The following is a 144179-nucleotide window of genomic DNA, read 5'->3' as shown; positions in this document are numbered from 1 at the left end:
GCACAAATGCTTCCTTTTCGCGCAATGACCAGCCAAAAAGCTGTCGGAAAATTCCCAAAACATCCGTAACTCGAGAACATGCTGTCGGATTGAAGTCGGGGGAAAGGAAATTATTTTAGCCAGGGGTTCCATTAATGCACAATTCGATAGGGTATAGGGGCAGCACAAAGGTCACCCCTAGGAAATTGAAAAATTATTGGGAAATTTTATGAAATGTTGACTGAGGCAAGTTAACTACAATGAACTACGATATTTCAACTAACAGGAATCTTAGCACACGATCGAGGGAACAACATCGTTAAAATTATAAAAAGGGAAGATGGGTATATTTGATTGATCTACTTTGGTCTAAGTATAGAATTGGCTATCGAGGAAGAACTGAAATTATTTGAAGTCCATAAAGTTTAAATATTATGCCTTCTAGTATAATGAAGACAGAGAGATCACGCATGCTATTGGGTACCGTGTGCGACTTTCGCATAGGAGACCCGGCTCCGATTAGCGGCGGGAGCACAGGTAGTTCGGATCTGACGTTCATACGTAGCTCCATGTTTCATGTAATTTTGGTACCGAAGGGACGATAAACTGAAATCCAATTCAATAATAGAGAGAGATAATAGATGGAAACTATTTTTGGGAAATAATTTTTGGGAAAGGATAATGTAGGAGAAAACAGGATAATCCCGTGGATTATAGGAGAAAACAGGATAATAAATCTCACGGGTACGATGGTATCCATTACAAACTTTTATAGTCTCGGATCGAACGAGGTCCATACTGCACCAGAAGTAAGCGTTCTATCACTAAGTCACCATGCCCCTACTTTCGAGGAAACACTATAATTCTGACAGATGTATCGATATAGTAAATATTGTGGGTGATAAACCAACATATAACAAGTACAAACAGTCAAAATGTATGATTCGTGGAGTTTTATTCGTGCAAAATTGTTAAGTACGTTTTTCCATGTCAATTATTCTTAACTGGATGCCCGCGTCACTTCGGGATTGGGAGAGGACACGGCGACTCAGTGGTAAACTGCTTGCCTCTGCTAAGTGGGGCCTGTGGTTCGGTCTTCAGCCAAGAAACTTTATGTAGAACACCATCGTATTGTTTGTGGGTTTTCTAGGGATACTCCAATTTCCTTCCACATTCTCATTCCATCATATCTTCCATCAACGTTCATTTGCTTTAATCATTGTCTCCCTTAGCCTGAAGAGCATAATCGTGGTTCGTTAAAACGAAATACTTCATTTAATTTTACAAGGGTAGCTTAGAGTTTGTCAGTGTTTGTCAAATCACCTTCTTTAAACGTCTGCAACTACCGCTGTATACTGCTGCGACAAAATGTGTCCTCTCCATAAATAGGGAGCAACTTCCTGTGGATCCATGTGGCAGAGTCATCGCAGGTCTTGAAGAGGAACTCCATCACCGACCGTTGTTTCAATCTGGCATCTACTTCACGGTCCATTATGGCTCACCAGTAAATAAAAGAAAATACTTTTATATTCCAACTTATAGCTAAATGTTCCAAGTATATTCAGATAAAATCATTCTCCTCCTACAACAAACAAAAATTAGAGGCTACTGTGCAAAACTTTTTGAACACACTTTTGTAACGATCCCGTTACGAAGAGCTATGGCGAGAGGAGAAAATAAGAAGATAAGGATTGTAAAAACATCTGGTCAATGTCAACCTTGCATTTCTCTTTAAAGAGAATGTTAAAATTTATCTGTATTTTTTTTTCTTTTTGTAAAAGACTGAAAGGTAAGAGAGGAAAAAGAATGAAAGAATTTGTAAGTTGCGAGCTGTTATTAGTTGAGTGTATTTAAGGAGAGAGAGAGGGGAGGTAAACTTCTTACTGCCTCAAGGTCGTGGTCGCTACGCGTGTATCCCGTGACGCGATTGTGGCGCCAGGAACCATGGTCGGTACGATCGTCCGTAGGGACGGCGTACTAGCTATGTGTTGTTGAAGACGTGTAGATGTCTTGGTATTGGTGTCTTGGGCATGCAGGTGCCTTTGGTTTTCGTTATTCAGAAGGGAGAGTACGTCTGTTCTGTTAATGTTTGTTATGGTAGAAATGGGATACTGTTAATAGGACACTTATTACATCGTTTGATTCTACCTAAATCTTTATTGGATTTCTTCCTTGTGTGTGTAATAATAAGGAATGAGAATAGTGAATTGTTGCCGTGTATTGAATTTACCAAATTTTTTAAAAAAGAAGTGCAGCAAAAGTAGTGAATGAAGAGGATTATTTGCGAACGTAGTATAAAGCTACTTGTGCCCAACTGTTTTTCAATTTCGATTGAAGTTTTATTTCTTTCCACTCGTCATTTTTGTTCCTCGCTTTTGCCGTGTTCGGGGTGAGTGTAAAGAAAATAAAGTTAAAAGAAGTGTATTTGACTAAGTCTAGTCAAACGGCGAGTTGCCTTGTTCGAGGAACTTGCCCATTGAAATCGTTTTTCTGTTCTCAATTTTTGTGGAATGAGAACGTAGGAGATTTGCGTGTGAATAGGCTGAAAGATCCTGTTTTAGTTTCACTAAGCATTCCATAGAGATATTTATTGAATCCAACTCGCTTTATGATAGTTCTCAATGAGAAACTGTGGATTCATATTGGGTTAGTGAAATGGGGATGTGGGAGGCGTGAGTACGCTCAGCAGTTAAACTTTTATTTTGCCTTAATAAGGTTAATTGCCATCATCCCCAGAAAGTATCATTGCTATAACTTTGACATTTGTTGGAAATACATTGACGTTCTAGAACAAGTGGAATGCGAATGTGGGAAGACACTAGCCTAAATCTTGGCCGATCGATTAGTAAGAGGAATATTAATTGTGGAAATATCTTCATTGGGCTTATTAAGAAATTCTTTAGTATATTAAGTATTTGCCGATCAATTGTAATTATTACAAGGGCGGGTTGCGAAGTGCGGCAAATTAAATGTCGATTGAAAACCTGTGTTTTCGCAGAAATTGAGTAAGAATAGTCAGAATCTTAATATTTCCTGTCTTGTAAATGCAACAACAATTAAATTATTCTCTATTCCTCGTTATCACTTGAGAGACGAAATGCAGACAGAGGTTCAATTGCATAAGGAGGTAAATATGAATCCAAACGAACTGTGAAGGTGAGTGCTAAACCATTTATTATATTCTTTGGTTGGTCCGTTGTGTGTGTTTTATGTTGTGTGGGTTGTTAATTTGCATCCATTGTGGTTATTTGTGGTTTATTGTGGTTCAATTCGTCGCCCATACGTTTTCATTTTCCGAGAATTTGATAATTCAGCATTTATTATTTTTGGCTATAAGCTGATATTACTTTCGTATTTGTGGTAGTGTTATTATTACTCCATTATATATCTATTACTGAATTATTTATTATAGTGTGTTTAAGTTTGATTAATTTATTGATTAATCAGAAATTTAATTGGAAAGATTTTTGAACGAGATAAGACATTTCGGGGTTCGATGTTGAAATTTACTAATGACCACCCTTGCTTTAAAATTTAAATATATAAGAAGTATTATTGTTGAGATTGCATTAGTATTCATCCTCCCCAGAGCTTGGACTTTTACGAAGTACTTAATAATTCGAATGATATATGTATTGAAACTACTGAGGCATTTAGAATCTCGATCTCTCTCTTTGATTGAAATTAAATTTGGTAAATACATTGATATTTGGATATATTTGTAATATTGAAGAGTTAAATTTTTTTTCGACTTGCATTTGACTTGAATTGACATTGAACGCAGTTAGATTGAAGCTGATGAATAGAATCTATGATACAGTACTTCGACGGTAAATTTATTGTAGTTTTTAGATGTCTGAGCGATCAGATATCACCCTGTAATTTATTTTGTTAATAAACCTTTGTTAAGTTGATCTGAGTCTTTGGTTATTTATTAGATATAAGTTCTTTATATTTGTGGTATTTCTGGTATAATGTTGAATGCTGAATTATCATTTAATGCCTGCTTTCGCTTTGGATACCATGGAAGGACATCAGCTCGTGTAGTTCCCTCTGTAGTTGGTTGGGGGAGCTGTTGATTGGTCAACATATCGTGCGACCTTTTGCTAATCCACGTGTGTTGGACACTCGGCGGGTTTCCTGACTTCGACGGCGGATGGGAACGCTACAAAATTTGCAACATAGCTAGTACCATACCATTTTTTTTGCATGGTTAAATTATTATTTCCATTCCATTTTTTTGTATGATTAAAGATTCTTTTCCATTCTTTTTGAGTAAGATTAAATTTTGGTTCCGCTGTATGGTAAAAGGTTTTTTTTAATTCAGTTTCACTTTATGAGACGAGTCACAATTTTTTTGAACTAAGTTCCGTTGGGATTCCTCTCTTTACCGAAATTTGTGAAAGGTTATTGCTTCAGAATTGTTGTACGAAGTATTTAAATAGTACAGAATTGGATAAATTATTTGAACGGTCGTGCTGGTTGATGTTGGACAATTATTAAATTTGTTAGTTTTTTTGTGAGGCTGCCATCGTTTGGAAAAAAAAGTAATAAGTAAAACAAAACCAAAATATATTTTTAATTCAATTGAATTAAGGTTAAAGGTTGTTTGTTCGATTGATCCATTCTGTTTCTCCTGGTTTGTCAGTAGTGTCCGTACTTAGTTTAATAATAAGTTTATTTATAATATCTTGTGTTATTTCTTATAATATTATATTGCTGTTTGTTGAATTTTGGAATACCTAGTTACAATGAATGATCGGTCTGAATACGTTAGCATTGATATGCCTGAAGGTTACTCGGAATTAGTCACACGTGACAGAACGGGTTATTGTGAAGGAGATACGCATTCGGATTTTGGTAATTTAAGTATGTCTCTTACTCCGACTATGCAAGGAAGCCTATATGCCAGGCGTGTTTCTTTTGGAAACAATAGTAATTTGGGGAGAGTGAATGAAGACTCAAACTCTATAAGTTATGGTTTCAGTAGGTTGGCAAATGCTAGTAGTTCTAGAGAACCACAGAGGGATATGAGACAAGTTAACTTTGAAGCTTCGATGAACCAACCCATGCAAATGGGTTTTGGAAATAGGAATTTTTCGAATGAGCATGCTGTTGGTAATAATCAAGGTTATGGTTCGAATAGATATCTGAATCTTAGGAATTATTATCGAAGAGTATCTCAAATTCGGAATTCGACTCCTAAAGCTCCTGTGAGTTCTCCTATTTTTCAGCCTATTGGTAAGTCTATAGAGACACATAACCTAGAACCAGGTGCTTCTAGTGGTAGTAACAGGCCTGATATGAATGATGTCGAACATAATCTGATGATTAAATATGCATTTAAACGAAATAGTGAATCTCTTGAATTAAGATTCAAGAATTTAGCAGTGACTGATGGGAGCAATAGTAATCTGGTTTTTCAATTGTTGTTTAAGATCGAAGATACTCTCTTGGAGACTTGTTATTCCCTTAGTATGATATTAACAGTGATAGTTGCCAAATGTACAGGGGCCTTGTTAAGGGAAATACTATTTGCTATTAATAATAATATAGGTTGGCAGAATTTAAGAGAGAAATTATTACAGAATTTTGTTACTCCTATTAGTCGCCATGCATTTGTTTCAGAATTTATTTATAGAAGGCAAAAATTGTCCGAACAAATAAATGATTATGTGAGGTCAGTTATTGTCGCGATGAATGTCCTAGGTTTTTCAGGTCCGGAGTCGGAATTAATAAATATTATAATTTGTGGTATAAACCCTAATCAAAGGTTTCGAATGCTTAATAACTATATTCCAGCAACTCGTTTGGAGTTATTAGATATAGCTGATAGACACGTGTTGAATTTCCGAGAACAATCTGATTATAATATGGAGATGGGTACTAATAAACGAAAGAGTAATACATTTGTATCCAGTTATCAAACTAAAGGTGTATATCAAGGTGTATATCAGAATAAATTAAAGGAAAATGAATCTTTGTTAGGAAATAATAGTAGATCCACCCTTGATGAAAGTAGATCGGGTAGAATAAATGGAAACTCAGGGAATTTTCGGAATTCCAATAGAAATTTTTATAAATCTGAGCCTAGACGAAACGAGAGACTAGGTCAAACGCAAGTTCCTTCTGAGATGAACAATACAGTTGCTTCATTCATTGTGGGGAAAGTTCATAATCAAGTGACGGACATATGCATAGATGGTGGTTCGAGTTTCAACTTAGTACGGATGGACTTGGTTCGCGCCTGCGGTTTGGAGAACAAGGTAGTGGCTACGCAAGAAAAACATGTAAATGCTCCTTCGGGTTTGCATTTTACTAGGAACCAAGAAATTAATTTGACTTTGAATCTTTCGGGTCACTTCGAAAGAGTGGGGTTTAAGGTTGTTAACCAATTACCATGTAAATGTTTACTCGGAACTCCGTTTTTGCGTACTACATGCTCCGTCATAGATTATTCGAAGAATATTTTAGTGCTCCGCAATGGAAAACGACGTATATCATTGAACTTTAAGAAGACGGTTCGTCAACCAGAATTTCATCCCAAAGGATTTAAATCAGTATCTCGAGATGGCCAGTCAAACCCGGACGATACTAGGGAGCATCATAGAAGAAATCAATTTGAAACCAATGATAGTATGGTTTCGATTTTCATTTACGAAGATATGTTCAACTATGGATTACATGATGAGGGCATCCAATGTAATCTGGATTTCTTAGAGACTGAATCGAGACTGTTGGAGATTCGAATGCCAGATGACATCCAGTTAGGACAGATTAGAACCATGATTGACTCCGAGGTGGACTTAGGGAGTCCTATAGAAGATACGTTGGCTAGTATGGCAGATGGTTGTCGCCTGGAATCGTCGACCAGTGGTTCAGGTGGAGCGAATGATGTGTCCGAATTCCGGTTTTCATCATTGGAAAATTCAACTACAAGAACTTCAGGAAATTCTAATACTACATCAAGGAGTTCGTTGGAGCGAATTGATGTTAGTGGAATGACATGTTGGAGGAGACCATTGAGTATTAATGTACAGAACTACAGCCCAGCGGTTAGTCGTGCTACATTTCCAGCTGGAAGAGATGGAAGTTTAGCTGATGTTGTGGTTGCTTCCAGATGTCATCATGGTGGTGCTGAAAGTTTGGCTTCAGTTGACTCTCAATGGAACTTTGAAAATAGTTCTCTTTCGAATAGGATGCAAATTGGTGCGCAAGAGGTTTCCAACATGGGACATCCGAATTGTTGGGTCTCTGGATTTTCGGACGGACTTGGTGGTGCAAGTGAAATGTCCTTCCAAGGATCTTCATCTGCGGAAATAGTTTCTCCTGTGAATTCTGCTGGGAGGCATAGTGATATTGAAGTTTCGCATTCCGATAGTGGAGTTGGTGCGAGTGGAATGTCCAATGATCATCGAACCTTTGCGGATAGTGAACCATCGAATTGGATTTTGAATACCGAAACTCAGGATGATCATCGAAGAACTTTAGAATCTGTGTCTGGTGGTAATCCTATATCAGATGGTGCTCAACCTGTAGATAATGTGAATATTGTTCACAATTCTGATTTAAGGATAGGAAACGTTTCGAAGGCTGGACAGTCCGGGAATTACAGCAAGAAAAGACGTGAACGTCGTAAAAGAAGGAAGGAAAGAAAGATGAAAGAAGTTACTAAATCATCTAAATTAGTTGATGGGGTTGAAGGATCTTGTGGTGATAGTGATCCAAATAAGGGTGATAAGGTGGATGGTTTAAATCGAAAGAGTGTTTCACCAGGACAGTGTAGCAGTGGATCAGAAGCGTCAGACGTGGATTTTGAACAGTCTGAGAACTTTCATAAGCTCATACAACGTAATAAAAAGTTCCAACCTATTGACCATTGCTTGGGATCATCAAACGGTGCTCAGAATAACACACAGGTGTTTAACCATTTTAATACACAGGTGAAAGATCACGGCTTGGGTCAGGATTCTTGGAAATACGAAACCCCTGAGATTTCTGAATTTATCAGCTCGATGAAGATTAAGTTTGCTGATGTTATTTCGGAAAGGGTTCGATGCATTAAAGGGTTTGTAGGTAGATTCTATCTAAAAGAGAATAGACCATTTAAGGATACACCCTTCCCAATTCCCAAAAATAAAGAAAAATATTTTTATGAGCAAATTAATGATCTTGTTCGAGAAGGGATATTGGAAGAGGTGGACCATTCTAATTATGGTAGTAGTTGTTTTCTTGTCAAGAACAAGAATAATACGTTTCGAATTGTTGGTAATTACATCAAGGCCAATAATTTGATTGTGAATGATGTGTATCCTTCCCCAAACTTAGAGGCATGTCTAACTGGATTAGCTGATAAGAAATTCTACAGCAAATTTGACCTCAAGCGGGCATATAATCAGATATACCTCGATAAAGCGTCTCGTGACATCACTACTCTTGTTACACCTAAAGGGTGTTATCAATATACAAGAGTACCCGTTGGTATAAAGACGGGAAGCAATATTTTATCGAGGGCTATGGAGAAAGTTCTTGGAGATCTTACTGATAAAGGCGTCAAGGTGTATTTTGATGACGTATTGGTAGCCAGTAATTCAGTAGAAGAACATAAGGAAATGGTGGAAAAAGTTCTACAAAGGTTCAAGGAGTATAATATTACAGTGTCACCTGATAAGTGTTTTATGTTCTATAAGAGAATAAACTATCTAGGATATATAATTGAGGGAGACCAGATGGAGATCGATCCGAGTAGAGTGTCCGCTATTAGGAATATCCCACCTCCCCGTAACAGGCGAGGTTTGTTAAAGATTTTGGGTGTTTTCAGTTATTATTCCAAATTTGCCTCAGAGTTACAAGAGCTTATGGCTCCTCTTAGTGCTCTTAAATCACCGAAGGTAAAATTTGTCTGGACACCCGAACATCAAGAGATCTTGGATAAGTTGAAATGTATTTTGATTGAAAATATTGTATTGAAAACTCCAGATCTCAATAAACGCTTTGTTGTGCATGTCGACGGGAGTGGTAAAAGTATAGCGGGCTGCGTGTCTCAGAGAAATGCGAACGGGGATCTTCAACCCGTGTGTTACTATAGTAAAAAATTGTCAGAGGCTGATAAACATCGTAGCATCTATGAGATTGAATTTATTAGTTTAGTTAAAACCATTTCTCGCTATAGACACTATCTTGTAAATGAATTCGATGTTTTGACCGACAACAAAGCTCTGTCTTGGATCCTCAACAACAGTAAAAGACTTCTGAAATATGGTCCCTTTGTGGAGACTCTTTGTCAATTCAACTTTAAGATCCGGCACATAAAATCAGGGGAGAACATCATAGCTGATTTCCTAACGCGGATGTACGATCCCTTTGAGTTTAGTGTTTTGGACGGCCCAGTTGGATTGGCGGCTTTTAAGAAAAACATGAAATTAGCGCATCTGTGGGATCTTCCATTGGTGAAGGAGCCCATTGATAAATTGCAGCGAGAAGATCCAGAAGTGGAAGACATCATTAAGAAATTGGAAAATGGCCAGGAAGTTAATGGATATATCCTGAACAAGAATGTGTTGTTAAAAAGAACTAATTCAGCTATCAATCCATATAAGATAGTAATCCCTAAGGATTTAAGACGATTGCTTATGGAATATCATCATGAAGACTCACTAATTGGCGGCCATGCTGGTGTTTTTCGAACACTGGGCAAGATGATGAAGAAATTCACGTGGGACGGTATAAAAGAAGATGTTAAGAATTTCGTCAGAACCTGCGATACATGTCAGAAAGTGAAGGAATCCAATCAAAAGAAGATGGGACACTTAGCTTCAAACTTTAGCCGGAGGATTAACGCACACTGGATGTATGACATCGTTGGAGCATTACCTAATTCCAGCGGTTACAAGTTTATTCTCATCGGGGTGGACAGCGCAAGCAGATTTGTGGTGCTTGAACGTCTTCGAAGTTTGAGTTCTGGTGTGGTGGCCAACAAACTGATGGAAATTTTTAGTAGGCTAGGCTTTCCGGAGGCCCTGTCTACTGATAATGCCTCTATATTTGTATCGGACTATTTTAAGAAGTTCTTATTTGACCTGGGCATTAAACACATTAGACTAAGTCCGTACCATCCTGGTGGTAATGCAGCGGAAAGATTTATCAAAACAATGAAAGCTTCTCTCAGGGCTTATATTTCTACCAAGCAACATCTGTGGTCATCCCTTATCCCAGAGCTGCAATTTACCTTAAATATCAGCGAACATTCCGGATTGAAGATGTCACCAATCGAGGTCTTTTATCGACGTCCTTATAATACACCGCTCGAGAATCGATGGTGCATCAACGATACCGATTTCGGAGGTAAATCTTCAGCAGAGCTGTGGAAGAAGGCGATAAGTAACATGGAGAATACCTGGGCATCTAGACGAAAATTAATGCTGCAGAGGAGAAATCCCGTTAATCTAGACATAGGGCAAAAGGTGCTATTGAAGACGCATGTAAAATCGTCGATTAAAGACAAGATAGCTAAGTCGCTGAGTGACAAATGGTATGGTCATCAGCAAGTTTCTCACTCCGAATACAGTTTTAGTGTCGGATGAAAACAATAATGAAGATTCCTATAGACGTTCGCATGTTTCTGAGATCAAGGTCTATCGTACTAGACGTAATGAATAATGCCAATTGGGAGCGTTCATCAGATATATTGGAATTTGTAAGTATGTATATGAATATGAGGCTATAATTGTTATTTATTAGTGTGACAAAGAGTCCTTTGTCATTTCATTGTTATTTCATCATGGCCATGATGAACAAAATTTCTGTGAGATACCGCCATGATGAACAAAAGTTTGTGCTTATCATGATGAACAAAAGTTTGTGCTTATCATGATGAATAAAATTTCTGTGAGTTATCATGTTAAACGGAAATATTGTGTATATAGAATTTGAGATTTATTATATGTTATGATGATTTCGAGATGAATAAATATTCTATGTATATATGAATCATTAAACTTAGTGTGTTTAGTAGTAATTTGTTATTAGTAATTGTATATAATATTGTATATAAATTATGGTATTATATAGTGTTTATTTGTGTGATTTATTACTTTGTACTTATGATGTTTGTATGTTTCGTAGCCTCGCTGTTCTATCATGACGAAAAATTCCAGGAAGAAGAATTTTTCTTTTCCATCGGTGGCCAGCCTGTAACGATCCCGTTACGAAGAGCTATGGCGAGAGGAGAAAATAAGAAGATAAGGATTGTAAAAACATCTGGTCAATGTCAACCTTGCATTTCTCTTTAAAGAGAATGTTAAAATTTATCTGTATTTTTTTTCTTTTTGTAAAAGACTGAAAGGTAAGAGAGGAAAAAGAATGAAAGAATTTGTAAGTTGCGAGCTGTTATTAGTTGAGTGTATTTAAGGAGAGAGAGAGGGGAGGTAAACTTCTTACTGCCTCAAGGTCGTGGTCGCTACGCGTGTATCCCCTGACGCGATTGTGGCGCCAGGAACCATGGTCGGTACGATCGTCCGTAGGGACGGCGTACTAGCTATGTGTTGTTGAAGACGTGTAGATGTCTTGGTATTGGTGTCTTGGGCATGCAGGTGCCTTTGGTTTTCGTTGTTCAGAAGGGAGAGTACGTCTGTTCTGTTAATGTTCGTTATGGTAGAAATGGGATACTGTTAATAGGACACTTATTACATCGTTTGATTCTACCTAAATCTTTATTGGATTTCTTCCTTGTGTGTGTAATAATAAGGAATGAGAATAGTGAATTGTTGCCGTGTATTGAATTTACCAAATTTTTTTAAAAAAGAAGAGCAGCAAAAGTAGTGAATGAAGAGGATTATTTGCGAACGTAGTTTAAAGCTACTTGTGCCCAACTGTTTTTCAATTTCGAGTGAAGTTTTATTTCTTTCCACTCGTCATTTTTGTTCCTCGCTTTTGCCGTGTTCGGGGTGAGTGTAAAGAAAATAAAGTTAAAAGAAGTGTATTTGACTAAGTCTAGTCAAACGGCGAGTTGCCTTGTTCGAGGAACTTGCCCATTGAAATCGTTTTTCTGTTCTCAATTTTTGTGGAATGAGAACGTAGGAGATTTGCTTGTGAATAGGCTGAAAGATCCTTTTTTAGTTTCACTAAGCATTCCATAGAGATATTTATTGAATCCAACTCGCTTTATGATAGTTCTCAATGAGAAACTGTGGATTCATATTGGGTTAGTGAAATGGGGATGTGGGAGGCGTGAGTGCGCTCAGCAGTTAAACTTTTATTTTGCCTTAATAAGGTTAATTGCCATCATCCCCAGAAAGTATCATTGCTATAACTTTGACATTTGTTGGAAATACATTGACGTTCTAGAACAAGTGGAATGCGAATGTGGGAAGACACTAGCCTAAATCTTGGCCGATCGATTAGTAAGAGGAATATTAATTGTGGAAATATCTTCATTGGGCTTATTAAGAAATTCTTTAGTATATTAAGTATTTGCCGATCAATTGTAATTATTACAAGGGCGGGTTGCGAAGTGCGGCAAATTGAATGTCGATTGAAAACCTGTGTTTTCGCAGAAATTGAGTAAGAATAGTCAGAATCTTAATATTTCCTGTCTTGTAAATGCAACAACAATTAAATTATTCTCTATTCCTCGTTATCACTTGAGAGACGAAATGCAGACAGAGGTTCAATTGCATAAGGAGGTAAATATGAATCCAAACGAACTGTGAAGGTGAGTGCTAAACCATTTATTATATTCTTTGGTTGGTCCGTTGTGTGTGTTTTATGTTGTGTGGGTTGTTAATTTGCATCCATTGTGGTTATTTGTGGTTTATTGTGGTTCAATTCGTCGCCCATACGTTTTCATTTTCCGAGAATTTGATAATTCAGCATTTATTATTTTTGGCTATAAGCTGATATTACTTTCGTATTTGTGGTAGTGTTATTATTACTCCATTATATATCTATTACTGAATTATTTATTATAGTGTGATTACGTTTGATTAATTTATTGATTAATCAGAAATTTAATTGGAAAGATTTTTGAACGAGATAAGACATTTCGGGGTTCGATGTTGAAATTTACTAATGACCACCCTTGCTTTAAAATTTAAATATATAAGAAGTATTATTGTTGAGATTGCATTAGTATTCATCCTCCCCAGAGCTTGGACTTTTACGAAGTACTTAATAATTCGAATGATATATGTATTGAAACTACTGAGGCATTTAGAATCTCGATCTCTCTCCTTAATTGAAATTAAATTTAGTAAATACATTGATATTTGGATTTATTTGTAATATTGAAGAGTTAAATTTTTTTTCGACTTGCATTTGACTTGAATTGACATTGAACGCAGTTAGATTGAAGCTGATGAATAGAATCTATGATACAGTACTTCGACGGTAAATTTATTGTAGTTTTTAGATGTCTGAGCGATCAGATATCACCCTGTAATTTATTTTGTTAATAAACCTTTGTTAAGTTGATCTGAGTCTTTGGTTATTTATTAGATATAAGTTCTTTATATTTGTGGTATTTCTGGTATAATGTTGAATGCTGAATTATCATTTAATGCCTGCTTTTGCTTTGGATTCCATGGAAGGACATCAGCTCGTGTAGTTCCCTCTGTAGTTGGTTGGGGGAGCTGTTGATTGGTCAACATATCGTGCGACCTTTTGCTAATCCACGTGTGTTGGACACTCGGCGGGTTTCCTGACTTCGACGGCGGATGGGAACGCTACACTTTGTAACAGTGAAATTTGATGTTCGGTGGTGAAATGTAATAATATAGAACTTGTTACATAATATATATCAAATTTCGCGGTTAGTTTTCTTGTCTTTTTATATGCACAACATATATGTGTTTTCGAGATAGTCAAAAGTTTCAACATTCGAGTATCAGTCTCCTAGATTTTCGTAAATATTCTATGAAGATTATTCTAAATATTCTAAATAAGTACAGATAAGGATCACTAAAGTTCATAATTGACTTTTGAGAACATGCCGGCCCTAACTGAAATATCAAATCACTACCTTTCCATTTCCAAAATTATTAAAGATTTCAAAATGGCGGATATCAATATGGCGCCGGAGGTTCGTGATCTACTCTGCCTATTCCTCTTTTGTCAATTTGTGAAACTACCACCGTTCGTATTGACTATCTTTCACTATTTTCAGGATACAATAGTTTATTTGATGTATTTCAATAATATAGCATAGCCCTTCTCCCATCAATTTTGACTCCCTCCGTTTCTTATGACGTTCAGCACTTATAACATTGCACATATACATATTCCCACATCCTCTATCACTTGCTGTACGTCTCATCCCGCAACGCGATTAAATCATTTGGACCCCTTACTTGTCAAACATTTTCTTATTGATGGAGGAACATTGAAAATAATTCTACAATTACTGTCAAGTAACACTTCTTAAGTGTAACACTCCAATTTTGATCAAATTTACCAGGTTGATACTACACCTGAAATAAACGAATACGTGCTTTTTATTTTCTGTGGAAAAACTGTCTTTGAGGCTAAAAGCCCCCACCCCAAATTTTGAAAGTTGAGGCCCGAAAAGCGAAAACAAGTGGACCGAAGTGAACGAAATTGTGCAGAGATATTTTAGACAAAAAATGAGGGAATACGGGTTTCTTATTTTCCTAAGAACAAGAGAAAACCATTTAGGTGGAACGCAGACCCCTCCAAGACTTTCATCGTGAAGTATCAAGTGTTAGTAACAGGATGTCAGAAGTGCTTGAAGGACATGAAGAACTGAAACGACACATTGTCTATGGACAATACGCAAAAATAAACGAATATGTTTTTTTAAATTTCTGTGGGGAACGGTTTTAGGTGTCAAAAGCCCCCATCCAAAATTTTGAAATTTGAGACAAAAACGTGGAAGAGGAAGTGCACCGAATTGAATGGCATTGTGCACAGATATTGTAGACGTAAAATGAGATAATTGGTTTCGTATTTTTCTGAAAAAAGTGGTTGAGTGAGGCATGAACCTTCTAAAACGTTGATTACAAAATATAAAAAGTACAATTAAGCATGTGTCTGAAGTTAGTAAACAATACGGAGAATTGCAACGAAAACTTCGTATAGGGGCAATTTGCAAAACAATAAATGAAACGTGTTTTAACATTTGTGCAAAAACAGTGTTGGGGTCTAGACACCATCCGTAAAATAGTATATAATACCGTAATAATAGTGTAATAGGTTATTCGTTTATTTTTTACAGATTTTCCAACACAAAGCTTCGTTGAAATTCTCGTTGGAATATCTTTTACACATATCTGACATACTGTTACTACCACTTTTAGTATTTCGTGAAAAGATGTTTAGAGGGGTCAGCGTCCCACTCAGCCCCTTTTTAGGATAAGTATGAAACCCGTATTCCCTCATTTTATCTCTAGAATATCTGCGTACAATTTCGTTCATTTCAGTTAACTTCTTTTTGCCTTTCGGGCGTCAAATTTTAAAACCTTAGGTGGAGGCTCTTGATCTCTAAAACCGTTTCTTTGCAGAAAATAAAAGGAAAACACTATTCTTTTTTGCGTTTTCTCCATATAGAAAACCTTAGTTGCAATTCTTGATATCGTTTACACACGTCTGACATGCTGTTACTAGCTCTTTTGATATTAGGTGATGAAAGGTTTGTAGGTGTCCGTGCCCCATTCAACAATTTTTCCCGGAAAATATGAAACCCGTATTCCCTCATTTCATGTCTACAATATCTATGCACAAATCATTCACTTATTTCGTTTCGGGCGTCAATTTCTAAACTCTGGATGGTGGCTTTGGCCCCTAAAGCGGTTTTTCCGCAGAAAATAAAAGAACCGTATTCGTTTATCTTTTGCGTATTGATCATACACACAGTTTCATTGACACTCTTCCTGTCCTTTAAACATATCTGACATACTGTTACTGTCACTTTTAATATTTCGCTGTCAAAGGTTTGGAGGGGTCCCCGAACTACCTAACCCTCTTTTCCAGGAAAATATGTAACCCGTATTCCCTTATTTTGTGTCTGCAATATCTACGCACAATTTTTCATTTGCGTACACTTCTTACCTTTCGGGTGTTAACTTTCAAAATTTTGGTGGCCGTTCTTTTGCACCTGAAACCCATTTTCCGCAGAAAATAAAACCAACCGTATTCCTTTATTTTTGCGTATTTTCCATACACAAAGTCTCCTTGCAATTCTTCATATCCTTTACTCACATCTGACATTCTGTTACTAGCAGTTTTGTTTGTCGTGATCAAAGATTTGGAGTTGCCGGTGACCCACCCATCCCTTTTCTTTCAGGATAATACGAAACCCATATTCCTTCATTTTACGTCTACAATGTATGTGCACGATTTCATCACTTCGGTTCACTTCTTTTTGCCTTCCGGGTATCAACTTTCAAATTGTAGATGGGGATATTGTCCCGTAAAACTGTTTTTCGCAGAAAATAATTTTAAAAAAACAATATTCGTTTATTTTTTTATATTGTCCATTTTTTGTATATTATATATTTTCAAATTGCTTTACTAACATTTTCAAAAGCAATAAATATTTATATGTTATAAAATTGTTGCTCCCTTCCATATATTGCTCCTCGTGCAAAACTTTGTAGTATAAAAGTGTACATTATAACTAAAGGTACAATGCATACTGTACGTATGTTAGGACTAATTGACTATGTCTTTATTACCTGAGGAAGAATAAAAACTATTATAATGGAACCTGCCATAGTCGTTTCAAAGACCTAGTCTCATTGGCGGCAGCCGTTTTCCAAGATTGTGACCGACACTCCACTCGGATTTTCCAGGACTTTTAGTATGTTGATTAGACTAGTATTCCACGCCTCTGTACCGACTTTTATCTTTCTCTGACGATTTTCTGGAGCTGCCTGTGTAGAAAAACGAAAACGTCGTTTGCGGCACCGGCAGCGTCCATTATTTAGTATGGCTGCTGAGGATCCACTTGGATTTCTCTTTACTTTTAGTATGTTGATGGGACCACTATTCCACACATCTCTATTAATTGTTATTTATATGATTTTTTTCAGCATTTTGTTTAATTTGCCTGCACTAAACAGGAATCCACATAACAGAAGTACATTCTGACAGTTCCATTGTAACATCACATTCGGAGGAAGATTGATAACTCTTTTGCAATAAAAGTTGAATATATTAGTGACTATTCTCCTCGGTGATACATTTCTTTATTTTGTTCGCTTCTTTTTCGAAAACGATAATATAAATATATTATTAGATCACATATTTAATGTGCGAAGGATATGGTAGTAACTATAGAGCATGTAAGCATTATATAGGAGTTTAAGGGAGTCGTGTAAGACATATTCTAAATTAGACTAGTATTTTAGCTCTTTCTCAATAATATATATAAAACCCACTTAAATATTCATTTCTTCTGATTATTTCCACAGTAATATCTCCGATGAGTGACATAAATTGCCAAAGCTATGCGAGATGTAATCACCAATTTTAAGTTGCTTTCGATATGTGAACTTTAGTCTTATTTTGTGTAACATTTTATGAAATACCTACTTGTATTGATGTTGACAAAATATGTCATGAATAAGCCAAATACTACAAGATGCATTCACTATTACATTTCTACTTGTTTTCCTGTGGAATTGTTCAGTGTGTGCTATGAATTTCATTCACGGAATATTCCGTTTTCAACGTGTGCGCATTACACATTTTTTACCATTGTGACCTACTATATAAGTAATAATTAGTAATATATCAGTAATAGTTTATCATATAATCTAGTATCAACGCAGATTGATATGGCAATGTACGGCATCAATAAACAAAGGTGTATTGCAAGAGATATTCACTACTTTCTCTAAGCTTGATTATCTGTGAACTTGTTTATTGTGAGTTATGGCTTTCATGGACGGAGCCACAGAATTCGTTTCGAGATAAACAAATTATATTATAAAATTATCAAGTTTCCATGAAATGTTATGTTCATTTTCTTTGCTTCTTTTATTCTGTAATCCTGAATGCATGGGTTTAAAATCAATCAAGAATTTTCGGTGAATACAGTCCACTCATGTGCTCTGGATTAAAAAAATTCCCGTCTCAACTAAAATGTATTTTATTTCCGTTACAGACAATTAAAATCCATACATTTACCGTTAGTATTGTTATTAATACTTGTAGTAAGCGAAAGCACACCAATTATTTTTTAGTTCTTCAATAACCAAGCCCTGGTTCTAGCAAATTAACCTGTTACAACCATCCTATGAATATTACATGCTGAGAATAATGCATCAGAAAAAAAATAGAATGAAATTCAGCAAAACGATTTACTGAAAATTTCAAATGTGAAAAAAATACATAATTTTTGAGTTTCTGTTTCTTTTGTTTCAAATCATGGTTGGTCCAATGCGAAGAAAACAAGTCGACTAACTCTACTCTGAAGGGAACCGATTTCTCCATAACTGTGGGCGGGGGCATTCAGATGTACGTTTGGTTGCAAAAAATTCTCTGGGAAGGCATATATAAGGATTTTAATACAAATTGTATTCAAATTGAGTTAGGTTGATTTTCAGCTTAACATCCCGTTCAGCTGTTAGGCTATATGAGATATGGAACTACTGATGAACGTGCAATCTGAACCAATTAACCTTCCGCGAGGAATCGAACCCGGGTCTCCCATGAATTCAAATTGTCCCAGATATTGTATATTCATATAAAATATATAACAAAAATGTTCATTTAAAATACACATTGTAGCGTTCCCATCCGCCGTCAAAGTCAGGAAAACCGCCATGTATCCAACACACATGGATTCGTAAAAGGTCGCAAGATATGTTGATCAATCAGCAGCACCCCCAACCAACTACAGAGGGATCTACACGAGCTGATGTCCTTCCATGGTATCCAAAGCAGAAGCAGGCAATAAGAGATAATTCAGCATTCAGCATCAAACCAGAAATACCACAAATATCAAAGTACCTTAAATCTAATAAATAACAACAGACACAATTCAACTTAACAAATATTTATTAACAATTTATTTACAGTGTGATATCTGATCGCTCAGATATCCAAAAACAACAATAAATTCGCCGTCGAAATACTATATCGTGTATTCTATTTTTAAGCTCAAATTAATTACGTTCAATATCAATTAAGACGACAACAAGTCAAATATTCAATTCTCAAATATTATAAATAATTTCCACATATTAATGCATTTATTAAATTCATTTTTTTGTTTAATGAGAGAGGTTAAGATTCATAATGCCTCAGTATTATCAAAATCATGCTATTCATAAAGTATTGCGATATAGTCAAAACTCTGGGGGGGATGAATACTAAATGTAAATTCAAAAATAATACTTCTAATATAATTAAAGTTTCAGCAAGGATTGTCATTAGTAAAACTCAACGTCGAACCCGATAACGTAGTATCTCATCCAATAATCTTTCCTATTAAATCTCAATCTAATCAATGAATTAATTCAAATCTAATTATACTTCAAAGCAATATTTCAGGAATCGAATTATATTTGAGCAATAATAATACTACCACAAATATGAAAATAATGATATCGGCTTACAGCCAAAAAATTATAAATGCTGAATTATCAATATCTTGGAAATTATGAACGTATGAGTGACGAGTCGAACCACAAAAAGCAACAATGGATGCGAATTAACAACCCACACGACATAGAACACACACAACGGAGAAGCCAAAGAAATAATAAATAGTTTAACACTCACCTCACACTTCCTTTGGGTTTATAATTACCTCCTTATACCTTGGACCTGGGTCTGCATGTCGTCTTGCAAGTGAAAAGGAGGAAGTGAGAATAATTGGTCGTTGCTGTTTAATTTGGACAGGAAATATTAAGGTTTTGACTATTCTTAGTCAATTTGATTGAAAACACAGGTTTTCAGTCGGCACACAAGTTGCTGCACTTTGCATCACTCCCTTGTAAGAAATTACAATTGAGTGGTAAATGTTTAATATTCAAAAGAATACTTTAATTGGGCCCAATGAGGATAACTCCACTATAGATACTCCTCTTTCTAATCAATAGGCTAAGTTTCTGGCTCGTGACTTCCCACATTCGCATTCCACCACTAGCAAAAACGCTAAGTTCTAGGAATAGTAAAAGCACTTCCTTGAGATGGTGGGAATAAACCTTATTAAGACAAAATAAAGGTTTAATTGCCAAGCGCACTTACGCCTCCCACATCCCCATTTCACCATCCAAAATGAATCCACTGTATCTCATTGAGAACTAGCATTAAGCGAGTTGGATTCAACGAATAACTCTTTGGAATGCTTAAGCAAACTAAAGTAGGATCTTTCAGCCTGTTCATGCACAAGTTACCCACGTTCTCATTCCACTAAAAAATAGAGAACTAAAAAATAACATCAACGAGGGATTTCCTTGAACAAGGTAACTCGGCGGTTTGACCAGACTTAGTCTAATATATTTCTTTTTTGTACTCGTCCTGAACACGGCAGAAAAACGAGGAACAAAAATGATTAAATTAACTGAAAGAGCGGAAAAGTAAGAAACTCCACTCGAATGAAAAACACAATTGGGCACAAGCAGCAGTAAACTACATTCACAAAGTAACCCTATTCTTTCACTTCTTTCACTGCACTTCTTTTTTGAAATTTTAATAAAACTAATTCACAGCAACAATTCACTATTCTCATTCCTGTTACTTTACACACAACGATGAAATCCAACAAGGACTTTAGTTAGAATCAAACGATGTACTAAATGTCCTATTAACAGAAGTCCGCTTCTACCATAACGATCGCTAACAGAACAGACGTTCTCTTCCCCTCGAACAACGAAAACTAAGGCACCTGCATGCCCTAGACACGAAAACCAAGACATCTGCACGTCTTCGACACTACATAGTTAGTTCGCCGTCATTACGGACGGACGAACCCACCATGGTTCCTGGCGCCACAATCGCGTCACGGGATACACGCGTAACGACCACGGCCTTGAGGCAGTATGAAAGAATACGTCCCCTCTCTCTCCTTGAGTACCACTCAAGCTGATAAACAGCTCGCAATTTACAAACTCTTTCGTTCTTTTTCCTCTCTTACCTTTTGTCTTTTTTTTCAAGAATCAAGACGAAAAGATACATAAATTTAAACATTCTCTTTCATGACAAAGACATGGTTGACATAGACAAGATGTTTTTTTTTAATCCTTATTTTCTTATTTTGCCCTCTCTCCACATCTCATCGTAACGAGATCGTTACAACATTCATAAAAACACCCATGGGCCCACATGAGTATTGGTGGGGAATGGCCCGGCACACCAGAATCGGCGTCTTTATCAACTCCTGTTGTCCAGTAGACTCAATGAAAGCTCTGTTTTCAGTTGAATCGGATCACAATGTTTCAAGTTTTCTAAGAACGATTGTCACCTATCCTCACTGTTGGAAATAATAATTTATAATAAAGAACTATAACTAAAATTTACAGGAAAAAGCACTACATTAGGGTACAAGAATATAAGTGTATAGCCAGAAGATCAGAGAAGAATACTTGAGCAGTAATCCACCTTTATGATCAGAGCCGAAGCTAACGATTTCGGTGTCGGGGCGAGGTGGAATTCGGCGACCCTATACTCACCTGTCTAGGTTGTTTTTGCACATGTAAGCGAAGCAGCTTTTCTTTTTATGCTAAAGTGAATTTTTATCTAATTGCTTGGACAGACCATTGCAAAACCCAAAAGTGATAACTGTGTATTCTTAGCTGTTTCGGGAGCCTTATTTTGGACTTTTTGGTAAGTCTGACCAAACAATCTTTCGTTGTATACAAATCTAGTTGGAGATGAGTTATGGATATTTAGAACTATTTACAACATTTCATACGATCGATAAGAAATTTTAATACTTTATAAACTCTATGCTTCCGAAATGCTCAAAATGGGTGACAACATTAACTTCCAGGAACAATTATACATTTCTGTAATATTATTCTGTATGTGACTACACAAATTACATTTATCTTCGCTGTATGATGGTAAAGATAGTTTATGAAATGTAACGGGAATTCAGCAAGACCCGCCTTTAGGAATTTCCCAAAGCCTATATTCAACCGTCATGATTAATCTTTTTATGTAGAAAAGCGTGATTATCTAAGCAAACTCATCACTATCAAAACGCCGAACACTTATTTCAGACTTTTACCCATTCTGAATCTGAAAACGCTCCTGGGTAGAATATAAGTATTTTACTCGGCACACTAGTATATCACATTGCCATTAACAAATCATACATAATAACTTTCTACGGTAATAAGTAAACAGTTGTTGTAACTCTCGCTGGAACGATTAGGTGGCGAGCGGAGTAAGCAAAACATTTTTAAAAAATCTATTTCTTTGCAAACCGACAACATTACTTATTTAAGAAGATCCAATAAGTTTTCGGATCGAGGTTTGGTTTACTCATCTCCAACATTTTTTCTTTCATCTTATTATTGCGGCAACCGCCCTGCTCGCCCGCGTAGAAATGTCTCTCGTTATGACACTAACATATAGTATGTCACATGCATATTTTCTGAAGATTCGGTTAGTCTTTGGGTACTCAGACGGGCAGCAGTAGCTGCCAGAAGGCTTTCCTTTTTGTCCCCTCAGGCGTCGTTACTGTTCATCACCAGAAAATATGTTCATCAATACAAACCCTGAACATCACAAATAAACAGAAGTATCTTTGCAGAGCTGATCCTTAGGGAAATTTTATGGAAATAGAATACACAAAATCATGATATACACTTTTTTCATTCTTGTGAAAAATCATATTAGTATTTCTAAAGTACCTCCGAAAAATGTTGAAGCCAATCTTAAAAATATAAAAACCAAATCCGATTCACTTGGAAACTTGGTGCAAGCGTAGCAACAATAACATGGTTATTATTCTTTTCTGTGAAATTTCTTATAAACAGAACATAACCACTCTCTAAATGTTTTCAAGGAAAATTCCAAAATAATAGAAGAACATGTCTAATTTATTTACAGCTTTGTGTATATATACATTTCAAAAGTAAAATAAGATAACACTTCTTTTTTATTTTATGGGTCAAGAACGTTTATGGGTAGGAAATTCATTTTGGAAATATTTTAAATCCAGACCAAAAAACTGCAAGACACATTTAGTTCACTTATCACTTTGCATGTACATAGTAAAGAGAAATTATGCATCTCATTTCCTTTTCCGAAAGCTCGTCAAGAGGGTAAGAGCTTCTTACCAAACATTTTTCAGCTAATTCCACAAACGACAACATTAAAATAATAGTTTAATTTTGATAGTGAAAGTTTTAAAGAGGTAAAAAAAAACTTGCCAAATAACTAACATTGCCAAATATGTGTTTCGTTTTATCCTATTAAATTGCAATACCATATTTACTATATATTGTTAATGAAACAGTTCATCCATATTGAGTTCAGAGGCTAGTCGGGGAAAGTATTCCACTGATTAAGTATTCTCTCTGATAGATCATTTTACAATTGTATATTATATAGTTTTTTGATTTAGATGCTACACAGCAAATGAAAAAAAGATGATAAGGTTCTAGGGGAATAAGGGGAGATGTTGACCCCTATAATCACACGGTGCTTTTATTAGGACGTGTATCACACCGTGGGTTATATACGACCCCTGTCTGGAGAATCGTTTTATTAGACTAGATACGATTATATTATGTTAGATTAGATAATATTAGGTTAGGTTAACATAGGGTAGATAATGTGTGGTTTGTTAGTTTATATATGTTTGTGTAGGGTATGTATATATGTGTATATATGTATACACATGTTAGATTATATCTATATATTAGATTAAGTTAAGTAAGGTTAAACGAGGTGAGGTTAGATTAGTTTTATTAGGTTATATAATCTTATACATTTCACGTATCACATTTTATATAAATTGACGTAATTCGTTTCTTTACCGATTAGCCAGTTAGTCTAAAATACACGAGTTGAACATTATAACAATATTAAATGTTTTCATTGGGTTTCAATTGTTTATATTTTCTTTGTTTTACATGGACATAAATGAAGCAGTTTTCGTTGCTTTCCATTGTTTACATTTTGCAATTCTCGCAAATGTTGCGTCCGTGTTCAGCATACGCACTTTTCTTACACAAGTAACACACTGCTATTCCTTTTCTGTCTTTCTTCCGGCTACAGAAAGCACATCTACCTGGTCGTGAAACTGGTGTCACACTTTGTACCGGTTCCTCTTCGATGCCAAGAACATGACGAATATTGTTCCTTAGCTGTTTTGGCCAACCTCTCGTTATTTGCTCTCCTTTTCATGTGTTCTTCACAGAGTGCCAATGCAAGAGCCTTCAAGAAATCAGAATGCTTCTTCAGTGTTGAACTAGAACACGAATTGTACCTAAAAATAACGAAGATATTTAGTGCCGCTGTCTAACATACCATAAGAAAACTCTGAGTGGCCACCTACATGTCTTTCTGGCAACTGTTTTCGAATAACAGTATTGATCAAATTGATCCACGCCTCATTTAGTTTGGTTGTAGAATAAGATTATTTCTGGTTTCTGCGTCTCATTGTCTATGTCAGCTTGATTATGCATAGACGATATCAGAACTAAGACCTGTTTTTCTTGGTACAAAGGAAAAGAAACAATGAGGAATAAACTGGTTTCCCTTTTGTTTCAGTTACACATGGTGGAAGTTCTGGTTTGTTCTTCCTCATAGTGCCAACCATGGTGAGTCCTTTTTCCAAGAGCTTGTCAGATACCTCACAGAAACTGAACCAGTTGTCCATAGTTACATTTCGGTTTGTGTGATGGATGGATTGTGTGACATTCAACACATATTCATTTGGAATTGCAAGCTGTGAATCTCTTCTCTCTATTCCAACATGTGGTTTTGCTGCAAACATATACGATGTTTTGGTGTCACACATCATAATAAGTTTTATCCCATATTTATCGGGCTTTCTGGGAATGTACATTTTGAAAGGGCATCTACAACTGAACCCCAATAATTGTTCATCTATCGTGACATGTTCTGAAGCAGTATAATATTCAGAGCAGTGACGCACAAAGATATCCCACACTTGATGAATGGCAGCGAATTTGTCTACAGATTTCCTTGATCCCTTGTAGCTTTATCGTCAAAGCGCAACCAGTTTATGAGAAATTCAAATCTATTTCTTGACATAGTGCTCCTAAATGCAGGTGGACCAAACGCTTCAGACCACATATCACTTACTGTCAGGTGACATTTTTTAGAACACCGGCTAGACAAAGCAAACCAAATAAGGCACACAATTCAATTTTGTCAGTGGGGGATAGACAACTCTGATCTGATTTGAAGACAAACTTTTGTCTTTCTATTTCTTCATTGGTAAAAATCAAAATTGTGTTCAACATCTCATCTGAAAAAAAATAACAGTAGCCAAATGTCCTTTGCATCGGTTCTTTGTTTCTCTTCCTTCTTGGGCCCTGGGAGATGAATAACAATGTTTTTTCAACGTTCTAGTGGATTTTTGGTGAAAGGATTTAGTGTACCACTTACTGCCATTCTTCCCATAAATGACTTTACGATGTAACAAGTCGGCAACATCATCGTTATCAATATCAGCTTCAAATTCATCCTCCGATTGATCATGCTGCTCCTCGTTATTCTCATTTTCACTTAACAGTTCATCAGCATCGGAAAGATCATCATCTGATTCTTCTAAAATGTGTACAATATCTTCCTGATTAGAAAACTTCCTTGATGCAGCCATTCGTAAAAAAAAAATCGCCCACTAGAAAATGATTTGTTATATGGCTATTCGAAACAAACTATGTTTCATTAATCACACCGTGGGGTCATATATGACGCGAGCACTCAAAATAACACAGAACTTTCCGCACCAACACAACAATCCAACTTGCAGTGTCAACAGCATGCTCGGAACTGAAGCTAGATGAAGTGTTATGTTTCTCTCTCACAACGGCGCTGGCGCAGAACGCATTTTATATGCACTGGGGTCGGTGGTGACCCCACGGTGTGATTGTAGGGTTAAACGTGTTCATTAAATACAAATGCAAGAAAAAGTATAGTGGTCTGAGAAAAGTTATGTAATACCTTAATAGATTCTAAATGCACTTCCTATCCTTACAGAATATTTTAGTATCAAGTATACTCTACCCATGCATTGAAATCTTCATAAATATTTCTCAACTCATTGCTAATGATATGCAGTAACAATTTTTGTGAACATTCAACTCGTTATGAACCAAGTAATAAGGTCTGATCGTTAGCTGCAGAATATTTGTTTTAACTCTAATAAATATTGGTAAGTAGATTCTGAGAATTAAATTCCATTTATATAAAGAAGAGTTTCCTTAATAAAACTGGAATTACTTCCACCCCATATTATAATCAAATTTGTAATTATCTACGATAACACAAACAATATAAATATAAAAGTCATATCAAGTAAATATCAATTAAAAATATCATATTACCGCCTACTTTGGTTTATAATCCATTTAAAGTTAAACTCAATCACATAAAATATTGTATTTTAAAATTCGGTGTCTTTAAACTTAACTGAACTATATAAAATGGAATTATTATACAGTGATTATTGATCTTGTTATATTATACAACTTTCATGAAAGTAGTGAATGCAATAATGAATATTGATTCGCGAAACTACGATATACAGTGAACATTAATATTTATTTCGAAAGTGAGTATTGAGATACAGTAATACACAACGGAGAAACAAGACTTGAACCTCAATATAAGCAAAAATACGTCAAACTTTAACAATAGTGGCTCAAAGTTCATAAACAATTATTACCTCACTACTTTTTGGTAAGTATAAAGACAGTTTCTATCTCAGCATCTCCGAAACACGATTCCCACTACAGGACAGCCTTATGTATTAAGAATGTTTTTCATCTGTTTCAAAATTAAAATCCTGTCAGTTGTGGAGTAATATTTACAATAAAGTTTTACATTTTTCTTAACGACATATATACAAATACGATTTCGATATTATATCAAATTTTCTAATGAGTGCATTACTGTAAGAACGTAAAATAAATCTCTTGAAGCTTATGGATTCATGATTGCCTTTATTTTATATAAACTTCGAAAAAGCTTAAATAAATTAACATTAATTTAATTATGGTCAAAATTCTCAATTCTTTTACACCTCTGACTATATACAATGGTTGTTTTGTTGTAAAAGAGTCATATTTAGGCTAAATACATTCACTCTTCTGTTCTTTTTGGTTTCTTAAAGAGTTAAACAAAAGCGGAACAATCCTCCTATTAGTTGCCACCTAGTTAAAGAATACCTTCAAATACAGTTCTAGTACTTTACCTGAAAACACATTTGCTTAAAATACAATCGTCAAACAAATTTGTTAATTTAGTTCATGTGTTAATATGTAGTTCTGTAAAAAACAACCATGGGTTAATCGCAAACTGGAAACTTTCTAACTGGAATCTGAACTCAACCAAAAGCATCCCAAACCATAGATGGCAGCATTTCAACATAGTATCATATCCCGGACAAGATGCAATTGCAAAGAGCTCCAAGGAGTTAGCTCGCTTCGAGATTAACTCCTCAATATACCGATCATTTCTGAGAAAGTGTTCAAATTTTCATCTAGTTTTTCATTACTACATTCTGACAGTGACTAAGAGAAAAATCACATGACAAAACAATGCATTCACTTTTAATGAATATAATAATGATTTTCGTAGCCCTAAAATCTTCCTTTAACAAAACGTTGAGTATGCTCATTAGAAACATCGGCAAACTACGATTTTCGTGCTTTTAAACATTGTACAATTCAAGAGTTTATACACCCTTATATATTCCAGGTTTATTTTCTTGTAAGAATTTACAGCTCGAATGTACTCGATGTTTTATATTAAGGAGTTTTATTGTGGTATTTGGTTTCTCTAAAACTAATGGATATGTACCGAAATCTCAGAGATATCCTAAAGTAGGAGTAGCTATAATCTGGTTACCTGTCTGTTAAGTATATGCTATATTGTAAGAAATGTATTCCGAAAGGAAGAGTCGAGGGCAAAAACTGCCTACTTTAACTAATTGTTAAGGAAACGATTTTTAAGTTCAAGTCAATTTTTTTCTAAACTAATCATAGAAAAAACATTAAAGTTGTTTTACTAATTACTAATTATATTATATTAGTTTCGCTTGCAACATATTGTGCTCAACGTACATTATAGCAAGTAAAGGAATACAAAGAAGCGAAATGAGGTCATTTTTACTGGGAAAAGGGGTCTGTTAATTTATCTTAATCATTTTCTGCTAAATTGTTTGTTTTACTTTCTTTGTTAGGCTGGAATTTACTCTTTAACGTTAAACCTCATAATATTATGAATCCTCCTATTTGCAAATATGAGTACAAGAAATATTTCTTATTCTCATGATGGTACATCGTAAACCAAGTATGACCCAAAATTGGAAACTGGAAAACCTGAGTATTATATAGAGTTTCTACAGATTAATCAAATACAGTTTTATGCTATTTTTCGGTTTAAGAATTCTCCCAAAAATACATCTGGATTTGGTGGATTGTTTCTTAATATTGGGCTGAAAATAGAATACTTGAATTGGAATAGGTTTAAGTCTGCTGCCTTTGATCACATAATCCCAATCCTGTGGTACTTCAGTTCTTGATTCTTGAGTTCAACTGTCCCGTGTTTTTTACGTTGAATGTAGGAAAGACCACGAACTCGGAATGTTACTTGAATGGAATTGAACCTGTACCTTTCATGTACAATGTAATGAAGGCATCTCAGTAAAGAATAATTCTTATTTTGATCACTGAAAGAGTCACAGAACGGTACACGATGATGGATGTTGAGAAATATATTTTTTAACTATTTAAAAAAACAAATACATTGTTGAAGCCATATATAGTTGTATCAGTCTGTCAGCACTAGAATGTAAACAGTTAAACATCATCTAGAAAACAGGCAGAAAAATAAAAGTAAAAAGGAAAGTCCCCTTCTTTAAGTTTAAGTGACGTGATACCCACTTCTTCTGTTTTACAAGGATTTTTAAACGACTATAACGTGCTAACCACAAGCCTTTCCCTCTTTTTTACGTATTGAATGAGACTATTGAGAGTGCTATACAAGATGGCATAAACATATAAATGTTTCATGAAATTAAATTGGTTACAAATAAATCATGGCAATTAAAAGTGACACAACGTGAAAGATAAGAACAATGAATGTGAATTCATTATTGTATTGCACATATGGAAATCAATGCTGTTAATAACTATGGTCTCATATAGTCTACAAAATGTAAATTATCGTATTTCAGTTTTACACCCACTGTCAGCAGATATTCTGTATGAGGTTGAACCCAATATTTAAGTAGTACTTTAGAGAAGATCGAATGGTTGAATATTATTGGGAGCTATCGGCAAAGAAAGCGCATGTAATAGCCACTTGGAGATGAAGAAAAGCGCATAGTAATTAGAGAACAAACATAAATTAGACAAATAAAATATTACTATGATAAGATTATAGTGATGCGAGAAGGACCGGTTAATATTCGGTAAAATATAACTCTAGTAGAATATAACAAAGCAAAACGAACCGACCCGCGTTGAAAAGCTGGGCACTTAAACCATAAATTGGATTAAAGAACAACACTTCCAAACAGTGTCCATAGGCCCGCATGTCCATTACTATTTAATACTATGAAATAAGAAGAAAAGCCGAATGAAAAGAATGTACTGTACTGTAAAAATCATATTATGCACCCGTGATATTGTTCTGTGACGAACATATTTAATGGATCAATATATTTTAAATGAGTTAAAAATATATTACCCTTGCCGCAGAGTCTCATTTTTTACCTTATAATTTCACCAAAATTGTTTCACCAACTCCAGCTTTTGATAAGCAATGTCAGATAGTCGTTTATACGACGTTGACTAACAGGCCAACATGCTCAATAAGCCTTTTAGCGCCAGTAGTTCCCCTTGTCAATATAACTTTGTGCGCCACTGGTTCCGCTCTCGTACATTTGACACTGATTCGAGGGTCAAAGTATTTCCAAAAGTTTCGTTGTACATTAAAGTACTAGGTTAAATCCGACGGAAACAGCTTAATAGAATGCTATGATCAACACAATATTTACTGGTAAGATTTACAAGACCATTTCCTCTTTCTTACGGGACGTTTCCTATCTCGGAAGAATAGTAGCAGGAGCTAAAAAACGTTGCAGGTCTAATGCAGGCTAGATGCTCAAGGTTCTAAATGCAACATTCCAAAGAAGTAAGTAGAGGATTAAAGGAGAATAGAAACGACAAAGAAATATAATCTATTTTAAAATATAGTTTATAATTTGAAAACAACCGACTGTTTTTCTTCAATTCTTTTTCCTCCAATAGACCCCTTTTACCCAGTAGAACGGACCTCATGTAACCTTTCTTGTATTCCTTTACTTACAATAATATAAGTTGAACATAAGATATTGCAAGCTAGCTTTCAATATAATTAGTAATAAGTAAACCAACTTTAATGTAATTTCAATGATTAGTTTACAAAATAAAATGTTTTGAACTTAAAAGTCGTTTCCTTAACAATTAGATGAAGTGGGCCCTTTTTCCCGTGGACTCTTCCTTTCGGAATACATTTCTTACAATTTAGCATATACTTAACAGAAAGGTAACCAACTTGTAGCTACTCCTACTTTAGGGTATCTCTAAGATTTCGGTACATATTCATTTTTTGGAGAAACCAAATACCACATTAAAACCCCTTAACATAAAAGCTCGAGTACATTCGAGCTGTAAATTCTTATAAGAAAATAAAACGTGGAGTATATATGGGCATATAAACTGTTGAATTGTACAATGTTTAAAAACACGAAAATCATCGTTTGCTGATGTTCCTGATGAGCATACTCGACGCTTTGTTAAAGGAAGATTTTAGGGCTACGAAAATCATTATTATATTCATTAAAAATAAATTCATTGTTTTGTCATGTGATTTTTCTCTTAGTGACTGTCAGAATATAGCAATGATAGACTAGATGAAAATTATAACACTATTTCACAAATGATCGATATGTTGAGGAGTTAATCTGGAAGGCAGCTAACTCCTTGGAGCTCTTTGCAATTGCATCTTGTCCGGGATTAGAGACCATGTTGAAATGCTGCCAACAATGGTTCGGGTTACTTTTGGTTGAGTTCAGATTGCAGTTAGAAAATTTCCAGTTTGCGATTAACGCATGTTTATTTTCTGCAGGACTACATATTAACACATATATTAAATTAACAAATTTGTTTGACGATTGCATTTTAAGCAAATGTGTTCCCAAACAAAAGTACTATAACTGTATTTGAAGTTATTCTTCAAATAAGTGTCTACTAATACAAGGATTTTTCCGCTTTCGTTTAACTCTTTAACAAACCAAAAAGAACAAAATAGTCAAATGTATTGAGCCTAAATGTGATTGTTTTACAAGAAAACCTCCACTGAGTACAGTCGGCGGTGTAGAAAATTAACAATTGTAAAATTAATTAAATTCATGTTAATTTATTGAAGCTTTTTCGAAGTTTATATAATATACAATAATCATAAATGCATAAGCTTCAAAAGATTTATTTTAATTTTGGATTTTAATTTTGGAACAGATGAAAAACATTCTTAATACATAGCGCTGTCTGGTAGTGAGAATCGTGTTTTGGAGATGCTGAGATAGAAACTGTCTTTATACTTACCAAAAAGTAGTGAGGTAATAATTGTTTATAAAGTTTGAGCCACTATTGTTAAAGTTGGATGTGCTTTTGTTTATATTGTTGTTCATGTCTTGTTTCTCCGTTACTATATCTCAAACTCACTTTCGAAATAAATATTAATGTTCACTGTATATCGTAGTTTCGCGAATCAACTGACATTATTGCATTCATCACTTTCATGAAAGTTGTATAATATAACAAGATCAAAAATCACTGTATAATAATTTCATGTTATATAGTTCAGTTAAGTTTAAAGACACAGAATTTCAGACTATAATATTCTATGTGATTGAGTTTAACTTTAAATGGATTATAAACCAAAATAGGCAGTAATATGGTATTATAAATTTATGTTAACTTGATAGACTTTTACATTTGTATTGACTGTGTATCGTAGATAATTAGAAATTTGATTATAATATGCGGTGGAAGTAATTCCTGTTTTATTAAGGAAACTCTTTCTTCCTTATATAAGTGGAATCTAATTTTCACAATCTACTTACCAATATCTAGTTGAGTTAAAAAAATATTCTGCAGCTAACGATCAGACCTTATCACAAGGTACATACCGAGTTGAGGGTTTACAAAAGTAGTTACTGCATAGCATTAGCACTGAGATGAGAAATAGTTATGAAAATTTCATGGGTAGAGTATACTTGATACTAATACTATTATGTAAGAATATGAATTGCATTTAAATCCTATTAAAGTATAACGTAACTATTTTTGCAAACCACTATACTTTTTCTTGTATTTGTATTTAATAAACACGTTTAAATTCGTTACAAACAAATCTTGGCAATTAAAAGTGACACTACGTGAACGATAATAACAACGAATGTGAATTCATTATTGCATTGCACATATTGAAATCAATGCTATTATTAATAACTATGGTCTCGTATAGTCCACAAGATGTAAATTTTCTTATTTCAGATTTACACCAAATGTCTGCAGGAATTCTGTATGAGGTTTGACCTAATATTTAAATGGAACTTTAGAGGATCGAATGGTGAAATAGAATTGGGAGCTATCGGCAAAGAAAGCGCATGTAATAGCCACTTGGAGATGAAGACAAGCGCATAGTAATTAGAACTGTCGTGAATTAAGGCAAGTATCTGGAAATGAAAATGGATTGTTGTTATGTCCGAAAGAAGTAATAGAGTTTGTATATAAGATTTTTAATAGGTGTGAAGATATAATTTCAGAATTTTTGTGGGTTCTTCACCAATATATTAGCCAATAATTTAAACCGATTTAAAATTTTACGCTGAACATTTTGTCTCAGATTTCAAAACTAGGTCTAAATGGTATTTAAATGATTTAATGTATTTCCGACTTCTGTGACATAATAGTGATACAATATTTTATCAACGATTTTTTTCAGATTCCAACATTTATTTCTAGCATTCTAATATTTTATACTTGTTTTCTCCTTTAATGTTGGAATATTTATCCCTCGTTTATTAAGGTGATAAGTGCTGTGTTGCTAAATTACAACAATAGCTCACATTACGAGTTATCTGTTTTCGTTATAGATTTTTATCTGCTGAAAGAGAATTTTTAAATACTATAGTTCAAAATTCAAGAGATGTACAAAGGTTTTCTTCCATTTGTTCCAAATCTTTTATTAAAAAAACTTTTTAAAAAATAAGTAGCTTTTTGAAACATAATAGAAATAGTTACGTGGCTGCGATGTTTGTAATTAATATGAATTTGTACTTTTCAGTTGTGTGTTGAAAATTCGAATATAAAGTTTTAAGTCGGACTTAATGTTAGAAAATGAACACTGCATTTTTACTATATTACCCAATGTCTATATATAATGCACCTGCAGACAAATACGATGCATGAAAATATAATGGTATTGCTTGTCTTTTAAGTAATTACTGAAAACTCGTTACTGAGATTCGAGAAATTAAATACATGCTACTAATAATAAATCCGATGCAAATGTATCTACATGTAAATAGCTTACTTTCAAGGAATTCTGAAGAACAACTAATTATGGGTAACAGTGTATTATAGTACCAAGCTACACCAAGATGAAACATCTATTGGAAGCTGTTCAACCACGCGAAGTAGTGATAGTCATGTTGGTTCTTATGTAAATTAGGCTAATGTAATGAACAAACATACATTAGACAAATAAAATATTACTATGATAAGATTATAGTGATGCGAGAAGGACCGGTTAATATTCGGTAAAATATAACTCTAGTAGAATATAATAAAGCAAAACGAACCGGCCCGCGTTGAAAAGCTGGGCACTTAAACCATAAATTGGATTAGCGTGGTAATGTAAAGAACAACACTTCCAAACAGTGCCCATAGGCCCGCATGTCCATTACTATTTAATACTATGAAATAAGAAGAAAAGCCGAATGAAAAGAATGTACTGTACTGTAAAAATCATATTATGCACCCGTGATATTGTTCTGTGACGAACATATTTAATGGATCAATATATTTTAAATGAGTTAAAAATATATTACCCTTGCCGCAGAGTCTCATTTTTTACCTTATAATTTCACCAAAATTGTTTCACCAACTCCAGCTTTTGATAAGCAATGTCAGATAGTCGTTTATACGACGTTGACTAACAGGCCAACATGCTCAATAAGCCTTTCCGCGCCACTATTTCCCCTTGTCAATATAACTTTGTGCGCCACTGGTTCCGCTCTCGTACATTTGACACTGATTCGAGGGTCAAAGTATTTCCAAAAGTTTCGTTGTACATTAAAGTACTAGGTTAAATCCGACGGAAACAGCTTAATAGAATGCTATGATCAACACAATATTTACTGGTAAGATTTACAAGACCAGTAAATCCTCTTCAGTAATCTCAGTAAATCAAGACCATTTCCTCTTTCTTACGGGACGTTTCCTATCTCGGAAGAATAGTAACAGGAGCTAAAAAACGTTGCAGGTCTAATGCAGGCTAGATGCTCAAGGTTCTAAATGCAACATTCCAAAGAAGTAAGTAGAGGATTAAAAGGAGAATAGAAACGACAAAGAAATATAATCTATTTTAAAATATAGTTTATAATTTGTAAACAACCGACTGTTTTTCTTCAATTCTTTTTCCTCCAATAGACCCCTTTTACACAGTAGAACGGACCTCATGTAACTTTTCTTGTATTCCTTTACTTACAATAATATAAGTTGAACATAAGATATTGCAAGCTAGCTTTCAATATAATTAGTAATAAGTAAACCAACTTTAAAGTAATTTCAATGATTAGTTTACAAAATAAAATGTTTTGAACTTAAAAGTCGTTTCCTTAACAATTAGATGAAGTGGGCCCTTTTTCCCGTGGACTCTTCCTTTCGGAATACATTTCTTACAATTTAGCATATACTTAACAGAAAGGTAACCAACTTGTAGCTACTCCTACTTTAGGGTATCTCTAAGATTTCGGTACATATCCATTTTTTTGGAGAAACCAAATACCACATTAAAACCCCTTAACATAAAAGCTCGAATACATTCGAGCTGTAAATTCTTATAAGAAAATAAAACGTGGAGTATATATGGGCATATAAACTGTTGAATTGTACAATGTTTAAAAACACGAAAATCATCGTTTGCTGATGTTCCTGATGAGCATACTCGACGCTTTGTTAAAGGAAGATTTTAGGGCTACGAAAATCATTATTATATTCATTAAAAATGAATTCATTGTTTTGTCATGTGATTTTTCTCTTAGTGACTGTCAGAATATAGCAATGAAAGACTAGATGAAAATTATAACACTATTTCACAAATGATCGGTATGTTGAGGAGTTAATCTGGAAGGCAGCTAACTCCTTGGAGCTCTTTGCAATTGCACCTTGTCCGGGATTAGAGACCATGTTGAAATGCTGCCAACAATGGTTCGGGTTACTTTTGGTTGAGTTCAGATTGCAGTTAGAAAATTTCCAGTTTGCGATTAACGCATGTTTATTTTCTGCAGGACTACATATTAACACATATATTAAATTAACAAATTTGTTTGACGATTGCATTTTAAGCAAATGTGTTCCCAAACAAAAGTACTATAACTGTATTTGAAGTTATTCTTCAAATAAGTGCCTACTAATACAAGGATTGTTCCGCTTTCGTTTAACTCTTTAACAAACCAAAAAGAACAAAATAGTCAAATGTATTGAGCCTAAATGTGATTCTTTTACAACAAAACCTCCACTGAATACAGTCGGGGGTGTAAAAAATTAACAATTGTAAAATTAATTAAATTCATGTTAATTTATTGAAGCTTTTTCGAAGTTTATATAACATAAAATAATCATAAATGCATAAGCTTCAAAAGATTTATTTTAATTTTGGATTTTAATTTTGGAACAGATGAAAAACATTCTTAATACATAGCGCTGTCTGGTAGTGAGAATCGTGTTTTGGAGATGCTGAGATAGAAACTGTCTTTATACTTACCAAAAAGTAGTGAGGTAATAATTGTTTATAAAGTTTGAGCCACTATTGTTAAAGTTGAATGTGCTTTTGTTTATATTGTTGTTCATGTCTTGTTTCTCCGTTACTATATCTCAAACTCACTTTCGAAATAAATATTAATGTTCACTGTATATCGTAGTTTCGCGAATCAACTGACATTATTGCATTCATCACTTTCATGAAAGTTGTATAATATAACAAGATCAAAAATCACTGTAGAATAATTTCATGTTATATAGTTCAGTTAAGTTTAAAGACACAGAATTTCAGACTATAATATTCTATGTGATTGAGTTTAACTTTAAATGGATTATAAACCAAAATAGGCAGTAATATGGTATTTTAAATTTATGTTAACTTGATAGACTTTTACATTTGTATTGACTGTGTATCGTAGATAATTAGAAATTTGATTATAATATGCGGTGGAAGTAATTCCTGTTTTATTAAGGAAACTCTTTCTTCCTTATATAAGTGGAATCTAATTTTCACAATCTACTTACCAATATCTAGTTGAGTTAAAAAAATATTCTGCAGCTAACGATCAGACCTTATCACATGGTACATACCGAGTTAAGCGTTTACAAAAGTAGTTACTGCATAGCATTAGCACTGAGATGAGAAATAGTTATGAAGATTTCATGGGTAGAGTATACTTGATACTAATACTATTATGTAAGAATATGAATTGCATTTAAAAGCTATGAAAGTATAACGTAACTATTTTTGGAAACCACTATACTTTTTCTTGTATTTGTATTTAATAAACACGTTTAAATTCATTACAAACAAATCTTGGCAATTAAAAGTGACACTACGTGAAAGATAATAACAATGAATGTGAATTCATTATTGCATTGCACATATTGAAATCAATGCTATTATTAATAACTATGGTCTCGTATAGTCCACAAGATGTAAATTTTCTTATTTCAGATTTACACCAAATGTCTGCAGGAATTCTGTATGAGGTTTGACCTAATATTTAAATGGAACTTTAGAGGATCGAATGGTGAAATAGAATTGGGAGCTATCGGCAAAGAAAGCGCATGTAATAGCCGCTTGGAGATGAAGAAAAGCGCATAGTAATTAGAACTGTCGTGAATTAAGGCAAGTATCTAGAAATGAAAATGGATTGTTGTTATGTCCGAAAGAAGTAATAGAGTTTGTATATAAGATTTTTAATAGGTGTGAAGATATAATTTCAGAATTTTTGTGGGTTCTTCACCAATATATTAGCCAATAATTTAAACCGATTTAAAATTTTACGCTGAACATTTTGTCTCAGATTTCAAAACTAGGTCTAAATGGTATTTAAATGATTTAATGTATTTCCGACTTCTGTGACATAATAGTGATACAATATTTTATCAACGATTTTTTTCAGATTCCAACATTTATTTCTAGCATTCTAATATTTTATACTTGTTTTCTCCTTTAATGTTGGAATATTTATCCCTCGTTTATTAAGGTGATAAGTGCTGTGTTGCTAAATTACAACAATAGCTCACATTACGAGTTATCTGTTTTCGTTATAGATTTTTATCTGCTGAAAGAGAATTTTTAAATACTATAGTTCAAAATTCAAGAGATGTACAAAGGTTTTCTTCCATTTGTTCCAAATCTTTTATTAAAAAAACTTTTTAAAAAATAAGTAGCTTTTTGAAACATAATAGAAATAGTTACGTGGCTGCGATGTTTGTAATTAATATGAATTTGTACTTTTCAGTTGTGTGTTGAAAATTCGAATATAAAGTTTTAAGTCGGACTTAATGTTAGAAAATGAACACTGCATTTTTACTATATTACCCAATGTCTATATATAATGCACCTGCAGACAAATACGATGCATGAAAATATAATGGTATTGCTTGTCTTTTAAGTAATTACTGAAAACTCGTTACTGAGATTCGAGAAATTAAATACATGCTACTAATAATAAATCCGATGCAAATGTATCTACATGTAAATAGCTTACTTTCAAGGAATTCTGAAGAACAACTAATTATGGGTAACAGTGTATTATAGTACCAAGCTACACCAAGATGAAACATCTATTGGAAGCTGTTCAACCACGCGAAGTAGTGATAGTCATGTTGGTTCTTATGTAAATTAGGCTAATGTAATGAACAAACATACATTAGACAAATAAAATATTACTATGATAAGATTATAGTGATGCGAGAAGGACCGGTTAATATTCGGTAAAATATAACTCTAGTAGAATATAATAAAGCAAAACGAACCGGCCCGCGTTGAAAAGCTGGGCACTTAAACCATAAATTGGATTAGCGTGGTAATGTAAAGAACAACACTTCCAAACAGTGCCCATAGGCCCGCATGTCCATTACTATTTAATACTATGAAATAAGAAGAAAAGCCGAATGAAAAGAATGTACTGTACTGTAAAAATCATATTATGCACCCGTGATATTGTTCTGTGACGAACATATTTAATGGATCAATATATTTTAAATGAGTTAAAAATATATTACCCTTGCCGCAGAGTCTCATTTTTTACCTTATAATTTCACCAAAATTGTTTCACCAACTCCAGCTTTTGATAAGCAATGTCAGATAGTCGTTTATACGACGTTGACTAACAGGCCAACATGCTCAATAAGCCTTTCCGCGCCACTATTTCCCCTTGTCAATATAACTTTGTGCGCCACTGGTTCCGCTCTCGTACATTTGACACTGATTCGAGGGTCAAAGTATTTCCAAAAGTTTCGTTGTACATTAAAGTACTAGGTTAAATCCGACGGAAACAGCTTAATAGAATGCTATGATCAACACAATATTTACTGGTAAGATTTACAAGACCAGTAAATCCTCTTCAGTAATCTCAGTAAATCAAGACCATTTCCTCTTTCTTACGGGACGTTTCCTATCTCGGAAGAATAGTAGCAGGAGATAAAAAACGTTGCAGGTCTAATGCAGGCTAGATGCTCAAGGTTCTAAATGCAACATTCCAAAGAAGTAAGTAGAGGATTAAAAGGAGAATAGAAACGACAAAGAAATATAATCTATTTTAAAATATAGTTTATAATTTGTAAACAACCGACTGTTTTTCTTCAATTCTTTTTCCTCCAATAGACCCCTTTTACACAGTAGAACGGACCTCATGTAACTTTTCTTGTATTCCTTTACTTACAATAATATAAGTTGAACATAAGATATTGCAAGCTAGCTTTCAATATAATTAGTAATAAGTAAACCAACTTTAAAGTAATTTCAATGATTAGTTTACAAAATAAAATGTTTTGAACTTAAAAGTCGTTTCCTTAACAATTAGATGAAGTGGGCCCTTTTTCCCGTGGACTCTTCCTTTCGGAATACATTTCTTACAATTTAGCATATACTTAACAGAAAGGTAACCAACTTGTAGCTACTCCTACTTTAGGGTATCTCTAAGATTTCGGTACATATCCATTTTTTGGAGAAACCAAATACCACATTAAAACCCCTTAACATAAAAGCTCGAATACATTCGAGCTGTAAATTCTTATAAGAAAATAAAACGTGGAGTATATATGGGCATATAAACTGTTGAATTGTACAATGTTTAAAAACACGAAAATCATCGTTTGCTGATGTTCCTGATGAGCATACTCGACGCTTTGTTAAAGGAAGATTTTAGGGCTACGAAAATCATTATTATATTCATTAAAAATGAATTCATTGTTTTGTCATGTGATTTTTCTCTTAGTGACTGTCAGAATATAGCAATGAAAGACTAGATGAAAATTATAACACTATTTCACAAATGATCGGTATGTTGAGGAGTTAATCTGGAAGGCAGCTAACTCCTTGGAGCTCTTTGCAATTGCACCTTGTCCGGGATTAGAGACCATGTTGAAATGCTGCCAACAATGGTTCGGGTTACTTTTGGTTGAGTTCAGATTGCAGTTAGAAAATTTCCAGTTTGCGATTAACGCATGTTTATTTTCTGCAGGACTACATATTAACACATATATTAAATTAACAAATTTGTTTGACGATTGCATTTTAAGCAAATGTGTTCCCAAACAAAAGTACTATAACTGTATTTGAAGTTATTCTTCAAATAAGTGCCTACTAATACAAGGATTGTTCCGCTTTCGTTTAACTCTTTAACAAACCAAAAAGAACAAAATAGTCAAATGTATTGAGCCTAAATGTGATTCTTTTACAACAAAACCTCCACTGAATACAGTCGGTGGTGTAAAAAATTAACAATTGTAAAATTAATTAAATTCATGTTAATTTATTGAAGCTTTTTCGAAGTTTATATAACATAAAATAATCATAAATGCATAAGCTTCAAAAGATTTATTTTAATTTTGGATTTTAATTTTGGAACAGATGAAAAACATTCTTAATACATAGCGCTGTCTGGTAGTGAGAATCGTGTTTTGGAGATGCTGAGATAGAAACTGTCTTTATACTTACCAAAAAGTAGTGAGGTAATAATTGTTTATAAAGTTTGAGCCACTATTGTTAAAGTTGGATGTGCTTTTGTTTATATTGTTGTTCATGTCTTGTTTCTCCGTTACTATATCTCAAACTCACTTTCGAAATAAATATTAATGTTCACTGTATATCGTAGTTTCGCGAATCAACTGACATTATTGCATTCATCACTTTCATGAAAGTTGTATAATATAACAAGATCAAAAATCACTGTAGAATAATTTCATGTTATATAGTTCAGTTAAGTTTAAAGACACAGAATTTCAGACTATAATATTCTATGTGATTGAGTTTAACTTTAAATGGATTATAAACCAAAATAGGCAGTAATATGGTATTTTAAATTTATGTTAACTTGATAGACTTTTACATTTGTATTGACTGTGTATCGTAGATAATTAGAAATTTGATTATAATATGCGGTGGAAGTAATTCCTGTTTTATTAAGGAAACTCTTTCTTCCTTATATAAGTGTAATCTAATTTTCACAATCTACTTACCAATATCTAGTTGAGTTAAAAAAATATTCTGCAGCTAACGATCAGACCTTATCACATGGTACATACCGAGTTAAGCGTTTACAAAAGTAGTTACTGCATAGCATTAGCACTGAGATGAGAAATAGTTATGAAGATTTCATGGGTAGAGTATACTTGATACTAATACTATTATGTAAGAATATGAATTGCATTTAAAAGCTATGAAAGTATAACGTAACTATTTTTGGAAACCACTATACTTTTTCTTGTATTTGTATTTAATAAACACGTTTAAATTCGTTACAAACAAATCTTGGCAATTAAAAGTGACACTACGTGAAAGATAATAACAATGAATGTGAATTCATTATTGCATTGCACATATTGAAATCAATGCTATTATTAATAACTATGGTCTCGTATAGTCCACAAGATGTAAATTTTCTTATTTCAGATTTACACCAAATGTCTGCAGGAATTCTGTATGAGGTTTGACCTAATATTTAAATGGAACTTTAGAGGATCGAATGGTGAAATAGAATTGGGAGCTATCGGCAAAGAAAGCGCATGTAATAGCCGCTTGGAGATGAAGAAAAGCGCATAGTAATTAGAACTGTCGTGAATTAAGGCAAGTATCTAGAAATGAAAATGGATTGTTGTTATGTCCGAAAGAAGTAATAGAGTTTGTATATAAGATTTTTAATAGGTGTGAAGATATAATTTCAGAATTTTTGTGGGTTCTTCACCAATATATTAGCCAATAATTTAAACCGATTTAAAATTTTACGCTGAACATTTTGTCTCAGATTTCAAAACTAGGTCTAAATGGTATTTAAATGATTTAATGTATTTCCGACTTCTGTGACATAATAGTGATACAATATTTTATCAACGATTTTTTTCAGATTCCAACATTTATTTCTAGCATTCTAATATTTTATACTTGTTTTCTCCTTTAATGTTGGAATATTTATCCCTCGTTTATTAAGGTGATAAGTGCTGTGTTGCTAAATTACAACAATAGCTCACATTACGAGTTATCTGTTTTCGTTATAGATTTTTATCTGCTGAAAGAGAATTTTTAAATACTATAGTTCAAAATTCAAGAGATGTACAAAGGTTTTCTTCCATTTGTTCCAAATCTTTTATTAAAAAAACGTTTTTAAAAAATAAGTAGCTTTTTGAAACATAATAGAAATAGTTACGTGGCTGCGATGTTTGTAATTAATATGAATTTGTACTTTTCAGTTGTGTGTTGAAAATTCGAATATAAAGTTTTAAGTCGGACTTAATGTTAGAAAATGAACACTGCATTTTTACTATATTACCCAATGTCTATATATAATGCACCTGCAGACAAATACGATGCATGAAAATATAATGGTATTGCTTGTCTTTTAAGTAATTACTGAAAACTCGTTACTGAGATTCGAGAAATTAAATACATGCTACTAATAATAAATCCGATGCAAATGTATCTACATGTAAATAGCTTACATTCAAGGAATTCTGAAGAACAACTAATTATGGGTAACAGTGTATTATAGTACCAAGCTACACCAAGATGAAACATCTATTGGAAGCTGTTCAACCACGCGAAGTAGTGATAGTCATGTTGGTTCTTATGTAAATTAGGCTAATGTAATGAACAAACATACATTATTCAAATAAAATATTACTATGATAAGATTATAGTGATGCGAGAAGGACCGGTTAATATTCGGTAAAATATAACTCTAGTAGAATATAATAAAGCAAAACGAACCGGCCCGCGTTGAAAAGCTGGGCACTTAAACCATAAATTGGATTAGCGTGGTAATGTAAAGAACAACACTTCCAAACAGTGCCCATAGGCCCGCATGTCCATTACTATTTAATACTATGAAATAAGAAGAAAAGCCGAATGAAAAGAATGTACTGTACTGTAAAAATCATATTATGCACCCGTGATATTGTTCTGTGACGAACATATTTAATGGATCAATATATTTTAAATGAGTTAAAAATATATTACCCTTGCCGCAGAGTCTCATTTTTTACCTTATAATTTCACCAAAATTGTTTCACCAACTCCAGCTTTTGATAAGCAATGTCAGATAGTCGTTTATACGACGTTGACTAACAGGCCAACATGCTCAATAAGCCTTTCCGCGCCACTATTTCCCCTTGTCAATATAACTTTGTGCGCCACTGGTTCCGCTCTCGTACATTTGACACTGATTCGAGGGTCAAAGTATTTCCAAAAGTTTCGTTGTACATTAAAGTACTAGGTTAAATCCGACGGAAACAGCTTAATAGAATGCTATGATCAACACAATATTTACTGGTAAGATTTACAAGACCAGTAAATCCTCTTCAGTAATCTCAGTAAATCAAGACCATTTCCTCTTTCTTACGGGACGTTTCCTATCTCGGAAGAATAGTAGCAGGAGCTAAAAAACGTTGCAGGTCTAATGCAGGCTAGATGCTCAAGGTTCTAAATGCAACATTCCAAAGAAGTAAGTAGAGGATTAAAAGGAGAATAGAAACGACAAAGAAATATAATCTATTTTAAAATATAGTTTATAATTTGTAAACAACCGACTGTTTTTCTTCAATTCTTTTTCCTCCAATAGACCCCTTTTACACAGTAGAACGGACCTCATGTAACTTTTCTTGTATTCCTTTACTTACAATAATATAAGTTGAACATAAGATATTGCAAGCTAGCTTTCAATATAATTAGTAATAAGTAAACCAACTTTAAAGTAATTTCAATGATTAGTTTACAAAATAAAATGTTTTGAACTTAAAAGTCGTTTCCTTAACAATTAGATGAAGTGGGCCCTTTTTCCCGTGGACTCTTCCTTTCGGAATACATTTCTTACAATTTAGCATATACTTAACAGAAAGGTAACCAACTTGTAGCTACTCCTACTTTAGGGTATCTCTAAGATTTCGGTACATATCCATTTTTTTGGAGAAACCAAATACCACATTAAAACCCCTTAACATAAAAGCTCGAATACATTCGAGCTGTAAATTCTTATAAGAAAATAAAACGAGGAGTATATATGGGCATATAAACTGTTGAACTGTACAATGTTTAAAAACACGAAAATCATCGTTTGCTGATGTTCCTGATGAGCATACTCGACGCTTTGTTAAAGGAAGATTTTAGGGCTACGAAAATCATTATTATATTCATTAAAAATGAATTCATTGTTTTGTCATGTGATTTTTCTCTTAGTGACTGTCAGAATATAGCAATGAAAGACTAGATGAAAATTATAACACTATTTCACAAATGATCGGTATGTTGAGGAGTTAATCTGGAAGGCAGCTAACTCCTTGGAGCTCTTTGCAATTGCACCTTGTCCGGGATTAGAGACCATGTTGAAATGCTGCCAACAATGGTTCGGGTTATTTTTGGTTGAGTTCAGATTGCAGTTAGAAAATTTCCAGTTTGCGATTAACGCATGTTTATTTTCTGCAGGACTACATATTAACACATATATTAAATTAACAAATTTGTTTGACGATTGCATTTTAAGCAAATGTGTTCCCAAACAAAAGTACTATAACTGTATTTGAAGTTATTCTTCAAATAAGTGCCTACTAATACAAGGATTGTTCCGCTTTCGTTTAACTCTTTAACAAACCAAAAAGAACAAAATAGTCAAATGTATTGAGCCTAAATGTGATTCTTTTACAACAAAACCTCCACTGAATACAGTCGGGGGTGTAAAAAATTAACAATTGTAAAATTAATTAAATTCATGTTAATTTATTGAAGCTTTTTCGAAGTTTATATAACATAAAATAATCATAAATGCATAAGCTTCAAAAGATTTATTTTAATTTTGGATTTTAATTTTGGAACAGATGAAAAACATTCTTAATACATAGCGCTGTCTGGTAGTGAGAATCGTGTTTTGGAGATGCTGAGATAGAAACTGTCTTTATACTTACCAAAAAGTAGTGAGGTAATAATTGTTTATAAAGTTTGAGCCACTATTGTTAAAGTTGGATGTGCTTTTGTTTATATTGTTGTTCATGTCTTGTTTCTCCGTTACTATATCTCAAACTCACTTTCGAAATAAATATTAATGTTCACTGTATATCGTAGTTTCGCGAATCAACTGACATTATTGCATTCATCACTTTCATGAAAGTTGTATAATATAACAAGATCAAAAATCACTGTAGAATAATTTCATGTTATATAGTTCAGTTAAGTTTAAAGACACAGAATTTTAGACTATAATATTCTATGTGATTGAGTTTAACTTTAAATGGATTATAAACCAAAATAGGCAGTAATATGGTATTTTAAATTTATGTTAACTTGATAGACTTTTACATTTGTATTGACTGTGTATCGTAGATAATTAGAAATTTGATTATAATATGCGGTGGAAGTAATTCCTGTTTTATTAAGGAAACTCTTTCTTCCTTATATAAGTGTAATCTAATTTTCACAATCTACTTACCAATATCTAGTTGAGTTAAAAAAATATTCTGCAGCTAACGATCAGACCTTATCACATGGTACATACCGAGTTAAGCGTTTACAAAAGTAGTTACTGCATAGCATTAGCACTGAGATGAGAAATAGTTATGAAGATTTCATGGGTAGAGTATACTTGATACTAATACTATTATGTAAGAATATGAATTGCATTTAAAAGCTATGAAAGTATAACGTAACTATTTTTGGAAACCACTATACTTTTTCTTGTATTTGTATTTAATAAACACGTTTAAATTCGTTACAAACAAATCTTGGCAATTAAAAGTGACACTACGTGAAAGATAATAACAATGAATGTGAATTCATTATTGCATTGCACATATTGAAATCAATGCTATTATTAATAACTATGGTCTCGTATAGTCCACAAGATGTAAATTTTCTTATTTCAGATTTACACCAAATGTCTGCAGGAATTCTGTATGAGGTTTGACCTAATATTTAAATGGAACTTTAGAGGATCGAATGGTGAAATAGAATTGGGAGCTATCGGCAAAGAAAGCGCATGTAATAGCCGCTTGGAGATGAAGAAAAGCGCATAGTAATTAGAACTGTCGTGAATTAAGGCAAGTATCTAGAAATGAAAATGGATTGTTGTTATGTCCGAAAGAAGTAATAGAGTTTGTATATAAGATTTTTAATAGGTGTGAAGATATAATTTCAGAATTTTTGTGGGTTCTTCACCAATATATTAGCCAATAATTTAAACCGATTTAAAATTTTACGCTGAACATTTTGTCTCAGATTTCAAAACTAGGTCTAAATGGTATTTAAATGATTTAATGTATTTCCGACTTCTGTGACATAATAGTGATACAATATTTTATCAACGATTTTTTTCAGATTCCAACATTTATTTCTAGCATTCTAATATTTTATACTTGTTTTCTCCTTTAATGTTGGAATATTTATCCCTCGTTTATTAAGGTGATAAGTGCTGTGTTGCTAAATTACAACAATAGCTCACATTACGAGTTATCTGTTTTCGTTATAGATTTTTATCTGCTGAAAGAGAATTTTTAAATACTATAGTTCAAAATTCAAGAGATGTACAAAGGTTTTCTTCCATTTGTTCCAAATCTTTTATTAAAAAACCTTTTTAAAAAATAAGTAGCTTTTTGAAACATAATAGAAATAGTTACGTGGCTGCGATGTTTGTAATTAATATGAATTTGTACTTTTCAGTTGTGTGTTGAAAATTCGAATATAAAGTTTTAAGTCGGACTTAATGTTAGAAAATGAACACTGCATTTTTACTATATTACCCAATGTCTATATATAATGCACCTGCAGACAAATACGATGCATGAAAATATAATGGTATTGCTTGTCTTTTAAGTAATTACTGAAAACTCGTTACTGAGATTCGAGAAATTAAATACATGCTACTAATAATAAATCCGATGCAAATGTATCTACATGTAAATAGCTTACTTTCAAGGAATTCTGAAGAACAACTAATTATGGGTAACAGTGTATTATAGTACCAAGCTACACCAAGATGAAACATCTATTGGAAGCTGTTCAACCTCGCGAAGTAGTGATAGTCATGTTGGTTCTTATGTAAATTAGGCTAATGTAATGAACAAACATACATTAGACAAATAAAATATTACTATGATAAGATTATAGTGATGCGAGAAGGACCGGTTAATATTCAGTAAACTATAACTCTAGTAGAATATAATAAAGCAAAACGAACCGGCCCGCGTTGAAAAGCTGGGCACTTAAACCATAAATTGGATTAGCGTGGTAATGTAAAGAACAACACTTCCAAACAGTGCCCATAGGCCCGCATGTCCATTACTATTTAATACTATGAAATAAGAAGAAAAGCCGAATGAAAAGAATGTACTGTACTGTAAAAATCATATTATGCACCCGTGATATTGTTCTGTGACGAACATATTTAATGGATCAATATATTTTAAATGAGTTAAAAATATATTACCCTTGCCGCAGAGTCTCATTTTTTACCTTATAATTTCACCAAAATTGTTTCACCAACTCCAGCTTTTGATAAGCAATGTCAGATAGTCGTTTATACGACGTTGACTAACAGGCCAACATGCTCAATAAGCCTTTCCGCGCCACTATTTCCCCTTGTCAATATAACTTTGTGCGCCACTGGTTCCGCTCTCGTACATTTGACACTGATTCGAGGGTCAAAGTATTTCCAAAAGTTTCGTTGTACATTAAAGTACTAGGTTAAATCCGACGGAAACAGCTTAATAGAATGCTATGATCAACACAATATTTACTGGTAAGATTTACAAGACCAGTAAATCCTCTTCAGTAATCTCAGTAAATCAAGACCATTTCCTCTTTCTTACGGGACGTTTCCTATCTCGGAAGAATAGTAGCAGGAGCTAAAAAACGTTGCAGGTCTAATGCAGGCTAGATGCTCAAGGTTCTAAATGCAACATTCCAAAGAAGTAAGTAGAGGATTAAAAGGAGAATAGAAACGACAAAGAAATATAATCTATTTTAAAATATAGTTTATAATTTGTAAACAACCGACTGTTTTTCTTCAATTCTTTTTCCTCCAATAGACCCCTTTTACACAGTAGAACGGACCTCATGTAACTTTTCTTGTATTCCTTTACTTACAATAATATAAGTTGAACATAAGATATTGCAAGCTAGCTTTCAATATAATTAGTAATAAGTAAACCAACTTTAAAGTAATTTCAATGATTAGTTTACAAAATAAAATGTTTTGAACTTAAAAGTCGTTTCCTTAACAATTAGATGAAGTGGGCCCTTTTTCCCGTGGACTCTTCCTTTCGGAATACATTTCTTACAATTTAGCATATACTTAACAGAAAGGTAACCAACTTGTAGCTACTCCTACTTTAGGGTATCTCTAAGATTTCGGTACATATCCATTTTTTTGGAGAAACCAAATACCACATTAAAACCCCTTAACATAAAAGCTCGAATACATTCGAGCTGTAAATTCTTATAAGAAAATAAAACGAGGAGTATATATGGGCATATAAACTGTTGAACTGTACAATGTTTAAAAACACGAAAATCATCGTTTGCTGATGTTCCTGATGAGCATACTCGACGCTTTGTTAAAGGAAGATTTTAGGGCTACGAAAATCATTATTATATTCATTAAAAATGAATTCATTGTTTTGTCATGTGATTTTTCTCTTAGTGACTGTCAGAATATAGCAATGAAAGACTAGATGAAAATTATAACACTATTTCACAAATGATCGGTATGTTGAGGAGTTAATCTGGAAGGCAGCTAACTCCTTGGAGCTCTTTGCAATTGCACCTTGTCCGGGATTAGAGACCATGTTGAAATGCTGCCAACAATGGTTCGGGTTATTTTTGGTTGAGTTCAGATTGCAGTTAGAAAATTTCCAGTTTGCGATTAACGCATGTTTATTTTCTGCAGGACTACATATTAACACATATATTAAATTAACAAATTTGTTTGACGATTGCATTTTAAGCAAATGTGTTCCCAAACAAAAGTACTATAACTGTATTTGAAGTTATTCTTCAAATAAGTGCCTACTAATACAAGGATTGTTCCGCTTTCGTTTAACTCTTTAACAAACCAAAAAGAACAAAATAGTCAAATGTATTGAGCCTAAATGTGATTCTTTTACAACAAAACCTCCACTGAATACAGTCGGGGGTGTAAAAAATTAACAATTGTAAAATTAATTAAATTCATGTTAATTTATTGAAGCTTTTTCGAAGTTTATATAACATAAAATAATCATAAATGCATAAGCTTCAAAAGATTTATTTTAATTTTGGATTTTAATTTTGGAACAGATGAAAAACATTCTTAATACATAGCGCTGTCTGGTAGTGAGAATCGTGTTTTGGAGATGCTGAGATAGAAACTGTCTTTATACTTACCAAAAAGTAGTGAGGTAATAATTGTTTATAAAGTTTGAGCCACTATTGTTAAAGTTGGATGTGCTTTTGTTTATATTGTTGTTCATGTCTTGTTTCTCCGTTACTATATCTCAAACTCACTTTCGAAATAAATATTAATGTTCACTGTATATCGTAGTTTCGCGAATCAACTGACATTATTGCATTCATCACTTTCATGAAAGTTGTATAATATAACAAGATCAAAAATCACTGTAGAATAATTTCATGTTATATAGTTCAGTTAAGTTTAAAGACACAGAATTTCAGACTATAATATTCTATGTGATTGAGTTTAACTTTAAATGGATTATAAACCAAAATAGGCAGTAATATGGTATTTTAAATTTATGTTAACTTGATAGACTTTTACATTTGTATTGACTGTGTATCGTAGATAATTAGAAATTTGATTATAATATGCGGTGGAAGTAATTCCTGTTTTATTAAGGAAACTCTTTCTTCCTTATATAAGTGTAATCTAATTTTCACAATCTACTTACCAATATCTAGTTGAGTTAAAAAAATATTCTGCAGCTAACGATCAGACCTTATCACATGGTACATACCGAGTTAAGCGTTTACAAAAGTAGTTACTGCATAGCATTAGCACTGAGATGAGAAATAGTTATGAAGATTTCATGGGTAGAGTATACTTGATACTAATACTATTATGTAAGAATATGAATTGCATTTAAAAGCTATGAAAGTATAACGTAACTATTTTTGGAAACCACTATACTTTTTCTTGTATTTGTATTTAATAAACACGTTTAAATTCGTTACAAACAAATCTTGGCAATTAAAAGTGACACTACGTGAAAGATAATAACAATGAATGTGAATTCATTATTGCATTGCACATATTGAAATCAATGCTATTATTAATAACTATGGTCTCGTATAGTCCACAAGATGTAAATTTTCTTATTTCAGATTTACACCAAATGTCTGCAGGAATTCTGTATGAGGTTTGACCTAATATTTAAATGGAACTTTAGAGGATCGAATGGTGAAATAGAATTGGGAGCTATCGGCAAAGAAAGCGCATGTAATAGCCGCTTGGAGATGAAGAAAAGCGCATAGTAATTAGAACTGTCGTGAATTAAGGCAAGTATCTAGAAATGAAAATGGATTGTTGTTATGTCCGAAAGAAGTAATAGAGTTTGTATATAAGATTTTTAATAGGTGTGAAGATATAATTTCAGAATTTTTGTGGGTTCTTCACCAATATATTAGCCAATAATTTAAACCGATTTAAAATTTTACGCTGAACATTTTGTCTCAGATTTCAAAACTAGGTCTAAATGGTATTTAAATGATTTAATGTATTTCCGACTTCTGTGACATAATAGTGATACAATATTTTATCAACGATTTTTTTCAGATTCCAACATTTATTTCTAGCATTCTAATATTTTATACTTGTTTTCTCCTTTAATGTTGGAATATTTATCCCTCGTTTATTAAGGTGATAAGTGCTGTGTTGCTAAATTACAACAATAGCTCACATTACGAGTTATCTGTTTTCGTTATAGATTTTTATCTGCTGAAAGAGAATTTTTAAATACTATAGTTCAAAATTCAAGAGATGTACAAAGGTTTTCTTCCATTTGTTCCAAATCTTTTATTAAAAAACCTTTTTAAAAAATAAGTAGCTTTTTGAAACATAATAGAAATAGTTACGTGGCTGCGATGTTTGTAATTAATATGAATTTGTACTTTTCAGTTGTGTGTTGAAAATTCGAATATAAAGTTTTAAGTCGGACTTAATGTTAGAAAATGAACACTGCATTTTTACTATATTACCCAATGTCTATATATAATGCACCTGCAGACAAATACGATGCATGAAAATATAATGGTATTGCTTGTCTTTTAAGTAATTACTGAAAACTCGTTACTGAGATTCGAGAAATTAAATACATGCTACTAATAATAAATCCGATGCAAATGTATCTACATGTAAATAGCTTACTTTCAAGGAATTCTGAAGAACAACTAATTATGGGTAACAGTGTATTATAGTACCAAGCTACACCAAGATGAAACATCTATTGGAAGCTGTTCAACCTCGCGAAGTAGTGATAGTCATGTTGGTTCTTATGTAAATTAGGCTAATGTAATGAACAAACATACATTAGACAAATAAAATATTACTATGATAAGATTATAGTGATGCGAGAAGGACCGGTTAATATTCAGTAAACTATAACTCTAGTAGAATATAATAAAGCAAAACGAACCGGCCCGCGTTGAAAAGCTGGGCACTTAAACCATAAATTGGATTAGCGTGGTAATGTAAAGAACAACACTTCCAAACAGTGCCCATAGGCCCGCATGTCCATTACTATTTAATACTATGAAATAAGAAGAAAAGCCGAATGAAAAGAATGTACTGTACTGTAAAAATCATATTATGCACCCGTGATATTGTTCTGTGACGAACATATTTAATGGATCAATATATTTTAAATGAGTTAAAAATATATTACCCTTGCCGCAGAGTCTCATTTTTTACCTTATAATTTCACCAAAATTGTTTCACCAACTCCAGCTTTTGATAAGCAATGTCAGATAGTCGTTTATACGACGTTGACTAACAGGCCAACATGCTCAATAAGCCTTTCCGCGCCACTATTTCCCCTTGTCAATAAAACTTTGTGCGCCACTGGTTCCGCTCTCGTACATTTGACACTGATTCGAGGGTCAAAGTATTTCCAAAAGTTTCGTTGTACATTAAAGTACTAGGTTAAATCCGACGGAAACAGCTTAATAGAATGCTATGATCAACACAATATTTACTGGTAAGATTTACAAGACCAGTAAATCCTCTTCAGTAATCTCAGTAAATCAAGACCATTTCCTCTTTCTTACGGGACGTTTCCTATCTCGGAAGAATAGTAGCAGGAGCTAAAAAACGTTGCAGGTCTAATGCAGGCTAGATGCTCAAGGTTCTAAATGCAACATTCCAAAGAAGTAAGTAGAGGATTAAAAGGAGAATAGAAACGACAAAGAAATATAATCTATTTTAAAATATAGTTTATAATTTGTAAACAACCGACTGTTTTTCTTCAATTCTTTTTCCTCCAATAGACCCCTTTTACACAGTAGAACGGACCTCATGTAACTTTTCTTGTATTCCTTTACTTACAATAATATAAGTTGAACATAAGATATTGCAAGCTAGCTTTCAATATAATTAGTAATAAGTAAACCAACTTTAAAGTAATTTCAATGATTAGTTTACAAAATAAAATGTTTTGAACTTAAAAGTCGTTTCCTTAACAATTAGATGAAGTGGGCCCTTTTTCCCGTGGACTCTTCCTTTCGGAATACATTTCTTACAATTTAGCATATACTTAACAGAAAGGTAACCAACTTGTAGCTACTCCTACTTTAGGGTATCTCTAAGATTTCGGTACATATCCATTTTTTGGAGAAACCAAATACCACATTAAAACCCCTTAACATAAAAGCTCGAATACATTCGAGCTGTAAATTCTTATAAGAAAATAAAACGTGGAGTATATATGGGCATATAAACTGTTGAACTGTACAATGTTTAAAAACACGAAAGTCATCGTTTGCTGATGTTCCTGATGAGCATACTCGACGCTTTGTTAAAGGAAGATTTTAGGGCTACGAAAATCATTATTATATTCATTAAAAATGAATTCATTGTTTTGTCATGTGATTTTTCTCTTAGTGACTGTCAGAATATAGCAATGAAAGACTAGATGAAAATTATAACACTATTTCACAAATGATCGGTATGTTGAGGAGTTAATCTGGAAGGGAGCTAACTCCTTGGAGCTCTTTGCAATTGCACCTTGTCCGGGATTAGAGACCATGTTGAAATGCTGCCAACAATGGTTCGGGTTACTTTTGGTTGAGTTCAGATTGCAGTTAGAAAATTTCCAGTTTGCGATTAACGCATGTTTATTTTCTGCAGGACTACATATTAACACATATATTAAATTAACAAATTTGTTTGACGATTGCATTTTAAGCAAATGTGTTCCCAAACAAAAGTACTATAACTGTATTTGAAGTTATTCTTCAAATAAGTGCCTACTAATACAAGGATTGTTCCGCTTTCGTTTAACTCTTTAACAAACCAAAAAGAACAAAATAGTCAAATGTATTGAGCCTAAATGTGATTCTTTTACAACAAAACCTCCACTGAATACAGTCGGTGGTGTAAAAAATTAACAATTGTAAAATTAATTAAATTCATGTTAATTTATTGAAGCTTTTTCGAAGTTTATATAACATAAAATAATCATAAATGCATAAGCTTCAAAAGATTTATTTTAATTTTGGATTTTAATTTTGGAACAGATGAAAAACATTCTTAATACATAGCGCTGTCTGGTAGTGAGAATCGTGTTTTGGAGATGCTGAGATAGAAACTGTCTTTATACTTACCAAAAAGTAGTGAGGTAATAATTGTTTATAAAGTTTGAGCCACTATTGTTAAAGTTGGATGTGCTTTTGTTTATATTGTTGTTCATGTCTTGTTTCTCCGTTACTATATCTCAAACTCACTTTCGAAATAAATATTAATGTTCACTGTATATCGTAGTTTCGCGAATCAACTGACATTATTGCATTCACTACTTTCATGAAAGTTGTATAATATAACAAGATCAAAAATCACTGTAGAATAATTTCATGTTATATAGTTCAGTTAAGTTTAAAGACACAGAATTTCAGACTATAATATTCTATGTGATTGAGTTTAACTTTAAATGGATTATAAACCAGAATAGGCAGTAATATGGTATTTTAAATTTATGTTAACTTGATAGACTTTTACATTTGTATTGACTGTGTATCGTAGATAATTAGAAATTTGATTATAATATGCGGTGGAAGTAATTCCTGTTTTATTAAGGAAACTCTTTCTTCCTTATATAAGTGGAATCTAATTTTCACAATCTACTTACCAATATCTAGTTGAGTTAAAAAAATATTCTGCAGCTAACGATCAGACCTTATCACATGGTACATACCGAGTTAAGCGTTTACAAAAGTAGTTACTGCATAGCATTAGCACTGAGATGAGAAATAGTTATGAAGATTTCATGGGTAGAGTATACTTGATACTAATACTATTATGTAAGAATATGAATTGCATTTAAAAGCTATGAAAGTATAACGTAACTATTTTTGGAAACCACTATACTTTTTCTTGTATTTGTATTTAATAAACACGTTTAAATTCGTTACAAACAAATCTTGGCAATTAAAAGTGACACTACGTGAAAGATAATAACAATGAATGTGAATTCATTATTGCATTGCACATATTGAAATCAATGCTATTATTAATAACTATGGTCTCGTATAGTCTACAAGATGTAAATTTTCTTATTTCAGATTTACACCAAATGTCTGCAGGAATTCTGTATGAGGTTTGACCTAATATTTAAATGGAACTTTAAAGAGGATCGAAAGGTGAAATAGAATTGGGAGCTATCGGCAAAGAAAGCACATGTAATAGCCACTTGGAGATGAAGAAAAGCGCATAGTAATTAGAACTGTCGTGAATTCAAGGCAAGTATCTAGAAATGAAAATGGTTTGTTGTTATGTCTGAAAGAAGTAATAGAGTTTGTAAATAAGATTTTAATGGGAGTGATGACATAATTTCAGAAATTTTTCTGGGTTCTTCACCCATATATTGGGCAATAATTCAATCCTATTAAAAATTTTATTCTATTCTATTGGAATACTCTAGTATTTGAGTTTTAATAATCTTGCGTCGCCATTACAGAAAATATCTATTGTAATTTATTTTTCTAACTTTTTTAAGTCTTTCTATGTTTGATTCTTTAAGTCTCTACAGATACCACTGAAATAAGTTCTTCGATAATTATAATAAGAAGAGACATGACATTTCTTTCGCTATCATTATAATCACATGGAATATTGAATAGTAAAGATGGGTGATGTACTTGAAGTGATATCAGTGTTGAAGTACAGAACTTAGTTTGCATTACAGCATAATGGGTCATAAAACTAAACGTGAAATATTGTGTAATATTCACAAAATCGGCAGTGTAGTTTTGAATGAAAGTAGATATCTCCACAGTTTAAGGTGAAATGAGTTATGTTATATCGTCAGGATATTAATGAAATAATTATAAGTGGGATATGAAAATTGTTAAATTTGTCTTTTTGAGCTAACCGGCCTAAGAGACCTCATAAAGCAAATAAGCTAAATCTCGTTTCTTTCTATACGAGAAGTAACTTATACCAAACACAGTTTGCTAATGAAATATTAATGCACGGAAGATAAATACATTTTTAGCCGTTTTAAACATTATGTACCTTATTAACTTAAGCCTCCATTTATATTATTTTTTGGGATTACGAACCAAACCCAAACTGGATAATCATACAAATACTAGTTTAGAACTCAGTGTGGATGATACTGTAAAATTATATTTTTATTTGAAAGATTATACATCATAATATTATGGAGAATTATAATTAAGGAAATTAAAGAAATAACACCTCATATTGTGTAACCTTTTCTGAGAATCGAATCACAGAGTAATTGCACCTAAGATGCACGACCAAGAAACTGAACTTGGAAAGTTACATTGAAGTAAGTTTCGAACAGTGTTTCCTTGGTGTCTGTAATATATATTGAAAATAGAGGGGAGATACATAGATAAATATATAGTGTCAATTAAGCAAGTAAATCTGTGATCATTTAGAATGATTTTTTTCACATCAACTTCCGTCTTAATTATTCCTTGAAAGTAGAAGATAAATTGAATGCAAGAAAATGACATTCGTAACCCTTTCGGAATCTTCTTTTCTTCTTTTCTTTTTTTTTAATTTTTTGATTTTCAGTCAAGCAGCTACTGCATCGTCACTATTTTCCTAGGATCATGGTTCATACCTTATTCTCTTCAGAATGATACAGGCTTTCAAATGATATCACCTACATGCCCATGTCATATACCGGGAGGGGGAACTGAGGTCAAAGAAAAATTTTGGTGCATTTTTTACATTTTAGGCCCCTCTGGAACGAGCCTCTGTGAACGTAGATATCTCAAAAGACTCATAAATACTACTCGGTAGGCTGAATGTGTGTACCAGTTCCAAGCTTCTATCTTGAATCATAAGGGTATGAGAGATGTTATCAAGAATCGCCACAATGCCCCAGATTACCAGAAAAGACCCTCATGTCAGGTAGAAAAAGCCTGAGACATCCTATTTACACTATGATCGTAATCCTTCAATCATTCTCTTCAGATTAGAACTTCCTTTCTGACGGTACTGTTCAGATGTCTCCATCATGTACCTGAGACTCGAAAATCCCGAAGAAACGGATCTTTTGGTTACAATATCCCATTTTTCATCCTTTTGTCACTCTGGACCTCCCTGTTTTAAGGCAGAGATCTGAAAACATCTGATAAATAATACTCTGTGGACTGAATGTTTGTGCACAATTTCAATCTTCTAGGTGCAAAAGTAAGCCCGCGAAAACAATATACCGACAATACCCCATACTCCCTTATACAGAAGGATATTTTGGAAAAAAATCCCTGAGACATTCCTAAGTACCCTAGGATCATGATTCGCCCTTCATTCTCTTTAGAATAGAACTGCCGTTCAGACGGTACCATTTACGTGTCTCCATCACATATTTGGTGCGTACAAATAGTGCTAAAGAAATTTGTTGCTACAAATATCCTTTTTTAAACTTTTTGACATTATGGACCCCCATTCTGCTAATGCATAATCTTGAAAATAGTCTGATAACTACTGGTCTGTGGACTAAATGTTCTAAATTCAAATCCAATCTTCCAGGTACAAAAATAAGGCCGCCAAAAATAGAGTACAGAAGAAAATTTATTGTTTAAATTTATGACGTCATCATCATCTATGTCTCGACGCAGAAAAGTGTGAAACCAAACGTAACGTGTTCTACAATGCCTCTCGACTTGAAAAACACAAAAAAAAGAAAGAAAGCGGAGGAAAAAGCTTAAATAGGATAAATATAACGAAATGTATCATAAAACACCCGTATGGTACAAATTGCAGGATAAGATCCGCAAGAATTAAATATCAATAAAACTTAAGTCTACGCCAAAATAATGATGACCGCCTCAGAAAGCCTGGAAACGTTCTGACGAACATTCAGATTTTAAGGTTACATATCGCAACGTCGAAGCCGTTGAGAGTCTTTTAACACAGAGGTGCTCTTACTAACAATCATACTACTTATTTTGTTTTGGATCAGGAATATAGCTTCAAATCTACCACATTACATTTTAAGTAATATAAGTCTGTTTCTCTCAGGCATTGAAAAAATCTCTCTATATATATGAACATTATGTGCATCATCCAGCTCTTTATTCTTAACGTAACTGATAAAGTAATTTGTATATTTGGTTGTAGTAATGATGAAACAAGTAAGAGAAGAAATTTCGTGCAATGATGAGGGAATAGAACAATAATATCATGATTGCGAACATAATCTAGAAGGAACATTAGGATACTAAGTAACTAAAATTCATGATACCCGGTATTAATAGTTTTGTAAGAATCGGATTTTTTTTGGTTGTTATTTTCATTTTATTTTCTTTGTATGTTTATAACAGTTATTTTCTAACAGTATGGTGTTTGACGATAACTGAACGCAAAATCTGATAAGTAATTATCCAGACTCGCTGGAAGATTCTTCGTGAACAAGGAGTATCATTATATGACCATTGACCCCTTCTATAAATAAACTTCGTGCATCATTTTCCGTTAGCTTGACTCTGATATTAGTTGTAGTAGTAGAAATAATCTGATAGATCTCTTTCTTTCTTTTCTTTAGGTGCTGAAAAAAGATGAAAAATATAAATATATCATGTTTTACAATGAACACAATATTATACCAGATATCCAAAAATAGTCTAATTTAGATTGATATCATAAAATCTATATTTAAATATTGAATAAAACAACCCCCGCCAAATGACTGTAGCGGTGGACGAACACCGTGTGCGTGGGTTTCCTCGGGGTTCTCCTGTTTCCTCCCACGTTCTTCATTCCACCATTTCATACATTACTCATCGTCACCGTCTCCTTTAGCTTAACCGGCATAAGCGTGGGACGTAAAACTGAAAGAATTCATTTCATTTTCATTTTTAAATAAAACAATTAAAATCACTCAAAATTATATCAAAATATCATCGTAAAAAATGAATTCACATATTACTATTATATACATGATTTTTTCTGTGACTTTTTTTTTGTTGTTTGAAAGTTTCTATTTGCAAGAAACAGCTTAATATTTTTTTTTACAAATTATTCTCTAAGAAATACTCACATTGAATTACTAGTATGGTTAATTCCAGAAATGGTTTAAATAAGAAGTTTCCATGAATTAGAGAACTTCACCCGAAAACATTGATGGGGGATCATGAACCAAAAATAATTTATTTCAAGTAGAATTGAAAACATCTTGATGGTATTCAGATGATATATTAAACACACATTACACTCTCAACCAACTTTCTCTCATGATGACACATACAAAAGAAAATCCTGCAACTTAGTTGAATATTGAATGTGTAAAGAAATTATTCTCAATATACAACATGATTGCTAAAAAGTCTTATGGTTTAGTAATATCAATTGCTTCAAGAAATGGATTCAGGAAGTGCATTAACACTCTTAACTCACATACAGATAAATATGAAAAACGTTTTAGGATGTTATAGAAAAAAAACCTTCAGCATGGATTACGTATTAAGTAAGAAAGGAAAGCTCATCGTTGAAAACCATTCTTCTCTACTATGAAACTTTGAGCGGATGTTCTTAGATAATGAATAAGAACTGAGTATTTTTAAATAGATTTACACTGAAATGAAAAGAATCTTCATATCTAATTGCAAATTGGAAAATGATCTTTTTCTCTAATTTTTGGGCTGAGTTCATTACTTGGTTTACATTTCAGATCTATATTGTCATAGTGAAATTGCCCTTATGAGAAGGAAAAGTGTGTGATCTAAAACACTGACACTGAAGAAAAATTTGCTGGCTTTATGCATTATTATTTTTAGTTCTGTGTATGTAGTTCCTATTGATGTTTTCTACGTTTTATCTCTTCTCACGAGGTAATATCCTTTTTCTCTTTGCCATTTAAGAGATGTATTATAATAAAGAATGATTCAAGTCTCACATGGGTCATTCAACAATAGGCCAACTATACACATTTCCTGAATATGTTTTTATGACAGTCTTGACTCCACACGTATCTTAAGGTAATACCGAACCAGGAGATTCCTTTTATCAGTTTCACCATATAGTCACGAAGGCTAATCTTATGCAGTTTTAATTTGAAACTAAATATGTGATGGCAAGTTATATAACTAGTCTCTACTCACTCAAATCTATTGAAACTAGCTGTACGTAATACCTTACATTTCATCTGTATTCTTTAAGTTTGTCACTACTGGATCAGTTGAAGAGACATGCATACACAATTTTTGTCGAAAAAAGAGTTTGATTCAAAATTTCACTCTGGACCCTCTTTCGCGACATGCTGGAGCATTATTGAGAGAATTTGCTACGTTATAAAGATTTCCGTGCCAGACTGTTTTGAGGACGGAGTAGGGGTTGAAATGGTTACGGCCTTAAACTAACTAACTAACTAACTCTATGGTCTATGGAACCCGTAGGTTCAATGCCGCGTTCACAAAAGCTCTCCACTGACTTCTATCCTTAGCTAACTGCATCCAGTTTCTACTTTGTATTCAAATCTCTGCGAGATCCATCTTAATATTGTCCTCCCATCTGCGCCTAGGTCTTCCTAAAGGTCGCTTTCCGATTGGTCTTCCAGTCAAGACATAGAAAGCGTTTCTACTTTCTTCCATTCTGGCTAAATGACCTGCCTACCTAAGCCTCCTAGACTTGACGACCATAACAATGTTGGGTAAACTATATAAATTTTGTAGTTCCTCGTTATGAAGTTTCCGCCATTCCCCATTCCCGTTTCTCTTGGGTCCGAATATTCGTCTCAGGATCTTGTTCTCAAATACTTTCAGTCTATGTTCTTCCCTCAGAGTAAGTGACCATGTTTCGCAGCCATACAAAACAACAAACATGATTATCGTTTTGTATATTTTAAGCTTCAGATTCCTCGACAGAATTCGCGACGACAAGAGATTTTGAGATGGTTACGGCCTTACAGGTTCAAACTCAATTAAGGAAACGTTTATTTCCCAGATAAGGTTTCCTGTGAAATTGAACCTCTCGCAATGGTCTTGGTAACTGTTCTGAACTGTAAATCATGGATTACCTGAAGTTTTACCATTTAAAAACTCGGTAAACTGCGGACCCAACTATATGACACATTTGCCATTTTGGTTGTGCAGATAAGTTCCTTATCTCCTGGTAGATGGATCTCTAGTATGCTAGTACAAAGATAATGATTAAACTCTTCTACAGTAGTCTTCAAGTAAAATTGTATTTTATGGTAGAAAAATCTCATCACCATCAAGGGTGCAGAGTAAAATTACAGCACCCTTTGTCTAATGTACATTCCTCACCCATTTTGGGGTCTCACTAACTTGTTTCTGGTTCGTTCCTTCTGAGACTTTGCCAATTCTCAGAAATATGTAGTTATGGTCTTACAAATCATTCTGTAGTTATAGAATGCTGTGGAACATTTTACGATGGTTGTCATATATCAAAATGTTTTTAAAAATATATATTTTTTTTGAATTTTTATAATCAAAGTAGTGATTAGTGAAAAAACTAACATACCAAAATATTTTAAATATTATTTCAGAATCGGCGGACAAAATACATTCCGATGCACCTATTCACCTGAAAACATAATCTTGCATACTAGTGTAATTGCCGTATTTTACATTCATAATTTCTATAACTCACAGGAACCTCTCATATTTGACAATACTGCATTTCCAGAAAAAAATCACTATGTTACTATAACTATATTTAATAGGTGCAACTAATCATGGACGCATTTCATTTGATCGGACGCTTGCGGCACTTTTAGTAATTCTGTGAAGAGGTAAAACCTTTACTGTCATATACAATCTCTTAGAATATAATACATTTCGGTGTCGGTCACAAGCAATGGTCAATTTGATGCTGATTATATTATGAACGATAAATATGACAAGATAAGGAATTTGTTTGTATCATTTACATTTACTTATGTAAGTTCAAGGCGCAACATAATTTCCTTGTGAATTTTGGTCCATATGATCCACTATTGAAAATACTTTTAACCCTGAAAGCAGGCCTCAAGAATTTCTTTTCCTCGTGAGTGTCTTCATAATATATATTTGATTCATTATATGAATATGTTTATGAAAGATTTTTGGCTTATGGTAATGAAAATATCTATACGACTAGGGTTTTGTAGAAATGTGTGAAGGTTCATAAAAACCTCCAGCAGAAGTGACATTTTGAAATTCGTGTGGGTGATAATCTTTAAGAGAGAATTCCATAGTCTACCGGTGTGACCAAAGATTTGTTCACTGTCTGACACTTTTCGTAAGTGTATGTGAGCTCCAAAAATGTTCCTTAGCATTTTTGAGCTACTCCGACCGCGAAATTTATGCTTGTATCATATGAATTGTTGCCTCTCCGGATACATCTACGGTACTTATATATACTTTCACCTTTTGCTAGTCGGGCAACATGCTTTCGATTTCATTCAAAACAATACTTACAATTATGCTTCTAAGGAAGTTTCTAGTTTACTTGCACTTGTATATTCTGGAAATTTTGTCACATTTGTTGACACAGTTTCATGTTTAGATTGCTTTTCTGCAGACATTTTATGTAACTACAATACCTTTTTTATCCGCAAATTTGAATACGCTTTGAGTTCTTCCAATACCGTTGCGATGCTAATTCTATAGTTTTACTTTGTTCATAGTAGCCTATTTAGGCCAAAATAGTATTAGAATTTGATTGCAAATTCATTCTCTTCTTCACCTCTACTTACACTATTTAACACTTTATTATCTTGGTATTCAGCTATTTACGAACATCTGTGTGAGTCTTATGCAGAAGCAAAAAGGCTATAATTAACCCAGTACCATCTAGAAATTCGTACATATTTTAATTCGAGAAAGAATATTTTCCGAATCACCTGGCCGCTTGCCGAGAGCTGTGTCCAGATTTATTAGAGATATGCATAGCATTATTGATATAAAGAGAACAGTTCTTATTTGCTGTTAAGGATCTCACTTGCTACTATTGTGATTCGGATTTCTTTTGCTACACGTCTTTCTCTTCTTCATCATAGCGATTCAATTCACTTAGTTTCTATCTTTAAAGGTCTCAAAGAAGACAGTAGTAACCAGACATTTCATGAAAGTCAAGCGTAATTAGAAAAGTTCCACGATTTATTAGATTTATGTGCGAAGCTTAAAAAGGTTAGATTTTTTCAGGGGTTTGTATCAGAATGATTTGTAATTTAGTTTTCGGTGCTTGGATATATGCACTGAAAATTGGGTGGTTAATTATGTCGGTCCCACTCCTCAAGTTAAGCTCTGCCGTTTGCGTATCTGGCCTTATTCATAAAGTGTTACTACAATAATTCACTAGGTTTTTTAGAAAATACACTTGAGATCAGGACGTTCTGAAAAAATACCAAAACCTGAAACAATTTTATTACGTTGTTGTTGTCTGCTATGTGCTGGTATAAATAAGCATTTAAGGAAACAAACTTGAAGAAGCAGACGATTATATGTCCTCGCATCTGTCTCGTTTATCCGGTACAGACTGGCTGCATAATGAATTGTAAACCCCGAGAATAATGTAAATTTCAATGTATGAAGTCTGTTTTGTCTGCCGGCAGACATCAGTTTTTAAAATGCTGTGAAGTCACACCTCTCTTTATCTGACACTCTTATCTAACATAGTCCTATGTAATGCAATTTACAAAGTGTACGTATTGAAAAAATATATTATCCGCCTGAAAATCGTAACATAATGGTGTTATATACTGGCTACTCACGCATCAAACCTTATTTATTATTGCCGAAAAAAATGGAGAAATTTTGGCGAGAATACTTTCCAATGTGAAGTTATTATCAGATCTTGCAAGAATGGAGTAGGTAACTGATCTGATATGCTGCGCATTGTTTTCGATTTTATATGATTGTTTCAATTTTTTAGTATAATTCTAGTTATCCATGTATTTTCGTATGCTACTATCTATTGTTGTAGTCTTTTCGTGACCCCCGATTTGACTTTCGTATTTAAAATAATTTATATCTGAATATGTTATACATTGGAGATCTTTCCCTTTGAATTTTCGTTATTCAGCATGGCTCAATCATTGGCTTTTTCATTAAGGGAAACATGTCCTCACTCTTTACTTACCCATTACCACATAAGTATTAATAATCAATTGCTATGTATAATAATCAAAGGTAAGATTTTAATTTTGTATATGCATGATTATAAGTAAATATATAATGACCATACATTTTGAGTCACTTCTATTAAATTATGCATTAAAGTAATATACTGACCTGGAGTAGTAGGTGCTTGTGTGGGAGTTGGAGGATTTAGATAATCATTGCACTTATATAGTCTACCAAAGGATAAGCATAGTGCATTTGGAGCACGTTGACAATAAAAAGGATTGCACCGTAGTCCTGCAATACATAAAATTATACATTAAAAATCAAACTTAATATTGTAGTACCTTAAAATAACAGTGGCATATCTTTTGGAGTCGTAGTAGATAACGGGTAGATCAAAGGATATTGATAGTGGTTGTTCTCAGCTTCAATAAATATTCAAAAATATTTATTTAGTTCCATCAGATTTATAATCAATACGAAACCCAATTACTTTCAGTAGAGCACGTGGATAAACACGCATGTGTGGTCTTTTACTAAGACTTCAATACTCCTTACACATTTTATTACTCGATTTTATTAGTTATTGTTATCACATCTTCCCTTTATCACCCAGAAAAATTGTTCACCTATAAATTCAGAAAGGAAAATAGACGGATATTATTCCTTCCTAATATAAAAATACATTTCTCTTCGGTAGTGTACAAATCCGTTTGAGCTACTTTCAACAATAATAGGCATATAAAAGGAGCAGTAAAGTGGGAAATGCAAATACGTTGTTTATCCCCTTCTGTGAATAAAATACAATTATCACAGGAATTTTTATCATATAAATTACACTATTCCAATACCCGAGAGGTTTCATAAGGATAATCTATTATGTGAATCGAAAAATATTTTCCCCGATAAAATTTACCTAGATATATTTATTTGTGTTAATGCATTCATTAGTGTCTTGTTAAATGATCATATCTGACAAAACTAACTGACCCTCAAAAAGTTATAGTGAAATCTGTGTCACTGTGTTTGCTGCTTTTCGGTTGGTATTTTATATTATTGAATGAGTTTCCTCATGAAATTCTTCCCTGAATTATAAAATATTCTATATATGAAACAAAAACTAAAAAGAAGTTAATTGCAGTCCTTAATATATAAAAGCAGATCCTTCATCCACAATATTCTTAAACTGCGATTTTTCAGGGAATCTCATCTTTCGTATTTGACGTTCTAACACAGCCACTAGAACCCAGACTGATAATCCATAATTCTAATAATAATAAACATAAGATGTTTCTTCTAATTGCATAAATGTCTGAAGTCAACATGGCATCTTTTATTGATTTTGCAAAAAATATATATGACCTAATAAATTTATAGTACCTCTGTCTGAGTAGAAACTTATAAAGTATAAAGTAAAACACAACTTTGGGAGATTTAATCGGTTGCCGGTAGCCCCTATTCTTTCTAAAGAGAAACGAACAGAGTACGGACGAGCACAAATCAAATGGAAATTAGTGAGGAAAATGAGTACTAGTGTTCGTGAGTGTGAGAGGAATTTTGAAAAGTAAGCCTGAGTAAAATTGACCTCCAGCTGAAATGAATTGTGGCTAGGGACGAGTTATCATAATCTTGATTGAAATTAATAAATAGAGGTAGATACAGCCTTCTAGTATTTATATCGCTTCTTTCATTTTGTCTCCCGGTAGCCTTAACACCTTGTTATCAAAAATGTTTAACAGAAACAGATGTTGTGTTCATCAATATTGCTATGCTCTACCAATCCTGAAGTTTCGGCTTCATTTCGTTTGATTTAGTGCTCTTTTCGTCTAGTGTCAATTGTGCGTCCAGTCTGTCCAGCATATTCTCTAGAGCACTCACATTGATTACGGTACGCTGATGGTATCCCATGCCCTCAGTCGTTTTTCACTGACACTACACAGTCCTTCGTTTATTAGGTTTATAGATATTAAGTATCTCTTTTGTTTTTGTAGGTTTCTGCGGAATTTTCGTTTAAGTTGTGCCATATACGAAAGATGTATTCTTCCTCTTCGTTCTTCTTTTTTCCTTAAATTGGGTGTAACGTTTTATACTATTTCTTATGCCGGAATAGTTGTAGTCGTTTTACTGAAAGATTGTGTTGATATGATTGGCATCTGCCTGTATGGTTTCTTCATTTCAGATATCAAAGATTTTGTGCAAAAAGGTACTCCTATGCATTAAAACTTGTAGCAGATGGAATTTCTATTAAGTTAGAGGTCCATGTGGTTTGGTTTGTTGTATAAGATAAGCCCAAGGCCCTCATCCCGTCTTCGTCAATTAAGGATGTTCAAAACTGGTACACTGACGTCGTTTTCTATTTCCGTAGTAAAATTGATGTTAGAGTAATGGAGTTTATTAAGTCAGGAAACGTTCATAGTGACTCTTGTCCGTGCGGTTAAACCGCAAAAGTTGTCGTACTCTTGTCTATAGAAATGTGTTTACTTCAGTGATGTTGACTGTAGAATTTTGTGTTGAAACTCCTCCAGATGCAGATTAGCCACCAGCAAGAAATTGGAGATTAGTTTTAACATAAATTAAATGTGAGAATTATAACAACGTCCGGCACAATATTTAAAATACTGAAATGTACTTCACTCCTTCCAAGTCTCACTACTTGCATAGGAACCATGGTTGAACTTTGTAACATCTGAACATATTGAAGTCAAAGTTATGACGTTTGAATATGCAATATCTCTTACTTGTGTGTATTGGATTATACCATGGCCGGTCAGTTTTCTTGAAGAAGTCTACACTATCGTAAGTATTTATTCGACATAGAGACATTTAAATAAATGTTAATTTTTCATTTCGTTGTTTTTGTTCTACGTCCATTCGATATATTTTATATCATTACCTTAATATTACGTACTAGAATATATTTAATGTGCTTTGGTATAATTTATGAGTCTAGGTCATAACCCCCACAGCCAAAACCCCCACACTTAAAAAATGTCAAAACGCCCACACGATCGGTCAAAACTCCCACACAAATGGACAAAATAGCCACACATATCAACAGTCATAATCCCCACATAAATGGACAAAACCCCCACACAAATGGACAAAATGGCCACACATAGCAACAGTCATAATCCCCGCATAAATGGACAAAACCCCCATACAAATGGTCAAAACTCCCACATGCAGAAATTATCGTGATTGCACGTCTTTGTTGCGGCTCTTTATGACGCCCACTTTAGTGTTTCTGTCATTAGAAAACAGTGCAAGAAGAATAGTTGCAACATCAGTTTAAGTGGAATAAAAAATGTTACTAAAATACAAGGCAAGACGTGCAACCAGGATCATTTCAGAGTGGGAGATTTGACCGATTGTGTGGGGGTTTTGTCCATTTGTGTGGCAGTTGTGACAATTTCTGCATTTGGGAGTTTTGTCCGTTTCTGTGGCGGTTTTGTCCATTTATGTGGGGATTGTGACCGTTGCTATGTGTGGCTGTTTTGTCCATTTGTGTGGGAGTTATGACCGTTGGAGGTTATGACCGATTAAGGTGTGGGGGTTTTGGCTGTGGGGGTTATGACCGTTCATGTATTTCGGAGATTTGTCCATTTGTGTGGGGGTTATGACCGTTTGTGTGGGCGTTTTGACATTTCTTGAGTGTGGGTGTTTTGACTGTGGGGGTTTGGACCGGTTCCCTAATTTATATAGATGGGACGAAAAATTGGAAGCTGGCTATATTTAAAGGACCTTTCCCTAGAACACTGATTATCAAATGTGATGGTAAATAGTTCGTTTGAAGCGTAGTTTTTTAATATGTAATAACGCGACTTAATGCCTTTAAGGAAACACAGTTGTATGTGAAGTTGGTATCACTGTTATGTTTATGATTTAGGAGAGTATGTCAAATGATACACTCTGAGCAATTTGCACAATAAAAGATTCAAACACTTTAACCTATTAGTTTAAAAGTTACTTTATTTAATCAAGACGAATGGTGCCTACAGTCTCCTAATATATTAAATATAAACTAATTACTTGCCTAGCTAAAATATATGTTTCATTAAAATTCAACACGTCTTTCAGTTTCGCCAACTAACTCTTTGGCTTCATCAGACACTATGTGCTACAGGATAACTGTACACTCGTATATACATACAACACCTAAGACATCTTTCTTCTTCTTATGGCCAATATATTAGTAACAGCAAACATTTAAGGAAATATGACTAAAATTTAGTAGTGTCATTAAAATGAGCTAACCTAAAGATAAATTTAAAAAAAAAAACATTTCATCCAAGAAATGCTTATGATTCCGTGCATAATATAGGAGTATTAAAGACAAAATATTTACAAAGTAAAAGCCACAATATAATTAACTAGGAACGACATATTATTTTAACTTTACCCGCGCATATAACTAAATCATTATTTTCCAAATGAGTACTATAATTCACAATTTATCTCTATTAGTTATACTTAAATATCAATGTATTATTAGCAATTCTAGTGCACTTATACCTGTATATGTATACTTACTCCATTTACCCGCATCCAGTGAGGTGAGAAACAGGAGAACGCAAAACATAACAACTGATTTTCCCATCTTCGATAGTCAAACCTGACATGTAAATAAAATTGTTATTATTCTTATTCTTTGTTGAAAAAAGATTAGCATTAACGTTGTTGGAAGGCTAAGTCTAACATCAAGGTAATATTAAATGTTTATCTTTTTAAAGAAGAATTGTAAAATTGGAAATACTGTAATATCCACACAGACATTAGGAACTCTTGTTAACAAGAAATTAAAGAAATGTATGAGTTTTATTCTTTGAAGTTGTTGACGGATACTGGTCGTTGCTTATATCTGTAGTTACCGATTAAGTGCCTGTAATAGTTTCAATTTATAGGCAAGATTTCATAAAATAAACAAAATAATGTAACAGTAAATAAATTATGTAGTAGTAATATGACTCAAAAGAACAAAAGTATAGTTGAACATTTGGAATAGCTGAAATACTTAGGTGTGTTAACGTTGAAGAATTGAATAAGATTGTCCGTAACTCTTTTCTAGAAATAACTAATAACGTTGGGAGGTTTTACATATTCACCCTTGAAGATATTAATCACGTGCAAGGAGCGTCTTTCATACGGTATATGGGGAAGTATGAAATGCATACTTAATTAGATTGAACTTACTATTTTAGAAACTAATCAATATAGCAATAAATATTTATCCTTTTATGCTTTCCTGTTAATATAGATTTCTTTGCATTCATATTCCTTTATAATAGTTCGTGTATCCAAGTTTCATGCAATAGATCAAATAGAATTCTGCCGTGCATCAGTGCTAAAATTTAATTTGGGATCAATAATCTGTCGAATATGCGTTCTAAATAGATATTATTTTCAGTTGTCTCAACAAGGCTAGTTAGATGCACGATAAATAAAATGAATTCTAGATTTTTGTAATGAGGATGTTAATCTATACTCCGCTTCGCATATTTTCCTCAAAGACATTTTTCGTTAAACTGAACTCTAAGGTACGCTTTATTTTTAACAAAATATGATAGTGTGTAAGATTCATCATATGTTGTAGAAAGCATCTTGTCAAATATGGTTTGATACATTAAATTTGGTGAATGTTGTACTTGTACGAGACACATTGGGCTTTCCTGTCTCTTCCACAATTGCTTGGAGTATTATAGCTAAGCAATTTTTCGAATTGCTGCTTTCACTCAGTTCCTTTCCAAAAATATTCTCAGACTATTCATCGTGAGGATTTTTTCTTAAATTTGAATAAATTATGCATTTCTGGTAATAACATTCATAATGTTTAAACTTGAAATGTTTTCACGAAACCACATACTTCATATTTTTTTAAAAAAAACTAAAAGTTAAAAGGAAAATAAAATTGGAGAACCAAAGTAAGAAAATTTTACATTACACAAAATGTGAAAAGAGTTGCATATTCCTCTATCCGTAAAATCTTAAACTGTAAAGAGAAAGTTTCAACTGTCACGGTAAGAAAGAACCCCTAACTGTATTCTGGCTATAATATTGAAGGTTGACTTCAGATCTAAGTACCGGGAGGGTTTGTCGTTTCAGAGATATGTAAAAACTGTCACCGTAAAGAGCGACAGAATTTGAAACCTATCACTTATAAGAATTTACGTCAAAGTTATGGTAGTTTCGTAGAACACTATTATGTGTAATGAGACTTAACCCTGGAATACAACACCCTGGAATACAAAGAAAGCTGACGTGAATACACAGGTGGGGTGCCACCACACCCCATATAATTAAACGCTGCTAAAATTATAATACACGAACTTAAATATATTTATTTTACATTTTCAGTTACAAGAATACACAATAAGAGTTTGTATGTATTTTTGAACAGACACAGCTATTTCTAACTGCAGGAAATGCATACTTCCTTTCTGTGCTCAGCACAGACAGTCTCTTTGCATCTGAAACAAAAAGATTTAGTTTTTCTGTCCTTATTCCTAGGGTACATTCGACATCGTGTTTGCTCTGGAAGACTAGATGTTGAATCAATTACAGGTGACAGTTCTTTTTGAATTACAAAGATATTTCTGATACAAATAAACAAATTAGTCGGAAGATTTTTCTTGAGGCGCTCCAGCATGTAGGGCCTAGCTAACTGCAACCAAAGATTTTTTAGAAACCCCGAACAGGTGCTTGAGAATTTCATTTATGACCCTTTCTTCCTAATATAGAGGCTCCCCTTATAGCCGGATCATTTTCGATGTTACACTCCTGTCACTTTTACTAATTTCATCATCGACTTCCGATTATACTTCAATATTGTCATTGGACTCACTGAAATTACCTTCAGAATAATAATCTTCTTCTAATGTGTTCAGTACAAAGTCTGTAAACTTGCTTGAACCTGCACACACTTTCACCATCATGCAATTAAACAAATCTGCACGCAAAGTATCTAAAACGAATTTCGTCAAAAATCGAATTTCACATATGTAAATACACAGATGGAGTGGTGGAGAACCCCACACCTTGAATATATTCTCTTCTAAAACGAGACAATTTGCTTTACACCCACCACCGTGAATATCATGTTCCAAAATCGAATACACGGAAGCACCAATCAATGTGCCTGAGAACAGAGCCACAATGGCGATGAGTATAACGTCTGGGGTGCTCCAGCATCCCCCTGTGTATTCCAGGGTTAAAAACAATATTTGTAATTGAATTGTGAAATGTTTTAAAGTTATAAAAAAGATAAACTGGGAAAAAGGGGTTTCCGCATCTAATCAGGTTACTTGCACCGGTCCAAAGTAACCATTTAGATAGGAAATTGCTACTGCTGGTACCTCACGGCTTCTAATTTTAGCTAAATATCCTATTTAGGTAGATGTCGGAATGAACTTCTTGTTTGAAAATACATTACGAACTGTGAGGGATTCTGCTAACTAGTTTGAGAGGGGCTTCACTCCGTAAAGCTTTTTTTTTTGTATTCTGGAAATCACTAGACGTTTCTGGGGGCTTGTAGCTTATACGCATAGGAACGACTAACATTACGTTTTTAAAAGATCATGCAATTTGGATTCGTTTCAGCCTGAAAGTCTCAAACCCCGTAAATACTCCACTGATTACGTTTGGAATGATATTCTCGAACATAAATATTAACCAAGACAAATCAGTTCACGAGGATTTTTTCTGTCTCTGAGTTGACACATTTATGGAGCAAATGCTATCAGAATGTGATTCCTGTGCCGGTGTCACAGGGATTTTTTACCCCTGGAAAGTTTTACCCCCTGGAAAATTTTACCCCCTGGAAATCTTTACCCCCTTGTCGGTTTCTGGTAACTTCAAAGGAAAAGTCAAAAGTCACATTAAAAATTCATATAATTGAATGTGATCTCTCAGTGTATGCACTCACTTTGGTCAAGATGGCTTTAAATCCGAAGATTTGGTAGGGGGGTAAAAATTTTCTAAGAAATTATTACCTCCCTGTCGGTTATTCGTTACTTCAAAGACAAACTCAAATGTTACATTATAAATTGATACCTGTCTGTAGTATCTCTTAACAGACACAGTCACTTTGGCCACGATGGCTTTAAATCCGAAGATTTGGTAGGGGGGTAAAAATTTCCTAGGAAATTATTACCTCCCTGTCGGCTATTGGTTACTTCAAAGACAAACTCAAATGTTATATCATAAATTGATACCACTATGTAGTATCTCTTAACAGACACAGTCACTTTGGCCAAGATGGCTTTAAATCCGAAGATTTGGTAGGGGGGTAAAAATTTCCTAGGAAATTATTACCTCCCTGTCGGTTATTGGTTACTTCAAAGACAAACTCAAATGTTACATTATAAAATAATACCGCTCTGTAGTATCTCTTAAAAGACACAGTCACTTTGGCCAAGATGGCTTTAAATCCGAAGATTTGGTAGGGGGGTAAAAATTTCCTAGGAAATTATCACCTCCCTGTCGGCTATTGGTTACTTCAAAGACAAACTCAAATGTTATATTATAAATTGATACCACTCTGTAGTATCTCTTAACAGACACAGTCACTTTGGCCAAGATGGCTTTAAATCCGAAGATTTGGTAGAGGGTAAAAATTTCCTAGGAAATTATTACCTCCCTGTCGGTTATGAGATATTACAGACCCGGTTAAGAGATACTACAGACAGGTATCAATTTATAATATAACATTTGAGTTTGTCTTTCAAGTAATCAATAGCCGAAAGGGAGGTAATAATTTCCTAGGAAATATTTACCCCCCTACCAAATCTTCGTATTTAAATTCATCTTGGCTAAAGTGACTGTGTCTGTTAAGAGATACTACAGACAGGTATCAATTTATAATATAACATTTGAGTTTGTCTTTGAAGTAACCAATAGCCGACAGGGAGGTAATATATCGGTACCGGTAATATCGATAATTTATATGAAGTACTGGACCAGTACCATCATTCTAAAATTATTCTTTTTCAGACTGCATGCAGTTTTGTGTAGGAAGTAAATTGTATAAATACTGGAGGGAAAACATTGCACAGAAACATAATGTTCTTATGTTGAACATACTTTTCTGTATGTTGTGCAAAGTATCCCCATCAATGGGTTTACATTGCACCAACGTTTTTATTTCAATAGCTAAGGTTGTACTAAATTACTTGCACAAATGTTTTTATTATATATCTAGTTAATTTATGTTTAAAATACAGTGCTCTAAATAATTACGTTTGTGAGTTACATGCGATTTCCTTTAAGATTCTTTAATACTGCTGCAAAGTAACCACCTCTTTCGGTATGTTCCTAAAATAACTTCAATCTTGTTTAATTTAATGGTGCCTTGAAACATGTTGTACCCAGCACATTGAAACATATAATATTCATAGTCTAATATAGTAGGGTTTGAAGCCCTTATAACGAATCTATCCATATGATTGTAGCCTAAGGGTATGATTTTGTTCGTAAATGCACTTTGATTTTCTTCCTCTGCTTTATAAATATTACAAAACGACTTAACGAGCTTTGTTACAGTAGTCTTCAAATATCTAAGGATAATTGGTAATTGCTACTGCTCTTTGCACCTTAGTCAAACAGATAAGATACTATAATTTTAATAAATACAGCCTTTATAGCACTCCCGAAACCAGAACTGCATATATGCATATCAATTTATATTGTAAAACTTTGTACCATATTGGTATAGGTAGAGCGTTAATAAAAAAAGTGTGTCCGGAGTCGATTCCCACAACCGGTTTTTATTATAAAAGTTTTCACTATAAATTAATTTTTACAAAATATTGTACAAAAATCTATCTAGTATACAAGGTTAGTTATAGGTAGTCTTTGAGCGTAAGGTCGCAGACAGGATCTCTACAGAGCCCCGTAACAGGCTAAGCAGAGTTGTATTAAGGACCCAATGTTCCGTAGCAAGCAAAGGCGGGTAAGGGAAATGTTTTGGCCACACTAGCCTGCGAATTTTAACTTTAGATAATTGCATGAAGTATAGTATGCCACCTTTCATATTTCGGGTGTACAGAATTAAGAATAAAAATCGGTTTAGTCATTGCACATCAGGTTTTCTTGCACATTGCATATTAACATTGCCAATATCAATGTATCTAATGGTGTATTGCTATTCATAACACTGCTACGAATACTAGTACACTTACTAATATAAACAATACTAATATCTTATATTTGTATTTCCAGAGCTGTATGCTACAGTAAGTTAACTCGTAATCACGATATTAGAAACAAACAAGGCAAGAAAACGGGAAAAAAGAGCAATTCTTATGGGTAAGCATTCACTATAAAACAGTAAGACTCATAAACCAAGCAAACGTAAACTACATAGTGCTTTTGAATTTGTGCCCTCATCTGCGCCATTTTAAAGGAGGAAATAACGCACCCATAAGTCATGACGTGCCACACACATTAGTGGGTTTTACGCCTCTACCCTGAGGAAATACGTCTTGTCGCGGCCCGCTTGTGACTAGTGGCAGAATCTTCTCTCTGCAAAACCAGCAGTAGTCTGCAAGCCTGCTGCAATTCCTCTTTCCTTGATAACGACGTTCGAGTTCCTTGAGGTCCTGATGAAATTTCTCTCCTTGTTCTATACCCACGACTCCAAAATTGTCTGGAAAATAGTCCAAATGGGAAAACAGCATATGCACTTTCAAACTCATGTTACAACCCAATTCTATAAAAAAACAGTAGCATTCTTTCCACTATGTCTTTATAGTTTGGATCCTTTCTGATACCAAGAAAGTTTTTCCTGCATCTCGGAAAGCTTGCCATGCTGATCGCTTGTTCAGGTCCATGACATTTTCAAAATTTGCGTCTAAAAGTTTCCTAATATCTGGCCCATCGGAGATGCCCTCTTTAATTTTTGCATTACTGATGCCAGGAAATTTTTGACACAGATATTTGAAGCACTCACCTTCAGTATTTAGAGGCTTTACAAATTGCTTCATTAAGCCAAGCTTAATGTGCAGGGGAGGCAACAGTATATCATGTGCATTAACAAGACCTGCACGTTTTAAGCTTTTCGAACCAACATTCCACTGCCTATCTGGCCATTCCTTTTGAGTCCAGTAGACTGCCCTAGCCTAACTATCCCACTCACACAGAACGCATGGGGATTTGGTATACCCTGACTGTTGACCTAACAGAAGACCGATGACCTTGAAATCCCCACATATTTGTCATTGATGTTCGTGGTACATTATCTTGTTCAACATCAAATCAAGGTTGTTGTAGCTTTCCCTCATGTCAACAGAATGAGCAACTGGATTGGAAGCTAGCTTATTTCCATTGTGTGGGAGTACACATTTCAAACTCCGCTTGAAAGCATCGATGAAAAGTCTCCATTGGGATCGATCATAGGCAGACGATCCTAATTGTAGTATTAACTCCGAAATGTTTTTCTGTAGAAAAGAAAGCAGCAAATTCTTGTTCACAATGACTGTACCAATAGTATGTCGTTTCCGGTATCAACAGGTTTCCCTTTTTTAGTCGTGATCGCAGTAGTTCTGCAGATTCCTTTGTGAGACCAAGGTCACGAACTAAATCATTTAAACCACTCTGTTCGAAAAGTATAGGCTCTGTTGGATTCTTGTGGGTCAAAGTCTGTAACGTCATTATTGTCACTAGGAGATTCGGAAGAGGCTTCGTTTAATTGGTCTGGTGGCTGTGGGACAGGTATGTCAGGACCATGGGATACTGGTAAACTGACGGATGGAATTGTAGTTGGGTAAGCAATTTTAGCTCTGTTCCAACTGTTGGATCCTTTCATATTCACAGAACAAAAGTAGCAATTTGTGCTGTGGTCAGTAGGCTCGAGCCCCAGAGTGGGGATTCCAAACGGCAATGGTCATCTTTCACCTTTCATCCATTCCCGTAGTTATTCAATGCATGTTCGACAAACCTCTTGTGCTGATCTCCCAATGTTATACCAAAATACGCAAGATAAGCCTTTCGTTCAAAGGAAGTTATATTGCGCCGTTGTTTCATGGGCACGAATGTCCCACATATATAAGAGAGTATATCGGGATTATTCTTACAAACTTGACGCTGCATTCCGAAAACTCTACGAAGAAGAAATTCACTTTCGACGCAAAATACTAAGTACACACCACGATATTAGAGGACTCAAAGCACTGAGCACAATTAGGTAGTTGACAACGAAAGTGTATGAATCATTCTCAGGGAAAACAATATAGGAAACAAAACAATGCCGCTAGGCGGACACGATAAGCTGTTGTTTAGCTACCGTTACAACATTTCACGCCATGGGAGTAATAGCATTTCAGCCAATCAGGATGTTTAGTCCTCCTGGTTTGAGACGCATATGAATGAATAGGTGAAACGATTATCTCGATTTTGTCACAAAATATGATGTGATGAGACAAAGATAACCTTACTTTTAGTCGTAGGTTTCAATCACCACATCACAGAAATATATTGCACTTACGCAATATAATCATCGCAGGCTAATAATTATTCTTATATTCCTGTACAAAAAAATAAGAGCATTCTGTACCATTCTGTGGAAAGTTTCAACTACACCTAGAGTTTTGTGATCATATAATGGACAAGATTTAAATTCAAAGTTGCTAGGTTCTGCAGTCTCTTAGCATTATGTAGAGGGTGTCTATCTAAATACAAGTATGAAAAAGCTCTATATTTGAGAATAATGTCATATATAAGAAGTTTTCAATTTCTTCGGCTGTGATGTTGTCTACAACCCTGGTCACAGAAAACTGTGTACACAGTTCAATAGCGACTAGTATGTGTTTGCATTTTCCTTCTCCGACTGGTATTTTTTCCAATTGAATTATACTGCCAGGTTGTCGCAACAGGTTTAGGTGGATATTGAAACAATTGACCCGCCGGCTTAGCTGGTAGCTTCTTGAGATTTTCCAAAGATTGCATGTCCTTATTCTATTTGCTATGTAAGCTTATTAGGAAAATAATATTTTCTGAGTGCCAACTGGTACGTCTTAGAATACCGAAAATGGGGTACCATTGGGTTGGTATGGATAGCATCAAACCATTTGCTTAGTAAGAATTTCGGTACACAAAGTAAATATAGCGGACCTAATTGTGGATGTTTCTGATTTCTATATAACAGTCCGTTTTTAAGAGAAAAATATTTCGCCACACGGAATGTAGACAATTTATTAGGTTCTTTATTTTCCAAAACAGTGATGATGTCTGAAAATGAAAAGTCTTTCCTTTGTTCCTCGGACAAATTGGGTAACGTCATGGACTGGTCAATTTGAAACGTGTGCTCCAATGAGTAAGAACCAAATAATTTAGCATTCTATGTGTCTCTAGCATTATCAACATCTTGATTTTCGTACCTGTGTAAGTCTTGCTTGTCATCTAAGCGAGAAAAAATATCTGCAGGATGCTCTTGACTTTTAATGCGGTTAATTTCAAAATTATAATCCGCTATGAATATCTTGTAGCGAGAAATTTTCCGACTTTGTCAGGCTGGGTCTTGAGTAAAGCCAAGCCTTTAGCGTCTATAAATAACTTAAATTTTCCATTCAGTAAGAAATATCTAAATTTTCGAAGAACATATATGAATTCATATAGATCTATCTGTCATGTTGAGGCCTTTCCCTCGGCCTTGGTAAAGCGACGACTACAGTAGGAAACAACACGTTCCTGACTAGTTATAAGTTTGTAGCTTGCCAATATCCCACCTTCTGAGGTTGCAGATGCCGGGTGTACGCTAGAATTTCCAATGATCGATCGAAATGAAACAAAGATGGGGCCTGAATAACATCCATCTTAAATTTCTGAAATAGCTCGTCATGCTGAATTGTCCGTTTAAATTTCGACCTCCTGTCCAAAAGAATTTGAAATGGTTCCACCTTTTCCGTGAAGTTTTTGATATGCGCCCTCAGATAAGAGCAGAGTCATAGAAAACTCTTGAAAGTCCTTTTAGAGGTTGGTTTCTGATAAATTTTGTATTTTATTGGCAATTTTGTGAGAAATTTTGATTTCCTTGCCGATAGCTGTGAATCCTAAGACATCCAATTCCGAGTGTAATAGGTGAGTTTTATTCGGGATTGCTCTCAAATTATGTATTCTTAGCCATTTGAAGAACAATTCCAAATCCGATATTTCTTGTTTCCAATTTTTGCTTACTACCACAAGGTCGTCAGCAAAGGCAATTATGCGAGGTGGTAACCCCCCCAATCATGCATACTGCTATACTTAGCCCGTAGGCAGAAGTGGTGTGCCTCATCACGCAGCGTTGGAATTTATACGCCTTCCTAGTATGATTGAGTTCAAACTCATGTACTTTTGACTTTTAGGATGCAATAATAGATGAAAATAGGAGGATTTATACCGATCGAGACGCAAGATTTGCCTTTGAGTACATGCAAAATGTCTTTTATGGACTGGAAGGAAATGCTTAAATACTTTGTAAACTTATTGCACGCTTGTAGAATCAAACCTGTGCCAAATTCTGATGTACTTTTCCTCACTATGAGAAGTGGCGACGAGAAGGAACTGTTACAAGTCTCTTTAATAATATTAGCTTCTAAAATCTGTTTAATTTGCAAATCAATTTGCGGACTTAGTGCCAAAGATGGATTTAATATTAATACTGTGAAATTGTTTCTAGGTACCTTAGTAGGACAAGTATGTAACCCGTATTTGTGTAATACATTTTGTAATCGAGGGATAATAAAGTAATCAGTATCAATTTTCCTATTGTTGACATTAATTGGTAAAAAGAAATGTGACCTTGATGGTATGGTAACCTTTCGAGTAGTTAATACGTCAGCCGATTTATGCTGCTTTTTTGTATGATTTTTGCTTGCTGATAATTTTTCTTCAGCGTCAACTTCAATTGGGTACGGCGGTGGCCGTGATATCTTGTATACTGATAATGTATTGTTTTCGGTTGGCCTGTAAACGATTTAGAATGTCCTCTCCAAATAAAGGCAAAAAGTCTCCGTGCTCTAAAGTTCGAAAACAGTGTGAAAATCTTGTTGAGACACACCTGAATTTAATTAAAGCTATATAAATTTACTACATAATTCTCAATTCCTCGTACATTGGTGCTAAAAGGAATCAATTTTGTGTTAGGAGGAAGCCAATTTTTGGGCAATAGGCTCGTCGAGCTACCTGTGTCAATGATTACGGTAAATTTATCTTTATTAATTCCTACATTAATTAACAATTTATGTTATTGATTTAACAACTTAATGCTTTCTCGTCTATCGGATATTGGAGCCACAGTATAAAGCATTGCCATTAACTGATTATTAGGGCTAGTTCTTGCGACTTTTTTGTTCTTTTACTTCCTGATGTTGGACCCTCAGACATATTCTTGAGAGAACTTATCCTGGGGAACCTCTATATTTCCCTGATTATCATTCTTATAACATATGCTGGACGAATTGCCTTTTTACAGCTCGTGCCGCAAATTGTGACTGTTTCTAGACTAGGAGTATTATTATTACTTTTAGAATTGTTTTTCTTTCCATTTTTATTCTGGCTGTTACAGACACCTCGTCTAAATTGTGAATTCTGAAGAGCATTTCGGGGTACTAGAAGAGATAGTTCTGCAATTTGATTGGCTAATTTAGTGAAGTATAATGAATTGTTTGTGCTAGAAGTACCAGATGTGCTAGGCGCGCTGATTTCGGGAGGGGGATTCGGATTACATACTTGGGGAGAGGATTTGGCGATAATTAATTTTGTGATGCACCCTGTAGCTGTGGTGCTGAAGGTGCTGGAAATACTGGGTCAGGTTGTTTTTATTATTTCAATTAGGTTGCGGATTTTAATATAACGGAAAGTTAGTAGTTGATTATGTGTAGGGAAGGAAGTGCCAGCAACTGCCGATGAATTTAAACTGCTAACTGGTAAATTTTGATCGCAAAGCGAATAAAGTGCCTGTTGCAACTCAACTTTAATCACGGTTTCTCATGCGACTTTTCCAGGCTATGTAAGGGCGTCTGCAAAGCGTGAACTGTTGCGAATGTTTCTAACGCTATCTTTTGTAAAATGTTTTTCTTTAATCAGATAAATAATTTATTTTCTGTTCCTCGGTGGCCTGAGCCAGCACTTGTGGTAAAACTCTGAATTTCCTTAGAAAATATGCATCGATTGATTCTATTTCGCCCTGTCGGAACTGAAAAATTTCACACTCAGACCTATTGGAAGGTAATTTTGGTCTACTCAAGTCACTAGTTTATTTTTTAATTGTTCGTAATTATGTGAATCCAATTGGTTCTGAACCTTTACCTGTAACACTAAATCGAGCGCCATGTCTGGTAAACACATGGGTAATAGTTCTTTTTCGCAGCATTCCAAGAATGCAAGAATGCTAGATGATCAAACACCATAACAAATCTATCGGGGACCTCAATAACGTGTCCCAAATATTTAGTAAGGTGTGGTATATTGAAAGAAGGGCGCGAATTCTAATCCATATTTGCACCGTCCTCCGGAAAAATATTCATTTCTGATCTAGTATGTGGCATGCACTAAATAAAGTCAAGTCCAAGTTACTAATTTCACAAATAAGAAAATCACATACTTATTAGAAAAGAGTTCACTTACTGTCCAGTAAGGGAGTATTCAAATCAAAACACAGCCGGTCAAAGCCTCGACCATGTAGAACTTTGTCCCATATAGGTATAGGTAGAGCGTTATTAAAAAGAATGTCCGGAATCTACTACCACAACTGGGTTTTATTATTATATAACATACAGAAGAAATCGACTCCCATTACCTTGTGGCGGTGGCGCTGCCGCTCCATGGGAGGGGCCAGAAGTCCATCGTCTGCGGGTGCTTGTAGGATCTACAATGTAGATCCATCTGGTGTGAAATCTTCTTGCCATACCACGTGGTGGTGTTTGTAAATACTGGCGTGTGGAATTGTTTATGCACTTCATCACGTGGGACATTACAATATGCAGCATGGTGTAGCATAATACTGGTCGAAAGTGGTGTATTAGAGTCTTGGTTGCAGAGCTACAGAATATATCACACGAAGGTTCGAGATTGTAGTCATCACGAGGAAAGAATGTGTTACTGAAGACCAATTCCATCACGTTAATTACAAGTGTGAGTCTGTGTGTGAGGATTATTTGAAATCATATTTCGATACAAATTAGCAGAATTTAAGAATCACCAAGATGTACAAAAATTTGTATACCAACTATTTATGGATTATCAACTTATTTCGTGAAAGTTATATGAGAAATGCCGTTTACAATGTTGATAATAATTCATGAATAAAACACAAGTTACTAAAGATTATTGTGTACAAATATTTAATAGGTATATAACATTATCATTTAATACCTATATATAACAATAAAAATCGAAATTCAGGAGAAAAAACAGTGGACATACGCTCTTAGGGCTCAGAGTAGAACAAATAGTACTTGAAGAGATCGATCATTTCAAATATGTGGTAAATATGTTGACGAAAGACGCATACTGCACAAAGGAGATCAGGTCGAGAATTGTCATAGCCAAAGAAGCAATCAAAAAGAAAATGTAAGTCTTAACCAACAGCCTGAAGTGTGGACTAAGTAAGAAATTATTAAGTGTTTAAACATTGAGTATTGCACTAGATACTTGAAAGATTTTTACATTAAGGAAGTCAGAGAAAAAAATATTTAAAGAGTTTCCAAATGTGGTGTTGGACGAAAATGTTAAAGATAAATGGGCACAAAGAGTAACAAATGAAGATGTCTTAAAAGGACAGGAAAGAAGATGTCGATTCTTCGTAAAAAGGGCAATTGAATTGGACACATCTTGCGAAAAAAATATCTTCTTGATACAGTTATAAAAGGAAATATGGAAGAAAAGCGAGGAATAGGTTGGAGATGGAACAAAAGTGATCGACAATTTGAAAAAGAAGAAAATCATGTGAGTTAAAATACGAAGTAGAAAATTGAACAACATGGAAGGAACATTTCCAAGCCCACGGTGAAAAGTGAAAATTAAGTCGATCTCTACACCTTGGAACGTGCTGAGTTTCTCCTTATCTAAAAGCATGTAAAATTTCGTCATTATTATTTCAAACAATACTTTACATAGAAGAGTGTAATTTTGAATGAATGTTCCGAAGATCAATCTCAAAAAATGAATTTGTAGTTATATAGATATGCCGTTTCATTTTGCAGTGTACTATGGTCATTTAAATTTGACAACCGTGCACTAACACTGGTTGCTACTCGCACGAAAAACATCAATCAAATTGCTTTTCTCTCTCCCCTACTTCGCGTTGTTCTGTTCCCTACATGAAATGCTTATCATAACTTTCTTTTTCATTACAGTTTATTGGAGTACTATGTTATTCAGTCATTTTCACCCTCGAATCTGAAAAATAGATTGATGCATAGACATGTAACTTTTCTTACAACACAAGTATAACAGTCAAGCGGTTCGACTGTTATGCTTCTGTAAAACAACAAAAAGAATCTACTTACTATTTTTCACAACATTTCGTTTTAAAATAAAATAAAACAAACTATATTTAATATTCAGAATCATAATAAATAAGAGAGTACTGAAGCAAACTGCTTTCTGAAAGTAAAAAAAAAAGTATACAAATTTCAGGCTAATCACGGTATAAGCAAGTGAAGAATATGTTCAATCTAAACACAGTACGATACAATATTATTGGTTCTGAATTTATTTCTTCAATCATTAGTTTCATCTTGTACAATCTGGTTCAAAAACGTCTGCACACTCTCCTAACTCTTTGACATCCACCGATCTTATTCATGATGCAGTGAGCAACACAATGACAATGTCTTTTGGATATCTGAGATCCTTCTTGGCACTGTAGCATCATAATTTCATACATACGATTGACTAAATATGGCTTTTAAATGGCTAGTGGTGACCAATCTTTTCAAGTGACAACACACTGAGAAAACTCCGTTACCCGGACGGCTGGATACTGTACAGATATACGAAATCCTTAGTTTACTACGGAAATACTTGATGAGCACACATTATCCATATGTTACACACGTACTGTCTTTTCCTCCGATTAGATGTTACATCCTGTCGCTGCAAAATGTCTGACATCTAACACTTTTCCTTAGATTACATATGTATATGTATGTTACATACGTCAGCTATATGTTACATACGTCCATCTGTATGTGAAATCCTTACCGCGTATATACAGTTCTTTCTTTCATACGGAAGGTACGTGTAGGTGGAACACATACAGAAAGTGTTATAAAACATGCTTTTTCATATATATGTTTGCTTCAGTATGTTATACAATATAATTCTACTATAAGTCCAAAATATACAGGATTTACTCATTTAACCTACGCTGCTACATAAGCCACATACTTTGTCCTGTGTGTTGAAGCGTAGAAAGTTCTGATAATGGCACACAATGAATTCGAAATATCAACAGATTTTTATGTTGCACGGCCTTGCATGCTAAGAACGTTATTTTTCAATTCCACCCAAAAGCTTGTCCAAATTAAAAAGGCTACACTGCTCGGTGTAAAAATCTAGATTTTAATCTCTCTTTCTTTTTGAAGAGATTCACTACACCATATATATTAAATTTTCCTCCCACCCTAAAAGTACGTGTGTGAGGAAAGACAATCTAAGACATTGTCTTCCGTAAAGACCAGGATAACGCAAATGGGAATTACATCTTTCCAATATTTTAATGTTAGAAGAAAGAAAGATAGAAAGAAAGAAATTGTCATAGATAGAAAGAAATTATTTTCTGCAGTCAATTGTCCTTCCCAAGAATATATGATTTACTCTCTACTATAACTGAAGGAGTAGAAATTTCATAGCACATCCGGTTGCAATATCAATTGAAAAAAGTGTCTTTCTTAAAGTCTTAAATTTACAGTTTGAATGCAAGTTAGTTTAGTTGGTTTTAGTTAAGGGTAATGGTCGTTTGGATTTGTTAATAATTGCTTAACTTAGACATCTCAAGAGAAACTACTGATCTGGTGGCTGCTAATATATTCAAATCCTGGTATAGAAGTGTTGAGGATATAATCACTACGATATAAAAACTTAGGTGCCAGATCTTTCAGACACGAGAATTTAACTGAGACTGCTCTCCTTGTGTTCTACACGCAGACTAAAAACTACTTTCCTTGTTTCTTGCAATATTTTCAATTCCTACCGTTACAGTTACTTCGCAGGTGACTCTATTGTCTTTCCCTGTAGTAAGACTTCCTTATACCTGACTCTGGATTTTTATAAATGTTTTTACATATTTCCTTGATTGTGTATTTCCTTCTATGGAGTAATGTCCATATACAAAACTCTTTACACGGAAGTTTGGCTTTAAACAATGCAAAAGATTCTTAAACTAGTTTCCGTATACTCTTATATTGTCTAACCTGCCAATTATGAATGTACACAAAGTAATAATAATAATAATAATAATAATAATAATAATAATAATAATAATAATAATAATAATAATAATAATAATAATAATAATAATAATAATAATAATAATTTCCGGCACCATTCATAGATTTGTAGCTTGACAAACACACATCTCCATACTAAACCTTCATTCGCCTAAAAATGTCAATCGGTTTCACACCTTCACTTTGCAAAAACCGAATCACAGAACGCTGCTCCTTGCTGGTGCATGTGGTTAGTGGGGCTGCCATTTTGGAACTGCTGTTGCGCCGTTGTTTGTGCATCTGCCGGCTGTTCCCACCTTGGAGACATCCGGCATACTATCGTAAATAGGCATGCCAACTTACAGCTCACTGGTGCCATATGCGGATTTTTATTTCTACTTTTATGTTTTTCAGTTGACTTACCCTCGTACATAACGAACACTTCGATGTTATTAAAATAACAAATGTAATCACCTATAGAAATATTGTTTTAGAGTATTAAGAAAATGTAAATTTGTATCAAAGAAGTAATTACTTGTTAATTCAGGTCGTAATGAGGAAAAAAAATATCGTGCAAATATTAGTAGCTTAATTATGAAAATAAGGAACCATATTGGTAGAGAAAGCACGACAGTGTCAAGAGTCTGGAGAAGATTTTAAGAATGTGATGTATCGCCATTTTAATCCAAAGAATAAAACCGAATAATATCCAACTGTCGTGTTGGAAACTACAATTTTGTACTACTTAAGTAATGAAACGGAGAGGACTATGATGAACTTGCGAATTTTTATGGCAAAGTTTGATAATTTTGGTATGAATGTAGAAGACCAACTAAGCAAATCAAGAACTAACAGCTTCTCTACGACGAAAGATGGGATGGAGCGAATAATTGTTTGTCAGAACTTACTGGTAGCAATTCATTTTTAACGAAGTAACGTATTTTGTAGTTCGTAGTATTTATTAATTCCGTATATGAATTCAGGGAAATCAGGGAAGTAAAAGACTATGTTTTTGTAATAAACATTTGGAATATAGTTAATCTTGAATGGAAGATAACAAATCCCAAATATTTTAACAAACTAATAAAGATTTAGAATGTGGTTAAAAGTAGCTACAAAAAATACAATCTATAAAGTGGGCATATTGTTAATTTGAAAGATTTTATAAAAACATTTGTAGAATAGGTATATTTTAATGTAAGAACTAGAAAAAGACAAAACAGTGTACAGTGTAACAAACATTTTTTTAATTTTACTTTGTCCGAAGCAAACAGAATAAGCTGATTTTAAAACATTGGAATGATGCTATTCTGTACAGTCATTGATGTATCGTCTTTTATTGTTATTATTAAGGATCAAAGTTCTACTTCTGGTGATGAAAATTAATCTCTATTAAGAATAATTTGGAATGCTCATTAATAGTGAGATATTAGTGCTAAAGTATCGTTGGTCTTTATGTTCGTGCAAGCGATAGATTCTAACGCTGAACAATATAACATTGTAAGTTATTGGTCAGTAATTTACTTCTGTGTTACAATATCACGTTCGATAGTATTTCTCTTTTAATACCAGTTAAGAAATATACATAAAAAACTTTATGGCAATTTATCAAATAGATTAATTGTAATCCTAAATATTTGGTTTTAAATCTGGAAATAAAGGTAATCATATTAAAAGTCTAAAGACTTAGGGAATAAAACATAAAGCGTTATATATAGGACAACAGAAAACATGATTTTGTGGACAGTCATGTATTTTTAAGACATTCAGTTGAGACACTTTCAATTGCATTCATCCTTAAAAGGGATTTATGATATAAATAATATGAACAGTATAATATTGTAACGAACGAACAACATTATATTGTTTATCCTGTATCAAAAAGCAAGTTAATTGAAAAAACATAAAAGTTAAAAGTAAGCATAAAATATGCTTAACTTGAATTCAGTCTAATTTAACTTAAACTTTCCAAGATTATTAAAAGAGATTATAGCATATGATGAAAACACCATTTTCATTTTAATTAGGGAATTTAATCAGTTAAGATGGTATAAATAAATTTATATTATATATTATCAACTATACCTCATTAAGATTAGAAAATATTTATGAAGGTCGTCCAAAATAATTCAGTGCTATTGAGAAATATATTATTCTGCAGTTTCATCAGAAATTATGATTTCATATATGTACTTAGTGTAGCATTCCACCCCTTCGAGATGCTACGATTGATGAAGAATGGATGCGTACAAAATAAAAAATAATATATATTATTAGTATTAATGTATATAAAGTGTTAAAGTAACTAGAAGTTTATTCTTGGTAAATATTCTTATTAAAAAGTAAAGATTGAAAGAAAAATGTGTGAAGGAATTGACTGAGAATATTGTAACTATTGACAACTGGAGAAAGAGAGAACAAGTGCTACGCGCGCGAACTTTTGGGGGCGAGGCCTAAATCGCCGATCCTTACCAGCCAGCATGACTCCTGTTTGCACTGACTAGTTTTTTAATAGACCCTTGGTGGTTTGTTTCGTTGTCGCTATATCCGCTTCGATTGCTTAAGGTAGCTAAGCTATTTATTTGAATGGAGCCAGTGGGGCAAGTCGATGTTCCGTGCCAGTGAGCTTAATACTGTTCGTTATTCTTGTTGAATTGAAAGTTATATTATATTTCGTATTTTGGAATACGTTTATAGTGATTCGAGAAGAAAAGAGTGAAAATTTTGAAGTAAGGACGTTACGAAGTCGGAGAGGGAATTTCGAGGCCAAGGAGGGCAGTGAACATAAAGTGATTACCAATCTTTCAGATTTCGTTAATTTTGGTGCTCCAAGAGTCAAATCAAAGTACATTTACGATAGTTTTCTTAGTTGTTATTTTCTCGGAGATCTTTTAAAGAAAATAATAAAGAGAGAAATAATTAGTTGACAAATACGATTTTAGTCTATTTCACGATTGCTGGGTTTGACCTCGTTTCGACTAGTAAATCGCAAGAATTGTCCGTACTCAAACTTCATTCCTTGAGTAATTTACTACTTGGATAGTTCATTTCGTAATGCTTTTGAGGAAATATCAGCCTGGCACTGAACAATGAATTGCTGTATCAATTGGTTTTCTGTCCAGTCAAAAAGAGCCAACGTTTGTATTGAAGGAAGATTGATTAAAGGTAAAAATCAAATAAATTATACAGATGTGAGTGATACATTTGATTTCTATTAAATAAGTAGTCCTGTCACGTGATCTATGTTAATACGTGAAGTCGTCTGTAGAATTGTTTCCATAGAGGAAAATATTCGCGGACCTTTGCCTTTGTTTGTATTAATCATAATATTTCTCCAAATTAAGTGGAGAAGTATAATTCTTAATATTAACGGGACCACGTGTTTGAAACTCAAATCACCCCTAGATCCAAAATTTCATTATCTGATTATGTTTTTCTATGCAGCTACTATATTCTGTTTCTTATTTAGATTATAATCATTACTTTCACTCAAATGAATTATAGTAGATTTTTCTCAAGTTTTAAAAAGGTCCAAGATTTGTATTTTGATAAATGCTCAAAGTTAATAGTCAATTTTTAAATTATTATTAAAGACAGGGTTTGTTCTTTGAAATATATGGAGACTGATGTATACGAAGTTCATTAGCTAGGCTTTGACGACAAGATAAGGGATTAGGAGTAAACTTGTAAGAGAAGAATTCCAGTCTTTATATTTTTATAGTTTTCCTGATTTTTCATTAAATTTTAATTACTGTTTTTTTCTGAATTGTTTTGATAGATTTGGGATGTAAATAATATTTGATATCAAAAACCAGAGCTTAAAGTAATTAGCTTGAAATTGGACGAATAATTTGCAGACTAGAAAATCGAAATATCTAATGGTAATCGACTTGTTATTTGAATACTGTGTATATGTGTTATTCAAGCGTTTTGTGCATATACACCATCCTCATATCGTTTGTTATAAAGTTGTTATTTATGAAAAATTGAAACATTGTGTTATGATTGTTTGATGTTTTTATGTTTATTTATTTATTTATTTATTGAACAAATTCCCAGATATAGCATAATTGTGTCATTTTACGCAGGGAAATATCAACAAGCAGGAAAAAAAGAAAAAGAGAAATAATTTAAGAATAAACAACAACAGTAACATCAATAGTATTAACAAAGAGTGTACAAGTAATATTATTTAGCCAGACGCGTTTTGTTGCTCTTTCAAACACCGGGTAGCTCGAAAAAATGTCCACCTCACTGTAACGCCCACTGTGTTTACCTTTTTTGACTGTTTGAAGTGTTTAACTTTTTTGATATGTTTGATGTGAAATATTGGATTGATTGTCTGCTACTTGCATCGAGGTGGATTCGTGATATGAGACACCTCCGTCAAGCTCGCTGCCAGGCTTTTCCCGAGTGAGCCCAGATTGACAGTTTGTGTTATTAATTAGATTTTTTATTTTGTTTATTTTGTTTCTTTTAAGCTCTTAAGCTTTTAAGCTCTTGAGTTCGTATGGAGGAGGCTAGGTGAAAGTGGGCGTTACAATTGTCAAAAAACTAGTCCAAACCTAAGCTTAAGTATGTTAATACGTAGTCAGCGTAAGATAAATAGAAAAAGAAAAAGATATTAATTGTTGTTTAGTAGTTAATTTGAAATTCCCTACAACAATAGCATTCCACTTCAATATTTAATCTGAAATATGATTCGAATTCCAATAGCATTGAAATTTTACTTGGTATTTGATAAAATTTGCTTTTTTGAATTGTTAATTAGTCATTTTCTCCAACATTTGCATTATAATTAATGTTTATAAATGTGTTAGAATATAATATTATGAATTCTCTCTTAAAGTCTTTAATGCTTAGACTTATCTTTATTAAAATTTACCCTTTTAAATTGTTACTTATTTCCTCCAACATTAGCATTTTACTTAAATGTTTATTCATGTGTTAGAATATCATATTATGAATGCATTGCAAGTATTTAATTCTTAAATTGAACCTTGTCAAAATTTTGCCCTGTTAAAATTGTTGGTTAGTCTTTTTTCCAGCATGAGCATTCCGCTTAACTGTTTAAAAATGTATTAGGGTACAATATTATGAATGGTTTTGAAGTCTTTAATGCTAATAAGCATAAATTCATGTGAATTGAGAATTATTTAAAAAAAACAGAAACAAAAAAGGAAAAAATCGCCACTCCGAGTAATTGTTGTTTATTTTTGGGTCCTAAGTATTTGATGTTAATTATTACTAGTATATGATTTCAAATCTCTTCCAGAGTATTCGAATCAATTTCTATTTAATATCCGTTCGTAGTATTAGTAGTTAAGTGAATATGTGTATGATTAGTTATAGGTTTTGTTTTCGTTTTCTGCGTTTGTGTTGATTCTATTATTATTGTATGATGGAGATTGTTAGAAGCGAACGCGATTTCATCAGTATAGATATACCGCATTCTGAATTAGTGACGACAACCTAGTTTGAATTCAGCTTTTGGTTCCTTTAAGTATGATTTTAACTCCACCTGTGCGGGATAATACAGCTGTAAGATCTTTTTTCTCCACCTGATAGAAATAATTTTGATTCATCAGTAAATAGTACAGCTCTAACTTATGGCTTCAGTCGGGTAGCCAATCCTCCTAGTATGAATCTTTCGAAAAATAATCAGAGTTACTTTTTCTGAACTGCCTTTTAGAAGAGAAATGGGAGTTTCTTCTACGAATTTAGATTCTTCTGGAGATAATCTTGTTCGAAATAGATACCTAGAATTGGGAAATTATTACAGAAGAATTTCTAATGTACTCAGTTCAACTCCAAAAGTGGGTATCAATAGTATGTGTGATGGTAATAGTAATTTTCGTTCGGAATCTATAAATTTAAATAGTAGTAATATGGAAAGAGGAGTTCAAACTAATTCAAGTTTAACTGATCATCATTCAGAGTTGAATGTTCAACATAGGTTAATTGTAAAATATATCCATTCGAGATCTTTAACATATTTAGAAAATAGGTTTATGGGTATTAAAAATGTAAATGGAAAAATAGCTTGCAAATTTTTGAACTCTTATTCAAAATAAAGGAATTCCTAAATGTGATGGTGTTGTATTGAGAACAGTTACATCTGCCTTACACGACCATATGGATTGGAATACTTCTAAAAATAATTTTTTGACTAGGTTTGTTACTTCAACCGTCGTGAATCCTTTGGTTAGATATAAGGTATATGGGAAACAAAGATTATCCGAGAAAATGAACGAATATATGAAATCTGTTTTGATTTGTATGAACGTTCTAGGTTTGAATATGGAGGAAACTGAATTAGTTAGAATTATACTAATTGAAATGAATCCAAATCATCGTAATAGAATGTTGGGTCGTTATTTCTTTAATAACAGATTGGAGTTATTAGATATATCTGAAGGATTTGTTATGAGTAACCGTGAACAGATAGAATACAATAAATCAATAGGTATTAAAAGTAAAAATCAAATGGTTTTGTCTAATAGTAAGTCAAAGTTGGGAGAAGACTGTTTGAAAGAACGTAACCTTTCTTCATTTATTAATGTAAAATCGAATCAATTGAAGATAAATTCTGAGATTGCGATTACTTCAAGATTCTCAAACTATAATAGTAATAGAGATCGTTCGGAACTGTTTGTAAAGAAATTTAATGAGGAAATTCCGACGGAAATGGATGGTTTATTAGCAACGTTTGTGGTTGGCAAGATATATAAAATCTTAACTAGTGTTTGTGAGGACGGTGGATCCAGTTTCAATCTTGTCACGAGATCTTTGGTTCGACGAAGTTTTGCTGAACAGTATATACGTGATGTTGATGAAAGGACAGTTAATGTCCCTTCAGGATTGAATTTCTCTACTGGAGAAGAGAGATTAACCTTGAAAGTTAATCTATCCGGATATTTCCAGACTGTGAATTTTCGTGTAGTAGATCAACTCCCGTGTGAATGTTTACTAGGGATGTCCTTTCTTAGTTCTACTTCAGCAGTGTTAGACTATAAGAACAAAGTCTTAGTTTTGAATGAGGGAAGGAAAAGAGTACGATTGAACTTTCAAAAAGATTTATTTAAAAGTGGATTTAGATCAGTTAATCCTAAAGGCCAACGGCAATCCGTAGGAAGATCGGCGGAAAGAATGCCAGTTAATAATAATTCAGCAAGTTTAACTTCTATTTTCACCCGGGTTGATTATATTTCCAATGGATATTGTAAAAGGGGTATACAATGCGAATTAGAATTGCATCAGTTAGAAGAACAAATATTAGCCATTGATGTACCTACTTCGTCGCAATTATTAGCGTTGAGAAATCTGATCGAATGCGATCTATCAAAGAAGTATAAATTTGAAAATACTTCGATGCCTGTGAATGGTGACGAAATAAGATCTCCTGGATTAAATAATGAAGAACTTGGACTTGAAGGGTTTCCAACTACCCAGCCCGAAGAAATTCTTGGAAGATCAGATGTTGTCGATATGGCAATGATTTCCACTAATGGTAATAATGTGATTTCGGATAGTTCTCGACCAGACAATCTTAAACTTCAGTCATCTTTGAAGAAGAACGACGAGAATGGGACTTTTTTCAAAGTGGTTAATCACTCATCAAATTTTTCAGAAAGTAGAGGTCCTTCCATGAAGTCTAAAAAGAATAGGAAAACGAAGAAAAAGAAGACTTCAGATAGTAAGAAAAAGGATGATGGTGATGAAGTGTCAAAGGTTGATGAGATTATTATTAATTATTAACCTGCTTCTAAAACAGAGATGGTACAACTTCAAAGTTCATCTGAGGTATCTGATGTAGACATCGAGCAAGCACAACATTTTCATAAGCTTTTTGACAGAAATAGGAAATAAGTTATTAAGAATACTCCACAGGGAGGAACCATTATTAACTATCTCAACAGGTGGAAGAACCGTTAAACACACAGGAAGAAGAAAAAGAAAGAAGACTGGAGTTATAATGATCAAGAAGTTACCTCGTTCATTGATTCGATTACTACGGAATATTCTGATGTCTCCGAGTGTGTAGGTTGTATTAAAGACTTTATTGGTCACATTTATCTGACTGAGAATAAACCTTTTAAACAAAAGCTATTTTCAATCCCTCAAAGTAAAGAAAAAATATTTGATGAACAGATTCAGATTTGGTAACCTAATGAATTTAGCCGGAAGTAGACCATTCAAACTACGCAAGCAGTTGTTTTTGGTCAACAAGAAAAACAATACTTTTCGAATTGTTGGTAATTACGTTAAAGGTAATACATTAATTGTTAATGATCCTTTTCCTGCTCGAAACCTAGAGGAATGTCTTACAGGGTTATCAGGAAAGAAATTGTATTCTAGAATTTACTTACGCCTTGCGTACAACCAAATTGTTTTGGATGATAACTCTAGAGACATTACAACTATCGTGACACTTAAAGGCTTATACCAGTATACACGAGTATCTTTAGTATTAACATTGGAAGTAATTGTTAACTCGTGTCATGAAGAAACTTTTAGGAGATTTGAGAAAAGATGGCGTAAAAAAGTATTTTGACGACGTTTTAATATTTTCGGATACTTTACCAGAACATAAAAACAGTATTAGAAGGGTTTTGGATAGGTTTAGAAAATATAATGTAACGGTATCTCCTGACAAATGTTTATTTTTCTATACGAAAAATAATTATTTAGGTTATGTGCTTTCATGTGATCAAATGGAAATTGATCCGAAAAGAATCTCGGCAGAAAGGTATATACCTCCGCCAAGAAATCGAAGAGGTCTCAAGAAATATTAGGACTCTTTAGTTATTATTCCAAATTCGCCCCGTAATGCAAGAGTTAATGGGACCTCTGAGTGAGCTTAAGTCGGTAAATAAAAAGTTTGAATCGACCTCGGATCATCAGGAGGTTATTGACAAATGTTTGTTGGTGGAGAGAGTAGTTTGTAAAACTCCTGACCTTAACTGGCGCTTAATTGTTAATGTAGATGGGTCAGGCAAAAGCATTGCTGGGTGTTTGGAGGAAGAAAACAGCAAAGGTGAGATCCAACTCGTAGCGTTCTTTAAAAAGAAATTGTCATAATCTGACAGACACCGCAGCATTCATGAAATCGAATTCATTAGCTTACTTAGACGATTTCCAGGTTCCGACATTACTTGGTGAAAGAATTCGATGTGCTGACGGACAACAAGGTTCTTACATGGAACTTAAGTAATTTTAAGAGAATAATGACATATGGGCCATTAGTCTAGACTTTGTGGAAATTTTCTTTCCAGATCAAACATATTAGGTCTTTCGATAACTTCGTAGCTGATATATTGACACGGGTCTATGATCCATTTGAATTTCAAATTATAGATGGGCCAATGGGACTAGCAGATTCTAATGAAAATTTCTAATGTGGAGACTTTCAATACTTAAAGAAGCCATAGATAAATTACAAAGAGAAGTTTCTGAGATTAAGGAAAAAATAGAGAACCTCGAAAAAGGGTAATTCTGTTTCAGGTTATATTCTGAACAATAAGATGTTAATGAAAATAACTAATCCAGTTAATAACCCTTATAAGATCATGATTCCCAAGAACTTGAGGCGTGTTTTGGTAGAATATTATCATAATGATAAATTGATTGTTGGCCGTTTTGGCATTTATAGAACATTGAAGAAGTTGTCAAAAAGGTTTACTTGGGAAAAAAGAAAAACTAAAGTTTCAGAGTTTGTTCGATGCTGTTATCGTTGCCAGTTAACTAAAGATGAAAATCGGAAGAAAATGGGTAATTCCGAGTATACCAATAGAATAGGTTTTCATTGGATGATAGATATTATAGGAGTACTACCCACCTCTAAAATTTTAAATATACCCTAATAGGGGTAGACAATGCAAGCAGTTTTTTTGGTGCTGGAGAAGCTGAGAACATCCACATCCGAGAAATTAATGCACATGTTTAGTAGAATGGGTTTTCCAGAGGCTATATCAACTGACAATGCCTCGGTTTTCTTTTCTGTGTATTTTAGGAAATTTATGTTTGGTTTGGGCAAAAAACACATAAAACTAAGTCCTTATCATCCAGAAGGCAATATAACCGAAAGATTCATGAAAACCTTAAACGCTTCTATTCGCGCTTATTTTCTGATAAGCAGCACCTCTGGGCAAATCTTATTCCTGATGTGCAGTATACTTTAAATATAAGCGAGCATTCTGGTTGAAGATGGCCTCTATCGACAGCTTTTATGGACGTCCTACTAACGCTTTTTAGAAAATATATGGGACATCTCCGAGTCAGACACAGGTGGAAAATCAACCCATGAACTCTGCTTGAATGCCATGAAAAACATGGAGAAATCGTGGAATAGGAGAAATAAATTAATGTCTAAGAGAAGAACAGAAATATCGTTTGGTCTCGGAGATAAAGTTCTTATACGTTCTCACGTAAAATCGTTGATGGATAAAATTTTAAAGTCCCTGAGTGACAAATGGCTTGCTCCATTTGTTGTAGCCAAGTACTGTCATTGTTTCGGACGAAAGAAATGTTTTCGATTCATTTAGAAGAAGTCATATTTCAGATATTACGGTATGTCGGGAACTGACGCTAGAATAAATAGAAAATAAAACCTGGAAGACATATGAAATTAATAAATATGTGTTGATTAGGAAATTTATGGTGAATTTAAAATTATTAATTGTTTATTTACATCTTGTTATTTTTATATTGTTATTTATACCTTGTTTATATCTTGTTGCTTTGTTTGGGTAAGGTTTTTACTTATGATTGAAATTACATTTCATGGTCATGAAATTTCAAAGAAATATATATGTAACAATTAGAAAGCTCTTTGTAAACAATAAATTTAGTAGCTTTCTAAATATATATATTCCATATCTTATTAGTGTCTATATTATTAGTAAAAATATTTCAGAGCAAAGAATATTTTAGATTTTAGATTTGATATTATTGATTTTTATGCTAGGTACTTGTATCTATGTAATTATTTAATATATATATGCAAAGGGAAAGAAAAGAAGAAAAGAAAAAAGAATACTTACTAAGTTCTGTAACAAATGTAACTTGCATGGGATAAGTCGTGAGTGGGAACCCTTCACCCATGATGGGAGGATATTCATGAAGGTATCAGCTTATGTCTAATTATATATATATATATATATATATATATATATATATAATTCATTTCTTACTTTCGAACCTACAAGGATCAATCAAAATGAAAAGGCTTTTACATCGGACTTCCGAATAAAAATAAAATAAAATAGATACATGACCGTGTTTATTATATATAGAATTCCCACTCACGACCCCCTTTTCAGTTTTATTAAAATAGAAGAAGAAGTAAAGAAGAGAAGAGAAACTTGGGATAAGAACAGAAGAAAAATAGAGAAAGTAAGATAAAAAGGGGACTATTACTGGATATTTTTGAGAAATACGGTAAAGGAAAGTGAATAACTGTTGAATTGGGATTATTTCCAAGAGCTATTTTGTGATTATTTAGTATTAAGGTGATCGAAGGTAGACACATGTTAGCCCATACCTCTCAGACCTAGATCCATTTAACTCCAACTACCGAATATTCACAATCTAGCTCTGAGATAGATGAGAAAGTTTAATTTAACAGTTTATTAAATATTTCCAAAATTCTTGACTAGTATCCAGTACTTGAAGTATAAACGAAGAAGTGGACGGCATGCTAGAATTGAACACAGAGAAGAATAAGAAGAATTTGTCGGAGATTTTGACTTTCAAAGTTCTCTCATGATGATCATTCGTTCAGGCTACTTCGGTCCTTTTTGCTTCCTTTATAGAGCCAACTTAAATTACGTTAGTATTGACTTTCAATGACTTTAATTGCCAACTACTATTAATTATATTAAGTCACACATATATGTCAAAAGAATTGGTGCACTTAATACTAAACCTACATTTCACTCACCCACACATTCATACAGGACAATGTATACTTAAGTTTGCATTTAGTGTAATTAAACTAACCTAACTACATTTCTATATACATTTATTACATTTCAAGAAAAGAAAACTTAGTTTGACATAACAGAAAAAGTTTGAGACATGAATTAAAAAAATAATAATGATAATATTATGGTTTTTAGACATGCACAGAAATCTGTTACTTTCGACAATATCAAATAATACATTTCTCTTTGTAGATGCATTAAAAATGGATTACGTTAAAAAAATCGACAAAACGAAAGACAAAGAGAAAAAACAAATCAAAAGTCAATATTGAACATATTTTAGATTCAGTACTAAACAAGTACATACCAATGAGAAAGAAGAAAGGAAAAAAAACATTGTTTAATCATTAAAAGAAAACTTTGGTATCATTTTTATTGAGTCTCTGTCCCAAGAGGTGAAATTTCGACAATTTTATGAGTCCTTTCCTCACGTCGATAGTAACTCCTTTATCAACTCTCTTTATTCACTATGATTGGTGTCTGTGAGAGTATATAATCGTTTGTCTTAACTACAGACAAAAAATAGTTTCCTCATATTATTATATTTTCCGTTTCCTCACTTGACGCACTTGGTAGAGAAATTTCAAAATTTATTAAGAGTAAAAAAAATGTCCAATCCAATCCCTGACATTGGGACCATATTTCCATAATACTATATGTCTCAATGGAGCTAGGTCTCTGGACCTTTGTAGGTCCTGTATTCACATTACTAAATTATTAACCACATTTTAGTTCATTGAAATTAAGATCACTAAATTTTTTTTCTAGTATAGATCGTGGAGTCAAAAGGTTTTAGTCACTGAACTGACGAACGACAAATAGTTAGATTTCCGATCGTAGGGGAACGATTTGGGGCGCACTGTTTCGTAGTTTACTGATTTCACTATTATCTCGAAAATAACTTTGGATACGGATTAGGCTTTTTTCTTCTTACGACCTGCTACTTGTTCTATTTGCATGCAACATTTGACATAGTAATAAAACATTGAATAGTTACAAACATTACTACCAAATCAGTAAGGTGTCATTTACTACAAGTTCCGCGGTAATACTTTACAACACAAATAGTTGGTCAAATATCGGGTGTCAAAATCTATGGCAACCTAAAGCGACCAGGGTAAATATCGAGCCCTTACATACATATTCGCTTATATATATATATATATATATATATTACTAAATATAATAAATATTATTTTTATATCAATCTTAGTATTTCGTCGACACTTAATTCTATACGGAATCATTTCATATTCAATAAGTATTCACATTTTATTGGCTCAAAAGCAAAACAAAAACCCTGACTAACAAAATTCTTTTCTTTAATAAGGTTGCAACATTGCACTGTAAATTTAAGCCCGATAATCGATAATAATTCAATTTACTAAGATCCGCGTATAGAGAAATGGTTGATGTTATATGGTAAGTTGACACAAGAGGTAGAAAATACAACAAATGGAGCAGGCACGTAAGTTTCCAAACTATGTAAGCATATATATATAGATGTATATACAGAGAAAGCAAAAAAATCAAGGTTATTTGCAACTAGTGGGCCCAAACTACTAACACATCCATACCATATAACCAATCAATACAAAGAAAACCAGAAATCAGTAATCAATATATATAATTTGTACGATCGATGAACAACAATTAAGTTTCTGGGAATGTGAAATTGTAGTGTACCTTCTCGTCAGTCCCTCCCATTGTGGATTGTGTATCGAGAAATCGGTCCTGAGTTGTGCTGAAATACCTCCACGAATTGTATCCCTCGATGTCTCAGTTAGTACATACGATGGAAATAAGTGATATGAACATTGTATATTTTCATGAGTTTCAGAAACCGGGGGGGGGAGAAGGTTAAGAAAGTAAAAACAAACTTTAGAGAAGGAATAGAAGAAGGATAGGTAAAAAGAGAGGAGACGGAACACACAACTACGAAAGATAAGTGGTCGAATTTACGTATACAACATACTATAACCAAATATTCTCTTTTATGCCAAAAGGGGTTCGGCTTACCAAATAAATGGCCGAAAACAAATGTCTGCAAAAACGAAACAAGTCTTTGCCCCCGATGGGATTTTCGGAAAGACAAAGGCTTTAGGGAAATCCCATCACTCACCGTATCCGGTCAACGCCATTGCAGATCCCGGAATCCACCGGAAGGTTAGAAAAGGAGCTAATTTAGAATTTCAAAAAGAAAAAATCATCCGACCTCTCAGAAACTAAGAGAATCCAGAATAGTAATGAAACTAGAGTAAAATAATAGCTAAGATATCTCTAATGATAATTTGCGAAATTAAAAAAAATAAATAAACCGAATTTTGGATCGGTGATTTCAGTGACCAAACATCACCGATGGCTACCCTGCGCAGACATGCCAAAGTCTGGGACGTCGTTAATTTCCATCATCTGATTAATCTAACAAAAAAACGAAAATACTTAAGAGGGTCATGGGTCGAGCTCCGGATACGCAAGTGGACATAAATATTAATTTAGTAGGGGTTGATTTAATCGGATAGTCTGATCTAAGCTATATGAATACTGCACGGTAAACATGGTAAGCAATGAAGAAAAAATCTCGGAGAGTCAATGAATGTTAAAGGTACAAATGACCAAACCTGTACTTTTCGATGATCACAGGATATAGCAGTTATTTTTCTTAATTATCATTTCTGTCGACCTTTAAAAGTAATTCCCACATGATGCTACCATATCTGATGAAAGGCTTAAGATCCGGGTCATTTAGTATGAGGTACTTAAATGCGAAGTAACATACAATTCCCAACTACACGTTACTATCCAATAGCAAACTCGGTTGGATGAATGTACTGGTGTAGAAGTCAAAACACGAGAGATTTTCAGTACAACACATTCATATTCTCCATATATAATATACTCTGAGCCTATTCATTTACGTACGGATGTCCTACCATCTCATTCATATTTTATATCGTATTATTACTATATCATTACATTCGGGCCGCGGTGGCTCAGTGGTAGAGCGTTCACCTCTGGTGCTAGGGGTCTCGGGTTCAAACCCTGCTCCCGCCAAGTGAACTTTGTGGTGAACAAACACCGTGTGCGTGGGTTTTCTCGGGGTTCTCCCGTTTCCTCCCACTTTTTCATTCCACCATTTCATTCATTACTCATTGTCACCGTCTCCTTTAGCCTAACCGGCATAACCGTGGGACGTAAAACTCAAAATTTCATTTCATTTATATCATTACATTCATTCATTATTTACTCATTTTCGCGCGAAGTAATATTTTACAGACACCCTATTAAATACATTTACACGCAGGCCATACACATATTTACATTACGCACTAATAAATATATAATTATCACAATCCGTCACGCTTAAACTACTACACGATAACATTCATCGAACCACGGACTCTTTGTATCGCAGAACCCAAATTATATTTACTTCGCAGTTTTGTAAACAAAAAATCATACGTGCACACACTGAAAGTTAAATTGTCAACGATGATTTTATTTCTGATTTGCTGATAAAACTAAAGCAACAATGGAATTCTTCTACAGCCACGGGAAAAGAGAATTTACATTTTGAAACAAACAGTGACATCATGTGGGCTCTTATAAAGCCTGAATTTTTTGGGCTCCAGTTTTTTGTTAATTTATACTTGAATATGTTAATTTTGCTTCATAAATCACAAAAATACCATTGCATCTAAGAAAATATTTTTTGGTGTCCGTATATATGGTGTGTCCATATGGTCACGCTAGGCTCTCGTGATATATAAATGCAATAAATAGCACTAGAGTAGGGTTCAAAAACTATATTTTCCTTATCTCTCTTTCATACAAACTTATTCCGATTGTCTTGGGAAATTGACAACAATAGTGTGTTTAATACTTCTTAGTATGGGAATTGAAAAAAACAAGGAACACAAAGGCCATTTTACACATGCTGTACGCCTCACTGATGAACAATTTTCTCCAGCACATCTTCTTTTTTGTTGCCAGGATCGGGAATAACTAAATCGCCAATACCATCAAATCTTACTGAATCGAATATACTGTTTCTGGAGAAACTCAGTCTGGATACAACTAGACATCCAGCGCCTCTTGGAGACGAACCAAATGCAAGTATATAGTATTGAGCAATTTCTCTTCTAAATTCTAGTTGACTGAAAACTGAACCAGCATTTTGTGATGTCTGAAGTGCATTGTAAAATGATACACCCAACAGCCAAGTGAAGATTGACCACCAACATTTCTTTCCCCTAATACCAATTCTGTAGTCTTTTATGTTTCTATCCATTCGATCTGTGCCCCCCGTAACCTATTGTATTTTCCGATCAAACGTGGACGAGTGATCTTTTTCTTGGCTGACCTGGAATATCTTATTACATTTTCTATTAGGAAAGCACCATGAACAGTGTATGTGACTGTGACTACTGAATTTTCATGCCATCTTGAAATGACTGCACCATGTTCACTGCTTCTATGTTCGTGGTAACCTCTTTTCTGCTTCTTGAATTCAGAGACTGAGAAATTGCAGACTTGAATTCTTGACACTGAGAAATTGCATTCTTTGGGAACCGTGTTTTCACGTATAGTACCAGTTACAGCATATCCATTAGATTTAAGGTGTAAGCGAAGTGGTATGCTTGTGAAAAGATTGTCAAAATAGAATCTGAAAGTAATTTTTAACGTAACTTGGGGATTAATCTATCATATATAACAGACGATCGGCTGCTTTTCAAAATTTTTGTTCATATTCTGCTATGCATTGCAGAGTTTTGCCTTGGTACGGATCAAAGTTGATTAGGTATCCATTTGGTCTATTCAGGCACTAAACTTTGTACGCGAAACGCACAGGTTTTCCTTTTATAAACTATTTACAACCATGTCTGCAATAGTATGCTATCATTGCTTCGTCAAAATTTATTGCCTGCGCCGGAACAAAATGTTTGATGCAAATGCTTTTCAAAATATTCATTAATGAGCATAGTTTCCAAAGTTTATCTGATTCATTCATCTTGTTGTTGCCCGCCAAATGCAAAAACCTCATTATCTGAATAAACCTCTCTCTTCTAATTGCATTGTGTACCATTAAATTTCTCATATCAGTCCCAGAATCCCAATAGTATCTCTTGTCCGGAAATGTATTATACCCTGACACAAACAAAACACCCAAAAGTAATTTCAAATTTTCTTTAGAGACATTCTGATCTGGCATCTTTTTAAAAAGCATATTTCTGGATTTCACATATAGCTAAATCGAATATATCTTCATCAAAGAAAAGTTCAAAAAGTTCAAAATGTTTGAATTTCCTATATTTTGAATAATCTCCCTCGGGGAATACAGGCAGCGAATTGTTGATATCGTTTTGTGTCCACTTTTCCCTGTTTTCACACTAATTCCGCTTCCGTTTCTTTGAAATATTACTTTCCTCCTTCTCTATGTTTTCACTCCCTTGTTCCAGATTCTCTCCTTCTTTCTCCCCCTCAATCCCTCCCAAACACATGTCGTTCTAAAAATGCATTGAGTTGTCTCCCACTTGGGTTGTCTATCAAACCGCCAACATCTTCATCTGCCGAATCCTCGCCAGATAAAATATTTGATTCTAGAGGCTCAATAAATATACACTCTATTTCTCCATGGCCTATTTCATCCGGCTCCTGAAGTAATTCCAATACTTCATGCACTGTTAAGTACCTGGAAATGCGAAGGAACAGTTTCTCTTAGGACGGAGTAATTATGATTTGCCAAACCTTATTGCTACTACGAAAGCCTAGCGTGACCATGTGGTAACATGAATGGTACATGACTCTGCACAACGTTCATGTATGTTTCTTAACACAATACATTATTTACCTAAATATCTGACTTCTTTCTGAATCAAAACGCACAATAATTTGAAATATTGTAACAACAATGTAAAAGTCAAATGAATTCTCACCTTTTATTATGTGCCATTGTTGCAACTCTAGAAGCAGATGCACGTAACTCCATACTAAACAAAGAAATCTCAAGATTGATACTGAAATCGTGTCAAACACATCATTAGCTGAGAGTTGACAGTGCTACATTTGAGTCTTTGTGAAACTAACCAGAGGAAAATAATTTGAAGGTCATCGCGCACAATGTGACCATATGGTAACGCAAGGTTATACCAGGTTAAGAAAACAGGCGTTCTCGATTTCAGTGGATATTTCGATTGCTAATTGACATAGCAAACTGTAATTTTCAGAATAGTAAGATCTAATGCTATTTCATATGAATGCATACTCATTCGAACCGTAAACCATGTCTACTAGGTGTAATTTAGAAATAAGGGGCCAAAATCAAACAATCTAGATCACTAACTTGGGCGATGGCGTAATGCCAACCAACGACTGATTACCGGAAACGGACGCTTTGGCGCTGTAGTAAGGAATAATCCGCTGTGTACTAAAATATAGCCTTACACTTGCTAATCAAATCTATAATATTTATTCTGGTTTAGTTACTTTTAGTTAGAAAAATGGTAATGAGTTTACATACGTAAATACACTGTCCTCGCACAGTAACGTCAGACATTCACACAAAACTACTATCTACACATAACAATATATATACTAAACTACTAAACCAAACAAGCACCATTTAATTACATGCATATTATAGGCAAGTACCTGATATCATATACTTAAAACACACTATTCCCTTGTCGGTATATCCAGTTGGCTCTATTGAACTTTAGGGGACAAAATGAGGAGGGTAACCCTAGGTCCAACTGACCTTACCAATTGTTTACAAAATGATTACTAGAGATTGATGCCCCGGGGGCACCTTAACGAGGTTTATTGAGGGACCCTTCCCCTGAAAGGGGAAAAGGCCCCAAACAAACAATAACTAACCCATTCTCCGCTAGAACTGGTTCAATTTGGATAGAGAAATAGGAGCCCCTTTTTGTTAGCTTAAGCTGCCATTATGATAATTAGTATTACACTACAAAACCTACTACGTACAGGCACTTACTGAATAAAAAAATCACATTTACTATATACAAAATGTACGAAGCAGGTCGTATCTTCCCTAATCCCTGACTGAATTTATGGTTTGAAAGAAAAGTAAAGTAAGATCACACTTCTATACTGTCTATTCTAGTTTGATTGGATGACGAGCAGTATGGCGTCCTAATAAACTGGTTCCCATTTCTCCTTGGTTTTACTGAATTATTATCTGTCCTTAAAAAAAAACAGATTCTTGAGTTCCTAAATAATTATACGGCGTTTATTATATGATTAGATTAACTTTTACCTTGCTTCTCCTCGAATTTCCACCATAAAAATGGTAATCAATTTTAGCAGGTCGTACTCACAAATCGTCCTAGTTAAGAATAATAATATTGCGCCGAAAACGACAGGGGAGGAGAATTCCTCCAATCAGGATGAAATGTTTAGCCGTTGAAATTACAAAACAAATAGAAATCTGTCAAATCCAGATATAACCCGATCTGAAAGTGACTATGGACTAGTGAGAGGGGGTGAGGGAAGGTTTCGGTACCTGACTAAATTCTACATTGGTCTGAAATTAAGAAAATTTATATCCAATGGTGGAACTATATTTCGGTATGACGTCAGAATGATAAACCTTGTAACTATTCAACTTGTATATGCGAAAATGGGATTTACATATAATCAAAATATAAATAAATATGTTATTCAGTGAAAATATGATTTTCTAATGAGACCTTTCGATTCATTACATTCATTGGGAATAAATAAATTGTGTAATTAAACCGAAATCGAATTAAAAAAAATTCACTAGGTACAGGATGAGAAAAAAGTTGCCATTACTCTCAACTGTAATGGTACATTACATATAAGATTGTTTGTCTAAAGTTGACTTTTATATATATTATAGATTTCCTGCAGTTATTTTTTTTATTATTTTTATTCCAAGGAGTGGAGGCTGTAACATTCCATGCCTTTGATATGCTACGACTGACGAAGAATGGATGCGTACAAAATAAAAAATAACATATATATTATTAGTATTAATGTATATAAATTGTTAAACTAACTAGATGTTTATTCTTGTTAATGTGTGGAGGAATTATCTGAGAATAATGTAACTATTGACAACTGGCGAAAAAGAGAACAATTGCTACGCGCGAACTTCTGGGGGCGGGGCGTAACTCGCCGATCCTTACCAGCCAGCGTGACACCTGGTTGCACTGACTAGTGTTCTCATAGGACCTTGGTTGTTTGTTTCGTTGTCGCGATGTCCGCTTCGATTGCTTAAGGTAGTTAGGCTATTTGTTTGAATGGAGCGAGTTGGACAACTTGACGTTCCGTGCCTGTGAGCTTAATACTGTTCGTTATTCTTGGTGAATTGAAAGTTCTCTTATATTTCGTATTTTTGAGTAAGTTTGTAGTGATTTGAGAAGAATTTGGAGAAGAAAAGAGTGGAAATTTTGAGATAAGAAAGTTCGGGAGGAATTTTGGTGGTCAAAGAGGGCAGTGAACATAAAGTGTTTAAGAATCCGTCAGATTTCGTTAATTTTGGTGCTCCAAGAGTTAAATCAAAGTACATTTACGATAGTTTTCTTAGTTGTTACTTTCTCGGAGATTTTTAAAAGAAAATAATAAAAGAGAGACAAAATGGTGGACAAATATGATTTTACTCTATTTCACGGTTCCTGGGTTTGACCTTGTTTCGACCAGTAAATTGCAAGAATTGTCCGTAAATTGCAACAAACTTCCTTCTTGAGTAATTTATGACTTAAATAGTTCATTTTCGTAATATTTTTGAGGAGATATCAGACTATCACTGAACAAAGAATTGCTCTAACTATTGGTTATTTGTCCAGTCAATAGGAGCTAAGTTTTCTATTGAAGGGAGACTGATTGAAGGTAAAAGTCAAATAAACTATACAGATGTAAGTGATACATTTGATTTCTATTAAATATGTAGTCGTGTTACGTGATCTATGTTAATATGTGAGGTCGTCTGTAGAATTGGTTCCATAGAGGAAAATAGTCGCGGACATTTGCCTTTGTTTGTATTAATCATAATATTTCTCCAAATTAAGTGGCGAAGTATAATTCTTAATATTGACAGGGACCACGTGTTTGAAACTCGAACCATCCCTAGATCCAATATTTCATTATCTGAAATATAATCCAATATTTCATTTATATTTTTCTTTGCAGCTACTATATACTGTTTCTTATTGAGATTATAATCATTACTTTCACTCAAATGAATTATAGTCGATTTTTCTCAAGTTTTAAAAAGGTCCAAGATTTTGTATTTTGATAAATGCTCAAAGTTAATAGTCAATTTTTAAATTATTATTAAAGACAGGGTTTGTTCTATGAAATATATGAAGACTGATGTAGACGAAGTTCATTAGCTATGTTTTTGACGACAGAGATTAGGGATTAGGAGTAAACTTGTAAGAGAAGAATTCCAGTTTTTATATTTGTATAGTTTTCCTGATTGTTATTAAATTTTAATTACTGTTTTTCTAAATTGTTTTGATAGATTTGGAATTTAAATATTATTTCAAATCATAAACCAGAGATTAAATTAATTAGTCTGAAATTGGACGAATAATTTGCTGACTAGAAAATGGAAATATCTAATGGTAATCGACTTGGTATTTAAATACTCTGTATATGTATTATTCAAACGTTTTAGCGCATATACACCACCATCACATCGTTTGTTATAAAATTGTTATTTATGAAAAATTGAAACATTGTGTTTTGATTGTTTGATCTGTTTATGTTTGAAGTGTTTACCTTTTTTGATATATTTGATGAGAAATATTGGATCGATTGTCTGCTACTTGCGTCGAGGTGGATTCCTGATTTGAGACACCCCATCAAGCTTGCTGGCAGGCTTCATCCGAGTGAGCCCAGATTCACAGTTTGTGTTATTCATTGGATCGTTAATTTTGTTTATTTGTTTTTTTTTTAAACTCTTAATTTGGGTTCTTATGGAGGAGGCTAGGAGGAAGTAGGCGTTACACTAGGTAAAAAAAAATTAAAAAACTATTTATGAGCTAAAGAGGATAATTTAAATATTACGCAATTGATTTCTTTAGTTATTCGTATAATTACTTAATTCACATTTTCCGTAAGTAGAAGATATACACGCCAATTGCATGCTTTAACATGATTAATACTTTATAAATTTAATTTTCGTCTTACTTGTACAGAGCAATGTGCATGCATTCAAATTCTATAAATTGTTTGCTATTATATTTACCATGGGAACAATATGAATTCTTTTCACAAGTTAAACGCCGAATGTTAAAAGGTGAGTTCTCATGTTGTATAAATATTTTTACTCATTTGGTCTCAGAATGAAAAACCAAAGGTTGAGTTGTGTCGAAATTTCTTAGCCTTCGTAATTGGGATCTCTGGATAGTGAAATTGCGTTCTTGTCATTTACGATCCTATGTCACGTGACTGATCTCATATGAGATCACTGGGACATTGTGATAAAAAATTACATATGTGGTAAAGATTGTAGAAAATCCAAAGTTGAAGGCATAAACAAAAGGGATGAATATATATGATTTTATTTTCAAGTACACATGAACTTAAATACATTAGCTTTCATGCTATGTGTTATTCGTAAAACTACAAGGGATGCTCGATTTGATACAGCAGGATCTTTGTCGTCCTGCACATTCTACTCTCTGACAATAAAAAAATAAATGAAATCTTTGAATTTTACGTCCCACGGTATGTCGGTTACGATAATGAATGAAATGGTGGAATGATGAAAGTGAGAGGAAACGAGAGAACTCCGAGAAAACCCACGCACACGGTGTTTGTCCACCACAAACTTCACTTGGCGGTTGCTGGGATCGAACCCGGGATCTGAAGCACCAGAGGTGAACGCTCTATCACTGAGCAACCACGGCCTCCCCTCTCAGACAATAACGTTGTATTTTTTTGATAAGTAAGTAATTATTCCCATCAAATTGAATGTCACCTATCACAGTAGATCGTAAGTAGCAGAATTCAGAATGAAGCGATTTTGTGTTAGAAGACAACTTGTTATTTCCCTTCGGAAGTACGCAGTGTCGTGTCATATCGTCTAGTTTCCGTAGACACTAGCCAACTATAGAAAACCGCCATACTTTATGCCATAATAACTAGTGGTCAGTACCATTTGTTGCCACCAACATGTACTGAATATTTGACACACAACCAAAAACGAAGGTAAGAACCTCCCATTCCTTTGTTATAAATCTTTATAACATTTGTTGCTCAATTGACATTTTCTGTTTTTCCTTCCGTTAAACGCGTTGTGTCTTTACCAGGAAAGTAACTGTGTGAAACTATGTGGCAATAGTTACAGGACTGTTTTAATTTCACCTTACAACCAAGATTTAATATGTTTTGTCGAAACGATAACTAGAAGCAGTTAGTATTCATCTTGTTGATCAATTTTGCACTAAGCAACGGACAATGTCGCATTCGCTGCTTACTTAGGTTCCTGTCGCTCGAAATTCCATTTCCTTTATGTCTTCTAGCAGTTGAATACTTGTAAAAATCAACACAAATCTACTTTATCAGGTGCTAACATAAATAACGAGAGCAGATCCAAACGCTTACAGCCAAAACTCCCACACTTGGAAAATGTCAAAACGCCCAGGCAAACGGTCATAGCTTCCACACAAAATTTAAAAATCTCCCAAATCCACTAACGGTCATAACTCCGACACTCAACAAATGTCAAAATGACCACTCAATCGGTCATAATTTACACACAAATGGACAAATCTCCCAAATGCACGAACGCTCAAAACACCCTTGTACTTGTTTTTATTATATTTATCGTGTGAAACTTAGAAGAGGTGCAACCAGGTATAGAGATTTACAAACCAAGTGAAATGTACGCATTTTGAAATATCAGCAAATACTTGATTAAGTACTGGAGGATCCGTCCTTCTAGAGCAAAAGATGAAAAAACACTCTATTTGGGTTTCTGCCTTCATACACTAGAAATTATGCTTGCATAATTCCAGAAGGGCCAGACATATTGCTGCGTAAGCAGTTTATGTGTTTCGATTGCTCACAGTATTTCAAACCCACCAGATCTTACTTATGTTACTTCACAAGTGTTACTAACATTGTATAAATAATCATTGAGTTTGATAAAGAAGAAAGTCATAAGTTTCAATGACGGGAACTTTACAAAGAACTTTTAGAAATGAAGATCATATTAATTGGAGAAGTTCAAGAAAGACGTATACAATTTAGATCTCCAAGGGAAGTGCACCAAGCGCGAATGGAGAAGGAAATTTACTCGCTAAAGATATATTTATTTAAAGATCAGTTCAAACTTTTCAAACAAGAAGAAACAGGAATTCCTGACAGTTTATCATCGGCTTAGAAAGTTTATATTAGTAGCTGGTTTCATGCACGATCTGCATGTACTGCCTGCAACTTTTATGAAATTTAAAGGGATATGAAGGTGTCCATGAGGACATTTCAAACTGTGTAATGGAAAAGTTTCTCCGACACTTTGGTACCTATCAGAAGAACTCATTCCGCTTGCTTTGTTGAGGACAATGTTCCTTTGAAAACTAAAAGGAAAATGTTGGATGCTTCAAAAAATAAGACAATGACAAAATACTGAAACGTTCCCAAATTCATGCTGATGTCATTCTTTCAAATGACTTGCAATATTTTGTATCCAGTAACACCATGCGGTTTCTCAACATACTGGATAATACCATCAGAATTTTTGCAAACAGTTCTAACTGCCTCGAAAGAATGAATTCTACAATAGCTTGTTCATTTAAAGTTATCAATTATGTAGCTGAATGTAAGCTTGCGCTGATCGAAGTGTATAGCAAACTCCATAGAAAACAAAAAGATCAAAATCAGTATTTAATCTTGTTAGTTTAGTAATTTAGAAGAAAGTATGTGCTCTCGAACAATTCAACTTTGATGCCTTAAGTTGAAGAAAAAACTGACACTGTATTTTAAACAGTTTTTCAAGTTCTTAATGTATAGTTACAATGTATTTCCGTGTTTTTTAAATATAACTTCACTTGTAATTATATTTTATTATTAATGCATTCCTAGCTTTGGAATGAAAACTTTAAAAGGTTGTAGTGACTTCTAAAAATTAGTTTAAAAAATCAAGAAAATGGAGCGTACCTCAAAAAACATTGGGAAAACAATTCTTTTTAATTATTTAAGAACTACCCCAGTAACTAGACTGTACTTATTGCGCACCTGGGTTTTGTCAGAGGTATCACTTCTCCCTAACTTTCCTGATCCTACTCTATAACCTTTTTTCATTATCATCTGTTCTTTATCACATAGGGCATAAAAGTGGAATGTAAATCAGAACAATTTAGTTTCGTATCTTAATTGTGAATAGAAGATATCTGAGTGATGTTAGAAACTAATACTTCTTGGGCTGCCTTGAATGCTACTGTTGTTGCTAGCCTTGAATGCTACTGTTTCAAAGCACAATTAGAAACTGTGAAGAAAGTGTAAATTTTAAAGGACTAATTTAAATGTAAAATTATGTTAAATATTTAAAATGTGGTTAGTTATTTTATAGTATTATGTTCTGTCACTTACATGAATTTTAAATATTATTTCCTGTAACGTCGTATTATAATACTGTAATATTATTAATGTTTTACTACACTGATTACATTAGTTGTAAGAAAGGAATACAATTTATACAAAACATGTTTATTGACAATAAAAGGAATTTTCAATTCACTTACATAAACATAAATGAAATCAAACTAAGTTAACAAATGTCTAATATACACACCGAAACAAAACGTACATAACACCACGCGTATACAATTAGGTTTGAGATGAGACTGACAATGGCAGTTAAACGGGAGAAACAACCAGTTGTCGTCAGCGCTCCTACTCGTAAGCGTAAGCTTAGCTGAGGAATCAAACGGGTGTTAGCCAAACGGAGCGTTAACGTTTCGAAAATATCCGCTGCGGCTACCAGTACAGCTCGCGATCGACCATTTGGCGATCACTGATACAATATTTTGAAGTTAACCAATCTTTCTTTTTTATAGACAATACTGAAATTGATTGCTATGGTTCTCAATTATGTTCGTCCATTTCAATTTTGTTTTATTTGCAGTACAGAAATTTGTGGATTAAATATCGTAGTTAAATTAAAATACGGAAAATCAAAATTCCGTTTCAACATGTATAGTGTGAATGTGAAGAAATGGACGTAAACAGAAATTCACAACTTAAACTTTACAACTGCTATTTGGCAGAGATATGTGTTTGAAGTTTATTGAGCATGTTTTAACGTATGTTATAATTCTATTTAATTATTGTTTTATATTTTAAATTTAGATCTATGAGATTAATATTTCGATTCAAATTTAGTTTTCTTACATTCTTACGCTTTGTAGTATTCCATGACACTCGTAATTGTATTGACTAAACGGATGTACATTACTTACGAAATTTAGTCTACCAGACTCTCCCGAATGGAATGTGAGTTAAAGCAAGGTTTCACTGACCAGCTACATGAATTTGGTTAATTAAAAACAAATGTGTATCCTATCTGTAATGATGGATCCGTTGAAATGTTACTAAAGTCTTCAGTGTTAATTTATAAATAATCTCGTATGCACTCTTTCAAATACATGTAACATATATTTCGTAGTAAGGAAATATCAAACACATTGAATGATAAAAGATACATATACTGTATACTTTTATATATATACTGTACGCTCATATGAATAAGAAACTGCATGGTCATAATAGGTTAATAAATTTAACTTCAATTTGGTAATCAATTTTTATATTATGGCTTAGAGCTTATGTCCTTTACGTTCGGGAATATGGATACAAAAATATATTTTCGATAGTGGATAAGTACATAGGAAAAGTAAAGTTTGACTTTCTCTAGATAATACTATACAGGCGGTTCGTTCTTAACATTATATGGTTTGCGGAAGTTACAATTGGCATTGTTGTGTACCTAGATAAAAGGTAATATCCAATTGAACTACGTTACAAATTGTTATCCGGGTTCAGTATATGTATATATTTTTTTGTAAATATCTAGATTTCTACTTCTTTCCAAACTTACTAATCAACCTTCCACGTTATGAATAATTTAACTTTGGTATGAATCGTGAATCCTGTATTGTGTATGAGTGTAACTTCCTTACAGTATCCTCGAAATGTATATTGATTTTTCCATAGATCACAAAATTACTAATTTTTCTTTAAATAATACACAACGGTCTTTTAATAACGGAATTTGTTTCTCTGTAATGATTTGAAAGATTATATGTAAGTGTTTCACAAAACCAGTGTACAAAACATTTGGAGGTCCGCTGAACAGATAGCGTAAACGATTGAGTTACTATGAAATGTAGGAAATTATTTCCATACGATAAAGGTCAGTAATTATCTCCAGAACGAAATTGTGGTGAGGTAAGGTAACACCGAGGCATAGTTTGCAAAGAGGGGAACATGAGTTCCTATTTTATCCTCGATCAATACGAAAGTGCATTCCTTATGACGGCATATTACTTAGGTAAAATGTACTCAAGTTTAAACTATTTCATAATTATTATTAATAACACGCGAATTCCATAGGAAATAATAAAATCCAATGACTTATATGGTGCCACGCTTATGAGAAGTGTTATAAGAAAAGTGGTAATTATTTTGATAATAAAATGCCACCTTATTTTCCGATGTATTTGTGTGCTGGGTATTATATCAGTATACCGAAAATTCTTAGTTACCCCAATAATGATAACACCATATTTAAAGTTATATTCAGCGCTAGTACACTGGTTGAAATTCTAATCATTTAATATAATACAAAGTTTGTAAATCTGAATTTCGCAATCTCCGTTAGGGAAAAATTACAAAAAGATATCTGTAAATAGGTGAAGATAATTGAAATGAACATACTTTGTGCAAAACAAAATTTCCTAGGAGAATTTCTTATAAAACTGGATGTAAATAGGACAATACATCTAAAGTGTAAAGCACGAACATAAAAGTAATTACGTAAATTCACAAAATTCTACGGTTTACATGGAGAATGGAAAATCCGAGGTAATGATTTTACCCCTCCTTCTAGAATAAATGGTAGATATATTCTTACGTTTTTGGAATATTAAACACAAAATTGTAAACCTAGTTAATTACGGCTATTGAAACAATGTGAAAGACAATCGTAATAATAGCAAGGTAATTATTATTCACTATATGGGAAGATCAATATGTATAAACATTTATAACGTGCATACCGTTATGAAAAAATAATAAAACGAGTTCATATTGCTTATCTTTAATTGCAAATGTCAAACTTATTGAAGTAGGCAGAATAAATGCAAAGAATGTGAGCTCTACTATTAACATAAAGCAAAAAATAAGATTTTGAACATCTCTTATTAATAGATTTAAAATGTGTTGTGGATAAGTTGCTTATTTCCACAAATTGTGATGGACATGGAAGTTCTGAAAATATAATCTCAATGATACAACCGTGAATATATGATATATATAATGAAGATGCCTAAATTTTAAACAAGTAGTTGATCAAAACTCACCTTAAAAGCGAAAATTCCACACACTATGCTAGTCGACTGGGAATAACTATAAAATTTAGGCTGGGGAATTTATTTCTACTAGGGAAAGAATTTTTAACAACGAAAGCTTTAAAATATTTTTAAGTAACTACCTGGAATGTTATTTCAAAGGAAAGTAGTTATTCGTAACAGATAGCGGATATTGTTAAATCGCGCAGTAGATGTACAATAAAATCTAGTTTGGGACGTTGAATATAAAATAAATCAAAATTTTATTGAAAAAGAATATTATTGGAAAAGATGGCAAGCAATCCCTTGAAACGTAATAATAAGAATCACAATTTTGTAGATTAAAAAGAAAGCTAACTTTAAACCAAAATACAAAGAATATGATTATCAAACAAGAACTCAAAGCAATCGAAAAATTTGGTAGGTTGTCAAAATGATTGTAAAGCAAGCATTGATTTGATAGCACAGCTTTGGTAGTAATAAAATAAGAAATTCGGTAGGCATCAAGCAGAATGTTGATTTAGGAAATTAAAAACATCTAAATCTGTATTAACAAAGAAATTCTATGTTAATTGAGATTCAAATAAGAAAAATAGAAATATAATATATAGTTAGTAGAGCTAGCGTGAATTTATTAACCAGATTAGTAGTAAAATCCAGGCATGAAGGAAAGTTATTAACACTTTCCCTGGCAATGCGCATAGAGTGAAACATCCGTGTCCTGGCAGACAATTTTGGGCTTTTCTGTCTGTGCACGTTTTTATTGTATTATACCAAGATACATCAAAATAAATTGATATGATTCATACATTTCGGTGAGGAACAACATCAGATATTATTAACCATCCCTCTCATCTATTCTATATTATCCTTTCCCCTATCCTGGATTATTCACCAGATAGTCTAGAATATATCGAACTTTGTATAATCTGTCTTTACAATCATTTGGTTTAACATTGTCGGCAAAATATAAAAAATTTGATATTTGCTGGAAACGACGTAATGACATTTGTTGACCATACCAGGGAGTTTAAAAGCATGCTCTGGTTGACCAATAGTCTTCAATTTCCGGTCGTTGATCAATTCCAGTCATAAAAACTATTCCCAAACACTTCCACATTTCCCTAGCTGTTACATCTTTATAGTTACGGTCCTGACACTGGTGAGACAGATCATAAGTATCCAGATACTGATGAGCATACCAATTTGTTTAAATGGTAATGTAGTTTACCATACTATAATCGAAGAACTCCTTCATATACGACAAAGGACTGCTTTTGTTTTTCACGTCCATTTTGATCCCGGAATCCCCACTGAAATCAACAATATGTGGTACGCTATAACTCTTCTCGCATGAAGATGAAGTATTTGGTATTTGTGTGCGCAAATTACTTTCGGAATCAATGTCAGTCATATTTTGATCATTTTCACACACAATTTTCTCCTCCCATGCATCCTCATCACTGTTGTATTCTAGTTCTGGTATCATCGATTTATCGCCCCTGACATCATCTACACAGAGTTCATTTATTACTTCTGAAAGTTCATCAACTGGAATCACCTCTTTCTTGCGTCGAGCAGCCATTGCAAATCAACTGATTACATTACTTCAACAATGAATCAGTCTGCCTACACACACACAAAGTAAGACACTTAACGCTTACCCATAAGTAACAACATTTACGAAGTGTATTATGTACGCACAACCGACGTCTGCAGCTTTGCAATGTTGCCAGACCCAAATAAATGTAACACAATCTCAAAGCGTGAAAACACGCCGACGCCAGGGAAAGGTTGGAATGTCGCCGGCGTGTTAACGCGCCGACGCCAGGGAAAGTGTTAACAACAATGAAGCTAGTGCTGTATACATATTATAATGAAAGAAATGAAGTAAAATTGTATCCAACTAGTTCGTTGAAAATTACAATTTTGTACTACCTAGTAATTGAATACATAATAATTTGATGATCCTGCTAACTCCTATCGAATGGTTAGACATTATTCTTCAAATGATGAAAGAAGACGAATATCGAAGAGAAATCAAGCAAAACAAGAAATAGGAATTTCTTCACACACAAAGATGGCATAAAGCGAATAATTGTTTATTGGATCTTACATGTAAATAATTAATATTTTGAAAAAAAACAAAGACTTCTGTAGTAAAGTATTTCTCATTCATATCGAATATGATGCTTACATCGTAAACTACGAGCTTACATAATAATTATTGGAATACTCTTAGTCTTTAATGGAAGCAATCATAATAAAAATATCTGAACAACCTAATAAAGAATTAGATCGTAAGAACACGCAACTAAAAACATAAAAATCAATTAGAAAGTCATGGTGGTAAATCAGAGGAACATGTGAGAAAAATCATTCTAGAATATCCATATATTGATTAAATGACAGATTCCTAGAAACGAAACAATATAATTTAGAGCCTCACAAAAATGTTATATGTTACTCAATTCAAAAACAAAATATATAGCATTAACCTTTTACAACACCTACAATGGTTAACATTTGGATAATAATTTATGTTGCACGTTTTATTTGTATATTTAAGGAAAAACGTTCGATTTTATGAAAAAGAAAGTTAATCACTTTTAAAGATTACTTTCCGTCATATATTGCTTCCTTTTGTGTCAATGCAAACTATAAACTGTAGTGCTCACAAACATAAGTATAATCATTGATTAGTAAAATACAGATATGATAAAATATTGCATGAGTTAAAATCCTTACAGGTTATTTTTAATTGAAGCGCAGCCTAAGTATTTTTGAAATCCAAATTAAATGATGTAGTTGTGATCATAAATATTTGGTTCTAAATAACAAGAAAAAACTATCCATCTTAAAACCGTAAGCTATAGCTGACAAAATCGAATACGTTATGCCTAGCCAAATACAACAGGATATTCTCTGTAAACGCATCTATTATTAACATTTTATTTACGATGTTCTCATGTGTTGTTTATTAGAAACGACTTACAAACACAGGAATTAGAACTTTATAATATTGCTATGAACGAACATCATTATAGTGTGCATCTATAATTAAAAACTAGATAATCGCAAAAAATTAGTATATCTAAGTATCGGATAGTATAATAGCAAAATAATTGAATTAAAATTTTCCAATCTTATTAAAACGCGCATGTGGTAATATGATATTCTCCTATTGACTTGGTATACACATTGAGTTTACTTAGTTAAGAGAAATGAGAGTTTTGGATTACATGTTTTCAACTATAACTTATTATATTCGCCAAATAAACGCCAGAGAACAATTTTAAAAATCATTAAAAAAATCAGTATAATAAAGAAATGTATCATTATGAAATCTAATTGGTAATTTCGATTTCATATATCTGTAAATACATAAACTACCTTACCATGTAAATAGGGCAGCAGGAGTTTAACACAATTAATGGCTTCAGTCAATCGTAGAAATATTTAGTTCACAGCTTTCTTAAATACAAGTTTTAATAAGCATATGAAGAATTTGTAAATCTCATTTATGTGTTACACCTAAAACGCAATGTATGTCTATTTACATTCAATAAATTGTCTCTATCACATTTAGTATGAAAACAATAGGAATTATATTCAAAGGTTCAGTTCAAATGTAAAACCCAGGCATTGAATGATTTATAGGCATGTTAATAAGCAGAAATTACACAGCAGAATATTATAAAGATATTCGTAATTTTAGCTGTTATTCATATTTTATTTTCCGTTAAACAATATGCATTTCTAATGTTTAATAATAATCAATATGTTTATATCTTGCATTATTTATATTAAATATTATTTAAAACAAAGCATAAAAATAGATTTAAACGTTGATCAAGAACTTAGCTTTCATGATGGTAACATATTATTAACAATCACGAAACGCAATATTTTTGCAATATGTATGATTACCATTTCAAAATAAATAATAAATATGCATGCTCAAAAATGTAATGACACTTGAATGAATCAGAAAAGAATGGAAATAAGTTTCGCTTTAAAGTATCATATTTATAAAGCAAACATATATAAATGTGTTTAATTCGAAAATGAGAATTTCAAAACATTTATGAATTTTTAGTTGCGTAATGATCAAGATGAAACATTTATATATTTTTAACAGCAATTTATCGTGTACATGGATTTTGTGAAGGATATCTGGTATCCGTAGCTTTTCTGATTATAACTACTCTACTTCTTCTTATTATCACCGTCTCATAATTACTAATCCTTATTGTACACGCAAGATACCTTACTATGTAAGGTCGCGGGATGTTAATCTCACTACATAACGATACTATGATTAATCGACTCGATTTCATATATGAAATAAATACTCAAGCAGAGAAATCCTGTATCGGAAGAATTTTGTTACTAAGCGCGTTAAAATTTCGAAATTGAAAAATGTTTGCAAACAGTTTGAAGTAATACCTTTCATAATACGCGGTAACAAAGTATACATTTGGCAACATAAAAGCAAAAACTAAGGAGCAGATGAACGGTTATGCATTTTAGCAGCGTCTTACAACTTACAAATTGCCTTCTGTTGGGCACACAGGGTCGATAACATGATAAAACGTATTTGCCAATCTTATTCGACTGTATTACCATTCAAATGACACTTTCCTGTGTGGGGACCTTCAGATTGATCAATGGCATTTGTCCCCGAAACGCTTATCCACTGAACTAACGTTAATGGGACTCCGAACCCACTCGGCCTCTGCTTATGTATGTTGCATTCAATATCTCATCGACAGCCTTTTTATAGTTTTTAACAGGTATTAAAAGCTATTCTCTTAAAAAATTGGCAAACTTCAGGTAATAATTTATGATTTTCAGCAATAAATGTAGCGAACAAAATAAATAATCGGCTAGAGACGATGTACGAAAACATTTGTTTGCTTCAAAATAAAAGCAAACTTGTTCATAGTTTTAAGCGCACATTCCCCTAACATTTTGTGGCCTATTTTTTCGTAAATATATTCAAGTATTTTCTGGAGTTTGGCTACCATTTTCGCATGATCAGCATTTCAATTGGGTGACAAATAAAAAATAAACTTGGCAAACGATAATGTTCAGAAATATTTTTTCCCCAATGCATAAACATTGGTTGAGAGTTATCGGAGTACCGTTCAGGTTAGTTCCGCGGCCGGTTCCTTTGGTGGTCCGCAGTGTTTTTGAAGCAGCAAATCCACGCGATTTATTACAAATGAAAGGCCAGTGATGTGAACTGACATTCGAATCAACAGTCAGTGGCAGTTTGTGGTGGAAAATATATTGCATTCAACTTCAATTTAACAATGAACTGGTTTTGGTTTTCCACATGTACAAGTATGTTGGAGTGCGTAAATTGCATAATGTTTGCTGTGCAGCTGATCTTTGCAAAACATTACATTGGCGACAGTATTTTTTGAGAAAATATAGGTTTCACTCCTGTTTCCAGAAGGCAAGTACAACACAATATATATTATCATGACTAATTATGAATAACACAATATTCCTCATTGAATTTTGAATGCTTTGCGAAACGTTTCGAAATCAAATGTCATTGTTCAGTTTGAAGCTGACCACACGGTAAATTGATACGATACATTCGAGTACGGATATCAAATACATTTTATTAACTCATGGACCCGGTGTGCCAAACATCAGTCAATTTGCAATTTGTAAAACGAAATTATCCCTCATCCCCTAGAAAATAACTTCCCTTATCTCTCGAGCGGCATACCTTTTTTAAACTAATCTCTTACAAGGGACACCCAAGAAAACACCCTCAAAAAAACATGTAATGTATATCTATAGCAATTGCTACTTTCTATTTTCTGCAAAATCAGTTCAATTTTGAACGTTTATCGTACGTAATTCAAACGCTTGCAAAAAAGAATTTCCCATTTTGCGTAATTGTTTCATATGTATAAGAGAATCGATTTAACATAATATTAATATGAAGTCAGTAAAAACTCGTTACCTTCCCTAGTTAGTAATGTTAATTGCTAGTAGTTCAAACTCTCTCTAATCGTTGTTGCTAACTGTTACTCCTACAGTCAGATAAAAAAGTGCTCTTATAGTGCAGGCAATTTAGAGATAACCGGAATTCGTGATGGTAAAATTTGTAAAAGTATAAAGAATAGTATCTTATTTAAATTCTTGTTTGTACTTTGCTGTTCGTATAGGAGTTTTCTGTCAGCTTGTTTCCTATTTAAATTATTATTTAATGTAACATCGTATTATAATACTACATTAATAATATTTTAATCTAGTAATTACTTTTTTCTCAAATGTCTAAACCTCGGAGAATGGAATATTATAGCTTAACAGTCTGCGTTATATTAACATTATTCATATTGATTGTTGTTTGTTAATGTTATCGGTGTATTTTAAATTTCTTTGAATTGTATTACAAAAATTTATCGATTAGATATAGTAGTAAAAGTAATAATTCGAAAGAACACAATATCTTGAAGCTGAAGTTGACTCTTCAGTGTTAATGTATAACGGAGATCTGTTTGCAATCTTTTCCAAATACATTGAATATTTATTTTAAAATACATGCAATACGGATTCTGAAAATAAGTAGAATTCATTAAAAAGAAAATATTTAGAAAATTACACCGAGGTGGTTTATAAGTTAGATTTCAATTTACATTTTGGTTATTACGTTTTTTTATGTTATTGCTTGTAGCTTATGTTCTTTATATTCAGGGGTATTAGTACAAAATGTATAATCGATAATGGATAAGTTGGTATAACAGAAAAATGAAATAATTTGGATAATACCATAAATACTCATTGGTCTAAAACATTTTGAATTCTGAAAACATTACAGGTGACATTTCAATCTAAACTGCTGCTCTCAAAGTGAACTACGTTATCTATTTTCTTCTCTGCTTATTACATTGAGTACAATATATTTATTATAAAGAAAAAAATCACTTCTTTCCCAATGTTTTTTTCATTAATACTTATCAGTGGTATTAATGATTTTAACTTTATGACTTTCGTCTTGTATTTTCTGTGTGATTGCGTTTTCCTTGAGGTTTGCAAGAAATATTTCTAGTGTTCACTGAACTACTAATTTATATCTAAATACTAAAATTGAAATTCTTCGGCGGTTATGCATAGGGAACTTGTATTTTAGTAGTGATCAGAAGTCAGCCAATTTGTAGGAAGTATCTAAACCACATGTGGAACCCACAATATCTGTCTGTGTTGAGTAAAGTCCATAATCAAAATGCCCAGAAAACCCCTGACCCGATAGGGTAAATTGCTGGGTTAGCATTGTGATATAGCAAATTGTTTCAATACGGATTACGTCAAAACATTACCTAAATAATATAATGTAAGTGTGTAAGGCAATACATAGATCATATTTACAAACAAGGAAAACTCAGTACGCAATGTATCCATGAAGAATATGTAAAATGACCTAAAGTTTACTTGATTTACTTGTGCACTGAGCACAAACTATAAATAAAAGCCTTTGTGTTGAAGTATATGTAAAATGACCTAAAGTATACTTGAATTATTTGTGCGTCATACTAAACTACTGACTACTGCAGGAGATTTATGTTAGTCGAACTCTTTAGTATGTCTCTTGTCGTACTTCAACACGATCCTGCATAAGGCCCTCAATGTTTATGTTTGACCTAGATAATACTGACAGTAACGTTTTTCATAGATGGGCGTATCCAAATTACTGGAATTCTATCAAAATATTGTCTCCCAGATGGTTCGTACGTTCTATTAACAAATATTCCAAGACTCAACAAACCTCCCTTCTGTTCACACTTGCTGCGTTTTCTCCATGAGATGATAATCTGGTTGTCTATCCATCTGCACGTCTGCTTCACGATAACTGTCGTACTGTTTTCGATTTATATCAAACTTGATATGTGTCTTCCTTTTACTTGCAGAAGTAACCCTATTGTTTGAGGTTATTTCCCTCATTTATTTTCCCGGTTTTACCCGTATTCATCATGTATGAAGTGCTAAAACACAACAAAATCAATCCCATGTTGCAAGTTTACACATGTACATGGAAAAACGTATTCTAGATCTATATTTTATTTCATACATTTTGAATATCATTCAACATTGTGGTCTCATCTTGCAACAATGAAAGGATGGAATCATCTCTCTCAATCCATATATTCCATGATAATTTATGGGTAATTTTTATTAAAAATCAAATTCATTTTGTTCCAGTAAGTTATACTTTCATTTGAAGTTTCCCGTATATTCCTTATGCACGAAGTTAATATCAGTAAGAAATATAGTTTTATTTACATCACCCAAGAGTTTTCGATTGCAATTCTGTTACCCCGTGCATGGAACTCGTAACCCACAAAATTCTAATATTTGATATAACCCTTCATTGCCAGATTTTCAACCATTATCTCTCAAATCGTTTGATACATGTGCATTACTTACAGAAGAAAGAGAGATGTCAACATATTATGGAAATATTTCAAGTTAACATTTCAGCGCACAAAGCACATAACCCACAAAACGTTCTTTATGTTCATTTGAATTTAATACAAGCAGCGATTCAATTTGTATGGTATATAGTCATGTATAAAATTTAAGTAGTAGTAGGCAGGCGATTTTGCCCAACCCAACATTTTGAATGTTAACGCTCGAAAGGCAAAAAGAAGTGAACCGAAATGAATAAAATTGTGCACAGATATTGTAGACATGAAACGAGATTATACGTGTTTCGTATTTTCATTAAAAAAAAAGGTTAGGTAGGAAACGGACTCTTCAAAACCTTCGATCACGAAATGTCAAAAGTGTTAGTAATAGTATGCCAGACGTGTGTAAAGGACATGAAGCATTGCAACGAAACTTTTTATATGAACAAGAGGCAAAAAAAATAAATGAATAGGTTTTTTATTCTCGAGAGAAAAGCGGGTTTCGGGGGCAAGAGCAACCGTAAAACGTTTTCGAATTTGACCCTAAAAGGCAAGGAAAGTTGACCGAATTGAATGAAATGTGCACAAATATTGTATAGGTAAGATGATGGAATACGTGTTTTGTATTTTCCTGAAAGAAGATTAAACTGTTAAGTGGACCCATTAGTTGAGTGGCGAGAGGAGTGAACCGAAGCAAATTAAATTGTATATAGATGTTGAATATGTAAAATAAAGCCATTCGTGTTTCACAATGGCCTGTTTTCATCGGATTGTTTTCACATTTGGCATATCAACAACAAACACAAACAGTATAGAGTGTTTTATAATATTCCAGAAGGAACTACTCACCCTTACAATATTTTTTAGCATAAAAAGCCTGTGAATTTTCATTTCCAGTTTGCTCTTGATCTGCCAAATTTGAAGCAAAACGGAAAGGGGCACTTGAGAAAGACGAAAACCCTTATTTTTACATTGGGTCTGTATATTATCTACACACAATTTCATTTGCTTTGGTCTACTCCTTCCTGCGATATTGAGGTCACATTTACTGGTTTTTCGGATGGGGCCTAGGCCACAGCACTGTTTTTCTGCAAATATTAAAACACGTTTCATTATTTCTTTTGCAAATTGTCCCTATTCGAAATTTCGTTGCAATTTTCCAGTCTTTACGACCTTCTGACGCATGTCTATTTGCACTTTCGATATTTCGTAATGAAAGGCGTACAAGGTCCGTACCTCACTCAACCGTTTTTTAGGAAAATACGACATCCATTTATCTCGTTTTACGTCTACAATATCTGTGCACAATGTCATTCAATTTGGTGTACTTCTTCTTGCCTTTTGAGCTTCAAATTCGAAAATTTTGGATGTGGGCTTTTGTCCCCTAAAACCGTTTCTCCGCAGAAAATAGAAAACTATTCGTTTATTTTTGCGTATTGCCTCTACACAATGTGTCGTTTCAATTCCTCATGTCCTTCAAGCACTTCTCACATACTATTATTAGCACTTTTGATATTTCTCGATCAAAATTTTGGAGGGGTCTGTTTCCCTCCTTAACTGTATTTTTTGTCAAGAAAGAAGGAAACACGTTATCTCTCATTTAATGTCAACAATATCTATGCACAATGTCATTCATTTCGGTACACTTAGTCTGGCCTTTGGGCCTAAATTTCCAAAATTTTTGGGTGGGGCTTTTGCCCCGTAAGACTCTTTTCCCGCAGAAAATAAAGAAAACGTATACGTTTATTTTAGCGTATTTTCCCTACAAAATAAATCTTTTCAGATTTTCATGTCCTTCAAGCACTTCTGACAAACCGTACTGTTATTAGCACTTTTGAAACTTCACCATCAGTTTTGGAGCGGTCTGTATCACACCCAATGTTTTTCTTTTTTTCAGTATAATAAGAAACCCGTATTCCCACCGGTGGCGACGAATAAAAATTTCCCTGTAGAGGGAAAAATTGCTGAGGTCTATTTTAATTTGGCAAATCAGAGTTCGTTAAATCGTGTATATTAGACGATAACTGCTTCAGCTCAGATGAAATGCACTCGCCTTGTAATTATTACAAAATGACGCGTGTCTGTTTATTTCATTTCATAGTTCTCCCATATTAACTTTCTATTGATCCACTTAAGAGGACTGAATGTCGCCGGAATTTTAAAAATGAACCTCATTGATTTGTATGGGAAACTATTCCACTTTTTGAGCCTAAACGAGACGGAATTTCAAGATTATGATTGCGTTGATTTCTTCTGTGTAATTGTTAGGTTGTCTATATCTTAGTGAAAATTAATTTATTTGGTACGCAAATGTAATATTATTTAAAAAGAAGAAAAAAGCGCTAGTGAAGATCAAAAGCAGCTGAACTATTTCTGCTTCAAAATTGAGAGAAACCAAACACCTAAGGTCAAATTACTTTATCTCAGGAAAACTTATGATGTACTACTAACGGAATAGGTAAACATTTGTAAATTAAATTAGTGGAATTCAAATCGTTTATTTCTCCTTTTTCGTAACTGCATCTTATATTGCCATCTAGTGGCGAGAATAAGAACTGAGTGATGAGTGGATGTTGCTCTCGCGGAGGAATATCAAGCTCGTTTGCTTGTCCTACTCTCAAGCGGTAAATTCAAAGTTCAGTATCTTTGTGGGAAAAATCATGCCACGAATAAGTAAAAAAGATCGTTAGTTTCTACCAACGAAGAGAAAGAAGGTGATTAAACATAAAATCTTGGAGAGAAGAACAAAATATTGTAAGCTAAGGTCAACGTAAAATATAATATAGTTTTTGTCATTATAAAGAAACCTGGAATGTAGGTTGTAAGAATCACTCAGAAGATTCAGCTCGTATCTGTTATAGGCGGGCTAGCGTGTGGTGTTGCCAATTCTCCTGTACGTGTTCTGAGTGCGGCACAGTCACTATTATATCAGGTAAGGGGAGAAAAGAGAAAAACAGTTCGCACAACCATTGAGTTGTTAATATTCTCACTATATTTACGTTTAAGTTTCTTACTATATTATTGTTTACAACTAATTCACTACCTTCTGTGCAGATCACAGTCATCTCCAATAATCAGTGCCAGATCTAGGGGAAAGGGGCGAACGCTCCGAGCGGCAGTTTACTGGACGACAAGCTGCAAAAGTAAAAATGTAAAAGCTCCTAAAAAGGAACTACAATCACCTATGGAATTCAATTTGGCCTAAACGTCTTTCAAATTTCAATACCAGTATGCTCATACATCTGTAATATTAATACATACAACTTACCTTCCTCTGCAGTTCAAAATACGTAGGCAGGTCTCAATTGAAAATTAAAAGAAATGGACTAAATAATGCGACACCATGGTGGCCGTCACATCGACTAGTTGTGTTGTGTAGCTAAAAAAAGATGACTCTTCTCTTCACTGCCCTGATCCGGCTCTTCAAACTTTTCCGTCTCAATGTAGAGGATTGCTGGTGGTAAGAGCCATGCAGTTTTAGTTATATTGTGTGTTGGAGTAACAAATATATAAAATCAGACCTAGTTATGTATCGTGGGGAAAATGTATCGATTAATTTTATGTCTGCTATGGAGAAGGAAGTAGAAAAAATAATAAACATATTAGATCAACAAAAAACAATAATACCATTAAATAGTTCTCAGTTACAGGAGTATAATCTATCTATCCACTGAATGCTCTGTTTGCAATAGTAAATATATGAGTAACAATAGTTAAACACCATACCCATTTAACTGGAAAATATATTGCCACGGTGTGCAATAATTGTAATTTGCAAATTAAACGTCAAAGTGATTTTATCCCTGTATTCTTTAACAACTTATCTGCCTATGATGCACATTTATTTGTGAAAGACCTAGGTAGCACACCTGGCAATATATCTGTAATTGCTGAAAGCACTGAGAAATACATCACATTCTCCAAACATTTTAATTTTAATGATAGACCTATCGAGTTACGTTTTGCAGACTTATATAAATTTCTTCCGTACAGTCTCGAAAATTTGGTGTCAAAATTAAAACCTGAGTAATTCGTATATACAAAGCAATATTTTTCCGACGATAAGTTTCCTTTAATTCTCCGTAAGGGAATTTATTTTAACGAATACATAACAAATTTAGATGCATTTAAAGAAACTGAATTACCTGGAAGAGAGGCGTTTAATAGCAAATTGAACGGAACGCAAATTTCCGAGACCGACTATCAATATTTTAAGCTGATTTGGCATGTATTTAATTGTCAAAATTTAGGGGACTACCATGATCTATATTTAAAATGTGATGTACTTCTCACAGCAGATAAATTGGAAAATTTTCGAAGACGTGTTTAAATGCTTTTAGTATTGACCCAATTAATTGTTTTACTGCACCTGGTTTGGCATGGCAAGCCATGTTATATAAAACAAAAGTTGAACTTGAACTCTTATCAGATATTAATATGTATATGATTGTAGAAAAATCGATTCGTGGAGGCATCACACAAGCTGTATTAAGGTATGCGAAAGCTAATAATTCCTATGTACATGATTTTGATGCAGAAAAAGAAAAATCCTATTTACTGTATATTGACTTGAACAATCTGTACGAACTATCAATGATTGATTATTTACCATATGGTGGTTTTCGGTAGGAGGACAAAATTGACAATTGGCAAGACAAGAATAAAATTATCAATTGGCCCACTGATAGTGATTTTTTCTAGAAGTGGACTTAGAGTATCCAAATTATTTACACGAATACTATTCTGATTTTCCGTTGCTCCCACTAATGAAATTCCACCGAATGGTAAATACTCAAAATTACTATTAACACTTAAATTGAAATCGAATTATATCTTGCATTATAGAGTATTACAATTTTATCTAAAACAAAGTTTAATATTGGTAAAAGTACATAAAATATTATGGTTTCGCCAATCTAAATGGCTTGCATCTTATATAGAAGAAAATACTTAGCGTCGTGCAAATGCTGCAATTGAATTTGAAAAAGATTTATATCAGTTATTCCATATTCCATATTCCATATGCCATAGCATTATTCCATATGCTAAACAATCTGTAACTCTAAATAAATCGATCTATGTAGGAGTTTTAGAATTATGAAAATTAGGAATGTATGAATTCCATTATAACGAAATGAAACCTCGATATGGAGATGAAAATAGTATTATTTACATGGATACTGACTCTTTTATTTACTACATTAAAACCGACGATATTTATAAAGATATAAAAGACATGAATGAGTATTTTGATACCTCAAATTATCCTTAAAATCATGCTTTATATAACACAAAAAATAAACACGTTTTGGGTAAAATGAAGAATGAAGTAAGTGGAGTTCCCATCATTGAATATGTTTGTTTACAAGCAAAAAATTATGCAATAAAACTGATGAAAATAAAGAAGTGAAAAAATGTAAAGCGATCAAGAAAAATGTAGTTAAAGAACAAATTACGTTTGACGATTATAAATCATGTCTATTTCAAAACGAAACGATTCATAAAACACAATTTGAATTTAAAAGTAAATATCACAATTTAACAACAAATCGGGTAACAAAATTAGCGCTAGATCCATATGATGACAAAAGAAAGGTTTTAAAGTGTAACATACACACTGTTCTTTGGGGGTATCATAATAAATACTTAACTTGTGGGATTTGTATATTGTAAAAATGATATTTTAGTTTTTGTATATATATTAGTGTAATAGTATTGATAAACAAAACTATGTCACAATCAGTTCGAGAACAATTAGTTGCAGAATTACATAAAGGTGCAAGAGGAAACTATCCTTGAATACCCGTTATAACGGAAGGAATTCATGATTTATGGCAATCTGATTTAGTTGAAATGAATAGTGGAAAATCGAAAGGTCTAGCAAACTTTAATTCGAAATTTCAAATATTTATAAACTGTGATAAATACATTCTCTAAATATGCTTGGGCTATTCCTGTGAAAAATAAAACTGGGAAAGAAATTACACAAGCATTTATAACAGTACTGAGAAAAGCAAACGAAAGATCCTAATCTTTACAAACTGACAGAGGTCGAGAATTTTATAATTCAGAGTTTCAGAAGGAGATGAAGCAAAATAACATTAAACCAAAATAACATAACATTAATAAAATAACATTAACATTTTTCCACGTACAGTGATGTGAAAGCAAGTGTTATTGAAAGATTTAATAGAACATTACGCAATTTAATGTGGAGACAACTTACACTGCAGGAAAATTATAAATGGATTGGCATTCTGCCGGAATTACTAAATAAATATAATAATACTATTCATTCCACTATTAAAATGAAACCTATCGACGCTAATAAAAAAGAAAATGAAAAACATATATTGACAAACATCTATTGCAAAAAGATAAAAAGAAAAATAAATTTAAGGTAGGTGAATATGTCAGAATTAGTAAACTTAAGCGTCCTGGTTTTGATAGAGGTTTTACACGCAATTGGAGTACATAAATTTTTCGAATTGCTAAAGTTTTCTTCACTAATCCTCCAACATATCACTTAGTAGACTCAAATAATAAACCTATTGAAGGAAGATTTTATGAATATGAATTAAAATTAACGAAATTTCCAGAAACATATTTAATTGAAAAAATTTGCGAAAGAAAAATAATAAGGCCTATGTGAAATGGTTAGGTCTGCCAAAAAGTGAAAATTCTTGGATTGATTTAAAGCATACTTTATTGTAAAAAAGAAAAGTCTAGAATGTATAGGTGAAGCATGTCGTCACAAGTATTTCTTGTAGGTTTCATATTTCAAAAGGTGAATTTTCTATTTTAAATTGTAGCAACACCGTAAATTTTTGTTGGTTAGTTAAATTGTCATCGTCATCATCATCACAAAGTCTATCCGTATCACAAGTAGAAGGTATATTAAATCAAATTTGTTCTTCAACAAACGCTGTGTTTTTATGTAAAGGAGAAAATAAAGTAAAATATTTAAAAACGTTATTTAAAATAAGTGTGATATATATGTAATATGGAGTGGAAAATTCCGTTTACATGTATGGTAGCATGTCCTACAGGCTGTGGAAAGTCATATTTTCTTAAAACATTTCTTGACCATTATAGTAAGTTATTTAAAAATATTGTATGGTGTTATGGCGAATGGCAGCCGTTGTATGATACTGTTTCAGGCTGCACGCTTAAAGAAGGTTTACCTAAAAATAATGAATTTCAAGCACACTAATGTCCACATCTTTTAATTATTGATGATTTAATGCGTGAGTGTGACCATCGGATTGTAGATATTTTTACTAAGGGTAGCCATCATAGAAATATAAGTGTAATATTTATAACACAGAATATTTTTCATCAACAAAAAGAATACGGGATATTTCGATAAATTATCTTTATATTGTTTTTTTGAAAATCCTAGAGACCAAGCTCAAATTAATTATCTGGCACGACAATTGTATCCATGTAATACAAAATTTATTCAAGAAACATATCAAGATGCAACTCGAATTGCACATGGTTATTTACTTTTTGATTTAAAACAAAATACTCCTGATGAGCAGCGAGTTCGAACAAATATCTTTCCAACATATTCTTTTAATTATGTTTATGTGCCTGTAAAAAATAATTGCAATATGGTTTATATTCTAACAATTATTTGCGCTTTAATAGCCGTAAAAATGATTTGTAAGGAAAATGCATATTTGTTAAAACTTTAGCAAAGTCAAAACCGAAAGCACGTAAGGCAATTTTACAAAATGCAGATCCTGATTTAATTCGCTCTATTTGCGAATGTTCCTATAACGTATTACAGGGAAATGTTACATTAAATAACATAGACATAAATAAGTCAAAAAATATAAAAAGGAACTGAGATATTTGGTGAAAATAGGCCCGTCATTAAAACAAAAGGAAAAGGAATAATTATGCAAAAAGTTGGTTTTCTTACTGCATTGCTTGCTCCTATTTTAGGAGGTATATTATCAAGTTTAATTAAGTAATTATGCAAAACACAAAAAACTTATTTTAATCTCACCAGAAAAGTTACATCATTATCAAAGGATATCTAATCTTGATGAAGATATGAAAGAAATTTTAAATAATAAAAGTTTAAATGCAGAAGAAAAATGGGTACGATATAGAGAAGTCTTACAAAATATTTAAATATAATTCAAAAATCGACAGCAGTTGCAACAACAGCAACTACTCCTACTATTGATAAAGAGGAGGAGGAAGAAGAAGAAAAGGAGGAGTTGGAAGAGAATTAAATAATATCTACTCTCCCTGAAATTTGTAAACGTAAAGCAAGACCTTTATTACGTAAAATGAAACAAAATCCAAATATTCAATGGGATGATAATGTAAATGTGAATATTAATAATAAATTAATTCTAGGTGCAAATATAGTGGATTTGCTATCCGATTTTGTTAGATGTCGTAAGAAAAATATTTCAGTTGCCGGTTTGAAACCTTTTGCTACATTATTAGCTAAAGCTAATATACCCTTAGAGTACATCGGTAATCCTCAACGAATAGAATATATTAGAAAACTAACAGAGTACGAAGAGAGTGATGAGAACGAAGAGGATGGTCCTCCACTACGTAAACGTGAATGATGTACTTATAAGCAATAATACTAATATAATATTGTAATCTATTGATATTTTTGAGTATATTGGGAAAACGAATAATGAATGATCCATACTTTAAGTATTATACGCTTCAAGCAGGAGGTGGTTATAATGTGTATAAAGGTACAGCATATCAAGAAGTTTATGGCATTGGTAGTTTCTTAGGAGGTTTATTCCGCACTGTATTTCCTTTTTAAAACAACGTGGAAAAACTTTTGGTAAAGAGTTGATACTTACAGGAATTAATATAGCAGGAGATGTACTACATAATAATAGACCTATTGAAGAGTCTTTACAAGATCGGTGGCAAAAAGCTAAAACAAATTTAAAAACTAAAGCTCAAAATAAAATAAATCAAGTATTGGAAGGATCTGGAAGGAAAAGAAAGTCCATTTTACATCAACTGGTTGTGGTGTGAAGCGGATAAAAAGATCCAAAGATATTTTTGATTGATTGATTGATTATGTAGCAAAGTGATAGTTCTATGGAATATTTTCCTCAAAATACTCTTGCTTGCTACTAAATTATATCATCCTATTGTACTGGAGAAGAGAGTGTGGGAAACAGCTGTTGTTGAATTACATTATAGAAGTTCATTTCCAAATATACAAATAAAATTTATTACCGTACCATAAATACAAAAAAACTGAAACATAACTCAAATTATACGAGGCCACTATTATCATGTTGATGATATTCTATCTCAAATTAATTATAAAAGTGATATATTAAATTTAGAATTAAAAGTTAAAGCAGTTTCGTAGACGTAATAGGGAATTGTATATTTTGCCATGTGTGAATATTAATAGTAAGAAAAAATGCAGTGTGAGTGTATGAAATCAGAATTTGCTGGTTTACCCACTCAAACTAGTATAAGAAGTAATAAAATTGTTCCATATAAGCCTGTGGATTCAATATCTGATAATGCACCAATAGAATTTGTTGTGCCCGGTCATGGTGATGACTATACGGACTCACCGCACACAATGTTATATATTAAAGGTAAAATTACTAAATCAGATGGTTCTAATTTAACTTCTACCGATAAAAAAATTGGTCCTGTAAATAGTTTTCTCAATGCAATGTTCAGTGAAGTGTAATTATATTTGAATAATCAACTTATTTCCTACTCTTCACATACATATCCATATCGATCGTATATTGAAAAACTACTAGATTATAATGCTAATGCTAAATCGACGCACCTTGGAACATCAATGTGGTTTAAAGACACTGCAGAGCATATGGACAGTGTGGCCGATGGTAATTTAGGATTTAAACAACGTTTTCTTCTCACTACTCTAAGTCAGTCATTTGAATTACTGGGTTATATTCATGGTGATATTTTCAATCAGGAGAAATTTTTACTGAATGGTGTACAACTGCGTATTAAACTAATTCCAGCTAAACCTACATTTTTTTCTAATGGGTGACGCAGATGCTGATGGAAAAGTTGTAATTACAGGTGCAACATTGCTTGTGAGAAAAGTTGATGTATCACTAGCAGTTAGAATAGCACAAACTAAAGTATTACAAAATCCTAAATTTAGAATAAAATATCTTCTACTAACAAAAGTGCAGTTGAAGGCAGATATTCTGCCACAAAGAATTATGGATAGTACACTTCCAGATCTGTTTTCAGGCATAGTACCTAAACGAATTATTATTGGTTTTGTTACTAATACTGCTTTCAATGGTACTTATCAAACAAATCCGTTCAATTTTCAACATTTTAGTGTGTCGTTTTACACTGTATGTTGATGCAACGCCTGTGCCATCCAAACCACTACAACCTGATTTTTATAATGAGCTATATATACAAGCATATTTTACGTTACTTAAAGGTTCAGGTATTTATTATTCTAATCAAGATAATTATATTTTACTTGCCGAATATCCTAATGGTTATACTCTACTGGTGTTTGATTTAACTCCCGATTCTAGCGCAAGTGCTGCATTTCATACTAGTCCACAACGGCAAGAAAGTGTACGTTTAGAGGTTCATTTTAAAGAAGCACTGCCATATCCTGTAACAGCAACTATTTATGGTGAATTCTCTCCAGAATTAGAAATTGATTTCCAGAGAAAAATATATATATTAGTTTTAAAAAGTTAAAGACAATTGAACTTTATGAAGCATTACAACAAAAATTTACATAAAAATAATTTTATTGGTGTATATGCTGCAGATGAGATACCTTTGTTTATTCATACATTTCCAGCCGCCATAATTATAAATTCTGATTCTAGTGATAAGCCTGGTGAACATTGGGTTGCTGTTTATATATCTAGTATGTGTGTGGGAGAGTATTTCGATAGCTATGGTATACCTCCTTATATACAACATCATATAAGGTTTTTAAAACGAAATTGTCTGTACTATACATGGAATAATAGACGTATTCAAGGTGATTTATCTCAATTTTATGGACATTACTGTTTTTTATATCTAGCATGTCGTGCATCTGGTTATTCACTGCACGATTTCTTAAACAAATTCTCACTCAATACTATTGATGCTAATGATATTATGCATTATTCATTTATGAGAGTATGATGTTATTTTTTAAACTCCGCCATTGCCCGTCTGAAGCCCTGGATGAGAAAGAGGAGGGTTGGGGTTGCTACCCCCCTAAAAGAAAATAATCTCTGCTATGTTGAATTAGGAGTGGAGAAAAATGAATACATCCCCTGTTCTATGTTACATAGGTATTCGTTGTCCGCTATGTTTAAAATATGCTCATAATAAAAGAGAACGAGTACACCATTAACATGGACTATGTTTAATCTTCGCTATGTTTCATAGTCTCTGTTATGTTCAAATAAGGCTTGAAAAATGAGCCATACTATTTTATTATTTGTGCTATGTTCAAATAGGGGTTGGATAAAGTATGTAGTCTTATGTATTGTCTCCTATGTTAAAATAGGGTGGAAATTAATCTTATGTATTATGTGCTATGCTATGTATTCTCTGCTATGGGTTGAAAAAGTGAGTGTACTCTTATGTGTTATCTGCTATGTTCAAATACGAATTGGAAAATATGCTCAGAAAAGAAAACGAGTTCACCCCTAAAATGAACTATGTTTAATAATCGCTATGTTTCGTAGTCTCTGTTATGGTAAAATAAGGGTTGAAAAACTAGTCATACTCTTTTATTAGCTGTGCTATGTTCAAACAGGGGTGGAAGGAGTCTTCTCTGCTCTGCTGTGTGTGTTCATAGTCTCAGTGTAATTTCTGCTATGTGAAAATAAGGGTTGGAAAATATGCTCATAAAAGGGAACGAGTTCACCCCTAAAAAGTGCTCATAAAAGAAAACGGGTCTTATGTATTATCTGCTGTGCTGTGTGTTCGTAAGGACGAGTCTTTTGTATTATCTGAACTGCTATGTTTTCGTAATTAAAATAGGGGTTGGAAAATATGCTCATAAAAGGGAACGAGTTCAACCTTAAAAGTGCTCATTAAAGGGAACGAGTACACCCCCTAGAAAGTGCTCATAAAAGAGAACAAATACACCCCTAAAATTGAGGTCGTAAAAGACCGTGTTTTCACGGTTCAAGGTGCTCGATTTCCCAGGGGGTTCCTGAGTTGGCCTAATATGGTCTAGTATGGCATAGTATGTTCCAGGTCGATCCATTTTCTACTACTCTTAAGAGACCTCATCAAAAGGGATAATATGGGCCAAAAACTAAACACGTGGTAGAACGTATTGGTTACGTTTATATTTTGGCAATTTTGCATCCTAAATAGAACGAGGTGGACCACCCAAATTTATAGTGATACATACTACGGTCCTATACTATTATACCAAATGTTGAAATTGGACAATTTCCAAAATTTAAAAGGTGGGTGAAGGTACCTCTCCCAAAAATTTAAAGGGGTGCAGTAATATACCCATGTTTTATGAAGGGGAATGGATCCCTGTATACGTCCATATAACCATATAGAGTAATAAGACCTCATCAAAAGAATAAATTAGGGAAAAACTCTAATTTGACTTTCTGGTCTTACAAGATAAATCCTCAATGCTGATAAAGGTACATAACATGGTCCTAGGCTACTATACCAAATTTTTAGATTTGGCAATTTGCAAAAATTTAAGGAGATGGTCCTATATACCCCTGTAAAAATTTAGGGGTATGGCGGAGAAAAGTGGGGTCCTTATTACTAACATAAGCATTGGTGGTTGATGGGCCCGGCACATCAGGATCGGCGCCTTTATCAACTCCTCTTGTCCACTAGACTCAATGAAAGCTCTGTTTTCAGTTGAATGGGATGACACAATGTTTACAGTTTTCTAAGAAATATTGTCACCTATTCTCAGTTTTCGAAATAATAATTTATAAGAAAGAAATATAACTAAAATTTACCGAAAAAAACACTACATTAAGAAACAAGAATATACGTGTAAAGCAAGAAGATCAAACATAAATACTTGAGCAGTAGTCCACCTTTATGATCAGAGCTCCAGCTAACGATTTAGGTCTCGGGGCGAGGTAGATTTCGGTGACCCTATACTTACCTAACTAGGTTGTTTCTGTACATGTAAGGAAGCAGAAAGTTTTATGTAGCTGCTTGGACAGACCATTGCAACACCCAAAAGTGATAACTGTGTATTCTTTTACAAATTTAGCTGTTTCGAGAGTCTTATTTTGAACTTTTTGTTAAGTCTGACCAAACAATCTTTGGTTTTATACAAACCCACTTGGAGGTGAGTTATGGATATTTAGAACTATTTGCAACTTTTCATACTATCGATAAGAAACTTTAATACATTAGTAGGGATGGGATGGGGATTCTGCGCCACCTCATCATCCCCAATAACTTCTAGCACACACCCCAATAACTTTTAACCAATTCTAATAATTCTAATCTATCCCCTTAATAATCTCTAGCGCACTTCCTCTCTCCCAAATAACTTCTATCACATGTCAAATAACTTTTATCTCACTCTTAATAACTTCTAACACATTCTATCACTAAATTTAGTTACAAAAAATCACTAAATCTGGTTATAACCGGTTTTAAATTCAAAAAATCACTAAATTTAGTTACAGAAATCACTAAATCTGGTTATAACCGGTTTCGACTTCAAAAATCACTAAATCTGGTTACAAAAATCAATAAATCTGGTTACAAAAATAACTAAATCTGGTTACAAAAAATCATTAAATCTAGTTCCAAAAATGAAAAATCACTAAATCTGGTTACAAAAAGTCACTAAATCTAGTTACAAAATGAAAAATCACTAAATCTGGTTACAAAAAATCAATAAATCTAGTTACAAAAAATCAAATATCTCCACTATTTAAGAATGTATTAAAGAAATGTAAAAGGGGTATAAATACTGACTCTAAAACAATTATTTTCATGTTACTGGTTGCATATGTCTAAGGATAAAATTACAAAAACATTTTTATGGCTTAAAAATATCAAGTTAATTAAATTTCACTTAAAACTAAACTATATATAATTACTCACTAACACCTATCAACTACACTACTCATAAAAGTTAATTAAATTTTACTTAAAACTAAACCACACATAATTACTCACTAACACCTATCAACTACACTACACATAATTACATTTTAACTATATCTTATAATGCCCCCAACCTAATGTACTTACACCACCCTCTAGTATATATCTTTTGTCATCATATGAATCTAATGCTAACTTATTTACAGCTATGGTATACACATCATGCTTACAACTTCGAATTAGATTTATATTTTTGTATGTTTTCGTATCATTGAATAGGGTTCGCTTATAATCATTAAATTGTGCTACTACACATTTCGTTATTCCTTTTGCGTTTTTCTTCTCTTTATTTTCAACTTTAAGGCATACATCTTTGATCTTAACCCAATAAACTCTGTCATTATTTTACCATTGTTTTCATCCTTCATCTTTCCTAATACTTTTTTGTTTACTAGTGGTATTCCATATTCATTATCCTTTCCATATTCACGTGTATCAAATAGATCAATTATTTCCTTTAAGTCTTTGTAGAAGTCATCTGTATCAATTTCATATGTAAAACTATCAGTATCCATAAAACATAAGCCTATATCAATATCATATTTAGGTTTCATAATGTTGTAATGGAAGTCATACATTAATAGTTTTGACAAATCTAGCACACTCATACCAACATATATAGGTTTGTTGAAGGTCAATTTTTTTCTTCATATTTGTCGCACACAAATCTTCAGTAAATATTGTTCTGTAATCAAAGTTTAGTTTCGCTATTAACTTTTCCACCGTCATTGGATCACATTCTAAGGTAACAGATGGTCTCTTTCTATTGTTTTCCATTGTTTTACCAAATACGCTATTGTTCATTAACTTGTAAAAATCTTCCTCAAATTTATTCTTAGCTCTTGTTCTCATATTTGTATTTAGATCAATATATTCCTTTAACCAGTTTGATTGCTTGAACTCCAATACTCTGTGAATTTTCTTTAATATCATCCCAAGTGACATATATAGTTTAAAGTTTCTGTACTGAATAACATATCTTTCTTTATTGTAAAGCGTTGTTAATAATTTTGAATGTTTCGATCCTGGTGGACACATATTTTCTGGAGCTAATGGTAGATCTGAATGTTTATCATGTAAGTATTTTGGATATTCTAAATCAACTTCTAATATGTAGCCAGTTTCTGAATCATCTGGAATATTCATTATGTTTATGTAAGGTTGAACTTATTTAAAGTCTTTGTAAGGCACGTACTGTCTCATAGCCCATCCATATAAATTATTTGCATCTAGATAAGCTAAATACTTTGAAGGTTCGTCTTTGTTATAATTTTTCATATACTTATTATTTGCTTTTACATATCTCTTACTACATTGTGAAATTCCACCTCTTATATCTTTTTCTATCATTACTATTTTGTCATAGTCAGTTAACATTTCTAGTTTGATATTAGTCATCTTTAACATTGAATCCAACGATAAACCAGGAGCAGTGAAATACCAAGCAGGATCTAAACCATATGCTTTCAAACACACATCTCTAAAACTTTCAAATACATCAGCTAATATTAATACATCTGTCTTGTTATAAAGTTCATTACATTTGAGGACGGTCCCGAAAATGTCATTACATTTGAGGACGGTCCCGAACTTATCCTTCTGTAGATATTTTCAGGATATATACCACCACAGTCATTATAGCATTATAAAGGTTCAGCACTGTCTATAAACAAATATATGGGAATTTCATGTGGACCCATATTTCTGCTAGATATTAGTTGATATATTGACTGTAAAGTTTTTTTTAGAGATACGATTTACTGCTAAGCTGCCGCATACACCGGATACTTAATTGTCATTCAAATTATATGTAAATGGGCTGGAATCATAAACACTGCAAAAATCTTAACAAGAGAATTTGCAATTTATTGAGGTTAATTTAGTGAGATGTTCACATCTTCCATTACAGAAGATTGAGATTTTATTTTTATTTTACTCTCCAATAAATTCCAATTATTTTAAGTTCATGTTTGACTATTTCTTCCAGAGATTTTACTTTATTATTATAATAATTTTGTATCATCTTTTACTAATATCTACGGAATTAATTATATTATATGTTACGATAATTTATAGTGTTGTTGTGTTTCTCACGAAACTTTTTTTCTTTTTAGAACTTGAGTTAGTTCAGCACCAAACCAAGAGGAAATTTTCTTCTATTCTATTGGTATACCCTAGTGTTTGAGTTTTAATAATCTTATGTCCGCCATTACAGAAAATATCTAATGTGTCAATTATGTTTCTAATATTTCTTAAGTTATTCTATGTTTGATTTTTCAAGTCTCTGCAGATACCACTGAAATTAGTCCTTCGATAATTATAATAAGAAGAAACATAACATTTCTTTCAGCTATCATTATAATCACATGGAATATTGAATAGTAAAGGTGGGTGATGCAATTGAAGTGATATCAGTGTTGAAGTACAGAACTTAATTTGATTTAAAGTATCATGGATCATAAAACTAAATGTGAAATATTGTGTAATTTAACAAAATCGGCAGTGTAGTTTACAATGAAAGTTGATATCACCACAGTTTAAGGAGAAATGAGTTATGTTATATCGTCAGGATATTAATAAAATAATTATAAGTGGAATATGAAAATTATTCAATTTCTCTTTTCGAGCTAATCGTCCTAAGAGACCTCATAGAGCGAATGAGATAAATCTCGTTTCTTTCTAAACGAGAAGTAACTTATTCCAAATACAGTTTGCTAATGAAATATTAATGTATGGAAGATAAATAAAATATTTTAGCCGTTTTAAACATTTTGTGCCTTATTAACTTAGCCTTCATTTATATTATTTTTTGGGATTACGAACGAAACCCAAACTGGATAATCATATAAACACTAAAGTTTAGAACTTAGTGTGGATGATACTACAGAATTATATTTTTATTTGAAAGCCCTGAGATTTTACATTATAATATTATGGAGATTTATAATTCAGGAAATTAAAGAAATAACTACTCATATTGTGTTACCTTTTTCGAGAATCGAATCACGGAGTAATTGCACCTAAGATGCACGACCAAGAAACTGAACTAGGAAAGTTTCATTGCAGTAAGCTTTGAACAATGTTTTCTTGGTGTGTGTAATATATATTGAAACAACAGGAAAGATACATAGAGAAATATGCAGTGTCAATTCACCAAGTGAATCTGTGATCATTTAGAATGATGTTTTCACGAGAACTGTGCACATTTCCTTCCGTCTTATTATTCCTTGATAGTAGAATATAAATTGAATGCAGGAAAATGACATTTGTAACCCTTTTAGGATCTTGTTTTCTTTCTTTCTTTCTTTCTTTTTTTTTTGAATTTATTGATTTATCAGTCAAGCAGCTACTGCATCGTCACTATTTATCCTAGGATGATGGATCATACCTTATTCTCTTCAGAGTGGTACAGGCGTTCAAATGATATCACCGACATGCGCATACCATATACCGGAAGGGGGAAAAGTGAGGTCAAAGTAAAATTTTGGTGAATTTTTGGTCACATTTTAGGACCCTCTGGAACTGACCTCTGTGAACGTAGATATTCCAAAAAAAATCATAAATACTACTCTGTAGGGTGAATGTGTGTACCAGTTTCGAGCTTCTATCTTGAATCATAAAGGAATGAGAGATTTTATCAAGAATCCCCACAGTAGTAATCGCCCGACTTGAGGCAAATTTTCCGCACCTATAGCGTAGCACCCGTCACCGCCGCCAAAATTTTGCACCCCGGGCGCCCGGTGCCCATTTTTGGGGTTACATGTTATGACGTCATAGGGTCACGTGATGTTAGGCAATGCCTTTTTTTGGGTTACGTGATCTTAGGCCATGCCTTTATGGGTTACGTTGTGTTAGGCCACGCCTTTCTGGGGAGGGTAGTTTTACCGAGGGGGGTTGATTTTGTTTTCTTTACGGCATAACATTTTGGAGATCGTTAATTTTAATGGAATACATGTATAGTTTACTTTGCGATATATAATTTCAATTTTTGCGCCCCTAGGCCACACCACGTCCGCCTATATGGGGTATGTAGTTCATTTTGTTCTCTTTAACGGTATAAAATTTGTAGATTGTTACCTTATGATGGAGTACAGGTGTATGTATAGCTTATTTTGTGTTACTTGATTTTAAGTTTTGCGCCCCTGGAGTGTGACGCCCGCTGAAATTTTGCGCCTCCGGTCCCTTTAGTTTACACAGTTTACGCTCCGACTTTACGGGGTAGTTTCACGTATGGGTTTATTTGTTTCCTTTTATGGTTATAAATTTGAAGAATGTTATTTTTTTACCTTATAGGATGTATATATAGCCAACTTTATTTTAGTTCCCTTTGATGCGCCCCTGCGCACACCTTAGCATTACGTCATGGGGTCACGTGGTGTTAGGCTTTATGAGTAGACCTATCGAAGGGTCCAATTTTCTTTTCTTTTATGGGTATAAAATTTTGGAGATTGTTATTTTTATTTCTTACCTTATAGGTTGTATGTAATAGTCCGTTCCATTTGATGAGTATTGATTTGGAGCCTTATTACGTTATATGGAAGTGTATTTAAAATTATTCCCTTAAATTGATAAGTACTTTGTGATCCATTTTGTTCCGCTTCATGGGGTGAACATGAATACTTTGCAATCGTCCTAAGTTCGATTCTTGGTGCTAGTTTAGGAAATGTTGAATTTAACGTCCCCGCGAAACGATGAGAAATGATAGGACGAAACAGGGGAAAACATTAACTTACTTGACTGAGGATTGAGGCAGGGACCTCACACATTAGAGACAAGCGCTAAGCGACCATGCCCCATTGAGAAGTTTTAGTTTGTTGATTACTATGTTATAGGCAATGTAATGGTCCCGAGTTCGATTCTTGTTGTTAGTTTCAGGAAATGTTGAGTTTAACGTCCCCTTGAAACGATGATGAGAAATGGTAGGAGGGAACATGAACTTACTTGAAGCTGGAACCTCACACATTAGAGACAAGCGCTGGCCCACCACACTGCATTCAGTGCGAACAGTTTCGCGTATGAAAAGAAGACGAACAAATTTAAACAGATTATGTTGCATTACACATTTCGGTGCGACCCGTTCTCACACTAGGTTTATGTTTCATATAGAAAGATAGAAGATCTGTGTTGTCATCTTTTTGCTTCTTGTGCGGCTTTGACCTTGAAGAAAACCTTGGTGACTCAGTGCTAAGCATTGGCATTAAAACGTATAAACACAATCTTATTGTTTAGTTGGCTGTATTTAGAGATGAATCAGACGTTTAAGGTTGTTGGTTCGAATCTAGTAGTGTTCGCTGTAACTCAGTGCCTGAGCGATACTTACCAAGATTTTCCAGTGTTGCAAACACTATCAGATTGAATCGATTCATTTAGTCGGAGCTGTTTCGTGACCAAAACTGATTTTTGTTTTGTACACATTTTTTTTTCTGAAACGGAATTTTGTTTGTACATAAAACTTTTTCTGAAACAGTTTGTGTTTGTACACACAAAAATTCTGAAACAGAATTTTGTTTCATACAAAGAAAATTCTGAAAGCAATTTTGTTTCGTACACAAAAATTTTCTGAAACTAATTTTGTTTCGTACACAAAAAATTTTCTGAAACAGAATTTTATTTTGTACACAAAAAATTTCTTAAACAAAATTTTATATTGTACACAAAAAATTTTCTGAATCAGTTTTTGTTTCGTACACACACAATAAATTCTGAAACAAAAATTTAGTTAGTTTTTTTTCGCAAAACATTGATTTCAGAAAATTTATTTTACCGGTAAACTGTTTCAGGAAGAAAGAAATTGAAATCGCAGTACAGGAAAAGAATTTGATTTAGGATGTGAAATAAAACACAGAATCATGTTTTCTGTACATTTATTTTTAGCATGTGAAATAGCATACAGAATTTCTTTTTATCCGTCTTTGTGAGCATTTGTTTTCTTCAAAGAAAGACGTGTCCGTGACGGTTACAAATTCTGTAAAGAGATAATGAAATATATGAATATACATGGTAATATTTATTTTGTTTCCTGTGAAAGACGAAAAACAGATTATTAACATCGAACTAACTGATCAAGAGAGAGTGAGGTAAGAAAAAGAAAAGCAAATATGAAGTACCTGAATTCCTTTTTCTTTTCTCCACTGGTTTCTGCAAGGTGATGTCACCTGAGTTTGTCTCCACTGTGGCATCAAAAGGAACTCGTGCATCGTTGAAGCATGTCTCGTGTTGAGTAGATTCTTTGCCCCATCTTTGGGAAGTGATGTTGGTGGGATTAGGGAAAAATATGGCTGTTATTCTGTTCTGGCTTTTTTATACCCATAGGGCAATGCCTCAAATGTATCTGGTATTAATAGGCGTTTTTTATAGTTGAAACTGTACTTCTTTTCTTCAGGTTTCGTGACAAGCTGATGATCGTGGGTTCTGTAAATTTTGTGTGGCGTGCTAATGGAAATTTTTTCACTGGATTGATTTACGATCATTTCCTCCAAATTATTGAAATTTAACTTTTACTTGCAGTATAATTGACTGTGAATCAATGAATTTTGCATATATAACTGGTTGATTTCGTGTCGGGGTCATAGATTTCTAAGCATGCTGTTTTGGGCCACCAGACACGAATTTTTAATGTATACTTTTGTTCCAATTGATTCCAGTTCATTTGACATTGAACCAAGAAATACTTCTGGTTCTATTGTGGGCTCTGATGGTCGCTGCGTGAATTTCACGGAATCTGTATCGAAATATAGTACTCTTTCTTGAAGCAATTCTAAATATTTGTAAAGTTTGACACGTTGTAAAGCTTGACACGTTGTAAATGCTCCAAGGACAACATTAGCATTGTGATTTTGTACTGGAACTTAATCTTCATACTGCCAATAAAGGTATAACAACGAATCATTAACAGGTAAAATTTGGTTGACTTTTATATCTGGAGCAGTTAATTTCTGATACAGTTCTTTGGGGTCGTTAATGATGGTTGTTTGGCTGAAATTGTCTCTTATAGCAAGTCGTCCCCAGAAGGCATTCAAACAGAGTTTTGCAAGACTACAACGTGCTGAATTTGTCATTATATTTGCTGCATCCAAAGTTATGCCTTCACGTTGATGTACCATTTGAATATACTGCTGCTTTTCTTCTTCGGTGACGCAATTGGCGGACCATCCAGAAGCTTCCAGCTTCGATTTCAAAAATGTGTTAATGTATTCGCTGAATAATCCGCCAGTCTTGGTTTCTGGATCATATACGGTGATGTCGTAATCCCAAATTTCGTAAATTTCAATGATTTTATACCCAAGTTCAATGGCTTTTTGAATTTCATAGGACACCTAAGTTCCTGTTAGACTTCGTTCACTGTCGGAATGTGTACATTCAGAATCTTTATTTAATGCTGTGGCACAGGCAGCACAAAGTGGAAACAACAACTTCTTATTTGAGCGAAATGGAAGTACTGGATGAAACACATTTCTGCTACGCAAAATCTTCAACTTGACTAATATGTTGACATCTTGAATGGCGGGCATTTCTGGATCTCCATGTAGATATATTCGTGGGTGCCCTAGTGGATACCGTCCGCATTTATTCACATAAGGATACAGGTAAACAATATCCAAAAATTTAATTTCTTCGCCTTCATTTTCATTTACGACGTGATACAATTTAATGGCATTAACACGGCCACCATAGAAACTGTCTCTTGGATTTAATGGTGTGTTTTTAGTATAAGGATGTGTGCTTAAAGAAGAGGCCAATGCTGGATTGGATTTTAACACTTGACGAAATTCACATTCCCACATTTCATGTACTCGTAATAATTTCATTTTACGCTGTGTTCTCTCGTAGCGATAGTTCATCGTTTCTTCGGAGTTCTCATAAATGGGCTGATTTCGGCCTGTAGGGACGCACAGAGGACAGGCATGGAATCTACAGCCTTCAAATTCATACACGTGTTCCTCCTTAGTGTCGGGATCTTTGTAGTAACCGTCCAGATGAAAACCAGCAACATGAACTTCATTCCCTTTTGCCGCATGCAGAATTGCATGGCCCTCTTTTTCCTCCAAGTAGGCAAGCCACTGCAAAGCAATCCGTGACTGATTATTCCTGTGACGGTATCCTCGTGCAGGAAGAATGCTAATAGTATTGGGTTTTAAGAAATTTCGTCGAAATACTAAATTGAACGCACTCGCCAAAGTGATAGCCTCCAGGAAAGGATTGACGTGAGTTTCTTGTTCAAAAGTGGTCATGAAAGATATACAAGCCATTCGAAGTACGTTGACGCCCTGGACACAATAGTTCACCAATTCTTCTTGGAAAATAAACGTATTGTTCTAGTGTTCGTTGTACCATGTCATGAATTTCTCTCGTTCATCCACTTTCATTTCATCTGCACCATAATAATGGATGTCCGGTAATTTTCCCACAAACGTTTGATTTGCAACAGTATTAAAGAAGTGTGGAAAATATCCTTTGGTCACTGGTAAATGAAATGCCTTGGATAATTTACTTAAAGCCATTGGCATGAAATTTAAGGAGTCAATAAATGATAAGTGATTCACTTTCATGCTTTAAATGTTTGCTCCGTTCAAGATCAAGGTAGGTTTCAATTCATGCTCTTCCACTAAAGATTTAAGAATAAAATGACCATCATATCCCTTAGAGTTATGTGCCAAAGATACAATAAGTTTGATGTTGGGTCGTGGTTGACATAAATACGGAAAAAAGGCATTGATC

The 144179-nt window shown here is 33.4% G+C and overlaps 1 long non-coding RNA gene across 1 annotated transcript; it reads right to left on the bottom strand.

The window, feature by feature from the left end:
- Positions 1-58149: 58149 nt before the first annotated feature.
- LOC145693991 (uncharacterized) lies at positions 58150-116350 on the bottom strand. Its single transcript, XR_014132877.1, has 4 exons — positions 116277-116350; positions 68458-68539; positions 64096-64221; positions 58150-58409 (listed from the first exon to the last, which is right to left on the bottom strand). It is a non-coding gene; the product is annotated as an uncharacterized LOC145693991 (long non-coding RNA).
- Between the last annotated feature and the right edge of the window lie 27829 nt (positions 116351-144179).

Source organism: Thermobia domestica, chromosome 9 (assembly GCF_964235325.1).
Source record: "Thermobia domestica chromosome 9, izTheDome1.hap1.1, whole genome shotgun sequence".
Lineage (NCBI taxonomy): Eukaryota > Metazoa > Arthropoda > Insecta > Zygentoma > Lepismatidae > Thermobia > Thermobia domestica.
This window is presented reverse-complemented; position numbering and strand designations above follow the sequence as displayed.